Source organism: Emydura macquarii, unplaced genomic scaffold (assembly GCF_026122565.2).
Source record: "Emydura macquarii macquarii isolate MOO-44397 ecotype Brisbane River unplaced genomic scaffold, CSIRO-AGI_Emac_v2 contig_1644, whole genome shotgun sequence".
NCBI lineage: Eukaryota > Metazoa > Chordata > Testudines > Chelidae > Emydura > Emydura macquarii.
The window spans coordinates 20,509,163-20,653,341 of record NW_027131781.1 but is presented as its reverse complement, the minus strand read 5'-3'; the positions used below and the strand labels follow the sequence as shown (position 1 = coordinate 20,653,341).

Genomic DNA, 144,179 nt, shown 5'->3' with positions numbered 1-144,179 from the left:
TACCTGCCAACTGCAACGCACAGTCTGAGAGAATGCAGGATGTGCTCTGGACACAAAAGGAGCAACACGTGTATCAGAAAAAATTGAACAGTCATTTCCTGCAGACGGAGAAGAGGAACAGCTGAGAAGCAGCAGCACCCCTCCTGGATAGGCATGCAGTGCTGGGCTGTGCACAGGTACAGAGTAGCCGCACAGGCAATCTTCCTAGAGCAGAAGCAAGTCTAGCTGGCACCACCTGCTGCTGCTGCTACAGAAGGGAGTCAGCAGGGGACAAGTCGTCTCGCAGGGGACGTCATCACAGCAGCAGCACAGTGAAGGGAGCATGACAGGAATCCTGAGTACCAGCAGCAAGGGCACATCTGCTAAAAGGGAGGGGGGAGAAAGGGCAAAGGAAGGGGGCCCGGAGACAACTGTGGGAGAGAAACAGGGGTAGGGGACTGGAAAGAGTGAGACAAGAGGGAAGGAAAACAAGACAGAGACGGGCCGATGGGTGTGAGGTAGGATCCCCGGCGAGAGGCAAAGTCACGTAACATAATTCATGCAGTAAGAGAAGTAACTGGGGCTCTCCCTGTCCCTTTCTAGCATGACTGGCCCAGCCTGGGGAGGTTGTACCACACAGATATGTGTCAGACAGCAGCTGTGTGGAGTTGACGGGAGATTTGCCAGTAGAAAAGAGTGAAACAGGAAAGGGAAAAAAGCCTCTGGCTTGAGTTTGAAAATTCTGGGGAAAATAAAAAATAATAACGCAAATGCTTTTCTTTTCTTTTCTTTACTCAGTAATGCACTCGGGGTTGGGTATTTCCTGTTAGTTAATGACTGTTAGTTAATGAACCAAGCTAGCCATTAGCTGATAGGAAATGCCCAACCTAGTGGTTGTTATTGCTACACTAAATCATTAAAAGAAAACATTACCTTTGAAAAGTTGCCAACCATCCAGTGTTCTCTTTACTGTAGTGGGTCTTTTCCTAACTGTGGAAGGCTACGACAGTGACTAATAGGAGGGCAGGACTCCATGTTCCACTGGATTTATATTTACTATTAAAATTGATTAATTTAATTAACCATTTTAATATCAAATATTTCTACCCTCGATTCCCCCTTCTTCTCTCAAGATACCTATTCTTGCAACTGCATCACAGTCCTACAGAAAATTCTTATGTCTTTTGATGATAATTATGCAAATATACTTTCAAATACTATATAAATCCATGCTAAAAACTTATAATAATCTTAAATCACTACAATGCGCCTTGGTAAGAGACTGATAAATACTGCTCTTACTTTCATGGCCACAGATTTCTTAAATGATGAGCACATTAGACACAGTATATAGGATTACATAAGACTGTTCTGCCTTCAAATAATTTATACTTAGAATAACTATTCATAGTGAGCACATAAGAAAACATTTTACATAAGATCCGATTTAAATCCTTTGGTTTTAAATTTGTTTTTAAAAAAATAGTACATTTGAATGATGTTCTATAAGCAAATCCTTAATATATTTTCAATGTCTGGTTGCTGTAAGCCTTTTGACTCCATCCAAAAATACAAGGACAAGAAAAGTATGCTTAGTTACAGGGCAATTCTAAACTGACTGGACGCTACTTTCATGTGCTGAGCTTTTCATTTTTAATACTTCGGATGCTTTGCCAACATACCAGAGATTGCAAGGCAGTATTAATGTATGAACTACTTAAAATATGTAATATTACAATAGTTGGAAATATCACTGAGATCGCTCAGATAACATAGATATAGTGCAAAAATCTATTGTACATTTGGAAAGCTTCTGACTGAAACAGGTATTATTTACCAGTCAAAGGACAACTGAAGAAAGGAGCTGATTTATCTCTTCATGTACTTAACACATCAGTATTTTTGGCAAATAAATTCTTCCACAAGCCATTCCAGACGTCCTAAGAATAAGCAAAAAGAAGGTGAAAAGTGAAATACAATTATATAACTCCACCAAAGTGAGTTGCACAACTTTGGATTTACACCAGTGTAACAGAGGAATTCAGGCTCGGGACTGTGTCACAATTCTGTAACATTGTTAGAAAAAGATTCACTTCCGGCCACACTCAAGAACAAACTGTTTTATAACATGGCTGAGGTTCTTTGTGTTGTATTACACTGTCCCCTCAGGGTAGGGTGACCAGATGTCCCAAATTTATAGGGACAGTCCCAATATTTGGTGCTTTGTCTTATATATATGCTTATTACCCTCCCACCCCCATCCCTATTTTTCACACTTGCTAGCTGGTCACCCTACATCAGGACAAAATTTGTGGTTTGGATGGATCCATAATCTACAGTATGGTTTTATAACAGGGGTTCTCAAACTGGGGTCTGACACCCCTCAGGGGGTTGTAAGGTTATTATGGGGGGGTCATGAGCTGCCAGCCCCTGGGTATGCCAGTAAGGAGGACATGGCATGGGGGGGGTCATCACTTTTGTGGGGGGGTCGTCACAGCCTGAAATATTTTCAAAGGGGGTCCCAGCAAAAAAAAGTTTGAGAACCCCTGTTTTATAACAACATTTCCCAGAGAAAAGATTGCTGTCCACAACAGTCAGAGAAACTTTGATGGAAGCTATTAGAAACAAGGGTTCTTAAACACCATAGTTGCAAGCATCTTTTCAACCACGAGTTCAGGGTTCATTCTTTATTGTTTCTATGGTCACATTGTGCTAGGCCCTGTACAAACAGAATTTAAAAATGGCCCTTGCCACAAGGAGCTTAGAGTGAGAAAAGAAGGGTTATTTCAATATGTTCTTTCTAATGTCATCACTAAGATAGTGGAAAACAAAACTTTAATACAATCAGATTCACTGATTTTTCACCCTCTCTTATTATTAAGACTCAAATTAGACCTTGAGTTCCTTAATAGTTTTCCAGCTCGTAACTAAAAGCGAGGTTATAAATCACTTCAATTTTGTAAGCATTGACCAAAGAAAAGAAACAGAACAGCAGTTGTCCATAGCAAAGTGCTGGACAGAGGTCCAGTAATGTCACAAAGAAAATAGTGAGTAATCTTGGTTATACAGCTATGAAAGTACATATTCACTTGAGTTCTGGCACGGTCACAGAAAGGTGTCAGTTTCAAGAAGGATAGGTGTCTGCAGTCTGCTCCGTTCAAACCTCAATATCCACAGAGACTTTATGTATTACACTTTCTCTTCCACTTTCTCAGACACACAGCGAGAGTGCCAATATTTTCACGTTTTTCTCTCTTTTTTCTTTGCTGCTGCTTCAGCATGTCTCCACCCCTCCATCCAGCAGCTGAGTGCAGAAAGAGAGACACAAAGCTTGAAAGGCACATTTCCTTTCTCTGCACGGCTCACTAGGCACTTGGTTATGGCAGACACAGCAGGTTGCCTAACTCACAGAAACAATGCATTCCAAACAAAACCTCCAGTCACAGTTAGCATGCTCCAGGTCGTATTGTAAGGCCTCTGGGATAGTGAATAACGTCTTGGTCAGATACATACTTGGACTCTGACACAGTAACACCTATACACTCTAACAATTCTTGCTCCTGAACCTTGAACACAACTAGGTCAACAAGAAAGCACTGCCATATCAATCTTTAGGAAACATGCTGGTTTCCAGGGGAGAAACACTTGGGATCTAGCAATCTCCATGGGAGAGTTAGGGGGTGCAAATGTATGCAGTTAATTGGGGCTGCCCAGTACACCACACCGCTAGTGTATCAGTAGCACCACAATTTGGAGGCAAGCACTGTAGATGCTTCAGCAGCTAGACCTTGTTGGCAGGCACTAGCCCTGCTGGTCCCAGTAATCACTCAGACATACGGCTAAAGTGAAAGGGGATTTCACAAGTGCTAACAAGAAGGGAAAGGTTGCGAATATCCTAGGAACAGAGGTTTAAACAGTTACAGCTCAAAATGAGTGATAGTGGTAAATGTTGAGGACCCTGGGGCAGTCCAGCTGAGAGCCAGAGCTCTCCAGGTCTAGTCCTGGAGGGCCCTCTCCAGTCCAGTCTCTCTTCCAAGTAAATAAGCATTTGTGAATTTTCAAGACAGGTTCCGTTCTTGTCTCTCATTGGGGCCCCTCAGCACTAGCTCCCTGCCCAGCCACTGCTGCCCCCCAAGTCCCACACAGAGCTGCATCCAGCTGTAATGCCCGGCACTCGCAGCCTGTTCCATGTCTCGCTCTCCACAGTTCCTGGGGCTTCTCTCCAGCTGCCTGTTTGCCATGGGGCTCCTGCTTCACCTTCTCTGAAGCTCCTGGTTTGCCATGTAGCCACCACACCCCAACAAAACCTGGCAACTTCCTGGGTCAGGACCTTCCCTCTTACCTGGCAAGGGGAAAGGGAAGTACAGTGGGGGGGGGGGGGGCGCAGGGGGGCAGCTGATGGGTGTTGTAGTCCCCTGCTAAGCAGATCCATCACAAGTAGATCAGTGACCTGTTCTTGCAGCAGGAAGGTGGGTGCATTAGAACTCTTGCCTCTTTGCTTCCCTGCAGCTGGAAATCTTCACTGACATCCAGCCAGCTTTCCCCATCCTACCTGCTTCCTTGTTGCCAGTCAGCTACCTGGAATTGAGTGGGGGTTATAGGTGAACTGCCTTAGAAAACACGTCTGTGGTTATCAAGAAGTAATCCACCTACGAGGCAAAGTGAGGATGTGTCCTGGTGGCAGAGGAAGGAAATCAGCCTATTCTCACCTTTTTGCTCTAGTGAGGTGTTGCTGGGTTTTATGAGTTTTAACATAAACCAGAATCCTGATCTTACAGAAAATTGGCTAGTGCTTGAATTGTAAGAATTATGTATAATGCAAAAGTATGTGGAACAAAGTTTGTGCTGCATCGTTTCAAGCTGGTATAAAATTCACATTTTAAAAACCAGAGCTAAAATTCGAAGGCAGACAGAGGTGAGGGGGAGATGGCACAGCTACAGATAAGAAGCAGGACGAAGAGGGGGGAAGCAGGATTTCAGTAGAACTATGGGCGTAGGCTGGGGCAAGTAGTATTGGCAGAGCATAACCAAGGCCAAAAAACACTGGCAGGGTGGAGTGGAGCAGGCAGATAGCCAGTGTTCGCAGCAAATGTTCACACAGATGTTAGGTATAAAAAAAAAGAAGAGGGAGAGTACTGGTGGAAGTCATACAGTATCTGCGTTTAGGACAATGCAACCGACTTGGAGTTTCACTTAGCACAGGAATCATTGCGTATAGGAGTCACCATCTGCCCCCAAAATACTTTACATACACAGGCTTGCAAAGCTCTTGAATCTCAGCTTCTCATCTGGATTTGCCCTCCACTGTCTGATAGCTTCTCTTGGCAGATCACTAACAGTGGAGTGACCATGCAGAGATCTTGAGCCAATTGCTCATAATACTAACCTCACCTCTTTGCTGTTACACCGTTAGTATCCTTGCTGCCTGTGACATCCTATCCTACCATCAGCAAGCCCAACGAGCTGTCGTTAGCACATGCCCATCAGTGCCATAACTTGCATTTTCACCATAAATTCTACAAATTAAATCAGATTACCTGATCTCCTTATTTTTAATCCTTGTCCCCAATCCACACTATGATATTACTTTTACTTTGTGAACCCACCTGTATAATTATTGTTATTTATATTTTGTATTAATGTAGCACCTCAGAGCCCGTGTCATGGGCCAGGCGTTCATTGTGCTAGGTGTTATACAAACACAGAACAAAAAATGGTCTCTGCCCCAAAGTAGACAAGAACAAGAAACAACACATATATACTGACAGGTAGATGGGATAGTACAAGGAAATTAGAAGACAATAGTGGGCAGTGTGATAGGCAGTGGTATCAGACAACCAGCGGCCTAACCCTTCTACAAGTTTCTTGCAGGTATCACACTAAGGAGTATTTTACAGAGGGCTTTGAAGGAGGATAACGAGCTGGTTTTGTGAATGTTTATGGGGAGCTCCTCCCAACCATGACAGGCAGCATGGGAAAAAGCACAAAGATGCTTGTTTGAAAATTTAACAAGTGTGCAATGGAGGCTGGGATCAGAGGCTGATCAGAAGCTGGAGTCAACATTTCAACAGTGAATAAGAGATGCTAGGTAGGATGGGGGTAAATGATGAAAATCCTTGAAAGTGTAGAAGCCTAAATTCTTTCACAGTCTTGGGTAACCAAATAGATCAATCCACTTAATAGGCCATTCCAGGAAAATTCACAGGGTCAGCAGACACATCACTAGAGTCCACATTTATTTTCCAAAAGTAAATTTAAATTCCAAGAGTAGCCTTGGATTTTGGGTGCCCCACTTGAGATATCTTGGTTTCAATTTCAGAAGTGCTGAGCTAGAACTGCAGCTAGAGTCAAAGGGAGCGGCCGATGCTCAAAACCTCTGAAAATCAGGCCCCAAGTCACTTAAGCTGAACTTGAAGTACCCAGAATCAAAAGCCTCTTTTGAAAATTTAAGCTTTCATCTCTCTCTGCTTCAGTTTACCCAGTTGTAAAATGGGGATAACACCACCATTCTCACTGGGTGTGGTGAGAATCAATTAACTTTTGAAAAGTGCCATAAGTACTTCTGAGAAAGAAGTTTTCACTTGAATGAGAAGTTTCAGCATCACCAATTACAAATGACTTTCAAGAACTATGTTAAGAGTCAAGTGCTGCTAGCATGCGAATGAAGATGAGTTTGTTAGGCTTTGGTGTGGTTAGAAGACTGTGTAGAAATCTTCATTTAGGAGGAGGCAAACACTGAAAGCATAGATTAGTTCCAGTTATGAGCATTTCTGGCATCTGCTTTTCTGTGGACTTGTTTTTACAAATGGGGAATTGTGTGAATGTTTTAATTGTCATCCAGTTCTCATTCTTCCTTCTTGTTCCTGTTTTTAGACAAGTCACCACTGCCATTGTGACGTTAGAGCTATGCGTGCTATTGTGTGATATTTTGCAAGGTACTAATGCCAGGTATGGCATAGCCAACAAGTGTGCACTTTCAGAGCTAATCCATTCCCAACCATTAGCCAGCTGAGCCGACCTTGGGCTCATAGTTTTGTGGCCTCAGTCAGGAGGGTTTCCTGGCTCAGTGCCACTCTTCTGTCATGCGCTAATGCACAAGTCCCCATCACTTCACATCCTGATTCAAATAACTTCAGAGCATTCTTGTCATACTTTACTGAGCCAGACCATTGTAAACTGGATTAAAATGGTGCTGGAAGATATTTCTGGAGCCAAATATTTTTAACTAACTTCACTTTTAACTACTTTATCACTTTTACTAGGAATGCCCGTTCCCCTCCCAGCATGTTTAGCAGGCTCATAGAGCTTTGGTTTCACAAGTGCCTGAAGCCAGTTCTGACTAGGCCTCTTTGACTCTCTGGTGCAGCGTGGCAAAGCCCTCCAGGTTAGCCTGTTGCTAGCTGCATCTTCCCAGCTTGCAGTATTGATACTGAAAGTTTTCAGTTTCCTCTTGCAAATTTTCTTGAACCTGAGCCTAGGTTGGCTCAGTGGTGCTGGAGCACATTCTCTGTACAGGAGATCCTTTATAATGTGTCCGGCGTCCGTCTTAGGGGCACCCTCACCAATATTTCACATGCTACACACCATCAATCTGTGACTCCATCTTTTGAAATGTTGAAGAGTTTTCCATCTGATCTTGTTTGGAGATGGATACGCGTGGTACTGGATGAAAAAAGCATGGTGAAGCAGCAGAGAGAAGAATATGCCAAAGAGTGTTAGACTGTCGGAGCCAAAACACACGTCTGTGTTGCCACCACTGTGGATTTCAAAGATGGCGGATTGATCACCAGACTGGACGGTAGCTTTCATGCCATCATGGAAGGATTGAATTAGGACTGAGGAAGCAATCATTTAGCAGTTGGAAAAGAGCATCTGTGTTGACCAGGTCAAAATCCTTTGTAAGGCCATGTAGAGGGGTTTTCTTTGACTTTGACACTTTTCTTGTAGTTGCCTTAGTGAAAAGACTCTGTAAATGTTTGATCTATCAGCAAGGAAGCTGCACTGACTTTCTGGACATACACGTTCAACAAGACCTTGCAGTCTCCGGAGAATGACCCATGTGAATGCCTTGCCAGCAACACAAGGAGGGAGGTTCCTCTGTGGTTGTTACAATTCCTCCAATCTCCTTTGTTTTTATACATTATGATATTGACATCCTTCATGTCTTGCGGTATCCTGCTTCCCTTCCAGCAGGCAAGCAATGTGCATATGTTTTAGGGGCATCCTATCCTCCTTGTTTCAGTTCTTCAGCTGGAATTCTACCTTTTCCTGTAGCCTTTCCTGGTGCTAGGGTGGTGATTGCCTTTTCAGGATCACTTATAAGAACAGCCATACTGGGTCAGACCAATGGTCCACCCAGCCCAGTAGTCTGTCTTTTGACAGTGGCCAATGCCAGGTGCTTCAGAGGGAATGAATAGAACAAGTAATCACAAAGTGATCCATCCTGTTGGCCATTCCCAGCCTCTGGCAAACAGTAATCCCTGCCTATGATGGCTAATAGTCATTGATGGACCTATCCTCCATTAACTTATCTAGTTCTTTTTTGAACCCTGTTACAATCTTGGCCTTCTCAACCTCCTATGGCAAGATGTTCCACAGGTTGACTGCTCATTGTGTGAAGAAATACTTCCTTTTGTTCATTTTAAACCTGCTGCCTATTAATTTCATTTGCTTCATTAACTACAGGATAGTGCAATTCATCCATGGTAATCTTGTCCTCCCTAAATTACAGATTAAAAAGGAATATTAGTGTCCATATACAGAATATTCCCTGATTATATCATAAAAATGGGAAAGAAAAATGTTCAATATTCTCTCTCTCCTCCCCAATGCTATCAGACACTATTTAATTATTTGAGAAGCAGCTCTTTATATTGCTTTTCCTAGGTAAAAGTTACTCTTCTAAATAGCTTTCTGACTGTGGTTGTTTTGATTCTCGAAGGGTAGCTATAATTAATATTTCATCCAGGTGCCATGCTAACATAGTATGACAGCGCTGCGCCCAAAGTTGATAAAACAGTCAAAGTATTTCACAGATGTTGACTATATCACTCGATTTTTATGACAAGTGAGGAATGAAATATACTATTAAATATGCTACAATGTTGCTCTGTCTAAAGATAAAATGGTTAGCTCATGTCAGCAACTTTACCTCTCAGTGAGCTCTGGTAGTTTAAGATTTTCACCTGCAGCGCCCATTGACTTTATGTGCTGAGCACCACAGAAAATCAGGCTGAGAAGGAACTTCAGTCAACAGGGAAGGTGAGGTCGTTGTGGGGCTGTCAGTGGGTCCTGGGACCAGTTTTAATAGATGAACATCCATTCAAATCAGTGGAAGGCAAAGACAGAGCATCTCACACCTAGTATGTCAGAGAAATGTGCTCTTCTAGCGTGACTGTGTTACGAGTGTGACCTTGCCTTCTACTGATTTGCAAGGGCATTCTGATGAAACTTGCACATGCCCACATCAGAGAAGGGGTTAAATAAAGATGGAACAACTAGATCAAACGCCCCTGTGCACTGCTGACATTCTGAAGCAGGCCCAGTTACTTTGCAAATACCAGAGCTTTAGGGTTGACTCCATAAAGCCCAAACACTACACACATTGTTATAACTGGTTGAGAGAGTGGAAAGCAAGAAGCATAAAGAGGAAAGCACTGCAGGTCTGAAGTTCGCAGGCTTCAGCATTTGGCCTTGTGCCTTATGTCCACACTATCGGTGGTAAGGACTGTTGCTCAAGAATCAGACTTTGTAGCTACTTGCAATGCTGCAGCAGGATTTACAGTAACTGAATTGCTTTAGTGCTTATTGTTATGCTGTCTACAATGGCTCCCGGCCAGGTGTGCCAACCACTGGTCAACCTGTCAAAAGGCAGGGCAGAAACCCCAAACATGTTGTATGTTCTATAATTAGGTTTCATCCACCCAGTAACAAATGTGCACTCCTAAAGTACTATGACAGTCTTGTCATGGAGTCAGAGACAGTCCCCTGGGACACGCCAGTCTATCTTGCCACACAGGCAAGTTGGACTATGTGATAAATGGTCATTTACACCAAAAAACTGCAACAACATTCAGGTTACTCCCAGTCCCAAAGGACCAGTCAGTTACTCCAGGCCAATTGTATTCAGATCTCAAACCAAATACAACATCTGTAGCCTATCCTGTGATAAACTAACTAAAGATTTATTAACCAAGAAACTAAGAGTTATTTACAAGATCAAAACAGGACACACACATTTGCAAATGAGTTTTAATCTTAGATTTAAAAAGTTAATATAAACGTCTATAATAAGCAGCTGTATATGTCCTTTAGGGCAGACCTATGCCAAGTAGCATGGGGATCTCTTGTTTATGTTTAGGAATCTTTGCCCTTCAGAGTCCAGGCAGCATTAAAGATCCAGATTCTCCTTATCAGATATTTTTATCCCCCCCTCCCTTCCCCCTCCCCCACACAATCCAAGCTGATGGGACAAGCACTCTGCACATAACCTCTTAATGGGGGAGGGGAGCAATTGACAAAGTCTTTGTTCCACAATGGCCTATTTGGATTCAATAATCCTTCCTGATGGGCAGGAGATAACCTCTTGGGGTAAACTAATATTTCACATTTGGGAATGCTTCTCCCCTGACTGTGGGGAATTTACAGCCTTAAACATTTTTTAGTTTCAGAGCAAACATTTAAACCTTCCCTTATAACCCTTATAACACAGGGATACAGATATTGTCAGTAGGATTAATACATGCAGCATTCTACAAGTGCTCCATAAAGCCTAAACACTCAACACATTGTTATAACTGTAATGTCTATTTTGCTACTGCTAATTCACAGGTGAGCAAGACTGGTTTCCAGCTATGCATTTGTAAGTGTTCAGCGAGGCCTAGGGTCATTTAGCATGAGCTGGCACCTGGGTCTGCCAGCATCACACTTAAACTCTTGTCGTTTGAGATAGACAGTTGTCATTCCTATAGTTAATGAGTGGAATAAAAAGGAATGACATAGTCCCCACTCATGGAATATTTTTCTTCTCTCTTTTTCTGCATTTTATTATGCAACTGTCTGGTGACAAATAATGTTGATTGCAAGTGAAATTTGACTGTGCTACTTACACAAGTAAAGCTAGTGGTTACAGTTTGGACTGCTGGAAAGCTAGCTGTTATTTCACAAGAATAAAATAATATCCATTTAGTTTTGGACATCAGCGATTTCAAAATTACGGGAACATGAGTCTGATTCTTAGCCTAAGTAAAGTTTATTTTCCTTTTCCACACAATGGAGCATATCATTATGCTGCTTTCAAATCTCGCATTTTGATTAGAATAAAAAGCTTTATTATTTATGGATTTGGTTTGTCTCTAGTATGTTGAGATAGCTACAGTAGTTGGAATGCAGGGTTCAAAATAAAAAATGTTTTAAAAGTCTGAGAATGATGATTCACTTGTCAATGATGATTCAACTAATGGGACATCCCAGAGAATGGCAGCACACCCAGGGTTAGGAGATATATACTGAATTCATCTCTGCTTGAGGTCTTTCCAATCTGGCTTCCCTGTGTGAAAATAAAGATTTTGCTAAGTGTGTATCGTTAAACTCTTACCTTATCCTTACTAATCTGCCATACATTCCCCCAAACCAGAAACCAGCGTACAGCAGCACCTGAACTGACTCACTTCTCATGAAGAGGCCTAGATACCACCATCATTGGTGGATGAGGGATTAGATTGGTAATCATGTGATCAGAAATGCTGCCAACATCTGAGAGCAAGAACTCTGACAGTTCTCAAATAGGTCTTTCACAATTAAAAAGGAGCTTTTCCATTGGCTGAAGGGACTCACCTCCTCTGAAGTAAATCCAAGATGGTTAATGAATACCATGTGCTGGCACCAGACATTAAAAGAGATTCAATTAGCAGGGGGAAAATGTTGATTGCATTTTATTTTGTTTTACACTTGAAATCAGCTATAGATCACAGCTCTGGCAGCAAGTTTAGATCACCTCCCCAGTGACATCAGAGCTGTGAAACAGATCTTAGTTTTGCTAGTTGGCAGTGGTTTTTAGGTCATATAAGTTAAAGAAACATAACGCCTGACTGAGAAGTTGTAAGAAATGGTTTACAACCTTCAAAAGGGAAGAGAACTGGCAGGTGCTAATATAGGGAGAGAGAGCACAGTTGTGTAAATAGACGTAATAAAACTTTGAAAAAGCCAATACCTCAGAATGAATTTATGGGGAATGCAGTAGTGCTGGCTAAGGGCTTTTTGGTGGCCCATAAACATTCAAGAATGCTTGGAGGTTCCCCCCTTCTTACCCTCACAAAGGTGAATATTTCCAGGCACTCCTGTTCCCAAGGCATTTATTTTCAGACAGTATTCAATTGCCTCTTTATAATGAGGTTTCCAAAATCCTGTTTTCAGGGTTGTTCTAATCTCTCTGTTTCTTATCTTTTGTTCTTATTATTAATCTAACACATGCAATGCACTGTCTGACTTTTGGCTGGTAGAGTGGATATAGCATCTGCTGGCTGCACCAACAAATTTCTGAATAACTAAGTAGAATCCCTCTAATGGTAATCCACTGATTCCACTTTACCACAAGTCCACATGCATACCATTAACCTGATCGCTATGCACATCCCCCCATTCCAGCAAAGCATCTAACCATATGCTCAACAGTAAGGATATGAGCAGTACCAGTGAAATCATTCAGACTTCATTCGGTCAATGGGATTATTTGTATGCTTAAATTTTTTGCTAGATCAGGGCTCAAGGATCCGTAAAAATCCACTCTGTTGCTTACCTTGTTATGATTTTATCAAGTCAAGGCACGTTGGCATGTTGGCACATTGGCATGTTGGCAGCAGATTTACTATCAACATTAAAACCATATAGCAAATACGGACACATTATGCAGTGGCCATGTTTTCGGTATTTAAGCTGAAGAGTATGATCTTAGTAGGTTATAAGTAAGTTTACAGCACCTACATGTAGTCGTCTGGTTTGTTTTTAATATTGTTAGTTTCTTTCAATACAGGATGACACATTCTTCCCTCCTCCAGGGCCTTAAGCCATGTGTTCTGAGGTTTTGTATCTTGTCTTTGTAGAAATATATTTTATACTTTAGGTTATCCAGTTAACAAGGTCATTAGAAATAAATGAATAACTCTGCCAATAATACTCAAAGATCATTCTCTCCTACCCCACCCCAGCCAAGAGCTGTGGAAGATGCTGCAACATCAAAAATTGGTACTTTGTACCTTTAAAGAAGGCCTTGTACTTTGTAACTGGGCTTGCAGGCATATGAAAAATGCAAACAAAGACACAGCAGGAGGAGCGTCTCTGAACCATGGATCCATGACTAAAGCAATAGTATATGGTTAGAGATGTACTCTTGCATATTTGCATGCAACGATTAAATCTTGCTGTACTATAAGTTTAAAGATTTCCGAGTACTGTAAGTTTCAGTGACCACAAGTAGGGGCCTCCTGTTGGGCCAAACTGGCACAATAGTGTGAAGCAAGGAGAGGGAGGAACATATGTTTGAGGCACATGGACAAGACTCACAAACTCAAGTCTGGTGACTACACTGTCCTGAGGCTGCTGCTGCCGCCGCCTCCTGCTACTTTCTGCTAGGCACACTGTTGCCTCAGGCAACTGTCTCTTTGTTTGCTTGTATAATTGGACTCTTAGTTTACACTCTCTTTTGGCACAAGACGATCTGATAGGTCTGCTTTGTGTGCAGCCTCCTTCTAATCTCTCATGATAGAGTCACAGCAGCGAGACAGCTGACTGCAGTTGCTACACTATGGGATAGCTGATGTGTAAGTGGCTACTCATGTTAAAATATCTACTGGGGTCCTGATTGATGGCTACGTTAGGCCACACGTTGAATGGTGTGTGTACAAATGGGGTCCAGACCCTTGACTTTGGCAGTGCCTGAAACATTTAAAAAATCCAAAGAAGTGCTGAAGTAATGCTCCATTAAGGCGTGAAGGGGTAGGTCAAAACTCGGTTGGAGCGATGTTGTTTCAGTCTGTCTAGCTACAAAGCACACAGAACAGCAGTGCACTGACTTAATGTAGGAAAGCTATTTTTACAACCAGAAGGGATAGGTGCATTTGTTAAAAGACAGAAAAACTGGAAAATCTGTGGAAAGAAGCTAGACTCCAGCATTTGCCTGCACCTATGAATCTCTGTCACCTCAGGCAATGACACACTTCTATCACTGTTGTCTCATACAGCAACTTGGACATATTCCAGGATGGAAGAATAGTTCTTGTTTTCCTTGGACTCACTCCACCAAAACACAGATGGTCGGCTACGACTGTGTTAGCTAATTCACAGCAGAACGTCCCCTGGAGATTGTGGGCAGGGAGAGCATTCAGAGCAACAATGATGAGGACTTCTTTAAGGGCTTCTCTTCCCTTTCATTCATTTCAGATGTCTCTGTTGGATTCGTCCCTGGTCCTCCTGTAATCTTCTACTTCCTGGGTGACCTCATCTAGCTACACGATTCAGCTACACCTATGCCAACATCAAGATTTACCTCTTTACTCCTCGCTTCCCCCCTACCTTCAGAAGTGCATTTCAGACTGTCTTTCCAACACCTCTTTGTGGATGGCTGCTGCCTACAAACTAAACCATGGCTAAAACTACGCTCCCTATCTTGCCTCCTAAAACCTTCGCTTGCCCCTTAGATCACCATTGGTAATGCTATCGTATACCTCATTCCTCAGGCTCAAATCCAGCGTACTCTTTTTGGCTCTCCGACCCTAGCACTGCCACTGTCGCTAAATAGTGCCTATGATGGGGTTTACAATCCCTGGTCTGAGCACAGGCAGAAGGGAGAGGGGAGTGTTCCCTGCTTCCAGGCAATCAGGCTGACCACACCCTCACACAGCTTCCAGAACTGCTGATATGCACCCACAACTGTGACCAATAAAAACAACAAGCCCAGCTGTAAAGGGGGGGAGAACAGCAAGGAAAAGGGAGGCAGAAAGCCCTGGGTTAGAAGACGGGTCATAGTCCCAGGCCACGAGATCTCTGAAAACCTGTCAGGGAGACAAAAGGAGACTTCAAGCCCTGGAGTTTAAGGGCTGATAGACTCAGTTGAAGTTAGGAGGTTGTGGACTGGTTCCATTGTAGATATATTGAAGGGGACCAGTTAGGAGAAAGCTGGGACCCATAGAGAGACTGCCCCAAGAGCAGCTGACAGTGCTGTTTCACTTCTATACTACTGTAAGCTGCCTATCTTCTTTAGCTCCACTGCCAAACCTTTGAGCAAACCCTGATCCTCTCATGCCTCAACTACGGCAACTTCCTCCTCTTTGGACCTTCAACCCAACCAAAATGCTGTAAATATTATCTACCTAGCCCACTACTTTCTCTCTGATAGCTAGCTTCCCACTACCAACTGGATAAAATGTAAGCTCCTTCTCCTTTCCTTATTTTCCTACGTAACCTAAATGCTTCCAGTCTCTAGGCTCAGTCATCTTTTTCCACTTCATGCCTCACCCCCTTTACTCCACCCAAGTTGTGTGACTTTAGCCTCTCTGTATTGTCCCACTGTGCTGCCTGCCTCAGAACTGGAACCGCCTCTGGAGAGCAAACTGACTGACTTTCCTCCACCCTCTCTTCCTGACAACTCTCTTCTTCAAAGGAACCTATAAACACTAGCCTGTCCCCAGCATATACACAACCTGTAAATTGTAGAACTGGGCATACGCACACAGCCTAATTCCTTTAGTCACATTGCTTTCATTGCTCCCTTTCTCCAATTCCCTTGTTCTGTGTGTTGTCCTCAGAGATTTCATTATAAATAAACTCCTCAGAGCAGGGATTGTAATTTTATAGCTGATGTAAACAATCCAGTACACTGCTGGTGTTATGCAAATAAATTGTAGCAGAAACTTGGTGAAAGTGAAACAGAGCAACCAAACTTTGGGAAACACGCTAGCAATTTGCCAAGAGTCACACCTAAGTTGTATGTAAATTTTATCAAAAACGAAATGAATGCAACCTTACAAGTTGCTTGTACCCGTGTTTTCCTCCGCAGGTGAGTAGGAACTACTGGTTGACTTAGTTCAGTAACAATAAAAGCCTGCAGTTAATAAGCTTTCTTCCCACACAAGAGTTACTGGGAGTGGGTAGCTGTGGGCAGCACATGTCCCTGAGGTCATGTGATGGACAACTCTGCACTGAAGTCAGTAGGAGATAAGGATGCACAGCACCTCACAGAATTGAGCCCTTCAAGTGTTAGTGAGCTGAGTCAAAAGCCGATTCTGCAAAATGCAGAGCGCCCTCAAACCCCACTGAATGGTGCGAGCATTCTGCACTTCATAAGGAGGTACCTAGCACCCTGCAGGTCTTGACCCTCGAAGGCTACTAGAGTTTTCTACCTCAAGTTGACAGATTGCTGAGGGTATGAACTTCTGTAGCCTGGCTCAAACATGTGGGAGACGTCCACACTGGCCTCTATAAACATTTTAAACCTCAAGTTAATTGGCAGTCAATTAATTCAAGATATAAATATCAAGTGTAGATAAGTTCAGAGGACAGGGGGAGCTAACACTGACATCAACATAAACTTTGAAGAAAGATATCTTTGCTGGTTTCCTGAAAAGAAATTGTGGATGAAGTTGGTTGATACCAACAGAAGACACCAATATTTATATGTGGATCTTTTAATACAAAATTGTACCATTTGGGGTGGGAGGAATCAGTTCATATCTATAAGTATATCCATAAGTGTCAAACATGATCTTTTAGCATATACAACTACCATGATCTTTCAGTATGCATAGATACAACTGAATTTGTGAAGACACACTTGTAATACAAAAAAAAATTGCACCCAAATAGGGTGAGAGACAGACAACATTTAGAATAAAAATCAAACCCATGTGCTGTCTTAATCATAGTTTTTGGAAATGTGCCTGTGTCAGTTATCCAGTCATTTCAAGTAATGTACTATCTACATCTTTGTCCAAACAGAAACATGAGTCACATTACATCTGTCATTCAGTTGTTCAGTCTTTTCTTATGGCTTTGAACACATTAAAGCAATTCTTGATAAAATACGACAAAGGAAAGCAGTGGAAGCATTTTCTCTAGTGCGCTATCAATACCTACTAAACATTCTGCCCCAAATTCAGCACTGAATTAAATCCCCAATAGCTTTAATGTGAAAGTGGAATTTTTACTGCAGTAGCAAAGTGAATGCTACAAATACAGTAGGTTCATTTTACCCTGAGCTGAACAGGTTGACATCATGAACAGGCTTACAGTCATTCATTGCATAACACTGCAGCATGACTTCAAGTGAATAAGTGATATTGAAGCTTTAGAAGGAGCCTTTATTCATGAGGAAAGTGATTGTAATCCCAACAGTTTCGAACATTTTAACTGTGCTCGGGTTAATATATCTGTTGAAGCTAAAATTATTTTATCATCAGCAACAGGAAAGTTTTTTTCAATCAATATATTATTCTGTTCAATGTATCAGTTTGCACAATGTTTAAATTTGATTATTTATTTATATCAGTTTCTTAAACAAGATACATTACATGGAACAAACAATTGTTTCAATCTAAACAACTAAAATGTAGGATAAAATATGACCCACTTCAACTACACAAAGTAGTGTCTACGTAAAAAGACCATGGACTACATTGTGCTCCCAGTTATACATATTCACTCGCACTGAAGTCAGTGGGTTGAGAATTTAGCCTATTACGCATACTTCACTTAGCCTCTGTCTACAGTATAAACTGTGCCCCCAAGATCTAACTAACACCACAACTTGGATAAAAACTCTCTCTGCACTGTACACTGGAAGTATATTTGTCGCTGGATTAGGGAACAGCCATGTAGTAAGCAGGTTCCCTGTATTTATAGTGTGGAGAAACCCTCATTGGAAAGGTAAACAATAATAGTTGCTGTGACAGTCTGCCAGTAGAATTTTGAAACCAATTTTACATTTTTGTTTCTATAGCACCTGTCAGAGGGATTGGGGTAGAGAAAAATCTTCTACCACCCCATAGCTTTGGGATTCAGCTGGCTGGCTATACCAAAATTCAAATGCAAAAAACGACTTGTAATTTGGTTAAATGTATTATCTGTTTTATTATCTGTTCTGCCGTAGTCCAATTATATTAAACAAATCAAGCAGGAAACCATCTACACATTCTGGGCTGTACCCAATCATAACCAAATACTGGAAAAAACGTACTAAACAAAACAGAAGTTTTAATTACATTTGAAACAACCAAGAGTGTATTTGAAGGCACTAATCTAAGCAGACTAGGTAGAGAGGGACTGAATGGATTGTCATCAGCCTTCTGTTGTCCAAAAAAGCACTGGAAAGTAGACCAAGAATCCTAGAATGAATCACAACAACAACAAAAACAGCATCAAGGGTGGAAGCCATTTCTGGATCACAGAAAATCAACAGATTCAACAAACATCACAACATTCATTCATCCTTCAGCTTCCCTGTCTCCATCTTTCTACACCAACCAGCCCATCCCTCTCAGCCTTTCCTTCACTCTAATTTGACATAGGAATGAAAAAAATCTTTTTAATTAAAGAACTTCATTCATACATATTTGCTGAATGCTTCTCCTTGTAGTTTAAGATTGGGAAGGAAATGGAAACACAAATATTTGATGTTTAAATCACCTTGCTTTATACCAAAAAAAAAAAAAAAAAAATCTATTCTATTTAGATGCCCCTAACACACTCTCAGAACACATGAGATTGGACAACAAAGCTAAATATGTTACTTTGAGAATAGGAACAATGCTGCAATATTCAAGTGAGTGAAGAAAATATGTTGCATAGTTTTATAAGAAGTTATTTTGTTAGATCAGGCATACTAGGAAACTGTTAGGAGCCACATTCTGGACAGAATTATAATCCTATTGCAATGTTTTACACTGATCATCACTTATTACTGTTGGCACAGCAGTGATATAAAGAGCTGACATACATCTTGAATGGTTAAATTCTATATGATATCAGTGGGGAACTTTCAGTCTGATGTCAATGAAATTCCCATTAATCAATAAAAAGACTCCCATTGACTTCAAGGATGAGGTTCTAAGTGTCCAACCGTACCCAACGGATATCAAGAGCAACATTCCCATTAAGGATTAGGAATGAATTTGCTCCTGATACGTGCTTATTATATGGGGAAAATAGGATGAAAACACACCAACACTGTATGAAAATCATCATGCATAGTGCTTGCATGTTCTTCACCAAAGCACTTAGAAACATCAACTATGGAATCCTCATAATATCAACATCACAGGGATGTTATCTCCATTCTATTAAAAGGGAAACAAACTGCAGGTTTTGCCCAAGGTTACAGTAGAAGGCTGCATCAGAATCAGCAATAGAATCCGAGAAGTTTCTGGCTTCCATTTCTGCATCCAGACCACGAAAGCACACCTCTCTTATACCAAAACCTACACTTTCAACATGGGTGACAGAGAGAGATTAACAGTAATTCTGGCTGCACTCAAATAACATTTTAGTTATAATAGGAATTTTAGTGTCTGAGTTCACGATGAAAGGTCTACCTTGACTGCAGCCAGCATGTGACAGACAATGATAGAGAACATTTATACAATGTAGCAACCTTAGGCAGTCATTAAACTATTTATAGAACATTACAGTACCTAATTATCAACCTGTTTTGATAGAGCTATCATAGCAGGACTTTCACCACATACTGATTCTTGTATGTAAATTACACTGTCATTAGCACTGATTCTTAGGGAAAAAAAAATTGAGGTCATTGAATTTTCAGGGAGTTAATATTTTGAGCAGCTGTTAAACATCGCTCAGAATAAATAGGCTACCATTTTAAATATAGTGCCACTTCTTTGAAAGAGGAAGCCTTTCAGGTATGAATGGTTTTGCTGATTACATGGTTTGTTACTACACATGGCGAAACATTATTCCACAAATGGTTAGACATAAGCCTTATGTAAACAGATGTAGAATAATAAGCGAGAAACTGCAGGATTAAATAAGTGCAGAAATAATCCAAGGATTAAAATGCAAAGGGAGTTAGGACTCCTGAGACTGTCCCCTGACAGAGATGAACATTGAACATACTTGTGGTGATTCTGCCCTTTGTTTTATTGCTAACTGGTGGATTTAAGCCAATCTCTCTGCAGAGGAAGAGCAACTCGGGGGAAAATAGCCTCAGGAGAGCAAATACAGTTATGGCCTGTTTTTTGCCCAGTTCTTGCTTCCAGGAACGATCAATACAGCAGCTCTGTCACTTGACACTTCAGGGAGTCAACTAATTCCTCATGAGTTTCATGACCCCAGCTGCACAGCACTGTATCCACGCTCGCTCTTTGCCCCTCCTCATTCTTGACCTCTCTCTCAAGGCCTTCTTCTGTCCGTAAAAAGTCCGCCTAGTACGTAAACTAGGGGAAAAAACCCTCTTGCTGACCACAATGAAGTTCAGAAGGGAAAGAGAAAAGATAGTTACTTACCAGTAACTGCTGTTCTTCGAGATGTGTTGCTCATGTCTATTCCATTATAGGTCTGTGCATACCTCTATGCATGGTTATTGGAACTTTTTTCACCGTAGCACATCCCATAGGGCCGGCTCCAGCACCCCCTGGAGCCCCACATACATGCAATGGTATATGAGGTGCTGCTGGCCCTATGCCCCCTCAGTCCCTTCTTTCCGCCAATTCTGGCAGTGGGGATGGGGGGTAGGTCATGAAATGGACATGGACACTAACAACCCAAAGTATCTAACTACCATGATCATGGACCAGCAGTTGATAGAATGCTCAACACATTTTGCCTTGGTCTATGGTTTAAGCTGTGGTCAGCATTATCTCATTTAGCTCAGTTATCATGAATCATATTCAATTTTTTTTAAACAAAGAATCCCAGTAAGCCACTCAGAAGTTGTCAAAACAAATTTAAAAAATGATTAGCATTTCTACTTATTGATCCGCTTTTCTCTTAAATGTAACAGAACTTATTTTAGTTGGCAAGAACCTTGGCATTTACCAGACAAGCCTTCCTCTGGCTTATTTTTAAGCCTACTCTATCGTTTATTAAAAATATCCAGTTGCCAGGTCACAGCTGAAGAGCTACTAATTTAGTGGTCATATTTTTGTTTTTGCTTTGGGGATGAGCCTTAGTGAAATCCAGGGCAAAAGCAATCTTTCACTCCATATGAACTCTTCTCAAACCTATATAAGTATCTTATGCTCTCCCAAAGCAGGATTTTTGCAGGCTTGTGAGAAAGGACTGAAGATCTGACCAACCTGTTGTCAGTTATTGGCAATAAACATAACTTTGCATCTTCCTTCTGATGCATTTCCACTTCCTTTAATTATCTGCTCTAAGATGATTGCTCTGCTGAACTACCCACTGCAGTGGCCCCTCAGCAAGAGTGTTGAGTAGCTGGACACTCCAGGTAATCACACAGGCCTCTTTCAGAGTACTACTTTCCACCGAAATAAACCAGGGATGTCTTTACAGCACTCTTTTCTACACAGTGCTCCTGAAGGGCAACTCAGACTATGTCTACACTTGCCACCAAACGTGACGGCAGTCAACAGGAGATATGCAAGCTGTGTAGAGTAGCTTGCGTATCTCCCGTCAACATAACTCCTACTTACTGCGGTGTCTCCCATTCGTTGCGGAAGTAGAGTAATGGGCTTCTGGGCGGAATTTGGCTTTCAATTTCTAATCATTTCATACTCATCCTTCTCATCCCATAGTTCATTTCAAAACACGTGTCTTTCCTAGGAGGAAGGAGACATGTTTCCACCTCCTCACTCTCCACCCCAAGCAAAAAGGTCACGCAGAGGGATGCAGCACAGTAAGATGAAAGTTTGAACTCAAGACACAGTTTTGTCTTTGCTAAAACACTTTGGCCATTTTGGGTTAGCTGGTGTATTTTCTTACCCCGTTCAGCTTGCTGCTCCATCATTTGAGTAGCTCTGTAGACAGGGGACTGGACAACCCCCTACAGGAGTGAGATGGAGAGATTTAGGAGAAAGGCTGAGACTACAGCATCAGTCCCATGTTAGTTCTCCCCACATACACATTCTGAACCGTTGTTTATTTGATATGCAGTTACAGAAGGGCTAGATTCCTTGTTCCCCAACGATTTGTAAAACAATGGCCTCGTGCCATGTGAGGCTACATCATGCCAGAGCAGCAAGTAGGACTAGCTTTCAGGTAGCACATGCTATCCAATCAATCAATCGAGCCAATTTTGCTGTTCCATGCACTTGGGGCAGACATGGCTTCATTTCTTCCTCGTGGCATATATTGTGCCTAAGGGAGCACACGAAATGCATGTGGTCCTATGCAATGATAGGGCAGGACACGAGGAGCCCCTTCCCCACAACATGTGGCCTAGTTATGCATGGGGAACAGCAGGACAAAATCTGACTCTCTATAAGCAGGTCTCCATGCAGAGGCCAAACCAGAAAGGGTCCTTGAAAATGTACTGCAACTCTTGGAATGTTACACTCATTGCCATGCTGTTTTGTCTCTGTGCTGCCAACAAAAGCAGTAATGCTCACTTATAAATTAAAGATCTTCACTCACAATTGAATTTTCATTGATTGGATGTACAGAAGCTACTACACATTTGCCTCCAAACAGGATAGTCTCAATACAGCACACTTGAGACCTTCATAAAAGTAGTATTACAGGATACTGCTACAGTAGGAGTTGTAGTAATAGACCACATAGGGCTTGCTTCCACCAGGAAGTTAACTCGAGTGTTACCCACACACAAAACCTTGAGTGTGATGGTGCTTTTTAACGCAGTACAGCTGATTATTTGGGGTCATAGGCTAAACCTTGAGCAAGTACAGCTTGTCAGCTGCTAACACAACCACTCTGGTGTGGATGTAGGCTAGCTCCACTTGAGTGCTGCTAGTCCTCTAATTATACAGTTCCTCCCATACACCCAGAAAGAAGAGACATTTTCTCCCTTGGTTCACTAGGAAAGAATTTGCAGAATCACTCAGCTTACTGCAGTGCAAAGAAGCAACAGAAACACCCCCAGAAGTCTCAGTGCCACACATGAATGAATGCACCACCAGTGTGGACAGAGCAGCTTGAGCAGTGTGGCTGCTCTCCCTCAAGGGGAGTAACTTGAGCTAATTACAATAAAGACATGCCCAGCAACGAAGAGATACTGAAGCCTCTTCTGAAGTACTACCAGAGATGGTGCTGATGCTTACCATAATACCCCCACAAGCACTTCAGTTTGGTGGGTAGATGGGTTCACTTATATCACTTCCAGATCTCTAGAACTATGGTAGAAACAAGGAAGCCAGGGCAATAGCCAAACACAACTGGTCAGTTAAAGGGCAGAGTGAAGAGCATGAACTCCATTTACAGGGTTAACTGAGCCCCTCTAACATTTGTTCACATTTAGCTTCTTCTAAAATAACTAGTTATTGGAGGAAAAAAGGTGACTGACCTTTACATTTCCTTCAGTAAAAGCAGATTACTTAATTTGGAGCATTACTCAATGGAACTCTCTGTTGCATAATACATACATTAGTCTTTTTGCATGAAAAGTAAACAGTCTTTAAACAGTCTTTAAAATTAGCACTAGTATTTTGCAGATAGACAGAAAATACTGAATAGTAAAATCTTGCAGTTGAGTTTTAAATAAAAGCTATTTGAGTTAACTGCAAAAACTGCAAATTGCATATCACTTAAAGCCAAAGTGATCTAAAAGTCACTTTGAGGCTGAGAGGGCAAAACAAAACTATCATAGGCTGTGTGCATGCAAATTTCTAAATGGGCTATTTCCTTTTTCCAATAAAAATCAGCAATTGCAACAGAAACCATTTAAAACTGGGGCAGCCACCCAGGCCATGATACAAATGGTGACATCCACTTAAGTTAAAATGCAGTAGATAATTATCGTACAAGTAGTGAAACAAGAATCAAGTTTTGCTGGCCATGTTTTATTTGTTTTTCTTTAAACAGGGGAGCCAATGATACATACAGTATCCCAAAAAACCCAAAAGGTAAAACAAATTTCCAGAAGACCAAGATGCTACATGCTACATTTAACCTAATTTTATTCATGCTTGCTTTGGGGGTGGGAATTATTCAGTAAAAACATACAGTAAAAGCAAAATGTCTCACCATATAGAACTTTTAACCTACAATAATGTTGTACCTTAATTATTTCCATGCACACAACTAACGTTACAAAATTTTAAAAAATGAACACAATTAAGACTTCTAGGAGCATTTTATAATAAAGCAATTCCTAATTTTTTTTTGTAGAGATCAAGCACCTCCAAATTACAAATTCCTATACACAGTGAGTGCTTCATTTGAAATGAAAACTAAAAAAAAAAGATGTATTGGACAGCCTCAGAATAAGCCAATGTTATTACATATTCAGTTATGTAGGCAATAAACCATAGTGCTAAACAAAAATCTTATCTGCAAAGTAACTTCAAAAATTAAGTTGACTTTCTGTAATTACAGAAAATATACTCATTTGCTAAAATAAATAAAAGTGCCGCATATTAACACTTCACTATAAAGAATGCATACCAGAACATTTATAAATATTGAATGATTTTCAAGAAGAATAGCTACTATAATAATGCTGGCTAAAGAGAAGTGCATAATGAGAAGCACTATGGGTGGTTAATGTTTTGCCACATACTGCTGTTACCTTGAGGTAGATAACACATGCGTACCAAATTCTGCATTCATTTTCAGTTGCTGCTGGTATCATGTGTCTAAGAAATGTATACAGTATGAAAAACTAATACATGAATGAAAAAATGTTTCAGGGCAAAAATAGATAGTTATGTAATTCATGCAATTATGTACAGTCTCACTGTGTAAATTTCAAGGCAAGATTCTTTTTTCTGCAAAACATGGACAACTGTTTTACTGACAGAATGTTTTTACTTGGTTTAGTGCATTTTTTTCTGTTTCCTCCTGCATTTTGCATTATTCTGCTCTATTCTTTAATTTTGTGTGCAAACGACATGCCAGTTTAAAAACAAAAAAACTAACTCATGTATAGAAAGTAATTCAGGATTGTAAAAATGATGGTAAACAGAAAGCTAATGAAATCCATACCAAAATTACACCATCTGATTCAAGTAAAAAAAATTACTTACACTAGTAATAAAAAAAAGACAAAAACATCTCATGAAGAATACAAAAAAAAAGTCTGCTGAGTGTTTTAGTTTAGATGTTTCAGAATGCTGCTGTATGTTTTATGGGGAATTTGGGGAGATGATTTCATAGCAGAAGGTGTTAATGTGGCCTGAATTGATTTAAGTGGTGAACCAACAGGACTGTGAAACTGAGGGATACCAATAGCCTCTAACTGCTTGTTAAAGAGGAACTCCCCACTATTACTAAGAAAGCTCTCTTCTCTTTCCTTCTCCCCAAGCTTCCCATCTTCAATTGGCTCAGTTTCTAGTATTTCCGTATCTTCCTTCTTACTAAAGAATTTGTCCAAATAACTGGTGTAAGTATTTTCTTTCTCAATTTGTTCATCTTTCCTGACTTCACAACAAAACTGGTCTATGAGGAAGCACTCCTCCCCACCACTTACAAGCTGGCTATCCCAAGAAGTTTGGTACAGAGCTTCCAACTGTGCCAAGTTGGCCATTCCTTTTTCCTGTTTCTCTCTGCTTACTGACTTTGATATTAAGCCTTTCAATTCCAGTTGGGACACGGAGCTATTCAAGTCATTTAATTTATCAACATCAGTAGATTCATGTTGTAAACTAAGTTGAATGGTTCCTGCTATAAATGAATCAAAGTCAAACCCTTGATTCTTCTCCCTTTCTTTTTCAACTAACTGCTGTGATGCTTCCTCAAGAGCTATCTGAGCTTTCACCAATCCATTCCTTTCACATTTTGACTTGCCTTTCTTATCAGACTTCTCTTTGCTCTGCTCCTTCCAGTTAGAAAGATCTATAATAAGCTTGGGCTCATAGTAATGATTAACTTCACTATCTCGCCAAACTAAGTTATCTAAGTATGATGAAGACCTCATTTTGTAATTACAAGTGTGGCTACATTCCAGATCACAATACTTGTTTTCATGGTGATCTGGATATTGCCAGCAAGGCTCAGTAGAGTAGTGCATGTCAAAAGCAGGATCCTCCAGATACTTTTCACGATCTCCATCCAAATATTTGCGAGGATCTACTTGCACTTCTTCCTCATCAGTGACATCAGAAAGAGCCCTTGGATCACGCTGAACTTCATCAGCTTCAAAGTTATTATGAATAGGCCAGTCATGATCTGAAAACTGACTTTCATGGTATCTGTAATAATTAATTTCCTAGAGTTAGTGAATGAAAATAAACTTCCTTGATGACAAATTATCCCAGACAAAATGAGCAGAGGTTAGGAATACTGCTAGACAGTTTACAATTCAACATATGCAAGTTATTGTCTTAACGGAACTGGACTGTAACTATATTTTAAGTTTTTAAATGCATTGTGAATATGGTAATTTATGCATACGTCTAATAATTTTAAATCCCAAAATATAAATATTTAAAATATGATTTAACCCAATTTAAGAAATTCCTCCATCCAAAATGTTCTTCTATCAGAAGTGCTATTTTAAGTAAAGATGTCATTTTTAAATATGACTATTGCAATTCTATGCCTTTACTAGTATATTTACTGACTGTAGATTAATTTTTTTTTACTTTCTCCAGTAAGACACATCTGTCAGGAATGAAAATTATTTTCTTTAATCTTAAGTCTTACAGACTGGAAAATGAATGTTATTTTAATGCATGTAAAAATCAGACTTATTTATGGATTCATAGAATCATAATATAGTCATACATCACCATATCCAAGTCAGTCTTTGTTGTGCTTTATATTGCAGCAGACAATTATAAAGTGCACCGATACTAATTACAGACTCAAGCTATGGGAAAATTCTTATCCTCAAGTTAATTTAGAAAAATCAATTAAAATGGAATTGGTACACTTGGGGGAAAGGGGAGAGAGGACAGGAAAAACTCCTCCATGGGAATACTTCTGCCTCCTTTCTGCAGAGTTCTATTGCTCTTAAAGAGATGTGTTCACAGCATCTCAAATATAGCCTCTTTCTTTAGATTTAAGGAAGATGCCATGATTCAGAGATACAAGACAATTCACTAATATCTAAACAACAAAATTTGGAATACATTTACCTTTCCCAATTATAAATATGGCTGTGACTTTCATCCATGAGCAGAATATCATCAACTTCATCTTCAATGTGAAAAGGATGACTTGAAATGGGCTCATCCGTTGGAAAGGAGTAAATGCTCATATAAGGATGGGACAAAGCTTCTTCTGCTGTCAATCGATCCATGGGACTAAATGTCAAAATTTGCTCCAGGAAGTCCAGTGCTGCAGAGAGTAAAACCAGATCAGTGATCAGTAACTAGAAGCTGAAAATCTTTATTCCTGAAACAATTTCAATTGGGCATTATAAACACAGTGCTTTATTTTACCCATCTACATGTATGTCAAAGACTGCTGAAAACACTATGACTTTAAAGAATACAAAAATCACCAGGGCTATAAGGATTTTAAGACAAAACTATCAACTGACAAAACCAATCTGCACAAAAATTTATTCTGTAAATCTAGAAAGGTAGAAAACAGAGAGGATACAGCAATAAGTAATGATTTTATAAGAGAGAATTTCTTATAGTTTTAAGTTGTGGAGTTAGAATGCTCTAAGTCAAGTTAGCAAGTGCCGCTGACTTCTACACTACACTGCCAGGAATAGTAAGAAAAAACATTCAAAATGCTTTTTGTTCAAGCAGGAATACTTGAACCAAAACTCTTCTATTTTGACAAGATAGTGCTTCAAATGTTTCTGAGAACAATTACTGTACACTCTTGAACCAATTACATCACTCATGTCTTTAGAGGACTAAAGTCCCAACCTCCCACTCCCTCCCTGAGCATTATTTGAATTGTCACAAAGATGTCCAATATCTCCTCTTTCTACCCTCACCCTCAACACATAGCGGTTCAACTGGTCTTCAGATAAGGGAATGGCACACAGCTCCTTGCAAAGCCACGTAACACTCCTCCACGACTGTCGAAGTAGCTATAATGTGATACAAGATGCTCCATTTCTCACAAGGGCTAGAGACAACTGCCTCCAAAGAGTTCCCATCCTGGAGAATGACCAAGAGTCAAACATGTGACATCATTATATAGTATGGATCCTGCCATCCATGGAAACATGCTTAATATATAACCAAGTTGGTGCCAAAAATTTTCACTGTAAAGTTGTCTGCTACGATTTTTAAGGTTTTTAATTTACAGGGACTAAAATCAGGTTCTCTTCAGAACCACTTACCTTCAGGACTGATGCCTGGAAGCAGCTGTGTTAAAGGTTTGTGTGGCTCAGTCATATCATTTTTAATGTAAACTGGGATTACACTGAGAAGCTCCTGACGGTCTTCCTCATGCACAACTGGAATTGACTCTAAAATCAGCTGCATCTGTTCAAGTTCATGTGCACCTAAAGGTTAAGTAGAGAAGACACAGGATGTTAGTTATGTTGCAAACAACTTTCCTTAATTTCTGACACATTCATGCCTGAAAAACAGAGCTCAAAAGTAATTTAGTACACTTAAAAGGAATTAGTGTAGTCTGGATAGATATTAGCATATTATGCCTTACAGTGCCTCAAATTTCTGTACATCAAACACCAAAAGTAGGTCTCACCACTTGTTTTTACCAATATCCGCCCCTTCCAGCTTTTCCATTTTGCTTACTCAATAGTTCGTTCAATATCTGGAGCACTTTAAGTTCTTTGCTCTTCTAGCATCAGAACACTGATGATTTAGCTCGGCATTTACTTACTTTAATGTAATTAACAGACCCACCAACTGATCCATTTGGTGTACAATTCTGATCAGAAATCTTGTAGTAATATCAGGAATACTATTACAGTACATAAATATCAGTTGATTAAAAAGAAAAGTGTGCCACATAAAATTTGTACTAATATACTTTATTTTTGAAGTGTAGTATTAGAATTTAAAAAGTCTATTCACAAACTATAAATACAGCACTGCAGACATGAAGAGAAGCATTAAACACAAAACGTTTACTAAATTAGAAGGGAGCTTTTCCATTGATCAGCTGGCCAGGACTGTGAGGGTGACAACAATGAGCACCTAGCAGGAGCCATTCAGCAGTGGGGTGCCCCACCTCCAGCCAGGACTAAGGACTCCTCCCCTCCTCTTCCTGGCAGTCCTGGCCAGGGTCTCTGCTCTGCTCCGCCAGAACTGCAGACTCCCCCTTGCACCTTGCTCCTTCAAGGTTTGAGTCGGGTGTCAGCAGTACCCTGGCTGTGCAGGAGCCCTCTACAGCCCTTCTGTCATGGGAGTGAGCAAGCGGGTCCTGGCAGGGCAGAATAGAGACTACCAGCCAGGATGACCCCTATCACAGGGTAGGCCCTATGTAGGGATGGCTCCTATGTAGTATGCACCCCCGCCCCCAGCTGATGAGTGAGCAAGCAGATCTGCAAAGGACACACCTTGCACTGATACAGTGCCACTAACACCTGACCCCTGCAAGGGGGAGGCAGAGCATTGACTGCTGGCCAGGTTTGTAAGGAGGAGAACTCCAGCAGGAGCCGTTCAGCAGTGGGGTGGCCTCTCCTGCAGCAAGTCCTCCTCATAGTCCTGGCCGGGGAATCCCTCCTCTCCCATGACAGGACTGCAGCTTTCCCTGCACCTTGCACCTGCAGGAATTGGGCATCACTGGCTCTGCAGCAGTACAGAGTGCTCTCTGCAGCTACACTGTCTAGCCCTGCTCCCTCACTCCTCAACCAGGTGAGGGGCACTGAGGAGCTGTCCCATGGCAGGAACTGTTCAGCAGTGGGGTGGCCTGCCCTGTGTCTGGGGGCTTGTTGTCTTCGTTGCAGTCTTGGCCCGGGGTCTCTCCTCCACTGGGCCAGGATGACTACAGGAGCAACCCTCCACCTTGTGCCAGGGTGCCTTGGGCCCTTTGGCCATGCAGAGGGAGCTCCCTGCAGTCCCACTGTCAGAGCTGGCCTTAACTGCTGCAACCCTGCTGCAGCCTCACCAAGCTGTGGTTACCACAGCAACGCCTTCCCAAAATGACTCCTGAGCTTGTAAGTTTCCATGGTAACAAGGCAACTTCCTGAGGCACTATTACCCAGACCATACTTTGAGCCCCACCTGCAGCATTACATTTCCTGGCACTGCATTCCATTATGGAGCTGGAGGGAGGGAGGGAGAGAGTAATGTGACAGATTTATTTAAATCAAAATACAAGCACTTCTTGTGGAGTTACCTTAGCTTATTTAAATATACACATGCTTAACTGTCCTTAACAAAATTTGTATATAAACCAAAATGCAGCTTTTAGGAATTAGCTGCGGAGTTCTTTGGTGAAGCTGTACCCTCACTTGCCTGGGCTGAGGAGCAGCAGCTGCATTTGTTTCCCTCTGAATCCATTTAAGAATATGCTTAAGAAAGTGAAATATCTATTCTTTCCCCCCCACGTAAGATGAAATACTCATTCTTTAAATATTTGCTTGGAAATGTGAATGTACAACTGCTATTAAAAATATATTACATGACTTCTGTATTTTACACTTCTCTTAAAAAGCCTTCTGAAAATTTCTGACTCATAACTATAAAACTTGGGGTTGGGGAAGAAAGTATTCTCGGGTGTCTACTATTCCCTCTTTCATTAAAGTTGCTTTCCAGTAAGCAAGATTCTGAGGGATAACTTGGAAGCCTAGACAGGCAATGAACATTAAAAACTTTAAAGAACAGTGCTCCAATCAGAAGATAAATTAATATGTCTTGATACTAACACGTTAGATACAACTGTTAGATAACACTTTGGATTTTCCCCTACTCTCACCTATCTTAAGACATTAAATGTTTACTTCTCTTTTATTCAGGAAGCTAAGATGATACTAAATTAGCTTTCTGAGCTAGGACTTAGGTGAATCTTTTCTAACTGCTTCTTTATCTGATGTCAAGCACAGGTTTTTATAAACAGACATGCTGAATTTGGAATTTTCCCCACAAAGACTGAATCAAAACTTAAAAGTCTGGATGATGGATGTGTGTTTCCAAATATACAGGCTTACCCAGCTTCTTGTGATTTACTTTTAATTTTTTTTAAATGAAGCCACACGTGAAGAAAGGATGTACAAATATCCCAGTTGGTGGGAAAAGAGAAAATCAAATATGCATTTGTATAGCCTGCAGCCACAGGATGTATTAGATAAAAGAATCCCATACCTGCTGACAAAACTGATAGAATTAGAGAGAAAAGTTTTTAATCAAGAAATTAGGGCTGGATTTTCAAGCGAGCTCAGCTACTTTCCCATTTAGACACCTAAATGAAATGGCCAGATTGTCAAAAGTGCTCAGCTGCCAACAATTTTCCATTCAGAACAATTAGCGCTCAGAAATTTGGCTCCAATTGTGGGCACTAAGCACTTTTGGAAATTTGACTTGTAGTGGTTTTAGTTTGGATGTTATTGTATTAGATAGTGAAACTGCATAAGCCTTTTGCAGTTACCCTCACAACACAAGCAGTTTCACAAGATGTACTTTACAATACCGTATAACACACACAAGCACAAACTGTACTCCTCTTTTCAGCTACAGTGATGTTTTGCCATTAGAAGTCATTGACTTTTCTAGGAAACCACCTCTTAGCAGACTGCAGAGACAACTGTATTAAGCTCTCAATAACGCACCAAACTCTGTGCATCACCAACGTAAGTGCATCCTAGATTTTTTGTTATACCTGGAAAGAGGTCTGCAAGTATTTCTAACAAACACCTATTGAATATGAGTTTCAAAGCACCCCATCAAGCAATTCTCATACAACTATTCACATACATCCTTGTCAACAGCCCAGACTAACTCCCTTTCTCTCTAAGATGATGGTAGCTACAACGTCATTCTATACCCAAAGTTAATTTGTACTGTAGCATTTTAAGACATACACAGCAGCCAAGCTTTAATCCAAATAATTTTTAGCCCACTCTTCATGCAATAAAATAAATATCTGGACTAATACTCAATCCTGATATTTAAAATCAAATCAGTCCAACATAAAAAACAAGTCTGTAAATCTATGGGCATAGCAGACAGTGTAATGGTGACACTGTCTGCAATGGGAGAGCATGGTGACTCCAACCCATGTCTAGAGGACAAAATGGAAGTTAGAGGCTGGAAAAAGCCCTTTGGGGAGGATAGAGTACTTTGAGCTTGCCAGCCCATAGTGAGATAGCAGAGGAAGAAAGCAGGACACAAAAGGCAAAATGCAAGACACTGTCATATAGCCATGAGGAGTGGAGAAGTGATAGGGTGTCCTGAAGCAAAGTAGAGTCTTTGGCCCATATGTCGTGGGTCTGGTTCATTGGTCAGTAAGTAGAATGTGGATAGAGGCAAGACGTGGTTTGCGGCATAGAAGGAAGATGTAAATAAGGTAGGATGGACAGAAAGTAAAGTGGGGAGGTGTCTATGATGGTGAGTGGTGTGAAGGACAGGTTAAGGCTGAAATTGAAACTACAAATATAGAATCTGTCCTTTGATTTTTCAAGAAAAAATAGAACAATGAAAAGAACAAGATATTTAGATTAAGCTACCATTATGACAGGCATCAAGACAAAAGAATGGAAGCATATGAGTGCATGGCTTTAAGCTTTTATTTATTTCATAATTTTGACATAGGAAAGGGTCAGAGCATAATTCTAGGATCACTGTATATTTAAATACTAGTGATATAACATTGTTACTAAAATATTTTTAGACTACATTTTTAATTTACAGAGATTCTATATTTATTTATGCTGTATTAGAATTGCCTCAAGGCACCCACATCACCAAGTTTCAGGACTTTTTGTCACTGACTACAATTTTTTCCATGAAAGCTGTCTAACATTTCTTTCAACCAGTCTTAATAAGCTAGAGACACGCTATATTTCTTAATTTTGAGTATTAAACATTTTGCTGCTAAGAGACACTTCAGTATCCACTTCTCAGTGCTCACTGGAAGATTTAATTCATCTACTAATCCCATGACAAACTTCTGGAGAGAGGCAGATCTCTATGTAATTAAGTTCCTAGCAATTTTCAAAGACATGACATCCAATTAATGGTGATTTAAAGGGAAAAATGCTCTCAATTTAACTTTTATATTGATGCCTGAAGCTAAGAATTTCCTTATGGTATTTTTTTTTTTAAATGTGGAAAATTGTTGTCACACAACTCAAAACAGCTGAATGGATTCTGCTTGTAACTTTTGCGAGACCTGTATTTTATCTATTGTATTCATGTTAGTTATACTGGTGAAAGTTATACTTGAGTTAGTGTAGTTCTCAGGGAGATCAGAAGCTTGCATCCCACATGACTGGAAACATTCATGGAGATTACAAGTTTTGCTGGCACAACCACTGAAACTCGTAAGTGCTGTGAACACCTTTACATTCAAAGGGACATATCCTACCCTAAAGTAAACAATGATCTCTCTGCACCAATGGAGCACCAGAAATGGGTTGTAAAGCTGCCAGAACATACAGCTAGAGAATTCCCCTGTGCAGAAGAGTCACCTTTGGGTGAAGAGCCAATTCAGCATGCTCCTTCAGCCCAACCCCATGTTGAGGCTGTGTGGTTGAAATAACGCACAGCAGTTCTGGGAAGGAGCCAAACGATTTCCCCCCACCGTCCAAAAATCATATGCGCCAATTTGGTCTTTCAGAGCTCCTGATATCCAAGCAAGCAATAAGCCATACCAGCACATGGACTATCTTGAAAGATGCTTTGACCATAAAATTTTCCAGCACAATTTAGAGAGCTCATTGTACATGGTTCAAATTCAACCCCCCAACTGGAATCACTAGACAAGTCTTCCTATTCATAAAAGGGGCTAACCATACACGTGTGGAGAAATATTTAATCGAGAAGAGATTTGTGAGTCAATTAAAAATTCCCTGGGTTTCATTTGAACTATATTTTCCAGTAAAAACTAAGTCTTTACATTCTAACTTGCTAAAGATAGTCCTATAAGCTCATTCTCAGAGGATACTATTTGTATGAAAGTTCTTTTTTTTTTTTTTTTTTTTTAAACAAAAAGTGAACTATTTGCTCTGTTTATCCATTCAATTCACTTTTCAGAAATTGAAAAGATATCACTATTTAAGTCTTAAATCCAAAGCACGTGTTCATTTAACTCCATACCATCAAAATTCTCCTCTGGGCACTCACTATCAGCCAAAGATTGGATATGGAAAATATTTTTTTCCATAAGGGAATGTATAAAATTAATTTAAGCCCTGTTTTGACAACCTTAATTTCAGACTCACTACCGTAACAAAATATATGACCATCTGCAAAATGGAGAAAGTACTGCTCACCTACCTCAGAGATATAAATACTGTACAAACATTAAGTCTGAGTTCTCAAATCCAACAGACTTAAGTTGAAATAGTAAATTACATTAAGCATAATACTCAAAATAAATGTAATTTGTTCCAGTAATGTTAACTTTACACATCTTTAATTACTAGACAGAAAGTTAAGTGTAGACCTAAACATATAAACTACATGCAATACAGACATATCAATGTTACCGTGAGACACTTCTGTCATCTCCAGTTGTGTTTTGTTTCAATGAGGTAATTATGGCAGTCTTAGATAGGAAAAATATGATGCTTGCAGTAACATATGTTTTACCCTTGACATTTTGTAGATGGGCTAATGCAGCACACATAGGTGAATGACGATCAGTATTCTACCAACCTGCAAAGAGGGTTTTCCCAGTCAGCATTTCAGCAAAGATGCAACCTGCAGCCCACATGTCAATGGCTTTAGTGTAGTTGTTAGGAGAAAGTAAGAGACGGGGTGATCTGTACCATTTAGTAACCAATCCCTCAGAAAGATGGCCCTAAGGAAGAAAATGTTTGTAATGAGTTCCGAGTTTGATCTTGAAAGGGCTATTGTGTACAGCAACTTTTATACAGAGTTAACAGTACAATGGGGATTGTGTTTAATCAATCACCTGCAACTTAGTATCATACTCTTACGTTAATCATTTTATTAATCAAATGATGTATAGTTCCTAAAAGTTCCTTATTTCCAAATGTCAAATTAATGGAGATAATAAACAAATCCCTTCTGAGACATTAAACAAGATAATTACACGATCACTAATAAATCCCAGCGAGTAGTCACATTGGTGCACTGGGGATGCATAGATATTTTAAACTAATCTAAAGTTCTTGTACTTCTGCATCGCTCTTAAAACCTAAATTGTGCATTTGTTCATCTAAATACTGCTTTTATAAAATACTCTTCCTGGTTATGTGCATGCAATTCCCCCTATGGAAGTAAACTGTATAAGGACAGAACCTGTCCTCAAAATATTAAATTATGAGGATTTAACAAAGCAGCACTCTCATCTACTCTTTGCCAAAATTTTAAGCACTGGGACTCTAAATTTATTTACCTGTAACCTTGCTATTGAAAATAGTTAACTAGAATAGCATGCTCAGAACTTTCAAAAGGCCAGATGAGATGCAAAGCACAAGAGGTGAAAATCTCAGTGTTTTGGGAATGAAAGCAACACATTCATGATATACTAGCAGCCATTAATGTCCACCTATGGAGATGACATTTTAACTTACTCTGCCAGTGTTCTTAGCCAAGAGGCAAATGCTACAACTTGTAAAATACTGTAAGGGAAAGTTAGTTACCAATCCAGATTGAACAGGCTTAAGAAACTTTCCACTTACACCAACCCTGCCATCAAGCATTCCTATTATAGTGATGAATACCATTAACATACCTAGACAAAGAGAGAGACCATTCTAAAACTGATAGGTTATCAGGATATCACTTTTTAAAAAGTGGATCCATCTCTCCACAAACCTTATGGGAATAATGAGGATCCATGATCCGTGCAAGACCAAAGTCACCAATCTTCAGCACCAAATCTTCAGTATTAATGAAAAGATTAGCTGGTTTGAGATCTCTGTGCAGAACGTTTGCAGAGTGAATATACTTGAGCCCACGTAGCAGCTGGTACATGAAAAGCCTGGCATGTTCTTCCAGTAAAGGGCCCTGCTCTAACAGGTTAGCCAGATCCGTCTCCATGTACTCTTGAACAATGTAAACACAGTTCAGTTCTGTAAGGGAGCCCACATCATCCGTTAACTGGCTTCCATTGGGACCAAGGATTTCAAATACTTTCACAATGTTATCATGGTCAAGTCGTCTAATAATTTTAATCTCACGTAGAGCATGTTTAACACTCTGAGGATCTGTGAGGACAATTTTCTTGACAGCCACTCTTTTATCACAGTCATTATCGACAGCAGAAAAAACTAAGCCATTTCCACCACAGCCCAGTGGTTTCAAGTCCATATACCGAGAGCCCAGATCAAAACCATGAATGTTCATGAGACTTTCAAACTTTTCTGCCATTTTGAAATTCTTCGTTTCTTTTTCCTCTTAAATTACCAAGCTTCTGTAAATATGTAGACACTTTTCCACTGGTATCTGAAGGAAAGGTCTTACAGAAAGGGAGAAGAAAAACTCGGCTTTGACTGCAAGATGTTTTTTTGACACTCTCATTGCATTATTAGCCAACCAGGCCTGTTGTGTCCCCTTAAATTTAGAGCAGACAAGCTCTATAACTCAAACTGAGCATAAGATAGAAAGATTGCAGCATTCATAGTTCAAAAAAGGTGCAGCATCTCTGCAGACATTAAAGAAAATACTCACAAGAAACTCAAACGAAATGAAATGACATACTATGCACTCAGCTCTACCATGCAACTGGTTAACATTTAACAAAAATGTGAATAAATATGCACATAATAGGCTTCTTTTAACATCCTCCTCCTCACAGTGCAGATACATTCAGTGTTGGACTGGTCCTGAGCAGCGTCATTCTATGGTGCTGGTAAGCACTATGTTTCTTTTTCCTTTTTTTCCTCCTTTGTTTACAGTCGAGTTAAACAGGAAACTGGCAGCTCTTGATTTACAAAAGATGCCTTCTGTTAATGATCAGGTGGCTCCAGCTCACCACAATCACAATCAAAGCTACCATCCATTTTATTTCGTGACAACCTGGGGGGAGAAAAAAAAAAGAAAATAGATCAGTGTTTCTATACAGAAATTTTTTTAGACTGCTTCAGAGGAGTTGTAGGTCATTATTTGAGCATATCATGTATAACCTCAAAAAAGAAAATCACCATAATTGTAGAACTAGAAATGTGTGTCCTTTTTGTGCTCTTGGAAGATGAAGTGACATTAACCACTATCCTGCTGCCTCTGAATAACTTTCATTTATTGCCACTAGTAGAATATATTGAATATGCTGTCCAAGAGAGCTATTGGATTTGAATAAAGCGTGATAAAAATCTTGACATTTCTCCAAGAAAAGACAATCTTTTTGTTGCAGAAAGGTCAGTAGCAAGAATTTTCATTATAATGTTCTGCTGCTGTCCATTCAAAATTGTGAAAGAAAATTCAACTTTGCATACAAGTTTTGTATATATGGTATGGTCTAATGTGATTTTTGTAGGAAAGGTTAAGGAAAACCAGTTCAATCATTCTTGAGTTGAGTGAGAGCTTTCCTGCTTTTTATAAATAGTCACTTATTTGAATCTTCAAACTTTGCACGTAAGTAGTCATCAATGAAGAATACTTTACAAAGTTTGCACAAAACACATCTGACTATAACGTAGTGTTACTCAGACTGAGGCTCCCGAGCCACAAGTGACTCTAACGCATCTCCTGCGGCTCTTTGCAGCATGATATTAAAACACTGATTTAATTATTAATTAATCAGGATGCTTTTACAATGTTATTCATCAATTGTGGTTGATAAAATAGTCATTTTACTGTGAGAATTTTATATATAAATTTCACAATATATATAGAATTCACACTATTGTGGCACTTCTGGGTAATGTTGATCACTAATTTGACTCTTGAACCACTGAGGTCTGAGTATTACTGCTATAAAGCAAAAGTTAGGAACATTTAAAAATATAGATTGATCATGTGCAGTAGAAATGAGCTGCTGTATAACCTGAGATAACATTTTGTTCATGTTTGTTCAAGCTATTTAGGTGGCAATACAGTCATGGATACTCTTGCCTCTTAACCTTGACCTTCTTGCACCAGAGCCAGCATTCTTTTTTCCCTTACTCCTATGTATATTTGCCTTTTTGGAATATGTGATCATTCTGAGAGCTCAAGAAACGTAAGCGTGTTCTCCAATCTATTGGATCTTTTACAGCCTTTAACATTTCTATCTAATATGGTATTCATATATAGAAACAAGGCAACCAAATATCATTCTTTGCAAACCACTGTGTAAGTCATTAAACTTTTTGTTGACATTGTACCAGTAATTTACATTTCTGAGAGGTCAATCGTAGCAAGTTAATTCCTTCTGATTCTGTATCAATATAAATTTTGTGACTTTTTTACTCAAAACCCTTGTTGCAAGGAACTCTGGGGAACAGCTAGTAGAGCTATGAGAAAGTATGTAATACTACTTCATGGATTAGTTACATGTAACAGACTGCAGTGAGAAGCTAGCATTCAGTACAGATAACATCCTAACCCATGTTATTGACTATCCTTTCACTAACACTTCTGGGGCTCTTAGGCCTTTCATTTTCAAATCAGTATTATGCCCTAATATTAACACAGTTACTGTTTAATAGGGAAAAAAGGTTCTCTTGGTGCACCTCCCCACCATTTGCATTAAAATAGAATGAGGTTATTAAGATGAAAAGTTATGCTCTCTTTCACAAGAGCACCCCTACTCACCCCACCCCCTGAAAAAGGTAAGAGCCCTCTATCAGATCACTCTGATCTTTTTTTTTTCTAATTCCACCAGAAGCTTAGATAACTTAAAAGTAGCCATTGCCCAAAACACATTGTAAAATTTTAAATGGAAGAGATATCACTTTAGCCTTCTCTTGCCAACCCTTACATTTACTTAAAGAAATCAGTTTCCTCACACATTCCTCATTGATTTAGATAATTAAGGCTTTTCAAGTGTGTTTCTTTACAGCTGTGTGAATGTTAAAGTGAGGAAGTCATCAGTCAAATCAACATCAGTGTCCAAACATTAGCCCACTATCATCATGTCATTCAGCCTCACCAAGTTATTAATACCTTCTCCATCACACTCTTAACACTGGCCTGTTTGTTAAAACAATATGAACACAACATGAATGTATCCATGAATATGTATGTATCAACAACATTTATACAGGGTTTTCTTTAGTATAGCTGACTTTTTAAAATATGATAAGGTCAGAAATTTTGAAAGTATAATCAACTTTGTACTCTGATTTATGATTTGAGAACATGCTAAGATTAATAATTTGAAAACTGTTATGTTAATTATAAATATGGGTCAGAACTAACAGCACATATAGCAGTGTTATTTTCAGTTATTCAATGTGAACATTAAAGCACTAGAACTGCTGAACTGAATGTTAGAAGGTATTTGTATATTGATGCGGTTGAGTTTTGTGAGAGTGGTGGGGTAGTTTTTGATCACTTATTGTGTGTTCTGTGAGTGTAGCCTTAAAATTATTTTAGTGAGTTCTGAGAAAGCTCACTTGATCAACCTTAACCGTAAGCAGATGAAGTGTTTTGTAGCAGCTCATTATAAATTGAATGGAATACTGAGAAAATCATTCAAGCAATAGGTAGGATTTTAACCCTCTAAAATTGACCTGCTATATGCAAAATTACTGAACACTTGTTCTTGTGCCCCAAAGTCCATTTTCAGTTTATAATAGAAGTTATTACCCCAACATATGAGGACCTTTCCTATGGAGATGACACTTTTACACATAGGAAATAAGTTACATTCTAATATTAATTGGTCTAAGGTATAGTCAATGACCATCAAGCTCTTCCTAAAACCTGATTGTTAATTCAATTTGCTTTCACCTTAGAGGAATTATTTTATTACTGATGTACATCCACAGTCACTTGCAAAGACAGCTTCACTTTGTCAACAGACAATAAATCTACACAATCTAACAGGAAATCTCATTCAGATTAGTTCCTGCAAACCAAGTCAACCCAGTGAGGGTTACCTTTCCTTTAAATATTTCTAAAATTGTTATGGGAGGATCATTTTTGAAACTTTAATACATTCAAATGTTTCATTAACTCAAGATCCACTTCTTGAGTCATCTACTTCTAAAATTTTAAAATTATTTCTATTCTTTAGGCTCTTTTTTCCCCCATAAGCAACACCATTGTCATTTCACTGCTCTGATTTTTTCTATGTGCAGGCAATAGACTCTCTCTCAAGTCCTGTTTGATACTGTTTCCAGAGTCCACATTCTAGTAGGTTTCACTGAACAGGACAGGAATAGGAAAGAATATACTTGGTCAGTCCATTAGCTAGGAAATAGAGGTAGCAAGCAAAATCTGCTTATCTCCCCATCATCATAAGTTTGTACCAAATGACAATACTAAAAGTCAAAAAGCAGGAGACAGATGAATTAATTTTATGTGAAAAGGAAGCTGCAGTTCCCATTCCTTCTCTCCCCAAGTCTCATTACTGATCCCATTAAAAGTGCCTTTTATTTATTTAATAATAAATATAAGGTCATGTAATATCATGGTATAGAATACAAGGTCATGCAATATCATTCCTCTGGATGATAATTTCCATAAGAACTCTGTCAAAATGAAAACAAAGGAACTATAAGTCAGTCTAACTGGAACGGAAGTATGGAAAAAACACTGGAAAGTTAAACACTAATGCACAGACTTCCTCTGTGACCACAGGCAAGTCACTAGACTCTCTATGCCTCAGTTCCCCATCCATAAAATGGGAATAGAAGTATTTCCCTATATCATAGAGCGTTGGGAGGATAACTATATTAAAGATTGCAAGGCACACAGATACAACAGCAATGGGGCCATGGAAGCACTTAAGATAAGCAGATATACAAGCATTCAACCATTTGAAAGGGGTCTTGCAACAGTGTGCCTGAACAGGATTCTTTGTAGGAACTAACTCACTGAACTATCACGTTATAACACTTTTTGTCCTACAACTGCAATAGTGTTAACTGCCCATGTCACTTTGAATAGTCTCTTACAACATGTTAACTCTTTATGCTAAACAATCTGTTGAACCTTATATTTAGCTATGACACCATCGATACCTTTTCCTAGAAGTGAAGAGATCTGTGTAAGCTCAAAAGCTTGTCTCTTTCACCAACAGCAGCTGGTCCAATAAAAGATATTACCTCACACTCTTTGTCTCTCTAATATGCTGGGACCAACATGGCTACAACAACAGTGTAAAATACCATGCTATAAGTTAGTTTATTCACCCTTGTCCACAATGTAAAAATATATGGTGGAGATACTAAAGGTCTCTCGCACCACCTAGACATATCTCACACCAATTAGTAAGAGGAAGATGACCCACAATTCTGACTATAAGGTTTTCAGCAAACATAAATCCAAAAATTTTTCCCTTAATTGTTAATTCCCCATTATCTTTTCACTGTACCTACACATCTTCCACTTAGAAAGGTAAATACATTAAGGACTAGCCTGATAGTTTGATGAACAGAACAGCACTGTACCAAATTCTGTAATGTCCTCTCTGCTATCACCTCTTTGAATTGGCAATGGGTGTAAACTGGTAGTCACCAGCTATTCTCTTCCAGGAATGCAGTTTTTATCATACTTTTGCCTCCTCTAGTGGCTGATTAAGCAGCAACAACTGCAGTCTCAATTTTAACAACTGCTTTCCCAGACAAGTCAAGTACAGTGTTTATGATTGCTACTGAGACCACAATAGTTCTATGGACCATAAGAAGCGAAGAGGAGGAAAAACAATTAAATGCAACTTTCCTTAAAGTCATCATTGTATGCTCGTCAGAGTGAGGGGACAATAAGTTATCTGGAACTTCTTAAGCCTTTTCCATTCCAACCTCAAAGTAACCTCAAATAATGAAGCAAGTTTGTTTTTCCCCAAAACTATAACAAGTTTACAGTTTCAACCTTGCCTTTTATGTTTTTACACATGAAATTGAAGATTTCCAAGCTTGCCAAGACTGACATTGATTAAACACAAGTCAGTAAGATTTAATATTTTGACTATCTGTAGCACACTACTGTGAAGTATTACACTAGATTTTTTTTTCCAGGACTCCCAGTTACTAAAAAAACAGTCAATTTTAATTATGTAATCATTTAGTCACAGCTACAGTCACAAAGAAAATACAAGACAGAGTAAGAAAGAGTTACTAAAGAAAGCTATTACACAAATGCCCTGTCCCTTCTACTAGAAAAGATTCAGTGCACATATATATATTTTTTTAGATCAGCCACGTTGCAGTCAGTAGGCAGAGTGAGTCATCATGGAACTCATGAAATTGCTGCTTTTCTAAATCCTCCTACTTACTCTCTACAGTTTAGGGAACTGTATGCTGAGAGTCAGCAGATGTTACTAGTAGTTTACTCTCAAAACTAATGGACAGATTAAAAAAAACATTTTTCTTTTTCATGCAAACACCAACATTTAGAGGCTCTATTACTGTAATTTCATGAATTAGTCAGTATTTCTCTAAGAAGCTACCTTGCAAACTTGCTATTAATTTGTTGCTTCACCAGGATATGATTTTCTACCAGAGTTTCGAGAAAAAAAATAAAAAGACTGATCACAAGAGCATATATTCAGTCAGGCTTCTGGCTGCTAATCTAAATTCCAACTGTAGTTTCCACTATCCTTTTTTAATAAATATCCAATAATTTACTTTAGTTTGGAGCAGAAATATTTATATTTCTATTATCAACCACCACGTTGTGGAATTTATAGCTAGATTAAAAAATCTGTTTCATGCAATACAAATGTATATATTATTTGCTGGTGGTGGCACCTACCATAATGTTTGTACTGGCTCAGTCAAAACCACCTTCTTTTTTCACAACAGTTAATTTAACCATTACAAAGTTAATCAAAAACAATGCTGCATGTAACAAAAAGTAATTTAATCATTTCACCATTGTTTTAAACGTTACTGCATTTTGCCAGTTTGATCAACTGTGCCCATTTCTATTAACAATTCACAATCATGTAAATTGATTGTATGCATAATTTTGTTCCGTAATTTAAACTACTTTATAAATAAATCAAGTCACTTCTCTCCACTCCCAGGGTCCTCTCAGGTCCCCTGGGAAGATAATGAATGCTTCTCACCTCAAGACTGTACCTGCTATCATCGTTCTGAATACTGACAACTAGGGAGAACTCCTTTTAACTGAGTTATAGTCAAAGGTACCAGAGGGATTTCCTCAGCTAATAAGAGACAGTGCCTTAACAGTCCCAAGGCTCTGCTAACTTTGGAAGCAAAATCCCCTAGGCAAAATCCCAGCCCCACTGCTGAAATCAATGGCAGAGCAAACTTCCATTGGCTTCAACGGAGCCAGAATTTCACCTCCAGAACCTAATGTCCCAGCTGGTAGTACAAAGCACTATGACACTAGTTTGGCCCCTCAACTGCAGGCCAAAGCCTTTGTAACATATTTTAAAGAAAAGATAAGCTACCAAGAAACTATATATTTTAGTCCCCCCCCCCCCTTTTTTTTTTTTAAAGTGTACTCAACTGATCCTTTCAAAGAACATTAAAAAGGAAAACTGTCATTTCCCTAATGGATTACATTTTTTTTACCTGTTGTAACAACTCACCCCATTTCCATGAGTGAAAGGTAAGATCTTTGTTTAAAACAAGACACTATACATAGACACACAGCATTCTAATTTGGTGGGTCGCAAAAAGGAGACAAACTCCAGCTACCAGTAGCATTACTTCTGCCCCATTCAATTCACTCTCTACCATGACAAAGATTTTAAAATAGGAGACGAAAGTAATGTCCAAAAGACAATTCAGTATTGACTTTGTACCTGCCACCTATTACACCTGACCTGATATTTGACAAGCCAGTGAGCCACTACAGTACAAAAGAGGTCTACCTTCAAAATGTCCTTTGATTCGTTTGCAGGTAGAGACAAAGCCTTACAATTATATCGCTCCTTCCATCTTCAGGGCGCCCAAAGCGCCCTATAAACTCAGATGCAGCACAGAGCTCACTCTCTAAGGCAGCTACCTCTGGGCTGGAGCCCAGCCGCTGTCTTAACACAGCAGCCAGGCGGCGGGTGCGGAGCGCCCTGGGGGCTAGGGGCAGGGGAAGTTCTGCGGGGACAGCCCCGCTCGCTGCTCGTAACGGAGAAGTTGTGTCATCCGCTGCCCGCAGGAAGGGAAGAACGAGGCGCAGCCTGGAGGGAGAGCCCAGGACAGGCTGCAGGCACCCCGAGGCCCGGGCCGCTCCCCGCGGGAAAGCACGGCCCGCGGACGGCAGCGAAGCCAGGCTTCTCTGCCCACCGGGACCGGTCCCGGTCCCTTCCCCTAGCGCTCAGCCGCAAGGGAGAAGCCCCCTGCCGGGAGCGGCCAGCGAAGCTGCCTCAGCCCAGGGGAGAGCGTCCCCCCAACACGGGGGGAGCCCGCCAGCAGTGGGGGGCGGGGGGGAAGCCCGGCGGCCTCGACCCCTCCGCACGCGGGGCAGCCAGGGCGGCTCCAGCCCCGTTCGGCGGGGCACGTCGTGTCCGCCGCACTGCGGAGGCTCCTGGCCCGGCCCCGCGGGCCCCGCGGCGGGAGGGAGGGAGGAGAGGCCGGGCGGCAGGGAGGAAACAAAGCGCCTTTGTGTGGCCGGGCCCGGCGCGCGCTGCGGCCTGGCACCCGACCCCGCCCGCCCGCCGGCCGGCCGCACTCACGGGGCTTCCCAGGCTCATTGAGGGGCTGTGCTGCACAGGTTCCTGGACCGCCCGGCCCTGCCGCAGGGCTCCGCTCCGGCTCCCGGGTGCCTCGCTGCCGCTCCAGCCGCCGCCGCCATGTAACCCACCCGGCTCCAGAGGGCTCGAGACAGGGCGAGACGGGAGCGACGAGAGCGCCGGCTCGGCTGGCTCCGCCTACGTGGAGTGAGGGGCGGGGCTGGCGCAGCAACCCCGCCTTGCGGGGGGCGGGGCTGGCGCGGATTCGGATGGGAGGGGCGGTGGTGACGTGAGCACGGTGGGGGGCGGGGCGCGGCGCTGCGGAAGCCAGGAGCTAGTGAGAGCGAGGCTGGCGGAGGGCAGTGGGGGAGGGTATAGGCACAGGGACCATAGCTAGAGCCCTTGAGCCCGGTTACCCTGGCGGGGGGGCAGCCTAGGGGCAGATTTCGCTCTGTGGGCGGCTCCGCTGATTGTAGGATGGGCCCATGTGAGCAGGGGGAAGCACCTCAGGCAAGGAGTGGGTCAAGGGGCAGGCACAGCTGCACAGGGGGTTGAGACAGGCAGCAATGACTGAACCTGCCCCTAGGTTAGTGGGTATAGAGGGGCCATGTGCAGGGGTGAGGGACAGTCAAGACATAGCAGCTGGAGGGGGAGGCAGAGACATAAATTATAGGTGCAGAGGGGGTGGGGTTATTGTGGGGGTGGGAGAGCACAGATAAGAACGATATGCGGGGTGGGGGGGGGCGCAGAGAGGGTGGGTATAGATTATGGTAGGAATGGGTGAGTGGGGGTCTGGGTAGGGGCATTATGGATTGTAATAGGAAGAGCCAGACTATCATGTAATGGCTGGGACACAACTGATTGGGAAGTGGGGGTGGGGCTGGGCACGGATTATGGTAGCAATAAGGGGGCAGAAACAGATAGTGGGAAACAGGTTGTGTGGATTATCATGGATTGGGTGCACATAATTGAGGGCACAGGCAACCATCTATAGAGATTATAATAGCAGCAAAACAATCTTGCTACAGCTGATCGGGGAGCAGGAGTGGACCCCCAACTACCGCAATGAGGTATGAGAAGGGTAGTGCTAGAATAAACTGAATAGCAACAAATCCCCTCACCCAGCCGGAATAAATCCAAAGATTCTGTAGGAATTTAAGAACAAACTAAATCAAGTGATTAAAAAATACACAATCTTTTCATGAAATTTGGTTGTTCTAGCTGCTGTACAAAGCCCAATCTTCCCTTTCCCTCCTCCACCTTCTATTATAATCCTTATCTGCATCCTGGACCCATTTATGTTCTTAATGCTCTGTCCTACTTTTCTCCAATTGCCCATCAATGTTTGTGTTTGAACCTCCTCCCCGTATGTACTGTACAAGATTGTCTGACAACTCCCAACTCATTATTTATACCTACACCCTCTGCTACTCCAGCCCTCAAACTATTTCATGTTTATTACTTGAAAAGAATAAGCGTGTTCTTATCACACATTGTGGTGAAGACCAGTACAAAGAGATAGGTTTCAACCACATCCTTGGGCCTTGTTTACAGTAGAAAAATGCACTCCTAGTGTAGAAGTAGTTTATAAGGGCCAAAGCCCTTTGACAGATATCAGGCTTTTTTATACCCCTAATACTGCATCCAGATGTGGAGTTGTATCTATATCAGTTAAAGTCATAATCCTACCCCTGATAGTTATATAAAAACTATGCCACTAGACCAGGCCTTAAATTATCCCTCGTAGTTTTGTTCTTGCATAGCACCTGTCATAGTTTATGCTCCTTTCCAGGGCTCAGACTGAATTTGGAAGCAATGGGCCAGCATATCAGCACCTCCGTGAAGGTGCACTTTTGCTTGCTAGAAACTGTTTCTGTGTTTTCCTTTTTTTGAATGAACATTGAACTTAAGTCAGTTCTACACTAGAAACTTTTTTTTGATATAGTAATGGCAATGGGGGGGAGGGTTGCAGAATTTCAGTAGTGGCAAACACTTTTAGAGTAGCTGAAGCTCTACCTGCATAAAAGCTGTGGGTACAGTTTTTTTTCCTTAGGGCAATTATTAGCCACTATGCATGTTATACATATTGCACACTATTTTAATATGTATTATACACTATATTATATATAAAAATTAGACCAAAGTTTTATATTTGAATGGTATCATGCTTACTCTTGTTAAGTATCCCATAACACTTGGCAAAGCTGAAGTCAGCTTTGTTACTAGCAAATACAAAAATCTCAAACCCAAAATACATTTGTTCTGTATCCTAGTATAGTTACCTTCACGGACAGTTGGTTTGGAATGTAGTATCCAAACCCGAGACGAGAAAAGTACAGAACAGAGCAACAAGTTAAGGAACTGTTGTGGACTGGTTGGTTGAATTTTAATGATGTGTAAGGAGTTTTGTAACTTGTAAACATATTATAAAAACTACTAGCTAAAATGCATATCTTTGAAGCACACCTTCTGTAAAAGGTGAACATACTGCGAGATAAGAATTGCTTCCCAGAAGGAGGGTATACATGTCTCCTTTTCATATTGTACTGCTTTGTCTTTAAACAATACATTTGGCTAAGTGCTTGTCTACACTTGAAATGCTACAGCAGCAAGCTGTCGCCATAGTGCTTCAGTATAGACTCTGCCTATGATGACGGGAGGGGTTCTTTTATCGGCACAAGTAATCCACCTCCTGGAAAGGTGATCGCTAGGTCTCCAGAAGAATTCTTCCATTGACCTAGCACTGTCTACATGGGGATTTAGGTTGGCTTAATAACTTCACCGACGGGTGTGGATTCCTGAGCAGCATAGATGGGTTGATCTCCTCTTCTAGTGTAGACCAGCCCCAAATTCCATTATCTGGTGTTTTGGACACTTTTAAGAACAAACTGAGTGTGGTCAAACAATTGTCTACAACTTTTAGACAATACAGTGATATAAACTACACCTGCAAAAGCATCCTGTTACCAGTAGAAACTGCATCTACACTGGGTAGAAATTGCAAAACAAACTTTCTAGTTTAGACCTGATCTTATGGGTAAGAGAGCCTCAAAAATATGCACTCACGGAGAGAAGGCTGCAGAGAACCTGGAACAATAGGTTTGAGAGATGTGAACTTTCTCATTCATCTCGGCTTGGCTTCATTTTGAATGCTGATGAACTTGAGGTAGCTTTGTTGTAGAGTAATGTGAAAACTCCCCACACTTTTGTACTAGGCTACAAAACATTTGTGCAAAGTGCCCTGAAGGTCTCATTTTGGTGTCCCCATGGGGGTGGGGTTTGAGACACCACATATTCAGTACCCCTCCTCCAATTAAGAAGAAGGACCCAACAAGCCCATAGTCATATTCATGCTCAAGAGAGGGGGAGGTAGGCTCAAGGAGCCTATGACACTCCGAGCACACAATCATTCTGAACATCCACAGATTTTGTGAATGTCTCTTTTTGATTATTCATATGAGTAGAATTATTTGTGATTAGAGCTTGGAATAGTAAATCCCCCCCCCATTTCAACCCTATGTTCATTTCCTTTTTCTGAAGAAAATTCATTTGGCTCATTTTACTTCTGAACTTTGTCATAGTAGTTTACCTCTTAAGTTTCAGCTTTCTTGTCTTAAGGGGCATGCCTAGTTTCTGAGACAGGGAGGATGAAAGCAGGAAAATTGGTCGGCAAGTCTGCGGGTCTGAACTGCAGACTCCAAAAAGAGGAGCTGAGGAAAAAAGGAGTCAGCAGGTGGAAAGCCAGCAACAGTTTCCTGCAGTCTTTGTTCATGGGCTTATACCATAGGAATCACTCCCCTTACTTTCCTCAGCAAACAGAATCACCCAACCCCTAGAGCACCAAAGACAGTAATGACATCAGTGGGTACAATGAAGTAAATGAAAAAAACCCTCTTATAACAAACTATCGAGAGGAAAACCTAGAGTGGTTTTTGTGTAATACAAAATCTCAGTAACATGTAAAACACTGCAAGAAAAGTGCTTACACAGACTTCATGGGTGATGTTTCTAGCAATATCAAAAATTAAACCTTTAAGTGTTAGGAAAAAAGTGACACGTACTATAGTATAAACTGTATGAAAGTGTGTTGATGATCGTGAGATTATTGTGGGAATTAATGTACATCACCACCACAATCTTCAAGATTAGCCTCTATATTCCTTTTTATTAATGAAAAATAATCTCAGTAACAATTGAGGTTCTGCATCTAATGTTGCAAACAAACAATGTCAACCAAGCCAGCCACAATAATAGCCCACCAGTGGGGAGAGCTGGGACTAGCCCAAAGAGTCTAGCTTCCTTGTGGTTCAGCTCAGCAACATGTAGGGACATCAATGGTCAGTCTTCTGCAATCATTTCTGCCCCATTTTTTTCATGACTGTCAAACAGTCAACTTCCAAAGCTGGAGAACAAAGCCACTTGACTTGCCAAGGAGGCATCTGTGATGCTGGTTAGATTGGGGGGGGAAAGAGGCATTTGTCGTATTGATTAATATCAATATGTCAAAATCACAGTAATTCATGGGAGGTATGCCATGTCAGGTACTGTTAGAATGGCTATAAAGGGCTAAGTAAGATGATGTTTATATTCATGTGTTACGTGTGTAGTGGAAGTTTAGGGACATATTTGATGTACCTGTATTCAAATTGTGCTGGCTGGGATACACCCCAGACAGAGAGGTGGCAGGACAATAGCCCGCTTAATGGCCCATCAAATCCTTTACAGAAGCACAGGGCCCAGGAAGAAACTAAAGACATGCCTGAAGAGTTACCAGGATTGGCCCATGTGACTCTGGATTCCATTTTAGCTCCTGTAAGTTTCCACAGGCCGCATGGCCAGAGACAGGGTATATAAGATCAAACCACAGAAGCCATTTTGCCTTTGTTCCTGTTCAGTTACTGACATATACCTGCCTCTGGATCCATTCACTTGCAACTGAACCGAAGGACTAAGACCCATCCAGGTACTGGATGTGCACCAGAGGAACTGTACAAGCTTGCAACTCCACAATTCTCCTAGAAACCTGATGTATATGGACTTTGAATCACTTGTATGTATCTGATTTGCTTTGACCCTTTAACATTTCTCTCATTGTTTGTTTCTTTCCTTTTACAATAAACCTTTAGTTTCAGTTACTAAAGGATTGGCTGGCAGCATGGTATTTTAGGTAAGATCCAAACTCGTATTGAACGGGTACTGTGGCTGACCCCTGGGGTCAGAGGGAACTTTTTTAGTAAAGAGCATAGAGTTTAAATAACTGGTCTCTTTATTGGACCCAGTGGCTGATTTGGGAGCCAGGAACTGGAATGCAGTAAAGGGGGCTGTGTGCATTTGTGTACTGAATCCCCACAGAAGCCAGAAGTGCAGTTTGTGGCTGATTGGGAAGCCTAGCTTCAGTGCCACCCACCAATGCTGGGAGAATCTGCTCTCCTTTTACAGCTTGCCCTGATCTTGGCATTTTCAGTTGGCTACCCTGGGCATGGACAGGTCACAGCATCCATAATGGAAAGTGGCCAGAGAGTTCTGGGATTCTTAGGCAAATTGCACAGTCTTGAATAGCAGTGAGGGGACATCTTGGAGGGAAAAAAAAAATCCAAAATCCTCTGTATTAGTGGAGGCTACACTATGGTAGCTTCTGATTTTCCCAGTATGTACCAATGCATAGAATTGTTAGGCAGCATCCTAGATTTAGATGTGAATGATGGTTAGCACAGTTTTGGCAGAGAAGCTGCTATGTAGACCAAGTTCAATAATGCTTGATGTAACTGGTTCAAATTGCTGTCATTAAGTGGTTAAAAAAAAAAAGCCATGGTTGGAAACAAGTGTGGACAGGCCTGGAGGCAGGCCTCATTTGGAAAAAAAAATTTCCCCCCAAACAGCTGTATTGACTTAGATTTCACATCTGTATAATGGTCTGCAGTTTTGCTACCACTATTGACCCAGAGTCCATCTACCACCACCTCCACCCCTGCAGAAATGGGCTTTCATTTTTCTCACCATGACATGGTCCCTCTCCTCACTGAAGGAGCTGAGGAACAAAGATTCCTCCAAAACGAGAATAGAGCAACAACTTCTAATGTTTCCAAAGATTTCCTCATGAGGCTTTAGTGGCTCAGAACAATTTATACACAATAAATCATGAGAGAGAGAGAGAGAACACTGTGATTTTCACTTGTTCCAGACAGTCACAGACATCTAGAAATACTGAGTCTACCTGTAACAGGAAGAAGTCTGTTTGCTGCCAGTTTCACTATAACTCTTCAGACCAGCATGGAGTTCCCCCTGTATTCTTCCTTGTGTGACTTTTTAGCATAACATGAATGAAAAGGTGGGGACGGTGGGATTCCCCCCCATTTATAAAAAAAATCAAATCTCAGATACTTCCACCAGTTAGCAAATTGGTTTCTGTTCCAGTAACTAATACAAGTACATTTTACACTAGTACTAGCTAAGGTCTTTCTGCATACGTCTGCTGTCATGTGGAGAATGGAGTCAAAATTTAGTTGATCTGGATCATGGCAGCTCTAATATCACAGCAATTTGGAAAGAAAACTAAAACTTTTGACAGATAACTCAGAACTGCCAGTCATATTCCAGCCTCCAATGAATGATCATTTCTTCCCTACCAACCTCTGGAAACTCATTTGAGCAGAATCAAAATCTCCATTTATGAAGCCAACCATTAGTACTCTAACTTAGCCAGATGTGTTACGAACTCTCCTCCACTCGGTGCCAGCATTTCAAGTGTGTAGAACAAAGGGCCATATACTCTCATGGCTTACGTGCTAAACAGTGTAGCAACGGAGTACAAAGCCTGCTTCCAAATTCTACTACTACAAAAAGCTAAAACCTACTACTTGGTATGCTGTCACTTTGTACTGACTTGCAGCTCACAAATGAAAAGAAAAAAAAAAGCATTTGAGAGTGGAGAGGAGAGAAGGTGTGGCAGGGACCAGAGTATTTCCCTGAAACATTGAAGTAAGTTGCAGCAAGGAGAGAGAGGAAAACAAAAATCCATTCCTCAGCACTGGAAATTATAAATGTTTCTGTGGCTAAGAGCACAACAGGCACCATCTGCACATGGAGAGGGATTGTGAACTTTGTATATCAGTCTGCCAGAGGCTTGGAAATTTGCTACATGTATCCATATGTGACTGTTGCCTCTTATTACAGATTTTTTTTTATGCCATCTGCATCTCCGCAATCACAGCATCAACCGGTATTTTCTCTCTTCAGTAGCTGATGGAGAGCATGGCTAGGAAGAGCTACTAAAAAACTTTTCTCCTCCTACCCTCTCCTGACTAGATGGCAGGACATGTCTTGACACACACAGGTCAGTTTTGTGGGAAGTGTGTCAGGGTAGACCAGTGCATCTTTTCTGTATGTGTGCGGAAGGGAACCTCTGCAGTCCCTCTCTCCTCTTCCACAACTCTGTCCCTTTCTTGCCCCAGCACCCCTGCAACATCCCTCCATGGGTGCTCGGTGCAAAAAGGGCTCAGCTGATGTATTAATTTTGAGGGGGGGAATGGCTGAGGGAGGCGGGGCAACAAAAAGTTGTTCTAGACGTGCTGTACAGCACCATCACCTGCACACCAGGTGGGTTTTTGTGTAGAAAGCCAATTGGGAGTTATGTTCCAGGTTCTGTTAACTCCCTCCAAGTCACTTGAATGTGCCAATTGCTCAGCATCTCCAGTGACCCAACCAACAACAAGAGTCATGCTAGCAATGCAGGAGGGGGGCTGTTATCCCTGCAGAAGCCTCTTGCCTGTACTATGCCGGGGTACTCTTTCTTGTGATTCACCAGGATCCATGGGTTGGGGGACCTGCCGCTGTCCCTGCTCTACCACCCCATACACCTTTCCCCTGGAGTGGACACTGTACAGGAAACACAGGAGTCTTTTTGAATGCTTTCTCCCGCACTGCACCCTCCCGTGAGCCTCCTGTGGATGGAAGAATAGGTGATCTTAGGCTCCAAGTTATAGTAAAAAGGTCTAGGAATTTCTATGATCCAAAATGTATACGGAATCCATCAGTTATCTGGTCACACTTTATATTAAAGGTTCCATTAACAAATGATAATCGATGTTATAAGCATGTTCCAGACATGAGCAGCATGGGTTATAGTTATGAGCCCAACAGTAGACAGTGTTATAAACCAATCTATTGACCTGTGGCACAAACAATGGATTAAAACATTTAACTCTTTATAAAATTGAATCTTAACATAAACTATGAACTCCTTCACTCCAAGTTATTAGGAGGAGGAAGGGGGAAAACCCCGTCCATTCACATGCATAAAAAGATTATTCTTGTCCCCCGAATGGTGCATGCACTTGGAAGGGCAGAGGAGATAAGGAGCAAAGTAACTGCAGTTCTTACACCCAACTGAGCACAAAGACTGCAGGGATTATGCCACTAGCCACCCCACAGGGGAAGAGGTCTATATTTAAACACAACCCAAAAATGCAGAATCGAGATGTTTTAAAGACAGCAATCACAGCAAAACATAAAGGGGGAGGGGAGTTACTTGCATTAGAGAGATTTTTGGGCCCAAAAGGTAGGAGGAGCAACGTTATTTCTCAAAGCCAGAGTGACTTTCATTATATTATAAGAATCCTCCCATCTACACAGTCATTGTGTTATTGCAGCCGTGGACTAAAAGGAATTGAGGGCAAGAGCAAAATGCTCCCAATAGAGAGCAACAGAGAGGAGAGCAGGATTTCACAGCCTTCTGACAGTACCCATCCAGCCTCACTGCACTGAGTATAGCATGTCTCCACCTACGTTTGCCATTTGAAGCAGAGGGACAGGTCACTCTGTAGCAGTACCAGACTGGGTTATAATGCGGTTTGGTGAACATAAAGGAATGGTCGTAGGGATTATTTACTCTGTGCAGCATGCTCCCAGTCAAGTGACAGCACAATGTGCCATGTAAATTAGTGCTACTTGTTGCACTATCAGTTCCCCCTCTGTTCCTTTACCTGACCTCAGATGGGGAGGCAGCATATGCATGTCAGTAGGGGACCAATGGCAGCATTGCCACCTAAGCCAAACACATTTCTAGTTTTATTGGGGGCATGGGGGGGTCACAGAGGCAGGGTCTCCACAAGGCTGAAGGAAGGAATTCCCCATAGACCCCAGAGATAAGTAAAAGATAAATGCATACACAGACAGGGCTGTGCATGGCTAGATGGCAACATCCTATTTATTCTGTGCAAATGCCAAATTTTCCCTTTATCTTCCAAGAGCATAATGCATCAGGTTTTCCTCATGTCCTCTTAACACACAAGGTTTATGGTACAGATGCATCTCTTCCACACAGAGTTCTCGGTGGGACAGGATGATAGGAGCTGGGAAGGGGAGGGAATATTATGCAGAGGACCTGATGCAGAATTATTCTCCTCATGTCTTTCTTCAACACCCGTAATTCTAATTTAGCAATTCACATGCATGTGGACAACTTGATAAGATGGACATGTTCAGAATTTAATCATAAACTTGACACTGATTTATACACATCTAATCCAGCAAATCACTAGCCCACATTATAGACATTTTCTGCTTCCAGATTTTTGGAGTGCCTGTGGATGGCTATAAGTTACTGTACCATAGTGGTCTGTCCCAGTGCACAGTACTGTAGCTCACATTTGATGTGCTGTAGTGTACCATCCTATTCTAATACATCTGGAAATACCACCATCGTAGATAAACATGAACAATAAAAAGCCGATAAACCCAGCAATTAAGAACTGCTGCAAACGTCAATGATGCAGATAGTCGTAATCTGTGATTGCGCAGTTCAATCCCATGGTTTGATCTAACTACAGACACTGATGCAATATTCAAATATCATGAACTGTGGCATAAAGGGCATGAAATATCTGTAAATAGCCCCACCCATTCAGATCCACAACTGGATAGAGAAGGTATCTAGATTATAAAGGTCACCCAAGGTAACTAGGAAACTCCAATGTTTTGTTTCAATTCTATAACTGAAGTGAGCTTTTCCAAAAACCATCGCTTTTAGAATTTGTACATATTTCCCCAGAGATCCCAGAAATTTGGGATAGAAATTGAATATTTTTCACTCAAAAATTTATCCAAACAATTTAATAGTTTGTTCTCAGCAATAGCAGCCTGCTAGTGTCACTTAAAAGTGACTAATGATTTTACATACCCTATTTGAGACACCTTACAATCAGGCCCCTTCAGAGGGTGGGTGCTCAGCACTTTCTGAAAGTGAGGATCCTTCAAAATGGGCACTCAAAAATCATTAGTCACCTTTGTAAATGCTAGCCTATATCTCCACTCAAGAGGTCAGTGTGCTGCAGTTACAGGCTAGAACAAAATGGCTGTTGTGCACATTACACAAGGAGTATCAGACATTTAAAAGGTGCAGTACACAGAAGATATGGAGCTTCCTACAATGGAAGTGACAGTCTCTCAGGTTAGTGTGTTAAAGAGAATCTCCATGCATGCTGTCCCCACTTCAACATGGAAAGGGAGCTTGGCTGTCAGTGCAGCCACATCCCCTATTCCCTCAGGCCACGCAGGGTGTGCTCAGAAGGAGGGGACAGGGACTGGATAGAGACACACTTCATCCAACCTCCAACCCTGCAGAGATTCTGAAGTAAAACACACAGTCCCAGCTTTGTTATCCATCCCACAGAACCTCATCTGCAGTGAGGCTCCCTCTTCGGGGCAAGGTGGTCTGGAAGCATGTGCCACCAGGGGTGCACGTGTTTGTGGAGGGGAGGCAGGTGTGGGCATAGAGTTGCTGTGGAGGAATAGGCCCACCTCATCAATGGACTTGGCCTCCTATAGATCTCCTACGATCCCTTAAGATGCTGGAGGATGGGCAGAATTTCTGGGCATTCCCTGTGACTCATTCCACACTGGGAACAAGGGCTGGGGAGACAAATCCCACCCTGTTAAAGTAGTAGGGAGAAACTCTTGAAGGAGAGAGAGTCATCCTGTCCTCAGCCTCTACCCCTTCCTCCTGATCTGTCCCATGGGAGAGGGCGATTTGGGCCCCTGCAGTATGGATCAGATTTACTAGCCTAGCTCCAGAGAGCTGTCTGACAGTTTGGTTGGGTATTGTCTAACTGTTCTCTTCTCCTTTTGGTCCAGTTATACACACATTCCTAATACGGCACCTTTAAAAGCCAAATTGCTGTTTCAACTTGTAGCTTCTCAGGGCCAACACTCAACATCCAGGGCAGATAAAGTTGGGTAGGGGTTTAACGGACAGCCCTGCAGCTTGGCTGATCTCACCATCAAGGCAGGGATGCTGGAACTAGGGCACTGCCGAGGAGGGGTGGGGGTGGCAGCACCCTCTGGCTTGAAGTGGTTTCCATCATGTATAGGGTTTACAGTTTTATTCAGTGGCTTTCAGCACGCGCACACACACACACACACACACACACACACACACACACACACACACACCTCCCACTATAAAAATTGTTCCACCATCCCTGCTGCAAGATACCATTTTGCAATGTATTTCTGCTGGAAAACACGTCATTCTAAAGACATGCAATAGGTGTACAATAAGTTTTTGAACCCAAATGTGCACTTTCCTAATGACAGCTCTCTGGATTTTTCACACTTAATAGTCCCCCCGCCCCCAAAAATCTTAAAAGAACATTTTACATCAGCGTTCGTAGTAGTGAGAGAAAATCTCCATTTATTAAAGCAAGTGAGTTTTATTCAGTTTTTAAAAATCACATACTAGGGACAATTCCTGAAGTGCTTATTCAGTCAGAACACTTTTTAGTTTTCTATATAATCTGAGGGCTGTCTTTTCCGCACGGGGCTTCTACCGAAACAAGTGGGGAAGGTGTAAAACTTGATAGCCAAACAATTAAGAAGCATTGTATTATCACCTCATTTGATGGAATTAAGCATACGGAAGGAGACTAGTACTTTTTCCATCTTCAGTACCCATCTGCATTCTGATCAGGAAAAAAGGATTTGGGAGATTATGGAAACCATCATCCCTATACAAAATAGTAGTAAGAATGGGAGAGCTCAAATTGTATTAGCAAAGTGACGGAATGCAACAAAAAGCACACAAAAGTAATGAATAAATGCAATTGAAAGTGAAATAGTAAAAACTAGGTAATATCTAAAATCCTCCCCACCTCTTGGGGAGGTGGATTACCTACACCAAGAGGAGCTGCACCACTATAGTATTTTAAGGAATTGCAAACTAAAGGCTTGTCTACGCTAGAAATACTGCATAGGACACTACTTATGCCAAGAGGAGAGGTTCTCCCATGGGTGTAGGTAATCCACCTTCCTGAGAGGTGGTAGATAGACCAAAAGAAGAATTCTTCCGTTGTCCTAGCTCTGTTCACACTGAGATTTTAGGATGCTTCAGTGGAGGCGTCTACATTAGAAATTAACTGAAGCATAATTTTTCAGACAAGGAGAAGATTAAGAGTCTTGTGAAAAAGCAAGGTGGGATTGAGTGAAAACAAACCAAAACAAAAACAAAAAAAAAAACCAAACAAAAAAATGGATGGGACATTTGGCCTGATTGTTTTAGATACAGGAAAACCATTTTATGTTCTCTCCCACTGAACCTGCCCTAATACATGTTTTGGATTGTCATGTCATGATGCTCTTTCCACTTTCAAAAGCTTTAAAGTGATGTAGTTAAGAGAACACGATCCTTTGCTTGTTGAAGTGATACTGGAGCAGTTTAAGAGCTATTTCTCTATAGCTGTGACAGCATTTACACTACAGTTGCAAAGTCAGTATATTACAGTGCAGGCATTATTTATGTTGGCACTCCCTAGATAAATATTTGAATGCAGAGAGGTGCTCAGATAGCAAAGTGCTGTTAGTGATAAATGTAGTTGATTGTAGCTAATTACTGAAACCTTTCAGTTTGAGAATAATTGTAGCATCTGATTTTAAAGGTTTATATGCTTACAGTATAAATACCTCTACTATTCTAGAGGCATGAACAACATTCCTGCTATGTAGCAGATGCAGCATGGCTCAGCACAGCTGCATTTTCATTGCCCTTTTATTGCACTACACAGATGAAACCTCTGCTGCCCATCTGTAAATAAAGTTCATATTGCAGTGGTTGTGGTATACAGAGGAAAAAAAAAACAAAAAACCCTCATTTTTGGCCAAAGGACATTTTCATCAACATTAGAACCCCCTGGAAATAAGTTTATAAGGGTAAATGTAAATACACAAGTAACTGCAAATATGCTTCTTCTGCAGTCTGAGCTGCAGAATTGTTACATAATTTTAACTGCTCTTTGTTATCTAAAGGGTTAAAAATTGGAGATGGAGTACAGGGGGAAGGGATGGGCATTACACTGTCAAAAAGCCAATGCAGTAACTGTTTGCATAAAGCAGCATATACCCTGGAATGAATCTAGCATTTTGCTTCAGATTGAATTGAGATCTGCTGCTGCCAGAACAAGTTAGGAGAGTGGAAAATCCATGCTAATTGGCTAAGTGTTAATGGCCTGAAACATAGTATTGCTTAGGAAATTCATAACAGATTGCAGAAGCCTTCTTGACTAGGACTCTGGCTCAGGTCCAGCCCTGGCCAGTTCTGACTGAAAGTCATTACTATCTATGTAAAGGCTGTTTGAGGACCGGTGTGGTGTTGGTAGTTCTGCAATATATCACAGAAACCACAGTAATCATCATCATCATAAGCGCTTTGAGGCAGGAACCATCTGTTTGTACAGCACTAGCACAATAGGGCCCTGGACCATGACTGGGGCCCTCAGGCCCTACCACATTACTATTTATTATTCGTATCCTGGTTGGCCAGGTCATCTTCCCCTTTGGTTCACTTTGTCATTATTTACAGGATACAAGGAAGGCAGAAACAACTCCCTGGAGTCTCCTCATTGGTTTTAGCCAGGCACTGTTCAACTCTTTGTACTGCATGGCTTTTAAAATCCTCAGAACCTAGAAGTAGAAGTTTCAAAACAGCTCTAGGTTTAGCAACTGAGTAACAATGAAACAATCTCTTCTCCTTACCATATTTCTTAGTATATGCTGTGCAACCTATTTCTCAAGACTTTCACTTCAGATAGGAAAGCATCTTCCTTCCTCCCCCCCATTACATCTCACCAATATTCATTAATATTTTCTAATTTATTTCATTATTTCAACAGTATCAAGTGCATTTCCCAACTACTTCTTCCCCTTCCCCCACATTGACCCTTGCAATTAGTTTATAGGCCACAATCAGTTATGGGGTGGCCATTTGGTGGCCTATGAGAAATTAGTCGGAGGTCTCAATCCATTTCATAGCGGGCACTTGTCTATTTTGAAAAAGGAATAGTGACCTGCGCCATGTGGTATTGCATGGATTTCCCTTCAGCCTTAAACATAGCATGCAGTTTTGCTCCATGCTATATAGGTCAGGGTCCCCCCCCCCCCCCCCAGTTACACGTCAGTCAAGAGTCAAATTTACTGGCAACTAAGCTGCCACTAAAAGAAAGGGGAATAAATTCATATTTTCCCCCCCCTTATATATATATATATATATATATATATATATATATATATATATATAGAAAGCAAAATTGAGTGGGACAGGTTAGACAAATGTTTGTTCCTCCAAGAGTGGTCAGTAGCCTGCTTACTGCCTACAAATGACAATGGGTTATTCGGGCTGTGGAGATTCCCATAGTGCTGATGAAGATTAGGAACTGTGATCCTCTTCTCACTTTCACTAGAGTAACCTCTTGATATCAGAATCAGACAATGGCTTTTTAAGAATTCACCTATGTCTGTTCCTTTTCTTCTGCAGTTTTAATACAGGATTGAGAATCTCTTGGCCTAAGCTCATGTTTTTATTAATAGAAGTCTGATGATTTGTCGCTTAGTAATGATAATATCTGGATTTTAGGCAAACTCCTGGCTCCATTGAAACCCATAGCAAGACTTCCATGGACTTAGTAGGGGCCAGTATTTCACCATGTGTGCTGAAGAAGCATCCTCAGAATAACTCCATCCTTATTGTAAGTAGTTTCTCTTCACAGTAGCAACAAGCACCTCTGACCCCTGCCTATTCCGAAACTTCTATTGAGCACCATAGGGGGTTATATATTACTGACCCAGAGTGGGATCCACAAAGGGATTTCAGTGTTGCAATGCTGAGTGTTTAGTGCCATTTAGGTACCTAGAAAATCCGGACACCACAGAGCCAAATTAGGTACCTAGGCTCCTACACAAGGAATGGGGATAGACAGGCACTTCAGAATGCAATACAGAGGGCATGCTAAGCGGGAAGCCACCTAAGCTAGCCCGTGGGAAATGCTGATAATAGGGGTGTCTGAAATCCTACCCCTTTCTCACAGATAGGCATCTAAATCCAGGCTGCAGGGAGTGCTTGAATGGACACCTGATGACTGGAGTCAGATGCCTTAGGTACTTCTTGCAGGAATGAGATAGGAGCCTGCCTCGCCCTATGCAAAATGATAGAGGAGGAATCACTCGCTGCCTATGGTACCCACCTTACAACTATTAGCCTAGTGGTTAGCATCCTCAACTGGGATGCAGGAGACCCAGATTCAGTTCCCCTCTCTCTACCAAGGAGGATAAATAATTTGAACAGGGTCTCCGCACCTCTCAGGAGAATTCTCTACCCACTGAGCTGTGGGATATTCTGATGGGGGGCTCCCTCAGTCTCTCCTGTTGAAATGGTTTGACTCTGGATAAAAATAATGACTGGATCAAGAGGACCAGATCAGGGGGTCTGCCACTTCCCAAATGGGAGCCCTAACCAGTGACTCTGCAGCCCATTCCCTCACTCTAGCCCAATGTTGAAGAGCACCTACCAGATCAGGCCACGCAGACAACTCAGGTGGCTGAATGTCTCTCTTCCCCCACTCCGTGGATGGCTCTGGGGCTTAGGCAGGAAATAAGCATCCAGACACCTAGAGGGAGGCAGCAGTACGCATACCCCGAGAGGCAGAAACAAGTTCTTCAGGGTAAAAATTTCCCTAGGCACCTAAGTGAGTTTAGATGCCTACAAGGTCTGGTAGGAGTTTTGTGGATTGCAGTGGAGCCAAAAGAGGTACTCAGGCATCTAAGTACTTTCATTCAGCCCACCCCATGACTTCCTGAAGAAGGGTCTTTAAGGCATTAGTAATATATATTCAATATTCTTCCACATGCAACACACAAGTTTCTAGCTGCTGATGTATAGTTTATTTCCTGTTTGCAACACATATTGTGTGAAGCCTCCAGTCCACAGAGCAACAAAAAACTCTTAAGTTCTTAGTGCTCGTGGGTTCTAATGAACAGTTGTACAGAAGTTAAGTTCTGAGGCTGGCTTGTTATATCATAGGATAGGTGAAGGAGGAAGAATGAGTCCCCTTTTCCATCCAGAGCAAAAGCAGTGTGCGTACACATTATAGATAAATATACGGGGCTTTGCAGACAGACATCACAACAACCCAGCTATCACACTCTGCCTCCTGCTGGATGTAGGCCAGAGTCAGATATTTTATTTTAACAAAGGATTCAGTATTCCCACTACTGTCCTTTGGAGTCATTTCACTTCTTTCAGAAGTTTACGAATTCCTTCCAATCACTTATAAACGATCGATTCTTATGACAGCAAGAACAGCTCAGAAGCAGCATTTCCTGCCTGTGGAGAGAGAGAATGTAATCCAAGGCTCCCTCTTTAGAGTCTTTGGACAGAATAAATTTGTGGGTTTAAAGATGGCCTAATTTAAGACAATTCAATGGTATTCTACCAAATCATTTTTTAAAATTAGAAACAGAAGATTGTTTGAACTTGTTATTTTGTAAGTATCGGATTTACTATACCCTGTACCAGGTCTAGCAGAATGGCCACTGTTGGAAGCTGGGTAATTCCCAAAGCTTCTCAGAAAAGGCAATACCTAGAACTAAGGAACATAATACACTTCCCATTGATTTCACTGAGACAGGATTAGACTCACAGTTTCAGTGCCATCTTGTGTAGTGCGTGTGTGCAGGGAGGGGGGTGAGGGCAGGAGAAAGGTAGGGACTTCTTGCTTAACCCTTGCGGAGTTTAGTATAAGCCCTTAATTTGCATACATATAAAAAAGTGATTAATGGCCATGTACTTTTAAAAGCCAGACAAGTTTTTCCCAAACACAGGAAGTAAATACAAATAATATCCTTTTGCCACTTAAAACTAAGTGAAGCCCATCTTAAGTGCCTACTCAAGGCATCTACAAATAAATTGCTTAATGGACATTGCCTTCTAATAACGGTACAGCAGAATTGTTTTGCTTGGGCTAAATTCCTCTGCTTTAACTCCATCATGTCACCCAAAATATTCTCTACCATACTGGGGTTCTCAGGACAGAAAGTTGTCTAATAAGGGTAGTTATCAATAGAAAGTTCCACTGCTTGCTCATAGCTGGAGGTTCAGATCTATGCGTCCATACTTCATTTGGTAGGAGGCAGGGATTTTAAAAGTTCAATGTTCTTGTTAAAAGTTTTCAGCTACGTGTGAGAGATTCATGTTTTTGTACAAGTCTGTATTAGGATTTCCACTACACTGAAAGGTTTGCTAGTTTTAAACCCCAACAAATCCCTAAAAGTTTGCAACTACAGCTGGTTTTCTAGGTTTTGATGAGAAAGTTTAATATATGGGTTTTTTGTTTTTGCAAACCAAGTTTTTCAAAGCAGGCTCATTGCTGACAATTTTGGGTTTTTTGTGAAAAACTTTAGTGCCTTTTTTTAATTTAAAAAAAAATAAATAAATAAATTTCCCCCCATGATAAAGTTATTGAAAATCCAGGTTTTAGTAAACAAAAAATTTTAACCATTTTGATAGAAATATTAAAAAAAAGCATAATATTGCACATGAAAAACAGGTCCATTAGGAACACTCCCAAAGTCACGGAGATTATTCATGAAGGTAACTTGAATTTTTGGAACAAGTCTACTTAGAATCTTTAATTCTAAGTCATTTGCTAGGAGGCTCCAGGGTCACTGTGGGTTTAATATACTGCCCTCCACCCACTTGTAGATTAGTCAATGAGGTCAATGAGAGCTGCACTGTTTACTGAGCACAATTATACACAGCCCTGTAACTGATTGCCTAGTTTGATGTGTACAGTTACCTTGACCACATGCACAAATCAGCTGATTGTGTATGCAAGTGAACATAATTAGCCATATGCCTGCATAATCATGGAAGTTAGGTGTGCAATTCCATTTATCATAGAAACCAAAAACCAGGCACTAAGTGGTCCTGTTAAACCAATAGCAAGAGAAAATTTAATTTGCTGAGAATACCACTGTGGCAGGAAAGTGTGTTTTCCCACTGATACAAAATTCTCTCATCATGGAAAAGTTAATTATTAGTAAAAAGGGAGAACAAGGGGCTCACGAGTTAAGCAGTGGGAATAGGAGCCTTCCACCTGTAGGACCTCATCCAGTTATCAGTACATACTTGTTCACTATTTCAAATGCACCAGTACAACTGGTTCTAACTAACTCTCTCAGAGACTGAGGATGGAATGGGCAGAGAGACTGAGTGAAGTCTCACCCTCTATGCCAGAGCTATTCCACAATGCCAAGGAGCCTCATATTACCACTGCCTGATCTCTACCTGCTCAAAAGATAAATAAGGACTGAGTATAATTATCCTATGTGCTGGACTGACAGCATTGGCAATTACACACCTGGCATTCAAGAGAAAAGACGAGAATAGTCCAAAAGAAGATGCAACTATCCATTAAATCATTTTTCCCCCAGCCCTGCCAAGATTTTGTGAGATGATAGCCATTTTTTCTCCTGAGAAATTAAGCTGGCACTTCCACAGCTGCAATGACTGTTTAAATTCTTTCTAGCAATACAGAGACAGTTGAGATTATTATGGTTGGAGACAACATATCTGTTTAAATAATTAAGGCAATTCATTTGCTTGTGGTAAAACAATTCAAGGACCGAGAGTGTACAATTTCAGATCTAAGTACTACACTGTTTATAATCCTAGGCCAATGGTATTTGTTGGTAAACATTACAATAAAAATGTAATCATTACAAGCAAATTGTAAATCAGTGGCAGGGTTTAAATTTTGCTACATGAAAAGGGATGTTCACATTAGGAACCTAGCGTAACTGCTGTAATTAAATAAGACAGCAAGAGGGACATGGAATTGTAAGTCTTCTTACAGACACAAGCAAGAGAATACCACCTTGTTGACTGCTCTAGTGTTTCTCATAGCAGGAGAGCACAGGAACAAACGAGTATATTTGTCTCTCTTTTCTATAGAGCGATTACAAGACGGATTTTGCAATAATCAGCACATCTCCCAACACATGTGAAGCAAAATGGATTAAAATCTATAATTAAGGAATATACACCTCTCTCCCCCCCCCTTTAAAGAGCCTTAAGGTTGCTAAGTCAAGCTCTCCGAAGTTAGGAAATGCCAGAATTAGTTTGCATGTGCAACTTAATTGGGCCCCTTTGTGAATATGCATTCTGATACAGTCATGAATTACATTGTTCCCCACCATCCCCCACAGGACCTTTATCTCCGTGCACCAAATGGACAGTGTTCATTTAATGAGCAGCTATTCAATATTTTGTTTTCTCCTCATTGTTCCATGTGTGGCCCTGTTCCTTGTCTACTGCTCACTATTTCAACCCATTTATTAATGTCCTCATGGGCTTTCCGGTGGCACTCATCACCAACTGATAGCAGTAAGTTGTTGACCAGCACTAAAGACAGACACACTTAGCAAATATCTGTGAAACCTAGTGGCAGACAGCAGACACTCAGGATTCCATTCCAGGCTCTAGAGTTTGCTCTACTGTGCAGACTCTTCTGCCCATTCTCTCTCAAGCATGACTCCTTTCTGCCCTGTCCCTGTCCTGTCTCTTTCCTATCCATGGCACCTCATTCTACTCCAATTCTCCTAACTTCTTATCACAGCCCCCCCGGGGCTCTTTGTCCTGTAAGTCCACTCCTCTGGAGTCTCCAACCCTGTCTTCTTGCCCAGCCAATCCTGTTCCCCGTCACATGCTCATCAGCCAAATCTGCCTCTTCCCTATTCTGGTCTCCAATCAACCCAGCCCACATGTCTCATCTCCCCAGGGAAGTGGGAGATGAGGGTAGGGGGCACACAGTGTCCCCTCTCTGATCCAGCAGAAGTTAATACAGGTCTTGGTCTGTATTACCTTTTGTAGGTAGTTCACTTCCTGCCTCCCAGTGTTCTTAGAAGCCATCGAAACTCAAAGATTCAGACAGTCTTCTACTTTTTTATACAGTGCCATAAGAGATGATGCTTTTAGACAGGAAGACACTTTTCACTTTAACACTGCAACAATTTAAGAATCCCTGCAGGCTGTTGCTGTGCCTTAGTGGTCATTCCATATCTCATGCAGCACATGAGTGAGATGCAATAACATTCCTAGTTTCTTTGTTATCCTCAGATGCTGATCCAAGTAAAGATTCAAGGATGGCGCTCTCCCTCTGCAACTGCACATTTGTCTAAATAGATGTTTAGATATTGCAAGATGAGTGAAAAAATTGATCATGCACTTTGTCACAGTGAGCTGGCATCCGTAAACACCTCTTAAAAGGATCAGTGAGAGAGGGCTGACTTGTGAGCCCACCTAATGCTCTAAAGCAGCCTGTGACAAGGTGCCCAGGTGCTCTCCGCCCTTTGTGTAGTGGGACCTAACTCCAGCTTCCCCTTCCCTCTGTACAGGTGTTGAACAGATAGGAGGAGTACACCCGGAAGAAGGCAGGCCCAATCCCCAGGCTGCAGTTCTTTGTTAGTTACGTCTGTTCTCTCTTTTTGATTTGCATGTATATAGACCCTTTCCTGCTGTACAGAGCTGACTGACTACTGCTGTGGTTTGGTTTCTGATCAGACATCACACCTGCTTGCACTGCCCTTTAATAGGAGGTTTTTTGGGGGTTTTTTAAGCACACAGAAGATTCCGATTACATCACCTCAGCTGTTGATTGATGTGAGGTGAATGAGAGAGACACCAGCTCCACATTGCAATGATTAGAGCTAGTGTAATTTCTCTTACTTGCTTCCATTTCCATACTAGCCTGTGTGGAAAGCTGCCTGGACTGCAAACCTCAGAGCACTAGGTCCAGGACAGAATATCCTTCTCCCCTCCATACCCCCTCTAGTACCCCAGAAGCATCCTTTTATTCATAATGCCGGTTCCCAGAGATTAGATTTGAAGTTTTATGCATTTATTTGGCTGATTTAAGATGATCACTTTAAATAAGTCACAGATCAACAGAAGGGGGTGGCTCAATGGTCTGATCATCTTTCTTGGATTATGCAGGCTTCCTGGAACCAAAAGTTCCAACCCTAGTCAGAGGCTGCTCTAGCTATAGGCAAACTAGATTGCTGCCTAGGACAGCAGACTGCTGGGCAACTACCTCAGCCTTTCCCTGATGAAGGGGTGGCTAGGCCAAACTTGAGCAGCATTGCAGCCCCATCCACCAGGTTGCAACACCATTCACGTTTGGCCCCGCTGTCCCTCCATCATAGAATCATTGGGCTGGAAGGGACCTCGAGCGGTCCAGTCTCCTGCACCCATGGCAGGGCTAAGTAGTATCTAGACCATCCCTGACAGGTGTTTGTCTAACCTGCTCTTAAAAAGCTCCAGTGATGGCGATTCCACAACCTTCTTAGGCAATTTGTTCCAGTGATTAACCTCCCTGACAGCTAGGAAGCTTTTCCTAAAGTCCAACTTAAACCTCCCTTGCTGCAGTTTAAACCCATTGCTTCTTGTCCTGTCCACAGAGGTTAAGGAGAACAATTTTTCTCCCTCCTCCTCCTAACCACCTCTTATGTACTTGAAAGCTGTTGTGTCCCCTTTCAGTCTTCTCTTCTCCAGGCTAAGCAAACCCAGTTCTTTCTGTCTTGCCTCATAGGTCATGTTTTTTAGACCTTTAATCCTTTTTATTACTCTTCTCTGGACTCTCTCCAATTTGTCCACGTCTTTCCTGAAATGTGGTGCCCAGAACTGGACACAATATTCCAGTTGAGGCCTCATGACAGAAGAGCGGTGGAGCCAAATCTGCTGTCCTAAGCCTATGAGGAGGGATGCAGGCCACTCAAGTTTTGTCTAGGGTAGCAGATTGTTTTGAGTGGCCTCTGGTCCTATTAGGGTTGATTCAGCCCTTTGTCTTTCTAAGCTGGATAGATTGCATGCCACAGAATTCACCATGTGAAGGACCTTTGGAAGAAATCTCTACTCACACTATTACCTTACTGCATAAGTAGGCCCATTCTTTCCATTAGGACGGCTCAACAGGAGTGATCACAATCCAAAATGAGGTCCTGTATATGCTACATGGATATAGAGGATCTCATGACAAAGTATCCTCAGCTTGAAGTCATGGCTCCCTTCTCCTTCCTGCATACACCGTTGTACAGTGAGCAGCGTACTGGTCGGCTGCATTTTAGTGATGCTGTTTGCATAGAGTATGTGAGGTGCTTTGGGATCCTTCAAAGGAAAAAAGAATCACTCCAACAAAACACAAACTACTGTTACTAATAGCTTGCAGAACTGGCAGAGCCCAGAGGTACTTCATCATCATATGCAATGTGTTGTTTTTAAAATTGATCATTTGGTTTACTTTGCCAGTGGTGGCAAAAAGCAGCCTTGATTCCCAGTTTGTTACTACTTCTTCCCATGTGTAGAGATGAAACTTTGACACCTCGGTCTCCCCTCTGCAGAACAAACACAGCATTTGCAGGGATCAAGCACTGCTTATGTAAGATTCTGAGGAATGCCAAGTTGAAAATCTGGCAGAGAAAAACTTCTTTTAAAAGCCAATTTTTGTCTTTCCTAGAGATCTAATCTATCTTTTGAGAGTTCCTGACCTTCAGAAAGTATTTTCATCTTACATGTTAAGTACAGTATAACGATCCTCTTAGCACTGGAACATTTTGTTAGAGCTTTAAATTGGGTTATGTAAATTATTTGTAGTTCTGACAATGGGTTTCTCTTTGGCCTACAAGGACAGTTGTTGCAAGATTGTTAAAAGGTTCATTTGCAATCAGTGCAGATAATCACCTGAAGGAATAGTTTGAAATGCCATTTTACCTCAGGGATATTCTACAAGTTTAACAAGATATTAAGGCATTTTGAAAAAACACCATTGCTTTCAATTGCTCTGGGATACCAAAACTTTCATTTTGCTTTTATAAGAATAAAAGAACCCTAGGAGACAAACAGTGAATTTAAAAAGACCAGAGCTCTTTTCTTTGACCCAATTCAACTCCCTTGTACTTCAGCAAGACTGTGACTGAGGGGAACCATCTTTTGCTATCTCAGAGTTAGATCATGAGAGCTGTTGAGCATTTGTAACTCTCATGGCCTGCAAGGGAAGCAGCAGGTTCTCAATATTTCATTCTGAGTATCCAGTTATGTTTGTTACAGGAAAAGCACTAAGGGGAAGAGATACACAAGACAGTGTCATGAAAACCCCAGTGCTGCCTTTAATACTATAATAAAGAGCTCAGTAACTCCCCATCTAAAAACATCCCTTTGGACACAAGAAAAAAAGAACATTTTCATATCTGATCATAAACATGGACCGAACTCATTTTTCAGAAACCAAAACTAATTTTTTTAAATCATAATGGTCAGTTTCAGAGGGGAAATCGGCTTTAAAAAAAAAAAAACCCTGTAGTTCAATACAATCCTTAGAATTTAAGAGGTAGGTGTGCACACAACAAGTCTGCCTCCAAAATATTACTGCTGATATTAAGTTCTGTATCAAAACTGCATGGAAGCCCAACTTGTTCTGTAGTATGCAATACATAAGACATTTTAAAGAGGCATGCAAATAAGTTACTTTTCAAAAATCTTGTAGTTACAGATTCACACTGCATAGAACCCTGAGCCTTTTCTGTGTTTCATATTTTTAAAGTCTTTATGAGACTTGACAAATCTTTCAAAAAGATTTGTCATTCTCACCATATTTGGGCAATTCATTGTATTGAAATAATACTTCTGCTTCTTGGATTTTTCAATAACAGAAAAGCTAACTAATCATTTTCAGCAAATCCTTAGATCTTTGTCCATGCACTGTTACAGAAAAGACACTGAATACAATATATTTAAAGAAATTACAGTGCATTTATTCTTCTTGGTGCAATGTAAAGTATACCACTCAGTTAACAGAAAAACAAAAACCCACCATCCAAATCAAAACAAAAAACCCAACACATAGCTTATATAAAAGCATTAAAGTTTTCTGTATAACCAGGACTCTAGTCATCATATTCCTGTTTCACTTTTAAGTTAAAGAAAAAAAAAAAAAACACAACACTTTGTTTCTGTGTTTTTGTAATGGTAGTCAAAGCCCAAATTCTAGTTCTTCATGCTTTTCCTTTTAAATCAATCAATGGACATCTCACTGGAGAGAGTGCACATCGAAACATTTAACTTACCATTTTTTAAGCTGTCTTGTGATTTCTTCAGGATCATTTGTATTTATTCTCACTGTTTAAAACAATTTCCCCTAAGGATATACCAACCAACAAAATTAAAAAAATATCATCCACAGCAAGTGAAAAGGTCGACCAGAAGATTTCTAGTCAGAAATAGAAATGATCTGATGAGAAGGGGAGGGTTATGTTGCTCAGATATGAATACTGTGTACAGCTGTTACTCTAGTAATAATTCATCTTATTAATATGTAAATGAGGGAGGAGAAGGGTATGAAATTGTGTGATTTAAGCAGCAGTACTTCTCTGCCCTTAGGCAGAAAGATAAACCACCCATACAGAAAGTGTCTTAGAAAATACAGCTTAAAAGTTCATTTTTATAACTTGCAAGAAGTCATTTAAATATTTCTTCAACACAGAGGGCAAATTCATCTCTGGGGTAACTCCATTGACCTAAGTGGAATTACACCAGGGATGAATAAGATCTATGTTTCTGTTGATGTTAAAAGGTTAGAATAAAAAGACACCCAGACACAGCTGATCAGTTTGACTAGGGTACTAGTGTTGAAACATGTATCGACTTTGCACTGCGAAGTACATTCCCACAAGACATACAGAAAGGTGGTTTAGTGAACTTTGGCTGCCCCTGATAAATCCTGGCATTGCCACTGTAACTTGTCAAGAATACTAAATAAATGTCTAATGAAACATCAATTCTTGAAATAAATGTATACTTGCTTCCATACCTGGCCCATCATCCTCAGTTTGTTGAAGGTCAGAGGCAGAGCTGGTTGGTGCAGCCTCAGAAGGCCCACAAAATTAGGAGAGGCAGAAGGGAGAGAGTCTGGAAGGGGGAGTATTGAAAGAGCAGTGCAGAGGGCCCCCCTGAAGGGAGCTCTTGCAGAATCTTGGAAGTTGCATAGATCAGTACAGCAACACCCAGGATAGAAGGATCAGCATGAGATAGGGAGCTGGGGAAATGGCTAATGTTGAAGTACAGCAGACAAATTTGAGTGGCATCCCGGATGAAGCAAGGCAACCTGGCAGTGTTTGGCTGCTTTCACGATTGCATAATTATATACAGAATCACTGGACACATGCCACCTATCACATGTTCGTTTTTGACATAACTCCTCTATTTGTTAGGAGAGAGAGTTACCAAGACAGCCCCGGCTGAACCATTTGTGCTTGGTTTTATAAACAGCTGTTTATTACTTTTCACATTGAAATGTAAGAGTGAAGACAAACCTCAGAAGTAGCCACAAAATGCAGATTGGTTATGACAGGAAACAATTCCATTGAAAAATATTCAGATCCACATTCAGCATGAAAAGCCAGTAGTGTGTACTAAATCCTAAAAGCTAGTCAATATGCTGCTGTTGTTACTTCAACTCCCACCGTGTAAAGACAAATTCCATGTCAAAGCGTATTCTCTGTGAAATACATAGGCAACTCCACCCTTTCCTCTTTCCCCTATTTGATTGGTCTCATTCTTCAAGTCTTGTTCCTGAAAATTCCCAATTGATTTTATTTGTGGTGTCTCACATAGTGTGCATAAATTATAGCCTCTGTATCAGTTATTGGTCCAGATCTCCATGAGACAGGATGAAGGAAGTCTCCATGAGGATCCAACACCACCACTAACACAGTCATTATTATAAGGAGTGTGGGGTTTGTCCCTCATAACAGAAAAGGCCACAGGGTCCATCTCCAAATATAGAAGAAATTGTGGTGGATTAATGCATGGGCTCACAGGGCCGAGGCCCCTCAGTGAATGTGGGGGCCCCAGAACCTGTGTAGAAGTAGGGGGCATCAATACCAGAATTGTGGCCCACCTCCTGCCCCTTCTCTTTCTCTGGAGCTCCACCATTTGCTCCTTTTCTCCACCTGAGGTCCTGCTCCCTGGCCAGGCTGGAAGCTGGAGCCAGGCTGAGGTAAGAGCCACCCAGGGAGCCTGGACCACTGTGGGGAGCCTTGGACCCCCTCCTCCATCTGCCCTGGGCAGGGGACCAGGGTGCCCAAGAGCAGCCCCTGCCCCCTGGCCCATGCCACCCAGGGCAGGTAGATGGTCCAGAGCTCCCCACAGCAGTCCTGAGATGTTGGGGGCCCAAAATGTTCTGTGCCCAGGTCCCCAATACATCTTAATCCACCTCTGAGTCCTCCGTATCCAGCTTCCTAGCCACAGCTGCAGGGGGTGGGTGCAATACAGAAGTGCTAGATATAGCCCCAGACTATCATCTTTTCTGTCAGATTTCTGTGAGGCTGGAGAGAGTTTGCATTCCCAAACCCTACGCCAGCCCAACCTCATACTACCAGCCCAGCTTCTGTAGCACCCAACCCTTCACCAGGATGAAGGGTGGTCTGTGTGGACAGGTCTCTGTGGGGTCCAGAAGCAAACCCGAAGGGGGAATCAAAGGGAAAGAAGTCACTGAAGCAGCTGACTAAGCTGAGCCCCTTACCACATACACAACTAGGGGGGCAGTGGATGGTCCAGTGAGATTAAACAGCAGTGTAAGGGATTTGCTGCTTATGATACTGTTAGAACCAAAGATGATTTAAAGTAAAGTCGAGCTTACTCCTAATTCTTATTGATTATATTTTATTATATAATGTGCATATGCACACTCTGTTTCAGGGCCAAACCCTGTATGCCTTATTGCAGCAAATAACAGTACAGACTTCAAAGTATTAGTTTACACATTACCCCAGTAATCTGCAGAACATTTTCAAGTCACCTCACTGATCTCTTCTTGTACCCCCCAAAGTTAGGAAGCAGAAGTGTTGGCTTCAGTTCTCTTCTGCCCATTCTGCCTCCCCTTTGATTTAAAAAAGCATTCAGATATCAACAAGCATTGGCAAAGAGGACAGAAGCCTAACAAAATTCCATATATAAAAACGGTGTGTAAAAGTTACATAGCATCTGTAGCCATTAAATAGGTAGTTAAAGAACATTTTCAGGTACAGATTGGGTCAGGTGACAGTTGTTATAACCTCAGTAAAGTGCCAACATTGCAAAAGCTTTTATATCATTTGCAATGCAAGGAGAAACATTGTTTCAAACTAGGCTAGGTAGCATAGTGGATTAATGTACTAGCTCTGATCATTTCCAGAGGCCTGGGCTCAGATTTTATTTAGGCTACAAATGCAAAAGGTGCTAATTTAGTGCAAATCTGAAATCTCTGCAAAGAGAGCTAGGACCAGAATAATTGTCCTATATAAAGTCAAAGTGAATTGGCTAGTGCTTTATAATGCCTCCCTGCATGATTCCCTGCTCTTGCCAATGCTGTTAGTCCCTCACTGCACTGAAAAGCAAATTCACCCAACGAAGTGATGCTGTAGTACAAGTACTTTAGAGATGGGACAGAATTCAAGGGAATGATCTCTAGTGGTGAGAGCCAGAAACTGAACACTCAGGAATTATGGTCCTGTTCTTGGCTGCACTGATTTCCTGTGTGGGCACTTAACCTGGCTGCACCTTGAGTTCCTCCTCTGTAAAACTGGGCTAGTGCCTACTTCTGTGAAGTGCTGAGGCTCTGCACGATGATGCGTGCCAATATAAAAGAGGGAGAAGTATTATGCACCTAATTCCAGTGTTTCCCCGTTTGCCAATGCTAGTAGCTGCTGAATGGCTACACTGCGCAGCATCAGTCCAGAAGAAGGAAGAGTGGAGGAGTCCATGTCACCCATTCATTTCCAACACCCCAAAGCAATGCTTTTTTGGAATAAGTACTGGGCAACTTGGTACCCCAGCCACTCCAAAAGCACAATGGCGCGCTGGAAGGAGAAGCACTGCTTGTGCTGCTACAGCTGCCCTAACACTGCAGGAGGATTAGGATTAGTTTAACTCTTTGTGAAGTGCCCCCACTTACAGCTGGCCCACAAAAGCCCTTGTCAAGTTTGAATCCTAATTTAACCAGTGGCACTAGGATTTAAACTCATGACAGTCAGATGCAGATTGCTGGGCACCTTGCCCAGCTCCAGACGGAGCCAGATGAGATCTGTACGCAGACGGACTTTTCCCACACAAGCAGGTCCTGTTTGCTTGGCCATTTTAAATGAAACAGATAAAAACCAAGCAGTCACTTCAGCTGAAGGTCACGCAAGCTGAATTTACTCCACTTTGGGCACAGTTAACCTTTGAATGTTATGGGCCACGGGGCGGTTTGCTTAGTTAACGAATGCTCAGGATCACAGGGCCTTCTTACTTGGGTATCAGTGTTGCCCAACTGAGTTTTGAGTTACACAACACCGCAAGCCTTATTACTGCTTATCAGTCAGAAACAGCTAGTAGTTATTTATAGCACCAACTATATAAAGCGATAGAGCCTATGAATCGTCTCACATATTTACCTACAGGTATGAAAAGGGGCAGTCATTAAAATAGAACAGCTGATTTTATTCTCCTCTTTCTATTCAAAACTCAATTTAGCATCCTCAGAGCCATCACACTGTTCGGATGATCAAAAGGCTGCTTGAGATACCGGGGAGAGGGCACGGCAGCAAGGGGAGGGAATACAACCACAACCACTCACTAACAGAAAAGCCAAGTTTTGGGAACTCCCAAATGTTTCTTTAGCCTCATGAGGATCCTAGCATTCCGTCTGTTTGTGCTTTGTATTTCTCGGGATTTGGGGCATGACAACAAAGGGCCTTCTCTCGTTGATTTAAGTGGCAGACTTCAATTGACTGTTAAGTAGTTGGTCCTGCCCCCAGTTTTTTTGGGCAGGATTCACTCACATTCACCCCATCAGTTATAAAAATGCTGTACTTGGAAGAGCTGTGATACCGTTCTTAATTTAAGGCTTGCTCTTGTCCTCTTTACTCAAAAGAAAATCCCACCAGCTTCCTTAAGAATTTTCCCTGTAGCAAAGATCAAGATTATCCACTTAAATCAGGGACTAGTTTGTATTAACTACATCGACAGCATGTGCTAGACAGAGTGCCCTATGGCAGATAGTTATATGCTGAAACATTACCCTTTTTCCCCCCATAAGTGGCAGATGCAATGTTTTGCTGCTTGTCCATAAAAAGGTCACTCGTGGGTCACTTGTTCATTTTCATTACATGCTCTTGCAGTTTGGTATTAAGTTTCTGTGACAGAGAGACCCCTTGGCAAAGGGTCCCCTGTTCTTTGCAAACAATTAATCTAAGACTTGACAAACTCACTACACACACACACACACACACACACACACACACACACACACACACAACTTGCAGGGTATTTATCCATAAGGGATAACAGGTGAGGTATTTACAGACAGCTCATAACTTAAGACTCAGTTGTTTCAAAATGTATGTATGGGTAATATTTAAAGAATAACGTAACTATATTTAAAGTCAGTTTTATGGTCTCCGAGTAAAAGTTAATTGTTGATACTGGTCACTTGTGATTAGTGTGAATACTAGTGAGACATGGTATGTGCGATTTGCAGATTAATAAGGTTTAATGTGCAAGGTTTTTTATAGGTATATTAGTTGAATATAAAGCTTAAAATTAACTATAATATATTTATTAAGTTTGGAGAGTTAAGCAGTTACTTAGAAGGCTGTATACAGGAACTTTTTTTATTAATTATTATTTAAAGGGCCCCCCAGGGAGTTAGTGGATTTTTTTTGGTTTGACTGGCAGTATTTTTTCCAAAGTTAGACAAAAAAAGCCCACTTCATCAACACCTCAGTAGTGATTTGTAAATATTTTTTATAAATATTTTTTATTTATATTGGGTTTTTATTTTTAATGATATTTTATTTTTATTATAATAATTGGGGTTGTTAAAACAATATTTGGTGATAGGAGGGGCAGTGTTTTTATTACCATTATCTATGTGCAGCTGCAAGCATACCTGTTGTGTATTTCATCTTGTTATGTGACAGGGTTTGCAGAAACAGACAGCTACAAGGTTGCTCAGTAGTCCTATTTATTTTTGCCAACAGGAAGATGTCATGCTACAGGGGTCAGAATAGCCAAGCAAGCAACTGAAGCTATGCTAGGCCTGTAATCAGGCAACTCAAATTGTACTGGGCCTCCAACATCTATCACCAGGGGATATTAGGTCTCTATGATGGCTCATTCAAGCAGGAGGGAGTTTTCACCCTTCACTGGTTAGCCAGTAACGTAGTGTCAAGTTCAACTGTCTAGCCTTGCTCTAGCCTCAGACTATCAATGGAAGATCATCAGAGACTACTGCAAACAAACAAGTCTATCTGGAGGTAAAACAGGATTATGATAACAGATAGGGGATCACCTTGTCTATGAATAAAGACCAAAGACTGTTTCAGTATTACAGAGGAGGGGGAAAACCCCTTTGAAACTGTTCGCTGAGGAGACATCTTGGGGAGCAGGGATGTTCATGAGTGAAAAACAAAAAACCAACAGCTCCTGGGGTTCCGGTGAAGCCAGCCAGAGCCAGCTCTGCAACAGATTGAACTTCGGGGTAGGGAGGAAAGCCTCTTTCATGTGATAGGAAAAGTAACATAGTAAGTGTAGGCCCTAGTTCAGATGTCAGGTTTCCCCTCACACTCTGTTTCTGGTTGAATCTCACTTCTTTCCTAAATAATCCTTCTCTTGTTTTATGGCCAGTGCTGTGTGTTATATAGTAGCAGGGGCTTTGGGTAAAATTAGTGAACTGGAGCATCCTGCTCCTTTGGGGGGACAGAGGAGCTGGGATTTCTGTGAGTAGTCGGTGTCAGGAGCTGGTTCTCACAGATGAGCAGTTCAAGGAGACTCTTGTTAACCTGCAAGGCAAAAGACAGGGCTGGCATAGGCCAGAGAAGAGTTCAAGTGGCTAACACTCACACACCATGGGCAAAGCTACCTCTCGCTGGAGGCCGGGGGTTACAACGTAAATAACTACTCTGGGTACCCCAGAAACAGTCACCCAGCAGCTATATAGAATAGATGGGAAAGTGACTTCTATCTCTTCCTTGACTATAGCACCGTGAGTGTACTAACGGAAAAGGGGTTCCAAGAGAGGAGGGGCACCAGTGGTATCATCTCTCCTTCCTTCCATGATGCTTTCTACCCTGGTCCTTCCTCCCTTTCCCCACCTCATTATCTCAATTTTGGCCATGGTAGTCACTTATGCTCCTTGCATGTAGTGTGACAGGCAGGTTCAGCAAGAGCAGGAGGAGAAACTGAGAAGTGAGAGGCCCCGTACAGTAGGCACATCGGGGTTTTTGTGAATGACAAAACAATACAATGGTGGAAGTAACATTTGCCACGATCATAGTTCAGGGTGCTTGTGTATTCAAGCCTTTCCTCCTCTCCCAACTATCTGGTCTGTAAGCTCTTCAGGGCGGGGCCATGGCTACTCTGTGTTTGTACAGCACCTAATACAATGGGGCCTCATTCTTGGTTGGCCCTTAGACACTACCCTAACAACCATGATTGGTACCAAAACAGTATCAATGGGGATTGGGTTTGCAGGGTCAAGGACTAGGCACTTCGGCTCCACCCCAATGGACTGTCCAGTCCCAAACTTGTGTTAGTCTGACGTGTAACAAACCAGGGTACCCAGTTTGCACAGGGCAGGCTTCCACTGTGATTGGAGCGCTCTTCCTGCCTGCATGGCTGTGGTTAAAGGCTGAACTGCACTTTAGACCCCTTTTAGTCCCTCAAGTGCACCTTTTGAGTGCCAGGCCTGGTTTCCGGAACCTCACTCTGGATGGAACCATTTGGTCCTACATCTCTTGGACCAGCTGGGTGTGGCACCTGTGAACTCTTCTCCTCTGGGAGCCTGTGACAACAGCTGATTAAAGTAACTCAAAAACCAGCTTATTTCAAAACCAAGTATAATTTGTTCATTCATCCCAACTGTATACAACACTCCGAGACAAGGGTTAAAACCATAAAACCCTACAGGTATAACAGAGGCCTATATGCATATTTCCCATTAGTTAAACCTTAACCTTTCCTTGCAATCTTTGGTAAGTGCCAGTCAGCCCAGAAACCTTTCATTTTTGGATGAGGCAAAGCAAATGGACAATGCTGCATTCTCTGCATCGGTCAGAGATGCGGACGACAACCCACCTTTCAGACCCTTCCTTTCTAGGTCCAGGATCCTTTCATAATTTAATATTCCTTTTTATACTAGGCTCATGCCTGGCAAGAATAAGCCTCATGAGGCTGGCTGGAGCCAGGCAGAGACATTTCCCAAATTAATAACTCCCCCACTGTTTTTTTAAGGAGTCTTACGTCTATCATTGTTTCATTTCCTCAGTGTTCATTCTGCCACCAGCCATCTTTGAGCTCTCTCAGTCATGCACAATTTCATCAAAAACCAATAAACTGAGGTGCATTGATATTTATAAAAACAAGACATGAAAAGAACTGTGCCTGAGGAAGTTAAGGCACAAAACTTGTATTTCACACTTATTTTGTGTAAACATTATTTAAACGCATACATCAGCAAGCAGAGCCTGGTGTTGACTGCAGCTCCCCCATAGCCACACCTTCCTTCCAAGATGGAGGATGATCTTTGGTCTCTGCCATCATACCCACATTCTAATGCAACAGTGACAGCTACTCCACACACTAGTGGTCTAGCACAGCAGTGTCAAGTTTATTTTACCACAGAGGTGCAGCCTGAAGTTCTGCAGCACTGCTACTGGTCCCAGACCAATTCAGTGCCACCAGTCATTGGTTAGGTTATGGACCCAGCAGCAAAGCCTCACCCATCATGACCACAGCATGCAGCCATCCATGCTGGCTGCTCAATTTGATCTTAACAGATGGTACCAAAACTCTCTCCACCATCTTGCCGCACTCACTTTGCCATTACTTTTAAAAGCTCCAGTGGGAAGTTCTCTGACTAAGCAGGAAACCAGTGCAGAACATTCACCCTGGCTAGGATATAAAAGCTAGGAAAGGTGCCACTCCAGGGGTCTTCAGGGTGTTTCTCCAGGCACTTGTTGGGGGGGGGGGGGGGGGGGAAAGAGGTCCAACTCCCAAAATTCCCTTGGGGCATCCCAGCAGCCACTCCCTCAGGGAGCTGTACTGGAACTGTAGGATAGGCACCCAAAAGACATTACAACTGCAATGGTTTACATCAGACCAGGGTGGAAATGGGACAGAACTGCAATAGTCCTGAACCCCAAATGTCATGAGTATGGGCACACTGCACTGCTGGCGCTATCCTAACAGTTCAGTTCTTTAGGAAATGCAACGCTTAAGGGGTTACACATTAAAACCCATTATAATGTTTTCCTTCTCATCTCTGGAAAAGGGAATATTTACATGGTAACAATCCCAGAGAGCTCCAGTGGCAGCTGATTGTAGCAATACATTCCTTACACACCTGTATCATGATGGCTGATCACTTGACAGTGCACAACATGTAAGGCAGCAAACAATACACATACTGCACAGAAAGGCATTTCCTTCTCTACTTTTTAATGTTTCCTTCAATGTAAAGTCTCTTGTTTTTCTTGTAATAAGGAAGAATGTAATTAGGAGGGCTCAGTTTGCTTTTTTGGCATAAAAGCATTCAAAATAATGAATTATCTAACTCATCGTAAATCAAGTCATCCTTGTTCATAGAACTTCACTTTCTCTAGTCATTTTTGCTCTCTTTCTTGTCTAAAGTCTTTTAAAACAAAAAGAATTTGGAGTATCTAATATGGAATGCAACATTGAAGACAAAGAAATACTAGAGATGAGTCTGGGCTACAGAGTTCTGTTCTGGACCTCAAATGTGCCAGCATTTGGGCTTGTTTAGGTCAGAGGTTTTGATTCAATCCTATGTCTAGGACATGTTATAAAAACGGAAGATAATATTGCCCGCATATGTTCTCCAGTCTTTTTAATACAACCTGACATTTCCTTTTGACTTGTCACTTTGCATTGAGAAGTCATCTTAATTGATGGTCCACAGTGATCCCAATAGCTTCTCCCTTCCCTAATCTTCCCTTTTCAGCTAGTTCAGAATGTGTCACTGTGCATAAGTAGTATATTCTGCTTTCCAGTGTGCATCACAGCACTTTGTATTTTTCTATAATGAACATGGTCTACCATTCTGTTACTCAGTTCGCTAACTTTGTTGGGTTCTTCTGGAGTTCCTCACAAGCCTAAACAATTAATACAAAGGGGAAAAAACAAAAAACCCAAGAATCTACAAACCTCTACACATGCTGCATTGTATTCCACAATCAGGCAGGTTAAATGCCATAGAACACATCATAGAAAATAAATGGAAAGCCAGTTTTTGCAGAAGTATATGAAAATAACTGGCAGCTTTTGAAGCAACCATGTCTTACTATTTTCAGTGAGTTGCTGAATACAGTTACAAAGCGCCGTAATGATCAGTTTTTCATACTGTGCCTGCTGGGCTGACGTTGGTGTGGATGTATGGGTACAGCACACTACTTTCCTTAGATCATCTTGTCAAGTTCAAATGGAAGCTGTCTAAAGTCTATTCATACATCAAAGTGTGATGGGATATAATTCAATAAATACTTGTCATGCTGAGATAGGGGAGGGAATTTAATAAAGCCATTGGTTGTGGATCAAAACAAGCGTGTTTCATTCACTATCCTCCTTGTGCATGGAAAATAATAGAGTTTAGTTATTATCCCTCTACCAGGTTTTCCCCAGACCATCTAGTTAGTTAGTTATGGCCTTGCTCTCATTATGCTGAGTATAAAACCTCTTGCTCCCAGTCAGTTTCTATTGTCTCCCTTCCCCATTCATTCAGTTTTATGCTGAAGTCCTGCTTTGCTGATGCAGAGCAAACTCCCATTGACTGCAAAGATGAAAGAGGCTTGTCTCTAGGTTACGTCTCTTGGGACAAAAGCATACTTAATAAAGCCACAAGTTACATGTGGATCAGATGCTCTCCCAGAGCCTTACAGTTCTACCTGTTCTGGAGTCAATTCCTGTTGTCTGGGGGAATTCCACAGAATACCTGTTAAAAACCCCAACCTGTAAACATCCCATTCCTGCAGGATGGGTGCAACAGTAAGTAACCAGAACCACACCTTATTGGGCCCCTACTTGTTAAGCAGGTCTCAGGGGCATATTGAGAACATAGAGCTAGTGTTTCAAGCCCCAGATGGTGATGCTTACTTGGCTGATAATTTACTGGTCAAGTGTCATCCGTGTGTGCAGCTATACAGAAGACTCGGTCCCTGCCCCAATGAATTAACAACAGAGTCTGAACTAGACAATTCAGATAAGACATCAGCAAGTCCTGGCTCCTGCACACAGACAGTCTATTGAAGCAGGATATGCCACATCACACATATGGAGCACTGTTTCTCCTCTACAGGTGGACTCCTTCAAGCGCTCACTTTCCAGACCCTGCATTCATGTGTCATGTATCTTAGGAAGGGAAGAAAACAACCTACCTGCAGTGTCACACATTTGGATTTTAATACAAAGAGCCCCAAGTTCAGGAGTGTTCAGATTCCATGTTTGGTTCAGCCTCTTATAAACACAAAGGCAAGAGGAGACAAAAATTTAGATGCAGATTCTGAAGCCACCTTTCCTCCTTCCCCCACCCAAAGAAGAGGAGAAAAGTTCTGCAGTTTGACTTTAGTTTTTCTTTATACACAGAGGTTAGCCTAGACATTCCAAAGAGCCCAGGACTGGTTCTCTGGGGGCTCAGGCTCACCATAATGCTTCAACACACAGAGAGAAGATAATCCAATGAGCAGCCAGCATGTCAGCCATCTCTTATGAGAAATATTAACAAAAAGGGAGGGGAAAAATTATACACACGTTATTGGTAGGCTGGCCTTTACCTAAAGATCTAGATCAAATTAGAACATGATGGTAGCCCAGAGCTGCAGCTGCCACTGAGGAGCACACAACATAGATCCCCCTCCTCATTCATCCTGGGCCTACTGTGTGCACCTAGCACATCTTAGACCAGTCACAACAGCAGCCAGCTTCCCTCAGGGTCACTACAGAGCTGCAGGATGTTGGGCAGCCTTCATATAGCACCTTTGTTCCAGCCCCTCTGGGAGGCAAGTGCTGGAATAAAAGCTGCTGCACCACCTTTATACTACCAGCAAATCGCACTACATTGTGGTAATTCACTCATGGCGGGTAACGGTTATGTTCATTTTAGGCCCAGAATTTGGCAGTGGTACAACACACCCACCCACACAAAGCCACACATCACACTAGAATTTGGCCTGTACATTCAGCATATGTTACTATGAAGGACTAATATGTTTATACATTAAGAAAATGCCTTCAGCATCAAGCCCACATCATGCCAGGTTGCCCTTTCCCCATACGTACCCCTCGCAAAGATGAGCCTAAAGATGCAGATGAGAATTCAAGCCTAAGGTGTTTTTAGATCCAAGGTTTGGGGCTCAAGTGTGAAGTTCAGGTCATGACTCCTCAAAGGTCAGGGGAGGTTTTGATAGGGCTTCAGCATGGGTTCATTGCCCCCTTTTTAAGGCAGGAGATAGTTCACATGGTGGGTAAAGTAGAGGTAGAGGCCCACCATCACCTCATCCCCAGATAGGCTCCCTGTCACAATTACTCCCAGAGCTCTCCTTCCTTTGCCTCCAAAACCCCTTCCTCCTTTTCCATAACACCCCATCTAACCAGATCTCCTGGCCTCCAACAGATGAGCCAGATCCCCTCACCCCGGAGCACCCCCCTGCAAGCATTAGCACGATGGCTTCTCCAGTTGCTCCTCCCTGCCCACAACCCCTCTACCCAGTACCCAAATAGACACAACCCCTCTACCTTTGATGATCTTTGCAGGGCCCAGTAAGTCAGGTAGACGATCTCTCAGCCTCCTAAACCACTATCACAGCCAGAATAGTGGAATTAGTGCACTCTGACACTTTTCTAATCAACCCCACCCCACACTGCACTGCAGGTTTTTATTTTCACAGCAATTAGGTTAATTGAAAGCAAGCTTCCTACATTCCTTTACTGTGAGTGCATAACCTTTGGTAAAACAAACAAACCCAAATTTCTCTTAGAAATGCTGCCCAGCTATAATAGCCTTGTTGAAGGAAGATTTTAAAGAAGAAACTATATGGAGAGCAGGGAAATTTGCTGCCTAAGAAGCAGCCCAGTCATATTTCTATTACTACTACTAAATACAGTACTATTAATACAGTTATGTCTAAATCCTGGGTATGAAAAGGAGAATGTGCTAAAGCTGAATAAAATGGCAGTTTCAGCTTCCAGGGGCTTGTGTGAACTTTTCTTGCTGTTTTGTTTCTCATGGTTTGTGCCCTCTGTGCTTTATTTTGAATTCAAATTAATGCCAAAACTCTGAAACCACTGAATTTTGTGTGGTCTCCACCCAAAAGAAATATGTCAATCCAGGTTTGCAGAGGTGGCATCAATTTTGGCCTGGTAAAGGAGCCAGGAACTGGTTGCAAAAACTTCACCCAATTCTAGAACTCACCAAGTTCTGAGGCTCCTGGAATGACTGATATATAGAAGTACAGGCAAACTGGGCGCAGTCAGACCACTTGTGCCTGATTTTCAGAGGAGCTGAGCACCCACAGCTCTTATTGATATTGGTGTTGTGGCATGTGATGCTTGACATACCTGAACATCCGGCCCAAAGGGCTCAGTTCTGTTCTCAGCTGACAAACAGCCTGCTAGCATTAATGGTAGTTAGATGCATAAATGCATGTACATCAAGATGAGATTATTCCTCTTAACTACAGCATCCTAAGGTCGTGAGAGAGAGTGTTTTTATGCTTGCCACACAACAGGAATGGGGGAGGGCTTGTATCCTTTCTGAATGCCTGCATCTTGTTTTTTGCAGTGTGTGCCTGGTATTGTGCATCTTTCCTAGCATCATGGCTCTCTGTATTAAATTGCCATATTGCCTCCTTTTCCCAGAGCTGTAGCCTAATTTTTCCCTTTCAGAAATTTTGTAATCTGAGTGAGAAATCTATTTAACTGATTCTCTTTAGTAGCCTGTCCTCCATATCTGTTACAAGGTACAATGATGTTAGAAATCTATGACACAAAAAGCAATTTGTTTCTCTGGGTTATGACTTTTGAGCTTTCCTCAATAGCTCTCCTACATCACAAATTGCTACTTTGGATCACTTCACTTTCAAAAGGGAGCTCTCTCTTGCTTCCATTCTGACACGCCCGCTCTTTCCCTTTCCCTCTGCCATTCTTTCAGGTATAGTGAAAATGCACAAAACTTAACGTGAACAAGAAGTTCACCTCAAAGCTTTATTCAGCCAGTGATGTCATTTCAATCCAAATCCAGAGAGGGTTTCCCCCTCCATTTTGGATCCCACTGATTTTCACTTGAGTGAGAAACCTTTTGTCATCTTTGTTTCTTTCAACCACTTTGGTGACATGAATTTTGGTGCTGTTTCTTTTTTCTACAAACTTTCCCACTGACAAAAAAATAATCCAGAATACTAAAGATTCTCATATTAAATGGCATTCCGTGCCAGTGGGGTTCATTAGTGGGAATTTGTTGCATCTTGCCTGGCCAGTTCATTGGAGATTATGCACCTTTCATTTTTTGAATTTAGAACAGTTTACAGGGCTATGCGTGGACAAGGCAGATGATCAACCCCCATCGAGTGGATCAGACACATGCTCCTTAACATGCATCAAAGGAAAAGTAAAATAATATACTCTGCATTTATAGAGCATCTTCTATGCAAGGATTTCCAATCTGGGTAATAATCCCAAAAGCACTGAGAGGTGAAGTTACTTGCCCATCTTGACAAGACAAGTCAGTTGCAGTGTTGGGAATAAGATAGAAGTATCTGAACACCCAATGCTCTGCTATAGCCACTAATGCTTCTAACTGCTACTTCAAGAGCTGCTGCTGCACAAAAAGGGGTTCTAGTTTCTATTGTATTTGGGAGGTGTTCTAAACCTTCCCCGTTTTTTAAATTTTCACTTCTCTGCTGTTCCTGGCCCCCCTCGGTTTCTGTGGCTCCTGTCCCTTCACTCCACTGACGAGGTCTCTTTTCACTCTGCCTCTCACTGACACTTTTGTTCCTGAGCTTCACCGAGAGAAGCGGAGTTGAGCAGCTCATGACCAGGATTTTTTCACCGATCCTACCATTCCTATGTTATAAAAAGATATATGTTAACTCTGGTATTTTCTATTTATCTCAGGCTATGTTAGTGGCAGAAACCTTGTATTGTGTCATTAAAATAAAATCAGTACAACTAATTAGGGGGGGGAACATAATGACAGTTTCTGGGGGACCATGGAGGAGTCTGATGTGCTGTAGTTACAATTAGCACAGCTGGCAATGCTTAAATGTCTGGAAATTGAACCTATGGGCCTTCTTGGCAAACCCAATATAAATAAACTAATTTTAAAATCTTGTCCATGCAAGCACATGTGTGCGCGCACACACACACACACACACGCAAACATTCTCTCTGAAAGAGCTCCAGCTCAATAAAATCAAATTGAAACTCTATCTAAGGCTGCTCTAAGAACTGCATGACAAATGATGTAACTCAAGAGTTAAAAGTCCTTGCTCACTGATACTATTTCGCTTTAGCTGGGCCTGACAATCAGCACATCTCTGCAGCATAGGTAGATGTTCAATACCTATAGTCTTGTGTTGTTCTGCTGGCAGACTGCAACGCACGAATTGTGTGTCTCTCATTCCAGTGGATGGCAGGGACTCACAGGGCTACAGAGGCAGCACGTGCAGAAGCAGCATGTTCAGTGTCCGCGTGGGAGGTAGTGCCTCATATTTCTCAACAGCAATGCCTCTGGCTGAATAAGGAGTAGCAGGAACTAACTCCCAGAAGAGTCCCATCCAGTTCTCCTCCTTCAGGAAGATAGTGGGTGGAACACAGGGCATAGAGAATGTGGGTTGAAGAGCTGGTAAAGGGGATTCTTCAGGTTTCCCACAAAAAATATGGAAAACTCACCAAAAATATCCTCCTATGTGCCATCACTGAGATAATTCATGACGTAGACTTTTTCCCTGGCAGACGCAGTCACAGTTCTGTGGGTACCAATGATTTATAATCATAGCTGAGAATCTGAGAAAGCTTCATCTCCAGTGCAAGACTCAACCTGCAAGTATGAACCCTGCTGCATCTGAATCAAAGCTGACATGTGTAATAGCTTCCCTGGATGAAAAATCTGGGTTTCTCTTGGCAAAATGTATTGCAGGAAAATGGAACCAAATGAAATCACTACCAGACCCAAGGACTCTTGAACTTCAGGGGAGTCTGGTTCTAGAGGAGATTTTTGTGGGTTGGGCCCCCTCTCTGATTAGCTGATGAAAGCCAAAGGAATCCATCTCATCCTTCATGTCTGTATTTGTCACGGTCACAGAAATGTGTGGAGTTCGTTCTGGGTCTTCGCTGTTCATGAAAGAGGAAAAAAAAAGAGCTGGGACTCCTAAAGCAGAGGTGGCTTTTAGGGGGGTAAAGCTTATGGAACCCAGTGAGGAAACTAAGCACCTGATAAACGTCTTTGAGAGCAAACATTATTAAAGCACAGAAATGAGTTAGTGAAAGACAGACGATAGGCCAGGAGGAGATCAGTGGCATGATGTTAAGCAGGGCTAACATGCCAATGAGCAATACAACTGCGTGAGACACAAACTCAAAGGTCCAGATCTTGACTCTCCCCACAGCCCCTTTGTACCGTTCCAGTGGCACAAACGGGCCGTAAAGCTTGCTCCGCCATGCCAGTTAAACCGGCTTCAGGAGACCAGGAATGAGGCGCTTGCCCAGCAGTTTAGGTTCCCCTCAGTGCAGTTGTGCTGCAGTGACACACTCTGCTCTCAGCCTCAAACAAACACAGTGCGATGCCCAGTGAACAACACAGGTACATCAGCTTATGCCATCGCCTACGTCATCCTCCCTTCATCTGTGCACCTGCATTGAGAAAGATCAAAGACACCACAAAGCCGCTCTGCGCTTCAGGGAGCATTAAAATGCACCAGTAATCTACAGGCTGGATGTGTAAGATAACTGAAACAATCTACCCATTTTGAATGTGTAGCTCTGTGGCATTCCTGAGGTATCTGCGAAGCAGGAAACTACTATTCCCATCAGACACTCCCCTATTGACCTCCTAAAACCCTCTGGCTCCCAGGTGGAAGTGCAGACCCAATCCCCTCTATTAGCCAATAAGAGGAGGCAGCCAGAGGGCTGAGTACAGAGGGGCCTAAAGGGACCACTCAGGGATGCAAAGCCAGCATCCAGCCCTTGGTCTTAAAGGGCTGGAAAACTATTGCAGCCAAATGCCCTCATCCCAGGGGACTAGTCTGGGGGTTGGGCCATGTGCTCTGACTGGGTGTGAGACCTAAAAGAAGGGGTTGCTGTGTTTGCAAAGGATTATATACAACCAGAGGCTGTGGCCTGTAACCTCAAGGCCACCACAGCTGGGGTAAGAGCTATGAGGAAGGTGCTGCCACAACAGCAGGACAATGCAGAGAAGCCCCCAAGGAGACACCCTGAAGCCAGGAAACCTACGGGTCACCTAATGCCCTCTAACGGAGGAGTGGACTGGAAAGGGCATCCTGGCTATCAGGTCTGAGGAGCTCTAACGCTCTATTTGATGCCTGCAGAGGCCAAGTGGGGAATTGCTATGTTTTACCTTGACATAGTGCTGCTTCAGACGCTATACCGTGGGTATTTGCAACCCTCCCCTTTTCTGCCAGCCATAAGAAAATCACCCTTCGATTTAGCCGTGTGTCTAAGTGCTTACTGGGATCCACCAGGGCTAGCTCCTACAGTGGCTAGCAGTAGCCGCAATGCCTTTAGTGCTGGCCACTGAGCTGCAGTACACCTGGTGAGACTGAATACCTTCGGAGGTTTGCTGTACCACAGCACTGAGCAGCCATGTTAACCACACACCCAGCCGGCACCACAGTTAGGAATCCGGGGACGTTCCCAACGTTACAGTATACAGACGGTATCCAAGCTTGGTCTTGAGCACGAGCAAGACAGGCAACCGCTCGGATTTGACAACCTCCAGTCCGTACTTTAAGCAATGGGAGCGGCATCGGAAAGAGACTGAGCCCCAGTACTCCAGGGCAGGAGCTGAGCCCCACTGCTTCTCCCGGGGGTGCAGTGAGAACAGAGGGAGGGCCAGCTCTGGAGTACAGGCCCTGCTTCTGTCATCCTTTGGAAGCCCCTCTGGGTGTGCAGGGGAGGGGTGGGCCTGGGCTCTGCTGGTCAGGAGGGGGCAGGCCTAGGGCAGAGGCAGGGTCTGGAGAGCTGCACTACATGGCATTGTCCCTCCCTTCAGCTCCATGGAGATTGTTCATTGTCACAGAAAATGGTGACCCAACCAACAGTATTTTGTGGTGGATGCCCCTCCCCCAACTCCCACCCCAGCCTCCTGTACTGTGGAACCCTCTTAAGGGGAAAAGTGGCGGGGCTGGGAGGAGGCAGCTGCTGCTGGCTCGGGAGGGAGATGCTCTGCATGGGAAATGGATAGCTTGTCCTTGGCAGCTGTGTGGAGGCACTGGGTCCCAGATCCCCAAAGGTATGAGGGCCCTAACTTCCACTGAAATCAGTGGGAGCTGAATCCCTAAATACCTTTGAGGATCTGGGCCTGGACCATCGTGCAGCTAGCCTTGTTCTCCGCAGGTGGCCTGTGATCTGTCTGGTTCTTGGTACATGAACATCCCTTGGTTGAGAGGGCTGCCTTTCTCCCTCTGAGCTGGAGAGTGGGAACCCTTCCCGGCCTTGAATGGACTAAGTCGGAGGCAACACCTTGTGCTGAAACCTGTGGAATTTTCTGCCACTGGAAACAAGCGAGCCCATTATAATTTGTTACTACTATCTACATCCAGTCTCCTGGCAATGGCTGGGGGGCGGGAAGGAGACTGACCTAGATCCATTCCCCTTACATCCTCAGACTGAAACCGCACGGTCCTCTCTTGATGCTGCTCTAATTAGGCTGTGACATTCCTTGTGGTATAATAATATAACAAGGAGTCCATTTTTAATGGTGAGAGTAATTACCCACTGGAACAGTTTACCCAGGGTCTTGGTGGATTCTTCATCATGGGGAATTTTTAAATCAAGCGTGGATGTTTTATACAAGATCTGCTCTAGGAATTATTTTAGGGAAGGTCTGTGGCCAGGGCGTTGTACAGGAGGTCAGACTAGATGGTCACAATGGTCCCGCCTAGTCCTGGAATCTATGAATCTACTCTCAAAAAACATGCCTCCCATTCTTCCTGGAATTAATTCAATCCCTCTCACAGAGCGAATGGAAACAAACAGAAAGCAGGCTTTCCAAACTGAGCTGACGGTGTTTGGAGATGAAACAGAAAAGGCACTAGATCAAATCTTGCTGTTCCATTGTTGGATGAGCTGTACTACAAAAAACTTGGCAACCATTGGGTTGTTGGTGTGCCAAGATCACTGCCTGTTGTGCTCAGCAGTATCGTCTCATTATTGCCTTCTATGCTCCCTTATCGGTCTCTCTGTACCCATTTGTTGTCTCTTGCCTTATGCATAGCTTGTAAACCTTGTAAAGGCAGGGTCTGTCTTTTTGTCCTGCATTTGTACAGCACCTAGCATTGTGACTGGGGCTCCTAGGAGCTACAGTGATACACATAATTAAAATATGTCACGCAGTTTGTTTATAATTCACTCTGTATTGTATTTCGATTCATAGCCAAAGACACACAAGTGGCCTTGTCCATATTGGGAGTCTGTCATCGGCAGACAGGGTTGCTACACCAGTGCAACCTCCTATATGTAGACAAAGAAAGCCAGGATTTGTATCGGTTGAGCTTACTTGGATTTTGACAGGTGCAACACCAATTTCTGACCAAGAACGGCAGAATCAGCGTTAATTCCAACTGTAGGCAAGGCCTATGTAACATGAGAGAGAAATCTGAGCACTGAGAAGACTTGGCTGCGTAGGAGTCATTCTGGAACCTTCTTAAAGTCACTCACCATTGCCACACTTTGAAAGAGGCATGTCTACATTTTCCAGCCTTTAAAAAAAAAAAAACAAAAAAAAAACACCAAAAACTTGCCATGTTATGTAGCTGAGTGACTTTATCACATCCTTCTGATAAGCCATTCCTGACATGGAAAAGGGCTGCATTTCAGCCACCTCTCTTATTTAATTTATTTATTTATTTATTGCCATGCTTGTTCTTGCTTTTACGTGCACTGACTAGATCTCAAGGGTAAGCTGCGGGAGGGATTTGTGTAAGTATGATGTATTACCTCACCTCCATCCTCCTGGTGGACACCCAATTTGTCTGGCACAAGCTATGAGTCACTCATAATTCCTGCTCCCACCCTCAGGGACAGTTTCTGTAACTGATTCAGTTTGCAATTTGAAATAATTTCCTTCTTCCTGATTTCTAAATGCCATGCTTACCACCTTCCCTCTGAAGCCAGCTGGCCCACAGATTCAATTCCCTTGGTGTGGCAATAGTCCTGTAGTACCATTGAAAGGAAGTGGTGAGTAAGTGAGGTTTAAATTTTAAGACAGCCACAATGAGCGTCTGCTGTCTTGTGTCACAGTGTCCCTCATGTGTGGAAAGGCTGGTAGAGACCACACCAACACATGTGATGTAAGAGGAGAAAAGGAGAGCATGGCTGGTTCTTCACATGGAACACTTCCTGGGGGTTCCCTTCATTAATGTTTGTGCAGTGAGTTCTGTTGCTGTAGGCATTATATTTCTTTGCATGGGCCTCTAGTGTAGGGGGAGGAAGAAAGTGGGCTGTGGGGAGTGGGAGGAAAGAGAGAGAGCACCATGGAAATTCCCAGATCCTGATTAGCTTGCTGAGTGAAAAAGAGCATGCATAAAAACCCACTGCAAAGGAAGCACATATCTACACCCTAGTGTCCTCAGATGCATAGACACCATAGTGATCAATGCCTTAGAAACACTGTATAACAACCAAGAGCAAGAACTGGACAAACAGGCCAGGCCCCGGGAAGGAATTGGAGAGGTCAAGCTCTGCCCAGTTTGCCCATATAAGGAAGGGTAGTGTGTTAGTGACGGACCAGTCATCAAGGTTCTTGCAGACTCAGGTCAACCTAGAAACCTATGCTGGATAATTAAGGGGAAGCAGTTCCAAAGGGGTAGCCGTGTTAGTCTGTATACAGCAAAAAACAACGAGAGTCCTGGAGCACCTTAAAGACTAACAAATTTCTGTGGGCGTGAGCTTTCGTGGGCTGCTTATGCCCACAGAAATTTGTTAGTCTTTAAGGTGCTCCAGGACTCTCGTTTTTATTAAGGGGAAGCAGTTACCACGGCATAGAATGGATGCATCACAGCGCCCACTGGTGAACAGCAGAGGAAATATGAGAAGGAAACAAGGCTCTGAGTCTCCTCCCACTCACATGGGTAGAAATCAAAAAGTTTGTGGAGTCACATCAGTGTAAAAAGCACAAGTAAGAGGAGAATCAGCCCCAAAGAAGATCCAGCAGCACAACACAGCAGGAGAACAAAGAGTTACCACCCCATCAGCGGTTAGTCCCATCTTCCCTGCACTGTTCCACTATAACACATGCCAGAGGGAGCAACCTAGGCCCAACCGATGAGTCCTTCTCTTACGTCAACAAGTTAAGGCTGTTCGGGGCAGTTTATGGTCTTCCAGCCCCCTCGATGGGAGGATGGGAGCAAAGAGTAAAGTATTGCAAGCAGTCAGCTACTGTGGTGATGGGGGCCATATACAGGACCTAGAAAGAGAGACAAGCTTGGTCGCTTTCCCTGTGGTCGTGTCTATCTTCTTGCAAGCCACACCCAACAGACTTCTTTGTCCTTTACATGGAGGGTGTGCACTGCCACGGGGCACTGCTCTCCTGTGTGTGGTCACAGCAGCCTCGTTGGTGTGTAACTTGCACACGTTTCCTGACTGCAGCATACAAGCTGCACCTTGCCACTTCCGCAGCAAGCGACCCATGCGGCGAATCAAGGCCCTTACGTTTAGTAAATGGAAATGCCAAATTCAGTCCCTCTCGTCTGCTGTAGAAAATGCCCAGAATTACAGCCTGGAGACAGATAGAATCAGTGGCGTATGGAGGGTCTCCGGCGCCCAGGAGCGAAGCCTACATTTGCACCCCCCAGGCCTCACACGCCCCCCCCCCCCCACCCCGGACAGGAAGGGTCCCAGTGCGGCCCCCCCCCTACCCCAGGGATGGGGGGTCTGTACCTGCGAGGGGGGTTGTGAGGTTTGGGGCGGTGCATATGCAGGGTTGGCTCTGCCTCCCCACACTTACCAGACGCACAGTGCCCATCTCTCCCGCTCCAGCCCTGCAGCTCAGTGCCAGCTCAGATGGGGGCAGCCTCAACCCCCGGCCTTGGGAGGGGGCTGGGTCAGCCCTTCACAGGGCCCCTCAGAGCCTCCTGCGTGTGGTGAAGGACTGGCCTGGTACCCCCCACAGGCCGGCACCCAGGGGTCTGGACCCCCCAGCATCTCTCTCAGAATGCCACTGGGTAGCATCTTGATTGCAGAGGAACCAGCCCTTTGTCTCTCATTTTTTAGCTAAAAAGCAGTTTATATTTATGCCAGATATGGATTTTAGCTGTGACTCAAACTAACGTCAGCCTCATAGAGGTGTGATCCTGGCATGTAGGCAGTGAAATGCCAGTCAGGCAGATGTGAGCGAACCCCACATCACTATATGCACAGTTACTCACATTGGATTTATTTTTAGTGTCTTATTATTAAGATTTATGATGTGTCTTGGTATCCAATAACTTCTAGAACATAAAAGAAGACATTTTATAAGAATTCTCCCAAAGCAAGAACAATTATTCGTCTAGAGATCTTCAGCTGATGTCTTTAATGGAGCTACATTGGTTTACACTATATGAGAATCTGATGAGGTGAATAGAGCTATAAACACTAAAAGGAAATGAATAACCTGAAATGACACCTTTACTCTATTATCTATCTATGAAGAGGTTCTGCATCACCATGGTGTTGTCATAAGGAACAAAAGGTCAGTGGAACACAAACAGCAAAGTTTCTGACAGATAGTGCAGGTAATTTATTGATAAAGGAAATCTGAAGAGTGAAAGAATATCTAAGTCCCCATTGAGATCCATGCCAGAAACAGCAGATGAGATAAGGGATCCTTTTACAGCTCTTTAAACATTCAAAGCAAATCAGGGAAAGTGTGCATTGATTGGAGAAAGGAAAGCAATTCTGTTCCCAGAAGTTAGAAAAAGGTCACCTTGGTATCATGAGTGGGAAAATTCTGGACACACTAATTGGTACATGATGGAGAAATACCCAGAAAAGAGTAAATGTGTAGAGCTGCCAAAGGTGCATGGTCTTTCTCCTCCTGTCCAGCTGCTCAGCACCTTGTTGTATTCATAGAGCCTGAGGAGAAAGGCAGGAGAAAGGCACCATATTTCCTGGGAAGGAGAAAATACACTTATTTTTATTATTTGCAATTTAAATGCCTTCTTGCATCATTATTAGCAATAAAGATCTTATAGCTAAATTTTTTGAATTCCCAATTAGAGCAAAAAGCCAAATTATTCACCCTTTGAATTTAGCCCTTTTTCCTGTTGCAAATCATCTTTGGAGAGAGTGCAAATTTTCCAAAATTTGTTCACTATCCAAAATTGATCAATGAAAGTTTTATATGAACAAATTTCAACGTATGGATTGCTCAGAAACTCTGTTGAGTATTTGACCTGTTTGACTGGTCACTTAAATCATATGGTAAGATGGCATGAGCACTCTTTTTATTGAAATCCATGCACAAAGCCAGCTTTCTGTGCACGTTCTTGCAAAGAAAAAGAAGCTGCTTGCAAGAATGATCATGAAGACAAACATTTTGTGAATGTCAGCAAAGCAATATTCACCCGGCTACAAGACCAGTGAGCTGTAATCCTCAAGAGAGGGATTTTAGAAGTACCTGTTCTTATTCCCATAAGAAGTGAAGATCCCAAGGGGAAATCTTGGCCCCACTGAAGTCAATGAAAGTTTTGTCATGGATTTCAATGGGACCAGGATTTCACCCTGAGAGTACAGATGAACAGAGAGAGAAACTATCTGCAGCAGCACACTGGGCTAGGAAATTATAGAGAGGATTGTTGGCTGAATCCAGGAGAAGCCTAGTCAAGTGCAATTTACTCACAAATGCAGATGTACTGTTCTCTTAGTTACAACTTGCAGGCACCCCACTTGTTGTAGATCATTGTTTATTGGGCAGTATGGAAGCACCAATGATCCTGCATAGCTATGGTTTAAGAAAGGAAGTATGATCTTCCATTATCACAGATTATCAGGCTGTCTCCAGAGAAGGTAGTGGACAGGAGTGTTACTATGATGGGTTTTGCATTTCAAAGAGCAGTCAGCACAGAGAGCTTTAAACTCAATTGTTTATTGGATCTGGGCAGAAGCAGCTCTTTGTTGAAACATCCTTCCAAGATGCCCTATGGGAGTAAAAGAAGAAAAATCTGACTCCCCCCAGGACAAGGTCATGGCAGTCAAGCATAGAAAGTCCAGAGGGCCATAACTGTAAGTGACATGGCACCGCAGGGAGGGTAATCAGAGATGGATGGTTTAGAAAAACTTGCTTAAAAGTACTGTTTCTTGACAGATATATAGGTTTACAACTGTACAAAATGGAGGTGTTGACTTAGTGCTTTAAACATCAGAAGTGAAATACACACATGCCCTCAGAGCCCAGACATCAGATATTGTCCTAAGGACTCAATCAAACCCACTCAGAAAGATTCCCATAGACTTCATTGGGAGTGGGATCCAACCCTAAATGCCTAAATAAAGACAAAGAGAGAGATTAAATGGAGAGCAAGTGTAACAACATTGCCTATCATGGGAAATGAACTGAGTTCCATGCAGGATGCACTAGTGAACTCTCACTGAATGTGCTGCTGTCATTAAAGGGACACAGTCAAACTTGAATATCCCCTTCTGTCAGAAAAGTGTTTCAATTTTATCTTGTTTTGAGTCACCCCTGAGATTACTCGCAATGAGGGATCTGAGGGAAATATTTTCCGACTTGTTTATTCTGTGAATTTGGCAGTGCTTTGCGTAGAGACAGTTTCACACTCTCCCCAGTATAGTCAGTTTACAAACCCCGTACTGAGCTGAGGTAGAAGATGAAGGGGAACGTCTCTCTTGCCTACAGGCAAACAGCGTGACCACACCCCCACGCAGCTGCTACAACTGCCAATCATGGAGGCAGGCATCCACAGAGGCAACCAATAGGGAAACAAGGCCTGCTATAAAAAGAGAGAGATCAGAGAAGAAAAGGGAGGCGGAAAGCTCCAGTATAGTGAAGGGGCAGCACCCCTGCACCAGGCTGCTTCCAGAAGTACAGCACAGCCCAGTCAAGAGACTGAAGAAGACCACTAGGGCTAATTAGAGACCAGGAGCCAAGAACTGCCCTGACAAGGGGCTAACCAAAGAAAGCCAGCAAGGGGACATTAGAGACCCCTTAAAAGACCACATCAAGGACCTGTGACAGGCCCAGTTCCTCTAAGTTATTTAGGAACCTAACTAGCCTTGAAATCAACTGATCTCAAGGGGAGTTAGGCTTCTAAATACCATTGAGTATCTAGGCCTAAGACCCTGATCCTGGATCAGGATCCACTGATGGGAACCTGCAGCTGTGCTGAGTCCCACGGCATTTGATGGATGCAGCTGTCAGATCCCAGTGCGCAAGAGAGGCCTTACTCAGATCCCCCAGATCTTCCCTTAGCAACAGATGAAAGAAAAAGATTTGGAAAAATAGGGAAACTTGATTGTAAAATGGCCAAAACTGACACAGGGATAAGGGTGGGCGTGGTGCCTGAAACTATTTTCAAATCATTTTGGGGAAGGTCTAGGTTTCTAGTTGAGACTGCCCCGTCATCTCTTTGGTTTTTTCATGCAGCACTTCTGAATGCAGCTTCCCTCCTCCCCAACTAGAGCGAGCGACCTCCTCCCAATTAATTTCGTGCTCAGGTCAGAATGAGCAGTTGGGCAGCAACGAATCACTGGCAACAGGAGGTTTTGATTCTTTTGCAAGGGGAGAGACCCTAACGCATTCTGTTGTACATCTACACTAGAAGTGTTACAGTTGTGCAGGCTCTTCCGTCGCTGTAGTAAATCCATCTCTCTGAGAGGCGATAGCTAGGTTGATGGAAGAATTCTTTGTCAATATAGCACTGTTTACACCAGTGGCTTAGGTCAGCTTAACTAGGTCTCTCAGAGGTGTGAATTTTTCACACTTCTGAGTAACATAGCTCAATCAATCTAAGTTTTAGGTGTAGACTAGCCCTTACTCTCATTTCCCTTTGTCTCATCAGCTTGTTTACAGGAAATCCTCCCGTTAGAGACAGCAATTGCCTTGATGTCAGTCACTCCTACTGTAGAGAGGGGATCAGAATGAGCAATCGGAAATAAAGGTACACCCTCAAACTGTGATTTTCTAGTGTGGTATTGCCAACCCCAAACATGCAAAAAATCTAGGTCTGACACCCCAAATCATGAGATTTTAAAAAAATAATAAATGTCAGGTTCTTTGCCTTGTAGCTTCGGAGCCTTCACATTGGACATGCTTCACATTTTCAAGCTTTTCTCTGAAACCACATGGGTTAGAAATTTTCAGAAATAAAGTAACCTGAGATTCTCATGCAGTATCATGATTCCATTAGCTGGGTCTTTAAGAAAAACCATACAACTCATGAGAATTTGCAACACTGCCTATGTCTGTAGTTTGTAAGGCTTTTCATAATGAGTGGCAATACTATTTGTGTGAGCTGGGCAAATCACTTCACCTCTCTGGACTTCAGTGCCCCTATCTGTGAAAATAATAAAAAGGGACAGTGCCAATTGTGCAGATCCTTATTCTTCCATGTAACTCATGGCAGGGGCAAGATGACAGCAGCATTGATTTCTGCTTGTTTAGAAAGCTGATTATCTGACTTTCTTTAAAATATTCAAGGAAAAACAATACCAGCCTCCATGTTGACACAGGTGCATGGTGAAACAACAGCTGCTGTTTATCATTCACCCTTCCAGATATGGTCACCAGGCTTGCGTGGATGAACATGCATGGAGCAGCTGCTCCGCACACAGTGAACACAACACACACACATACACACTTGTATATCTTCACGTGCTCACCCACTTGGTGGCCATGGTCTCAAGCACAGTGAAGACATAAACACAAGCTGCTGTTGAAGTGGTTGGCTGGGCTTTTCTCCCCCACATCCCAAATTCAAGTGCTTTAGAAATAGGCTGACTGTGGTGATCAAAACAGGCAGAAATCAGCTCTTCTCCAGAGCATCTCCTGCAGTTCTAGTACTTGGCTTTTGCAATGTTTTCCACTAGATGATCTCAATGCACTATACAGACGTTCGTAATTAAGCCTCATACTACACACCTGGGAGTCACATATCATCATCCCCATTTCACAGGTGAGGAAAACATATTTAGTGGCAGGGAGTGTGAAGTGACTTAGAATCGTACAATATTAGGGTTGGAAGGGACCTCAGGTGGTCAAGTCCAACTCCCTCCTCAAAGCAGGGCCAACCCCAACTAAATCATCCCAGCCAGCGTCTCTACCAGTCCTCCCAGCTTAGTGTCATCTGCAAACTTGCTGAGGATGCAATCCACCCCATCCTCCAGATCATTAATGAAGATGTTGAACAAAACTGGCCCCAGAACCGACCCCTGTGGCACTCTGCTTGTTACAGGCTGCCAACTAGACATCAAACCGTTGATCACTACCTGTTGAGCCCCATGATCTAGCCAGCTTTCTATCTACTTTATAGTCCATTCATCCAACCCATACTACTTTAACTTGCTGACAAGAATACTGTGGGAAACCATATCAAAAGCTTTGCTAAAGTCAAGATATATCATGTCCACTGCTTTCCCCACAGCCACAGAGTCAGTCATCTCATCATAGAAGGCCATCAGGTTGTTCAGACACCACTTACCTTTGGGCAATCCATGTTGACTGTTCCTGATCACCTTCCTCTCTTCTAAGTGCCCTAAAATGGACACCTTGAGGAACTGCTCCATGATTTTTCCAGGGACTGAAGTGAGGCTGACTGGTCTGTAATTCCCCGGATCCTTCTTCTTCCCTTTTTTGAAGATGGGCACTATATTTGCCTTTTTCCAATTGTCCAGGACCTCCCCCAATCGCTACAGGTTTTCAAAGATAATGGCCAATGATGGCTCTGCAATCACATCAGCCAACTCCCTCAGCACCCTTGGATGCATTGCATCCGGCCCCATGAACTTGTGTATGTCCAGCTTTTCTAAATAGTTCTGAACCTGTTCTTTCACCACTAAGGACTGCTCACCTTCTCCCCAGACTATGCTGCCCATTTCAGTGGTCTGGGAGCTGACCTTGTCTGTGAAGGCAGAGGCAAGGAAAGCATTGAGTACTTCAGATTTTTTCATATCACCTGTCACCAGGTTGTCTCCCCCATTTAGTAAGGGGCACACACTTTCCCTGACCTTCTTCTTGTTGCTAACATACCTGTAGAAACCCTTCTTGTTACCCTTCACGTCCCTTGCTAGCTGCCACTCCAGTTGTGCGTTGGCCTTCCTGATTTCACTCCTGCATGCTCGAGCAGTATCTTTATACTCCTCCCTAGTCATCTGACCAAACTTCCACTTCTTGTAAGCTTGTCTGAGATCACAGCACAAGCCGATACCAGAGCCGGGAATCCTGATTCTCAGTGCTCTGCTTTAACCACTAAGCAGGACTTATTCCTCGGTAAGCAGGTGATTTTAAAATATATATGATTAGCTTTTAACCTCGTGGCTCTGGTCATGGATATGACGTCTTTCACCTCTCCAGTGCTCCTCTTCCATTCACTCCTGTCAGAGTAGTGGTCCCAAGACTTCTCCCTGGAGTCTTTCAACTGAACTCAGTAGTTATACAAAACACACCAAAAACAACTTCTGACAGCTTGAAGTTTTAATTCACCCAGGGTCCTCCCCAGCTCTCTATTCTTCCGGAGAACACTGACTCGCAAGCGTTACCTTCCTGGAGTCATGCCTCTAGTCTGGATCCGCCACTCCTGTCTGCCCCCCAGTCATCTGCCAGTCACTTGGCCCTCACTCAGCCCCATTCCAGGAGTCTGCTTCCTCCCTGCTGCACTCTACCATCAGGGCCTATCCCAGAGGGCGCACACGCTCCTGAACGTCCTCTTCAAGTTGAACATCTGCTTGGGTTTCTTCCCTGGAGGTCCAAGTCCTGCTGCAGCGTTCTTCTCTCCCTGCAGCCCACTTCTACTCTGGGCTCCTTTTCTTTATAGAAACCACACAGCTCCTGCCCAGCTGGGCTTCATCTTTACTTAGGCCTAGCCACCCCCTCCAGGTACAGCTAGGTAGCATAACAGAGCTTGCCAGTTCCCGTTAACCCTTTCATCACCTGTGTGGGTTACACACCCCATCACAGGCTCCTAAACTATTTTGCTTCACCTGCATTGCAATGGAGTAGAAGATGGGTCTGGCCATCCTATATCCCACCCTGTGTTGCCTTGCGCTATAGGCAGATGCACGGTTGCCTCCATTTTTCTCTCTCTCTCTCCTTTCCCAAATTTGCCCTCTCCTTTCCTTCTCATCTTTAGCTTTTCCTGTTCTCTCCAGAAGCCAGCATGCAGTATAGGATTTGCAGGGAGCTGTCCTGTGTGTGATATCTCAGAAGGGCTGGGCTTGGCTCAGTTGAGTCCCATGGAAGCTAAGTATAGAAGCCTGAGCTGGCAGACTACGAGGAAGGCGGACAGACCTGCACGAGGGGCTACCGCATGATCAGGGGCCTGCTTTCACTTGTTATCACTGAGTATCATTAGTAGCTGTTAAACGCCATTTTTATGGAGCTGGCATTCACAGATGCCTGCATAGCTGATTCTTTCGAACATAAAACATAGTTTAGGAGACAAATGCTGGTTGATTCAGCTTGTGAGCCTAGATCCTATTAGCAGGGGCATTTTTTCCAGTTTTTCAACGTGTGAACTACATGGCAAACTGCAACTTCACGCCAGCCATGTCTGAATTCCCTCATTATCAGATTGCAGTAAATGAGGTTAGACAAGGGAGCCCTGAAGGGCTTTCATTGGTGGTTGCAGGAAGAAAAACCTCCATTCAGAGACCACTGCAGCACGCACAGCTGAAGAAGGGAAGTCTGCAGGAGCGGAAACATCTGTGAACGGCTGGAAATAAGCCTCTGGGGCAAAGGTATGTTTAGAGATCTTCATTTGATGAAGCAACCAAATATTAGCAGGAAGACTGGTAAAGAAAAAAGCGGAAATACCCAACTATGGGTCTAGTGTGTTACTGGCAAACACAGCACCGGCAGTGTCAGCATGTGACTTTTCCTGACCCATGCAGATGCTGAACAAGATACAATTTCAGAGCGGAGAAAACCTAGAGTAAAATCTGGAGGAGAAGCAGCATAGGGCACTTGTAAACATCCCTAAACTGTCTTTCCCCACCCACCTCCCTGAAGGCCCCAGCATCAGTGAGATGCCGAGGAGGGAGATGATGGTTTGGGGATGGGAGGCGTGTGCCCTTGGTACTCAGCCCTGTGGTAACCCGGGGCTGCAGCACAGCCCATCCACAGCTGTGGGTAGCTATCATAACCCTGGGAGTTGCTCTAACTTATGTGCAGGCCATTCTGGCGTCAGCAGCACCAGCCCAGAATCCAGGCAACGCAAAGGTAACTTAAAGCCACCTGTGCCCCCTATACCTTCTGGGTTGCATCTCAGGAGGCATGGCACCGAATCTGGACCAATTAGTCAATTGAGCTGAAGGCACTCGCGGACACTCAAACCATTGCAAAATCAGCAGCGACTGTAGGAGCCGTACAGTTGGGTTTTCTTCTTGACTAGCATTGTCCATTCAGCTCGTCTGAGGTGAGGCGTTGTAGAGTGGTGCAACCCATGGGATGTATGGGTTTTGTGTCCCCCTCTCTGCTCGACCCACAAAAGAGGTCAGTGTGCGGAAGGTGCCAGGTAAGAGACTTATCTTTGACACTTATTTGCATCTTTAAAATACCTTTGAGGATCTGGGCCTAAAGATGCCGATAGGTGTCAAGTGGGATTGCCTTAGCAGGTTAGGTGTCTAACCCCATTGGAACCTATCTACATCTGTAGGGGTCTAAATACCATTGAAAATCTGGCCCTTAGTCCTTTAGCTCAAGCTGTAGCTGATCTTACTGTACTGTGGAGATCCCATATTCTATCTCCAGTGACAACCAAGCTGACTGTCATTACAGTGACACAGGTACCATTCTCCAGCACAAGCTACAGTAGATTCTATTTTCAACTAACTGAAGAACAACAAAATAAATTGGTTAATCATTGTGTGACTACACCAGACATGACGTAGAACATGGGCGTTTGTTTAATGGTACAATCCTCTCTCTCAGAAAACCCAGCAGGAATTAAGATCCTCAGAGGATGTGGGGGATTTTAGGCACCTAAATACCTTTGAGGGTCTGAGCCTTGGTTTCAATGATGCGGGTTGTACTTTCCAAGAAAGTGACACAGAACCTGAAACTGCTAATCAAATTGCATTTGAATTGCATGAGGAACAAGATGCTAAATATAACAACCCCGCTTCCCACTCCCCCCCAACTGGCCTGTGTTGTGATTAATATGGAAGACTGATGGATGGTTTTGGTTTATTGGTGAAGTAGCTAGTTTCTGGCAATGTTATGAACTGCATCATTAATCAAACCAAATCTGACAGGGCTTAAAGAACTGGTACAGAGACTGAACCAGAGATGCGCTGTGTATGTCCAGATGAGGTAGCAAAGTTCTTTAGGTGTTTGTTTGGTTCTGTTATGGTATGAAATGCAGACCAGAGAGCCTCTAAGACTTCTTTTAGAATATGTTGGGTTTCCTAACCAGGAACAACACAGAAATCACGATGGGGTGTGGAGGAAAGGAATCAAGCAGACTGGGCAGTTGGTAAATGTTGTACAGTCACAAGTAAATGAAGCTTACTCACAAGAACGTGAATGGAAGTATATCTCTATTGTGAAAACAATAATTGTATGCAGTTATCAGGTTATGGCACTGTAAATATTTGAGCGTTATCAGGGGCTGTAGTGCTCCTAGAAGAAAATAATTCCTAACTTTCATGGGAACATGCAGCTTTCTTGTCACAAGACAGGACTAGAGACTGTAAACCAGACTCTTTTCACTGTTCGGTCCCCTATGTACCAACCCAGTGACACACAGAGGCTCTCTGCAGATGACTACTGTCCCAGTGTGACACAGAGGTAGTTTAGATAGTTCCTATGTCAGCCCAGTTAGCTCATGGCAAAAAGGAGCACAGAGGGACAAGGGGTCTGGCCAGAGCTCTGCTGAGCTCCAGCGATGTCTGGCTGACAGACTGACCTCCTTCGGGGCATAACCAGCTGTTGTACTTTAGAGCAGCCCCTAAACACTTCTTTTAACTTCAATAGGCTTTGGATCAGGCCCTTAATTCACAGGTCTCTTCTTTTTTGCATTTAGGATTTTATCAAAAGAAAAATATTTGCATTAGGCCACCAAGAAGCAAATGTAAAATTGAACTCTCATGCATGATACACATGACAAGCATTTTTGCACTGTTTATAGCAATCCTCAATCAGCTGGAACTTCTCTACAATAGTTAATAACTAAAGGACAAATTCTGCTCTCAGAGACGCATGATCATTTCTCATTGTCTTCAATGGAGGTCATGTGCATGAGCAAAAACTGGCCTTAGATCTTTATTAAGATCCTGTGTGACTGTACATTGTTTTTGCCAAATTACAGTGTTTTAAATTTAGCTGAATGAGCATCACATTTCAGGATATTGTCTGAACTAGATAAACTGAAGCCAGGCCAGACCTGAACTCATTGACTCAGAGTCCATGTAAACAGTCTTAGTCACGTCTCTTGGATTAGGAAATGTGAAATTATCTCACTTCAGTCCACATCTGAGGTTTGCATAGAGAAGACAGACATACCAAAGAGACACCATCAGACTTTGTACGTTCACATGATCGCACCACAAAACCAATGCAGCACAAAAAGTAACCAGATGTTCCATTCACTGAAGTGGATGTTGCCTTGCAATTTAGTAAATACAATAAGTAAATAAAATTATTCAGCACCGCCCTTTGCTGTTAAATTTGTGTTAGCACTTCCATTGTAAACTGGTATTTTATAGGGGATTATAGTTTGTCTGTAAAAAATGAAAGTGGAATAAAACTTGGCAAACAGTGTTTAAGTCAATTTTGTGGTATGGGATATGACATTTACATTTGAGTTACTTTAAAACTCAGTTAAATTTAGAAACTGACCCAGAGATCTAATCACTTTGGTATTATTATCTTTAAGGCTAGTTATATAGTTTGGAGGTGTTCGTTTCTTTGTCCAGTAAATAGCACACTTGACAAAATGACCCATTTCCTCCTCAAGAGGCCAGAACATTTAAAGGAGATGGTCTGGGGCTTCCTGGAATGAATGCACATGGAATAATTTTCCACTGTGACACAGATCAGCAGTGAACTAATGGATTCAAAGTTCTGACCAGAAATAAAACTGGGGAACTGGTGCCCAACTTTGAGACCCAAAACCATGTGGCAAGGGAAGCTTGGCAAGGCAAGGACAAGTTGCCGCCCTGTGCAGCACAAGCCAGATGCGTTCTGCCTGCAGAGCGGAGGTTGAGCTGTGCGAATAATGGATTTTTCGGTTCCCTGGCAATTCCGAAAAAATTCAAAACAAATTCGTTTCAGGTCAAAAATATTTTGTTCAACCCAAAATGAAATGGTTTGTTCAATTTTGATCATTTTAAAAAAGGTTTTTAAAGTTTTACAAATAAAATGAAAGGAAACTGGTAAACAAAAACACATTGTAATTGAAAAACAGGACATTTTCTAAAATGTGTCAACAAAATGTTTCATTTTTTTCAGGGTTTGTTTTTTTTAAGCTTTTTTCCCCCCACGGCCAATTCGACACGAATTCACCAAATGTTCTTGTCACTACCTGCTTTTCTCCCCCTCAGAAATGTTTGACTGAAAATTTTTGCACAGCTTTAAGTGGAGGCAGGAAGAATGACTCTGCAGGCGCTGAGGGAAGCAAGTGTGCTACACCCTAAGGCCCAACTGTGCAAAGACCTCCCCATGTGCTTATCTTTAAGCATGTGAATATTTCAGTTGAAATCTGTGGGATTGCTTGTGTGCTTAAAATTAACTGTGTGCATAAATCTTTGCAGGATAGGGGGCTAAAAATGCAATATGCCTCCTGCAGCCATGGCCCCTAACGCACCTAGTCCCACCCCTTTAAGGGGCTGAGCACCACTAGTCCCACTCCCTCTTGCTCTCAGGAATCAAAAATAGAAATTCCCCCAGGCCTCCGCACAGCTGCACTGGGGGGATTGAGGAGGGTAAGGAGAGAAGTTGCTCCCAGTCCCCTCTCTGCCCCAGTGCACCCATGAGAGTCAGGCAGAATCTACCCTCTGAATCTATCACTCAGTTATAGCTATTACTCCGTTGTGGCAAAAATTAACAGAGAATTGCAATTTGTACTGTTCAAATCCCCAAACTCGTAAAATTTTCACAGAGGAAAAAGGTAGATTGTCATTGTTTTGAACAAAATTTGAGACCATTACCACCTTAAAAGGATATTGTCAGGTCAAATGTGACACCCAATATTGTTTATTATTTATAAACTTGTACAGAATGTCAGGTCAATAAGAAGGCTTCATTGAAATATAGCGAACTGAGTCTCATGATGTTTTTCCTTAAACCCCCACCTCCTGGAGTTCTGGGATTAAAAGAGAATCTCAGTTTTCATTTAAAAAAAAAAAAAAAAAAAGGTAAGTTTCCAGCCATCCTGGGTACGGAGAAATGCTAGACAATGAACAACCTTAAAAACTCAAAAACCAGAAGGCAAATAAAAAGAACCTCAAATTTATTAGATTTTAAAATCTCATGGTTTTAGAATGCTTGGAGTTGGCAATATTGTGCAGTTGAACTCATCTATTTCCTCTTTCCAAGCTCAGAAAATTGCAGTACGTAAACAAGCACCACAGAGATTTGTAAGTGTTCAGCTTTAACCGTCTTTGGTGCGAATATGTCCCCATTCACGTGAGTTAGCTTTTGCAGGATTGGGCCTTCCATTCAGAAAGAGACCAATCATTCAGCTATTATTCATGTGAGCCATTCTTTATACATGATTAGAGGCTACCTTTGTGAGTGAGGATTTCCTGGATATAACCTGACAGCGTCCCTTCCATGCCTGGGCTGCAGATTTCCTAGTTCCCGTAGTGAGTGACAGACACAAGCAAAACTGTACCACACATGAAAGTACAGTATGAAAGGCTACCAGAGAATCCGTTCTAAGGTTCTGCGTTGATCCCCTTTGTACCTGAGACTTGTGATGATACTTGCTTGTTTTGGCAGGAAAAGCAGGGAGTCTGCAGTTCAGTTTTCTTGGCTCTTGGGGTGTACCTGGGTTAAAATGCAGTAGCTAGCTATCCATTTTTAAATCACAGCCCAGTTCTACTGGCTCCTTTGGGAATACTCACAAACAGGTTTTTTAACTTTTCTCAAGAGGAAAAAAAAAAAAGACCATTGCCGTTCACCTTGAGGACACAGAGCCGGGTCCACAGCCCAACTGATGTCACTTTGTGCCTCTTGAATAGCATAAAGTGACTTTAAAGCTGCCCTCATGGGGCAGCTAAGGATCCCTCCAGCATGGAGAACCTGGTGTAAAGCAAGGGCTGTGTCAAGGCGGGCAGCAGAATGGAGTGGAGCCAGAGTCAAGGCCTCAGTGGCAGAACTGTCCCATCCAGTAACGTGCTCCGGGGCACTGGTTTGTCCTCTGCCAGCCAAGCAGTCAGGAAGGTGTAAAGATGGGTTACAGCGCCCTTTGCTCTCTCTCCCCAGCTCCCTTGAGCATAAATTCAGTAGGACTGTGTCCAGAGTCTCTGCCATCTAAACATTTGAGCAGCAGAGACTCACTGCTCTACAGACCACACCCAAGGAGAATTTTCACCCTGAAAATGAAGATTATTGTGAAGATTCAAAGGTGACAAATTCAGATGCTCCTCTTAGGAAAGCGATGCCTTCAGTGACCTACAGTCATTGATGAAGAGCAGCCTTAGAAATAAAGGGCAAATCCTGGGGTCTTTAGTCCTCAGTTAAGGCAAAACTCCTATTTCCTCCAATGGGAATTTTACTTAAATACAGATTGAGTTAGGATCCCAAGACCATGGTCCAAAAAAGCACATTTCATTCCCCTCCTAATCTACACTTCTGTCCTCTGTTTAATCCAAATAGCTGTATAGAAGAGTCAGGCAGACAGCCTCCATCTGGAGGTAGCAGGGAATCAATTGCAATGCAGGACCTGTTTTAAGTAAAGCATAGAAATAATAGGGAACAAACTGTGCTCTCAGAGTCCCTGAGCAGTTCTTTACTGCATGTAATAAGATACACTGTTGGCCATTGGAGTGTTTAGAACATCAGCTGTTTATTTTACAGTTGCGTTAGTTATACAGCCAAAACTGAGATAAACTATGTTACATGCTAACTGAACCCACCGATTTAATCTGCAAGGTTCCTGGAAGGGAAGGAATTTTCCTAGTACTGTTTAGCATATAAGAAGAAAGCAGTATGGTCTAGCGTGTAGATCACAAAACTAGGAGTCAGGAGACCTGAGTACTAGGACTAGCTCTGCTATAGATTTGCTGTGGGCCTTTGTGTAAATCATGTCAACTCTGTGCCTCAGTTTCCCCATCTGTAAAATGGGAATAACAAGAGACTGCTTGATAAAGCATTTTGAGATCTTCAGATGAACAGCAAAATGCAATATATATTTTAGGTCTGTCTTACTTTGTCAAAGCAACATGGACCAGGATTCAGTTCAGACAGAAAAGGCAGATGTTAAGTTTACCTTCACCTATCAGAACCTTGTTGCGAGTTAACAATCCCTGCAAATTGGTTGTGATCACTCAGTGAGTCAGTGTGATGATGCAAGGGTAAGCCTGGTGCTGCCACCTAACGTACCTGAATCAGTGCCTTGAGCTAGAATAATGGCAAAATAAATGTAAATCAAAATGAGACCCTGCTGGCAGCTACTGTTAGAAAATGTAGCACTCAGACTGTCCTCAGGTGCTGTGGTGAACAAAGAGAAGAATATACATTGGTGACATTAGAATGCACATTGCTTAATACAGATCTGAAAGGCAGGACTGACTCCAGACCCCAGACATAAGTTACTGAAAGGATGTTCTCATAAGAAAGTGCTGGAGGAACATGTAACTCATCTCTGGCTTCCAGGACAAGCACATGTCAAAGTCATGCTTCTGGAAATGGGGAATGATGGACAGGTCCAGGGTCAGGATTGGTGGACTTCTAACAGCTGTGTTAAGGCCAACACCAGCCAAATAGATTAATAAACTTCTGCAATTTCTGAGAGTTATAGAGCATGAAGATAGTGTGTGCCCATCTCCATCGTGACGTGCAAACTACAGGAAACCTGCTTCTATATCATTGAAATAATATTTCCACAGCCAACACTTCATTGCTTTGGAACTGCTCAGTTCTATTGGTCCAGTGGAAACAATGTTTCACTGTTTGGGAAATGAGCTGCTGACGCTGGCTGTTCTTGTCCTCAGCTGAGCCCCATTTGGCATATATTCACTCAGAGCAAATGCGGTTTTGCCTGATGGGTAGCATTGCTGCAGCATGCTTAGCAGAGTCAGCACCTCCATGTTTATGCACCATCTGCTGCTTTACAATTTGTACCTCAGAGGATGGGTGAGTTTCACCACTAGAGCTGTCAGAAAATTTTTTGACCTAACAGGTTTTTTTATCAAAATGCATTTCATTGATCAATGGTAGTGTTGATTTTTGACAAAACGTTTGATGGGAAAAAGATAAAAAAATCTTTTCAACTTCCTTGTTTCAATAAGGTAAAGTGTTTAGTGTTTATTATCATTTTGATTAATTTCATTTTGACTTGTACATGATAACACTAAAATATTGTCTAATATCTACTATCCTATTTTATATCACATTATAGCATTTCAACATTATCTAAATGAAATGTTTCAATCATTCCAAATCAAAATTTTTCTGAGTTCTCATTTAGTGGGAAAAATTGACATTTTGGCTTTTTATTCTGAACACATTTTGAAATGTTGGAATTTTTCAGAGAACAGAAATTCCAGTTTTCAACCAGCTCTACCCATTACATGAACAGCAGTTGCTAGCACGAATGTAGTTATCTGACTAACTTGTGTTCGTTTATAGGACTATCACTTCCATATAACCAGGACAGGCAAGTGTCAGGGGCAACCAGATACTAGGGACAGCAAACTGCTTACAGTCTACTACAGCTTATTTCCTGAAGAAACAATACATACTACCCACCACACTAAACCACAACAAAAATAAAGCCACGCTTTTTTCAAAATTGGCCTTTACCTTATTTTTATGGCTTTGAGCTCTGTTTATGCAGAGGCAAGTGTGCAGCTGAGCACAAAAGCAATCATTTTTAGTGGCTCTCTGCCAAATAAGTAGTGAAAATATCAGTTTCCAAAACCAGCAACCTCTCATACCTCCAAGATGGAAAAATAATTAGAATTACAAAAAAGTGTACTTTATTTTTGTTTCCCCTTTTAATTATTTCTAAGGGGACAAACTGGTTAACGAGCTCTATAGTTGACTGGAAAATGGAATCTCCATGTCACAGGACATTCTTTCTGATTTTCTCAACATTTGTTTTCATCCTCAATTAATACATAAAAACAAAAACAAAACCCCCAAAAAAATACATTTCACAGAACATAAATGTTCTATAAACCTTTGATATGAAAATACCACAAGGTTTCATTTTGTGTTGGGTCGGCATTAATCTCTGCACCTGTCTCAGATGACGCAGTACCTCAGTGGAGTGGTAGTTCTGAGTCCCTCACAGCCCCACTGTTCCCAGGCCAGACTAACGCCCATGATGGTCTGTCCCTGTGGTGCAGCTGCCTTGGTGCATAGGAAGCAGAGCCCATAGTGTAGCTGTTCCCAAACATTTTTCCTGCATGGCCCCATTTTCAGATGTGTTGTTTCCCACTACCCCACACAGCGTGGAAGTTACCATTTAAAAATGGTGTCCTCCCTGCACTGTGACCTCACACGCACTGTACATGCAAGGTCACGCCACATGGAGGATGCCATTTTGCTTTACAAAACGGCATCCTCTGGACTGCATGACCTCACACACATATGGTGCGTTTGATGTCATGCTGCCTGGGGGGCCACCATTTTGTAGAGCAAAATAGCTTCCCCCATGTGACGTGACCTCATGCATACGGTGCATGTGAGCTCACACTGTGCAGAAGAGGCCATTTTCTAAAATGGCCTCCTCTGCATTCTTGGGAGGCTGAGACCCCATCTGCTGATGAAGTGACCCCATTTGGGGTCATGACCCACCCACAGTTTGGGAACTGCTGCCAGAGTGGCTCTTATATCATGCTCTTTCCCATCTCCCCAGCCCAGAGGGCCATATCTGGAGAAAGGGGGTCCGACCACAGCAACCCTATTCCTGGTAATCCCTTGACTGCTAAAAGGCTCTCTTGGGGCAGAAGGCTGCTCTAATTTACACCAGGCATTGGCCCGGGGGCAGGATTCAGAAAGCATTTCCCTTCCCGTGTTCAGTTTTGCATTGAGACCAGTGGGTATATAGTTAAAGATACCTTGCTTATGTTCAAAGACTATTGCTATAACCGCATAACAACAGCAAGATTGACACAGGTGTTCAGAGAAGACCAGGACAACTTCAATATATGATTGCTAAGGATCAAATAAGGCACAAAGCCTAAGTGTGGAAGTTTTTACTTTTAAAGGACCCCGGTTGAACTTATTTACAAAGGTTATATGTTCAAGGGTTTTGTTGTTGATTTTAGGCAGTCGAAGCTTCTGTGGAGATCTTGCACATTGACAACTTTCATTTACTGGCATCACAGCCATGAGAGTTAATTAGTATTTCTACAGCACTTTGAAGATGAGTGCTAAGTACTGTTAAAATCTGACTTTAAGTGGTTCCTTATCAGTCCCTCTGAAGAGGAATAATATGAATAATCAAGATACAGAACCATATAGTAAAACTAGTAGACAGCAACCTTGAAACTATTTGTCTTAAGTTTAAGTATCAAAGGTATTTTGCAACTTTGTCTCATGTCTACACAGATAAATCACAGTGTATGGCTATGTAGGTGTTTAGTCTTTCTGATTATTCCAGAATGTCAGAGGACACTGTATTTTCATTTAAATTTATGGTCTTGAATACTCACCAGATGTTGTTTACTTATGGTAGAAAAATTCACACAGTGAGAGAAATCATAAGCTAGAAGTACTAGGAGAAGGAATGTAAAACCAAAACAGTGGAAGAGAACTGCATTTCCACAGATTAGGAATTTATATATTATCTTGAAGTTATTTGCTGAGGACTCATAAGAAAATGCACACAGCCAAATGCATTCGATAATTTAGAAATCTGAATCTTATTCTTTGATCAGTTATAATAAGAACAATAATGGTTCCAAAGTAGCTTTCTGTTATAAATCCACTCTACCCACTTTGGAAGCAGGCCCACCAACTCAGATTTTAAGCAATTCATCCTGCGTTTTTATCAGTCTCTGTTTCGCTTGTGACAAAAGGCTTGTGCCCACCTGTGTCAACCACAGGCCCTGCCAAAAAATCAGTTCTGGCTACGCCTCCGTTACATCCAGTCCTTTCATCACCTTTTTTTTTTTTTTAAACCTTTCTCTCGGATAAAATACTTTCCATGTGAAATAGATTGTGTATGGCATCTTGCTAGGAGACATTTTTTTAAAAATGAAATTGAAAGTAATCAGTCAAAGCATTTGGAAGGTATGGACTTTTGGAAAGAGTCTTCTAACTTTTTTGGAACATCTCTCAGGAGTTGCTTAGCTTATGGACTCCATATTTGTTTTATTTATCTGTCCTCTATGAGGAATAGTGCTAGGAAATTTGCCTAGTTAATTTTACAGTTTCTCGCTACAAACTTTTGAACCTGTCAGACTCCTGCAAGATCGCTGCAGAATTTATGAAGTCTACAATGCTTAGCTTGAAAGACTTTAAGATATCGGCAAAAAAGTAGGGTGAGACTTGTTAATATTCAGAGCTGATCTGGCTGGGTTGAAGGACACTATCTTTGCAGACATAGCTTTGAAGAAATGTTTGTACAATTCTAGCAAGAGGGAGACCAAAATAAATTAATTGCCACAGCTTGTGTCTATGTACGCAAGTTGGGGTGTTAATCTACAGTGCTCCAGCTTGCTGTCCACTAACTGTCCGTGTGGATTTTGCTGATGTTCTCTAAAAGTTCCCCAGCATGCATTGACATACTGCAGTGTCAATCAGTTGCGCACATGGTGAATCAGTGGTGGCCCACATGGACACTTAGGGCACAGCATGCTGAAGGGCCGTAGACTTATACCCCAGCTTGCCATGCAGTAAATGCTCAGGCAGACCTGCCTTCAGTTAACGTTTTGCAAAATTAACTTTTAATTTTGAGCCTCCAGGTTTTAGACTCATTCATATCTTTACCACCATCTTGTGGGCCTCATCCTGCACCCACTTAAGTCACCATCAGAAGTCCCCTGGCTTCATAGATTCAGAGATTCCAAGGCCAGAAGGGACCATTGTGATCACCTAGCCCCACCTCCTGCATAACACAGGCCATCAGACTTCCCTGAATTAATTCCTATTTGGACTAGAGAAGTCCAGTGAACCCCCACCTATTTAGTCATCTTTATGTGCATCCCGAACAATATTGACATTTAAACGGTCATCAGGCTTCAGAGGCATTGTTAAAGTCTGTCTGCAGACTCAGTCAGACAGCATATCTGGAAGCTTTACTCACAACCAGAAGAATTAGAATTTTCTTTTAAGTGAATTAAAATTTAAGTTCTGTGGAAAATGTTGGGGACACCAAAAACATCACCTGGGAGACCCTGAATCCATCAGCTTTGTGGAAGGTTGTCACGCATCGATTTCCAGAGGCCCAGCAATGACATTGCTTATGTCAAAGGGATGACCAGTTAGAACTCCCAAAATGCTAGGGCCCTCCACCTTTCTAGGATGACGGGATCTCTCTCTGTTACAAGTCATCTGTCTTCCTTGCCTTACCCAGGCTCTCCTCCCCTTACAGCATAATTTTCTGACTGAGAAGGGGTATGTCAGATCCTAGCAATCAGTCAGCTCTACAATGCATGGTGCCCTCCACAGCTGCAAACTGCTGATAAATGTGTTCCACAATCTGATTCTCAAGTATCTAAGGACAGTACAGTTGGGGGCATCCCAGTGAATAGTGTCCTAAATAAGGTCACAAATCATCATGAGGGGAAACATCTTTTTCCCATAGGAGCTCCAGAATCGTGGATACAGGGAGAGCCCTCCTCCATCCATTGTTCTCCTTTAGTCTGGTATTATTCATTTGTATTGGTAGTGCCAAGGGGTTCCAGTCAGGGATTCTGGTCCCTCGTGCTAGGCATGGTGAAAACACTTATTAAAAGAACAGTCCCTTTCCCAATCTGCTTGCACTGCAGGATCATGACTAGAGCGGCAACAGCTCATACAGTGGGCAATGGGCCTTTAAGACATTAACGGTCCTTTGGAAAATAATTGGGGGGAGGGAGAACCATGTAGGAGACATTTGATGGGGCCAACCCTCTTCCATGCTATTTCCCAGTGAACAAGGAGAGCTATACAGGCCACCTGGGGTCTGGCCCCTCACCCTACAACAGAAAATGCAGCAGTCTGGAGGAGGCACCACTCAAGTGCTTTCACCCCAGTGACTGTATTTTGCAAGGCGCAGCTTCTTATTTAACAGACGATGGCTGAGATTCTGGGCTACTTCTCCAGGAGACACAGCATGGGGTGGGAGAGAGGCAGATGATGGTGGCTTTAAGCTATGTTTGTGCTCTTCCAATTTTGGGCTGTCCAGGGGCTGAAATAGCTCATGGCACAACTGAGGCAGCCCAGGGGGGCAGTTCAAACCAGAAGTGCCATAGCAGCATGTGTTACGGCTCCACTCTCTCCAACAACCCTCTCCCCTGACACAAGCCCTATGCCAGGTAAGGCCTCCTACAGCTGTCCAGAGCTGTGCTTGCCAAAAGGGAGTTCACCCCTTGCAAGCCGTTCATGGCCCCTCTATGCCAGCACAGCAGTATATAGAGGCCAGATTGACGAGAGGATCGAGTCCCTCTCAGTAAGTCTTGATTCAGCACTGACTAGCCACTGTAAATATTCTGCAGTCAAAATGTAGGTGACAGTTTTGTTGATGATACAGCACGTGGAAGAGCAGAATACAGAGTAGCTCTCTGCAGGTCTAGTTACTCTGTAGGGTAAGAAACAACAACAGCCTGATTTGACCAGCAAACTAATCAGATGGGATTTGGAGACGAGACCGTGGCACAGACAATCCGTCATAAGAAAACCCCGGTTTCCCAGTCAATTGTCTGACCCAACATTGCTTTTAAATGTCCTATGCTTTCTAAATGTCAAAGGTAGGGAAAAGATACAGGGTATTTTCAAATATCATGTGCATCCCTGTAAGACAACCTGTTACAGCATGAGGCATCCTGTTTATATTCTATTTCCCTTGCTTTGTTTTCAGGTTACACAAGTTACCATCCTTAGTAGATTATTCCAAACATTAATTAATTATCATTATTGTAGTGCCATTGAGAAAAGGGCAGCGTGTGCCCCTCTCCAGCTGTAAGCAGTCATTACAGAACCAAGCTATCATTATTAAAACTTTCATTATAAGCCATGCATGACAGGAACTCAATTCAGGGACCTTCAATGTGTTGTAAAAGATGACACACTTGGTTAATTATTTATTAATTTGCAGTAGCATAGGCTAGGGTCTGAGGAGTCCACCATTTGCTGCCTGTTGTTGCAGAATATTGCTAGAAACTCTTCTGTGTTTGAGTATAGACAAGCATTAACAACTCAAAGGGGCATTCTAAATATAAGCCAGTTTTACCCCATTTAGCAGAAAATTGCTCTATTTTATGGGTTTTATCTTTTATAAAAATACTCTGCAATGAAGTTTCCATACTTTTCCTCCGGTGCATTCGGGTCTCTAGAAAGCACACCAGGTCATACTGCATGCATTTTGCAAAGAGATTAATACAGTCTGGTCCAAAGGCAAGGAGAAGACAAAGATATAAGAGACATGCTGAGCTCTAGCTACAGTTAATTCAAACAGCAATGAAGGTTGTGTCAAGATCTGTGCATAGTCCTAATGGCTTTCTGCACAAGGCCTGCTTGCCCTCATGAAGCAAGGGAAAGTCACGTTGTATTAATAACCATGTGCACTATATTGCTTCTAGTTATATCAGATTGCTTGCTGCCTGTCACGTGAGAGGGAGGCAGAAGGCAACGTGCTGATTGGGGTCACATTGTGTTACAGTTCAAAGAAACGTAGCAATTACCTGGGAACAATGGGCATTTACAGTAACTGCAGTCTAGGGGTGGGAGCACTGACATGCATTCCGCAATGGGTGTGAAGGCTGACTGAGTGGAATAATGCTCGGCTAGCTAGGACAAGAATAGTTCAAAGCCTTATTTGGTAGTCTCATGTCTGGAAGTGTCAGAATAACGTGCGTTTTCTCAGCTGAGTTACCTGGCTCCTTAAACCAACTGGAGGCAACAGGATTGGGAATCATCCCTGACTATCAAAACAGGAGATGTAGCCAGTGGTGAGAAATGGTGAACAAATCACGAGGCTGGAGATACTTTATTTTATGTGCACTCAGTGGAATATCACAAGCACAGAGTTAACCAGGAGCTAGTGGAGCGAGTTTGACTGCCGGAGTTTAAATTTACCAAAATGTTAGCCCCTTCGCTCCCTCTGCTTGCTTTGATATGGGCTGAGTGACTGGCATAACAAGGCCGGAACCCTTACCAACATATGGGGCCAAGTTCTTCTCTGTAACACAGGTGTAAATCTGCATTTATGTAGCACTTGTCAACTTCAAAGTGCTTTGCAAGCAATAAACTTTAATCCCACAGGCCACTGTGAGGGAGGCATCATTATTTCCATTTTACAGATGGGAAACTGAAGCACAAAGGGGTGAAGTGTCTTGTCCAAGGTCCCAACTGAAGTTAGTGGCAGAACTGTAATGGCTGGGGAACAGTATGAAGTTCTAAACTTATACCATGTCCCATGGAGCACAATTAAAAATGAAATTCAGCCCCCTGCACAGAATGAGTTTCACAACCCTGAGCAAAAGCCTTGAAAAAAATGAGTCGGGATCATTATGGAAGTGATAACGGACTGTAAATGCTATTTGCAGCAAGCAGGAAAATAACTCTTATTTGGATTTAGGTCAATACTTGTATTTCTCTCTGCTGGGTGCCCCGGTGGAATGGAACCTTATTGCACAAACAGGATTTACATCACAATGGCCTACTTTGAAGCACTGATCAAATAAAAGAGGTGATTATGTCTAATGCACTAAGCTGGAAACTTCACTCACAGTGACCGGAAACAAGATATTAAAGCACAGATTTCAAAAAGTGCTGCCTCTGAACCGGATTCCAAGGTGCTGCCCATCCAGCTGCAATAATATTAAGGGACCGTCAAAGAATTTGTACAAAGGAGAGCTAGTCTTTGTGAGTCAACCCCACAAGCGGAATAGGACATCACTTCACTACACATGCTTTAACCTTTAAGGCCTTACCTGCTCTCAGGAGCTGCACTGGGTTTAACTAAAATTGGTTTTAAAACAGAGCTAGTTAAACCAGTGCAGAGCACTGCATAGACACACTTGTACGAGTTTAAAACTGGTTACGCTGGTAAAGCTTTTGCCTGTAAGTTTAGGCCTGCTCTACACACAAAAGGGGATTTAAAGCTATCTTTAACAAGCAGCTTGCTGCGGGAATCCTTGGCTGGTATAAAGTCAGCACAGCCAGCTTTACACCACCCACTCCCCCCCCCAGCATAGGCATCACATCAGGGGTGGGAGGAGGCTTCCACAGAACTCTGCCAGATTACACCAGCTAAAGTCTGGTCCCAAATGCAAAAGAAGCACAGCACTCAAGGCTAGCTAACTAACCATGGCTGGGCCTGAACTGTGGATGATGTCAAAGCACAAAGACAATGCAGTAACAAAGCTTGTGTCCCCCTCTTTGTTTTTAGCTGACATCCAATTAGCAAACCAGGTGAAGAGTAGCAGTGAGGGAGAGGAAAGAATTCCTAAGACAACTGGCTGGAGCTATGTACCTACACTTTTTACAGCCACAAACTTCATGAAAATGAAGCTGGGGAATAGATTGTAACTGCAGGAACAGTTTAAGTACTTGGGGTTCTCACATGTGGGAAATCCTTTCGCAATCAATGCTAATTATAGATTGGGAGTGGCTGGTTTCAGGCAAGGTTCCTCTCCTATTAGCCTAACTGTGGAAAGTCCATAGTTCTGATTCAGTTCTCTAAAACAGGGGTTCTCAACCAGGGGTATGTGTACCCCTGAGGGTTCTCAGAGGTCTTCCAAAGGGTACATCATCTAGATATTTGCCTGCTTTTCCAACAGGCTACGTTAAAAAGCACTATCGAAATCACTACAAACTAAAATTTGTTTATAGTGCTCTATATACTATACACTGCAATGTAAGTACAATATTTATATTCAAATTTATTTATTTTATAATTATATGGTAACAATGAGAAAGTAAACAATTTGTCAGTAATAGTGTGCTGTGACACTTTTGTGTTTGTCTGATTTTTGTAAGCAAATAGTTTTTAAGTGAAGTGAAACTTGGGGTACACAAGACAAATCCAACCCTTGAAAGGGGTACAAGAGTTTGGAAAGGCGGAGAACCGCTGCTCGAAAAGCAAGGGGAGCTAGTGGGCTGATTAACCACCTCTGGCAGAATTATAACTGGGAGTGGCTGCTCTGAAATCAGAGTCCCCATCCATATAGGCATGCTCTGGCACACAGCTTGCTTCATAAGCCTTTTGGCTCTTCCTACAGCAATTCACTGAAGAGAAATGAATTCATTTGAACCCTATTTGTGAAGGTTCCCCTCTCAGGCTCTCTCTCTTTTAATCTCAGACCTCTGAGTTGCTTACAGTGCACAACTCCTGCATGCAAGCAGCACAAACCTTTCCTCCCGTTCCAAGGGCCTTCACAGCCGCACCAATTACATTAATTATCATAGAAATAAATATCCCCTGGGGCTGGAGTAAAGCTATGGAAATGTTTCCGTGTTGAAAGTGGGATTTAAGATTATTCCACGGGGGATGGGTGAATTGGCACAGGAGGAGGAGGAGGTACAACTTCTGGGTAAAAGTAATAACAGAGCACTGACTGCACTGGTCTATAACCTGGAGTCTTTCAACACCCATGGCCAGATTTTCAAGTGTGCTCAGCTCCCATTAGGCAGCAAAATTAGTGGCTAGACTTTCAAAAGGACACAACATCCTGGGTACTGAGCTCTTTGGAGACTCTGACTACGTGTGTCACCAGGGGAGCTGCTGGGTGCTGACAGCTTGAAAATCTGGCTCTTTGGCCCATCTGGATCAAGGAGCAAAAGTCATTTGCAGCCCAGGTTGGCAGTGATTGATCACTACTGCCACCTGAGAGCTGTTGAGTGCACTCAGTCCAGACCCCAGTGCCTATGTCATTACTAGTCCTCTTCTTGGTAGTCTCAGTGGAATTGCCAAGGCTCCAATAGGCCTGGGAGATTACATTACGAGGGCACACCTTGGGAGGGGATCTCTTTAAAGGTGTCTCTCTAAATACAGGGTCGTTTGCAGATGTGACTGCTGCCACTCTTGATCTGCTCTGTGGACAGAGAGATAAGTACAGCCTCTATCAGGTGAAAGATCTATGGAAGAGGGCTGTGGGGGGAGTTCTCTGTGACTGTGGGCCTTTTTCCGGTCCCTTGTCCATGCATCCATCTGGGCTGAGTTTCTCTGGGTCATAATCACTGACTCGCTGGACTCCCTCTTAGTGCAATGGCCATTGACTAGAGTTCTCTGCTCAGTGTCCACTTCTGGTTCCTTTTTTTGACCCAATTACCTGCACCCCCATCTGTGTTTGTTCATTTTTTGTCCGCATACATAGTTAATTTCAGGGTACTGTGGCCCTGCTCTCATTTGAGCAGGCAGCTTTTCATTATCCAGGTGGGCTCCACCCACCATTCCCAGGATTTAAATAGGCCAACACCTTTGAGCATTAAAAAAAAAAACACCCCAAAGTTGTCATGTGATGATTTATTTATGCAAAAGTCTCCTTAACAAGCACAACTTCTGATCAGTTATTGATTCTAATTACTTTTTCTAAATTCAGTAATAAAAATCTATCTTTTTTCTGCAGCTTCTTATTGCAGTTTTACCAACCTCACACCTTAAAGCCATTCTACATCTCTATACAGCAAAGCAGGAAGTGCTCCAGTTGTCAGCATACCTGTTTCACAGGGCTGCCAAGTTTCACAAGATAGCCGTAGTGCCAAGATATGACTGGTGGTTTGGATGTCAGTAACAGTACCTGGCTAGGCATCATTTCGCTTTGATGCTTGCTGCAACACATCCAGATATACATCACGTTGTTCCAGGAGCATGAGAAACGTACACTACTGCACGTATACATGGCTTTAAATGATACACATTATTTGATATTCAGTCTTTACAGGGCCCTGGAGAGGCTGCAGCAGTTTAGTGGGTGATTGAAATACAGCTGGTCAGAAAATAAAATGTTGATAGAAAACAGAAACAAAATATTCACAAAATCTCCTTCCCCTTCATGTTTCAGCCAGCTATTGTCTGAATACCCTTTCCCTTTCATCTTTCTGATTGTCATGTGTATGGCATCTAAAGTGCATATTCCAGGGTTCCAAGATTAAAGAATATTCCAAACTTGTCAGGGGAAAGCACTGTACCTGACCCGTGGTTAATGAAGGGAGGGGAGCCAGGAGATTTGGGTTTTATTTCAGACCTGCCCTGTTACCATGGACAAGTCATCATTTCTTTTTGCCTTAGTTTGCTCATTAGAAAAATGAATACAATGAAATTACTTACCTCCCTCACAAAGTTGCTGAGACTTAGGGCTTGTCTACACAAGGATATCTAGGAAAATTAATCCAATTTAACTAAAGATGTGACTTTGAAGTGGATTAGTTAAAATGCATTAAATTGCTTTGTGAACACCCTTGTTCAGAATTAAAGAAGCCTTAATCTGGTTTGTTTAATTAATTTCCAAAGTGAATTAAACTAAACTGAATTAAGGTGATTTTAATTTTGAATGAGGTTGTTCACACAGCACTTTAACAAAGCCACTTTAGATTCACACCTTTAGCTAATTCAGATTAATTTTCCTGGATGTCCCTGCATAGACAAGCATTATTCATTAACGCACTTGTAGATTCTCAGATGGAAGGATCTATAGAAATGTTGAGTATTAGCATTATACTGGTCCATTGCAATAACTGTCAACAGAGAGCAGGATCAGCTCCACAGCTATTTAAGCTTATGTCTATCCTGCAATCACAGGATAGAAATGCAACTTGATCAGATATATCCAAGGTAACTTTAATCTAACAAGCTCGGGTCCTAGAGCAGTGAAGCTGCAACAGCATGTGCTTCAACACAGACTGCACAAGCCTGCCAAAACCCTTGGATAATTTTGGCAGGCTTGTACACTCTGTGCTGAAGTGCACACTGCTGAGGCTTCACTGCACCAATATCTGAGCTGGCTAGATTAAGTATAGCTCAGGTATGTCTACTGAAGTTGCATTTCCATCCTGTGCTTGCAGTACCCCAGACATCATGTTTACCCCAATTGTGACTGATCTGTGGGTGACAAAATTATCTCAATTATCCACACCTGCGAGTCTAGCTCAGCGGACTCGTGTGCGCCAGTTTGGGCCACTTAAACAATTGCAGTGAGTTGCTCAATAGCACACAGAGCGTTCAGGTTTGCGCACTGCCCTCTGAAAGAAAACTGGAGTCAAAATGGATTTGTTTAAACAAGCTAACTGAAATGTCAGAGGTTATTTCACCTCCTGCACATGACGACATACTTTTTCCTCCTCTATCAGCAGGCTGCTGCAAACAATTACACACCAGGAGACAGAGTTTACCAATGCTGAGTCACAATGGGAATATTTGTGCAAAGAAACATGTGACTGAAGAGAGATGACTGACGTACATGCTTTTTCTCTCTCCTCCTCCCCTCCCACCCTGGTCTCTCCCCACTGGTAAGAGGTAAAGCAGAGTAAGCCTTGCACAATTCTGGCTTGACAAGCTTTCAGGAAGGCATGGGGACATCCCCAATAACAGTTTTATCCTTTCTGTTTGTTCCCAGAACTCAGACGTGACTACTGATAGGAAATCAGACGTCTGGATAAACCCTACTCTAGTTCAAGGGCTTCTTGTCATGTCAGTGCTGGATATGAGAATCCAAAACCAATGTGGGATGGTTAATGTGCCCTTCTAAGGGTGGGCTTATGGTTAAGGGACAGGACTAGCGATCAGATCTACTCCAAGCTCTGCTATGGACTTCCTGCGAGAGTGTGGGAAAGTCACTTGGGCATTTCCTCTACTGTAAAATGTGGGTAATACCAGTACTTACTTCCAAGGGAGTTAGGAGGCAAATTCATTCATGTTTACAGAGCACTTTGAGATCCTCAAACAGAAGGTACCATGGAAGTACAAGGTGTAGAACAGCCCTAGCATAATGATCCCCTACTCATTGCAGCATTATTATTTTTTATTTTAACCGTCAAATTAAAGGGCATCTATTCCCAGTCCTAGGTGCCCTTGGCAAATCTTTCAAATGGTCAACAAATGAGAAAATGAACAGCACAGAAAAAACAATCAGACAGAAAGACAAAGCTTAATAAAATAGGATCCCATGGTCGTCCCTAAATAACAGGCCTCTTTCCATTTCCTGCTCCTTAGAAGCATGAGCAAAGAAACAGCTTTTGCAGCATGTCCTGCAGGTCAAGAGATTCAGGATATTTCTTATTAAAGAGAGCAGCAAGTTCCAAAGTTGAGAGCCCCACACAGAAAATCCCTGCCAGTAGCGCCATCATACATAAACAGAAGTGGATCCAGTCCAGGCATCTTCAATTGATCATTGCCTATGGCAGAATCACATGGGAGAGATGTAGGCTGAAGTTCTGGCCCCACTGAAGGCTGGTCCCAGGCATTTTAAGGTTTTTTTTGTGGGGGGAGGTTGGGGGGAAGGGGGAGTTTGGTTTGGGTTTGTTTTTTTTGGTAAAAACCAGCACCTTTAAATTCCACCCAGAATTCAACAGCGAGCCAAGGGAAATACCAGACTACTAGTGTCATGTGCACTGCAGGGTGGCAGCTGCACTCTTCCAGTGAATGCAAGGGGTGGCCCTATGTCATATGCCTGGCAGTAGTTTAATCTCAGCATCACGAAGGCCTGGAAGATGTTCCCATGATCTGCATCCAGAAGAACAGGTCACGCTATCCTAGCGAGGCACAAAAATGCAGGTTTTTCACGACACGGGCTTTGAATTTGTGTTTGTTCAACACCTTGGGCCTCTGGACATTGATGTAATAGAAATACAAAACAATGATCATAAGATTAAATAAATGGTCCTGGCTGCCAATGCCTGATCATTTAACGGCAGCTGGGCCCCTGAACGGCAAACCTGAGTGACAATTTGTGGGTTGGAGAGGCTATAATCCACATCATATCTTCCAGCTGCTTTCCCTGATTTAGCAGCATCATCTCCATCTTCTTTAAAGTGCACTTCACCAAGCTTGGTCTCAGCTATCTGAAGTACTTACATGGCTCCCCATCATTGTAGTATCTGAGTGCCTCACAGTCTTTACTGTATTTATCCTCCGAACACTCCTGGGACACAGGGATTTACCCCCCTTTTACAGAGAGGGAACTGAGGCACAAAGCAGGAAGCCTGATGTAGAGGGAGGTTTAGATTTTTCCAGAAGTCTGGGTAAGAATCTGAAATTTCAGATGTTTATCCACACCCAACACTACACACCTTATGGTTTGGCAACACAACTTTATCTCCGGCAATAATAATGGATACCATGGCAGGTGATCCAATAAAACTTGCAGTAAGCTTGTGCCTATGCTGCAAAGTCATTTAAAGCATAATGATCTTTCAATGTGACTGGAAAGAGTTTGGAAATAATTGATTCGAGTGTATGAAACAAATAGAAAATGATTTAACTTTGTAGTTGATACTTTGTCAAAATTAAGCAAGCATAAATTATACAATTGACGATGCACTTTCATTTTCTATTAGTTTGACAAATGAGTTTCCTCCCACTGCTATTGAAAAAACATGCTGTATTTCAGCATGCAGTTGTTTTATGGAAAGAAGTAAATTAAATCAACATAATTCCATGTAAAACCAAATCTAGACTGAAGCAGAAGATAAAATCTAACCAACTGATTAAAATTAACTATCAATATGTTTTGGCAGAGAGTTTCAGGAGGAAAACAATAGTAAACTGCTCTTTAAAGAGAGCTTATTTTGCAACGGGGAAGAGGCTGATTTATTTATTAATTAACAGAGAAAGCTAGACATTCAAGGTGTCTCAGATACTGGATCTGGGCTGAGTACAGATCCCTTGCTGGCTGCTACATGGTAGTTGCTCAGATAGGAGAGAGAACTCTTTTGGACCTGTACAAGGCTGTCACACACAAGGTTTTATATGCAGCATGGGGCATCTCACCAGCACAGGTCTGAATCCTGACTTTCCTTGAGGCGCATAAGGAATCGTAAAATGGAGCTTGAACAAGTACAAGCATCCCTGTAATAACAGGCTGTGGAAGTCATGGTACAGGAGAATGTGTCTGTATTATGAAATGGTTTAAAATTCAGGACGCAGTTGGAGCTTACTGACTGGTCGTGGGTCATGTCATATCAGTCTGGAATGTTCGGTAACTGCCTCAGGCCTGACTCTTACTTATTTTTACATATAAATTCCATTTCAGCTTCTAACCCAGTGATAATATGCCAGTTGAATTAAGATATTACCTACCCTTCACTCCAGTTCCTAAACTGCCCTGTCTAATCTTGCCTCCTTCACAGGGGAGAGGGACAGATGAATTAGCTGATGTTTGTAAGGAGCTTTGAAGCTAGAAAGCACTAAGTGCTCAGCATTAACTATTATAATAAATAAAACACCACAGGCTCTAGCAACGTACGTCAGGGTGAGCGATTATTATGGTTAAAGTCACTTTATCCTTGTGCCTTAGAACTCCCACCACCTGAGGCATATTCCAATTATCCAGAAATGCATAGTCCGTCTTGTCTTATTGCTTAATTATAAAATAACGTCTGGTCAATCTCACACTGAGAAGTGGGGCAGTAAACTGACATGATAGACCAAACAGCATATTCTGTCTAAGGTCAGAGTGGACATCACAATGGCTCTGAGGGCAACTATTCTTTAAGTGAGGAGACCCCCAAATAGCCAAAGTCAGGAAGCAGTAGAAATAGAAGTGCGGTATAGGGGTACAAGAGTCAAAGGAAGTGAAAGGGAGGGAAGAGAGACAAAGAAAGAGGCAGCAGCAGATTAGCAACAGACACAATGCAGGAGCAGCGAGAAGTGAGGGACCCAGAAGGGAAGAGAGGTCCTTGTGAATTGGAATGTCGGAGTTACCCACAGAAGAGAAATTCCAAGTTCTGACCAGCTCTAGTAACCCCTGCTACAGCCAGCATGTATCATGTGGCTAGCAGACCTAGTAATAATTCAAGAGAAAATTCAAGAGATACCAGGCAGTGGCATTATATATGGAGAGGAAAGTAGCATAAAAAATAAACACCAAACTGATCCAAAGTCTCTTGGTGCAGAGTGGGCGTGCACATGGTTATCGATGACTGACTTGCGTACCTACATGCAGCCATGCTCACTGAAATGGTCAAAGCCCCTTGACTTTTGCTGGGAATACAGAACAGATTTCAGCGTCCCTTTGTCCAGTCCCCTTCTGCAAAGGAAAGGCATCTAACCATTTCAGAGCACGGGTAGAGCAACAAGAGAGGTGTGAGCAATGGGACACGCTGAGGATTAGAATCTGACACTGTCTACTATAAATATTTACCGGAGTGCTTAATTTTAGCGTTAGTTGGGTCTTGGAGGGACGCACATTGGGCCTCAGATCCTGAGGTTGGAACTCCATTTCACAAAGACTGGGAAACCAGAGAAGCAATTCAACACGACCTTCTCATTTTCAAGTCAGTTCCCTTTCACTATTGCTGGATTAGGTTACCTGTCACTAACCTATTTGGTATGGCATCTCAGTAATCACTCTGTCATGCTGTCAGTACTGTTTAAAGATCAGGGTGGGGTTTTGTCCTATTTTCATGTCATAAAAATGCTTTATCTATAGAGAAAGGCAGTGAAATGCCTGATTTTGCTTTTAATGATGCCTCACCAGGGAGACAAACATATCTAGCACAGACACAGCTGGGTCATTTATCCACATTAGAGAATAAACCAGCTGCTAAAAAAGAGGGGAAAAACTGTCCTGAAGCCTTTACCAGGACCACCTTAGAAGTTAATTGTAAGTCATAATCACAATACACCCCTGAGATCATGGGCGATGGCTATTTCTTTCAGAGACTATGCAGCAGAAATCACATCTGAAGCAAACAGTTCTGCTTTAGGGATTATTATTATTATTTTTAATATGAGCACATACCCATGCCATTGTCTAAGTGCCCCTTAGGTAAACACCCAGGAGCACTAAAAAGAATCCAGGACGCTATGTATCTGTGAGCAATCTGTGACTACAGCACCATGGAAGGCCAGGTGCCGCTGCCATGGAAAACCCACTCCAAATCACCTGGGTGACAGTGTTTCAGGTGAATGGCAGATAAGGGATAATCAAGTATACAGGATTTTACACAAGGTCCCTACAATTCAATATGCTTTGATTAAGGCCAAGAATTCAGTGACAAAACTTACCTGAGCCAGCAACACACAAGGTTCAGGGGTCTCCTACACAGGAAAGGCTGACATGGGTACAGGAAACATCACAGGTTCTCTTTGTAAAATTTTCTTTGGGTCATTTGCTGGAGGGGGCAAGGCCTTATGACCAACCTGCAGATACCCATAAAGCTGCACAGGATCTGACTCAGGGCTGCTTTTACTTAGCCAGCCACCCAGTATTTATGCAGCAGATAATGGATACAGGTCTTACCATTGTTACATTAGGACTACAGAGCAGCTCCAGTATTGACTCTGTGGCAACATGGTACTTTCAGGTAGTGAAAGGTATATGCCAACTATCCGGGTTATAACGTATTTATGAATGATATTTTGGTGCTATGACATAATACTGGGACTTCTCTATATAAAATCAACTCCTTTTCCAAAAGTAATGGTGGTCTATTTGGTTACATATTGCAAGCAGGCCAACGTCCTAGAGAGAACATAAAAGGCAGGAAAAAATTGTTTGTGTAGATTTCCTTTGCCCAAGGCAGGCATCGAGAATGGTCAGAGATAGTAGGGTCCAGATTCTCCCCTGCCTCACACCTTGTATTTGAGTGACAAGGTGGGCAAGGTAATATCTTTTATTGGACCAACTTCTGTTGGTGAGAGAGACAAACTTTCGAGCTTACACAGAGCTCTTCTTCAGGACTGGGAAACGTAGTCAGAGTGTCACAGCTAAATGCAAGTTGGAACAGATTGTTTACTATAAGTAGTTAACCTTGAAGGGTTCCTTGAAATATGCGTTAAGATGCATAGGTCCTACACATGCCTACCACAATATGCGGTGTACCTCATCCAGTGCACTAACCTCTCCAATAACAACTATGTGGTGAAACCAGACAATCACTACGCTCTCGAATGAACTCACACAGCCAAATGGTAAAAACCAAAAACACCCTATCACCTGTGGGTGAACACTTTTCACAAAGTGATCACTTTATATCTGACCTATCAGTCCTCATTCTCAAAGAAAACCAACACAACCAGAGCCAGTGCTAGGCATAAGCAACCTAAGCAATTGCTTAGGGCCCTGAGCAACTGAAGGATGTCGCTATTCACTTTTTATTATCATTTTCATAAGAACTTATTAGGGCTAGTCTACACTTAAAATGTATAGTAGCACAGCTGTATCGGTACAGCTGTGCCACTGTAAGAATGCTTATGTAGCCGCATCATGTCGACAGGAGAGCAGTCTCCTGCCGGCATAAAAAAAATACCTAAATGAGCGGCAATAGCTATCTCGGCGGGAGGGCATCTCCCGCTGACGTAGTGCTGTTCACACAAGCACTGATGCCGGCAAAACTTATGTCGTTCAGGGGTGTGTTTTTTTCCACAACCCTGAGCAACAAAAGTTTTGCCAGCAAAAGTGCTAGTGTAGATGAGGCCAGAGTATGTGTTGTGTGGTGGGCCCCCAAAATACTTCTGCTTAGGGCCCCCAATGGGTTAGCACTGCCACTGTACACAATACTTTCAAAAAACAAGCTTGGGAACTTAAATTCATAACTTTGCTAGACATTAAAAATCATGGACTGAATAGACACTGAATTTATGGTGTATTACAACAATCTGTAACCCATCAATCCTGCTCCCTTAGCTGCCTTTTCCCTCCCATCCCTTCCTTTACCCCCCCTGACTGGAGGTGTGTGAATGGGCCACTTCATCTTGAATGGTCCCTGGAAATATGTAACTACGTATGCTAAACAAACAAAGAAGAGCTCTGTATAGCTTGAAAGTTTGTCTCTCTTACCAACAGAAGTTGGTTCAATAAAAGTTATTACTTCACTCACCTTATCTCTCTAATATCCTAGGACTGACATGGGTACAACACCACTGCTCACACCTTGTATCGACATTTACTTCTAAATGACGTGAGTGTAAAATGGAATTAGCTCAGAATGGTACATTCTACGTTCACTTTGCACAGACGTAAATGACTACACAAGGGGCAAGGCAGAGGAGAATTCAGGCCCCACATTTCTGTGTGCCTAGCCCTGCTCCCTATGAAATCAGGTAGAGGCTTTGCATAGGGAAAAAGAACACAGCTGCTTGGCTCTCAATTAAGTTTATTGTAAGGTGACCAGATAGCAAGTGTGAAAAATCAGAACCGGGGCGGGGAAGGGGGGAGGGAGAGAGGTAATAGGCACCTATATAAGACGAAGCCCCAAATATCGGGACATCTGGTCACCCTAGTTTATTTCCACGGTGATAGGAATGTGTCATTTGACACAATTGCTTCACTTGGATAGGCAACCACATGACTCTTCTGTGCGACTGCTTGGCCAGCAACAACAAAACACTATTTCATCACAGAAGCTTTCCTTCCCATGACTTTGAAGCAAGGGTGAGCTATTTATCACTAATGGAATATGAGACAAAGGTGCACCCAGCCCTCTCGACCTTTGTCTACAACCCTATCGTTAAACTACTGGTTGGCAGGGCTGGATTAACTCTCCTGTGGGCCCGGGGCTATTAGATTTTGTGGGGCCCCTGTATACAAGTCTTTTTCCTAATTTAAAACAAAATGATCACAATTATGGCATACGCTATGCTAAACTTGCCTTTTAATTAACATAAAGCCGTTCTGTGGTTACCTTTCAGTCTTAAAACATGTAGAACAAGGGTCGGCAACCTGTGGCACGCGAGATGACTGAGCAGCACTCACACTCATGCTGGGTCCATGTCACATGGGAGGGGGCGGGGGGGACGAGGTGGGGCTGGGAGGGGGAAGCAGCTGCTGTGCAGCACTGCTCGGGGCTGGGAGTGGCTCCTGGCCAAAGCGCTGGGCCCACGTTACGTGGGAGAGGGGCGGCAGGGAGGGAGATGGGAAGACGTGGCACACCACGTCTGAAAGGTTGCTGATCCCTATTTTTGCAGGGCCCCCCGTAAGCCCGAGGCCCTGAGCTGCAGCCCCTAAAGCCCCTGCGTTAATCCGGCCCTGCTGGAAGCTCTTCCTCCGTACAAGCTCCCCTCAATTGTGATAGCCAGGGCAACGTTGTTATTAGTGTTCCAAACATCTGACCAGCCCCAGTTCACTGCTCCATCCTGTACACCTGAGAGAGATGTACCTGGAGATTTAACTCTATTGGCCAGTGTTCAGGCAAGGCCTCTGCACCCTGCCACAGCTGTTCGCTAGGAGAAGGAAAGTCCCGTCTTTAGCAAGCTTCTAAATAACAGCGCACCAGCCAGCAAAGCTGGTCTAATACGTTATGTGATGAGTAACAGCAAGAGTCACTGAATAATTTATTTGACGGATTATTTTGAGTATTTGATCAGCTCTGATGACCACCATTATTTTCGTTGAGTCAACAGGCCCCTTGAGGGCATATTCTCTGGTGAGAACAAGCAACATTGTGATGAGTTAGAAAGGACATTTACTAAATTAAATTCATGCCCCACTTGGTCCTCTAAGCCCTTGTACAGTACGTACATGGAAATCTAAGCAGCTAGATGCATACTCTTCCAGAACGCAGTTGTCTGTGCATACACAATCCGTCCCTTCCAGGTTTTTTCCATTAACATGCCCTCATATATAGTTATAAATCAAAATGAAAGGGAACAGGCCAGACCAGCAGAAGAGCAAGGAAAGGAAATAGATCATAGTCCATGTCGCAAAAGGCTGCTGCTCTAAATAGCAGCAGTTAATGGCAGTCATGAACAGCAAGACTGGGGATCACATTAACTCTTGACCCCCGAAGGCCAGGATGGGTGTGACCCAGGGGAAGGAAGAAAGGTTAGAAAGAAACAAGATTTTGGCCTAGTAATGGAAATAGGGCAGTGGTCCCCAAACTTTTGGGGTTGCACCCCCTCTTACCTGGTCCATGCCCCCCCAGGAGATGCAATTGGCAGCAGCCAGGGCTAGGAGCAGGGCCAAAGCCATGGTTGGGTGTCGGGAGGCAGAGCTGGAGCCACAGCCACAAATGGGGCCAGGAGTCAGGGCCCGGGCACAGGACATGGCCAGACACAGGGCAAGGGGCCTGGGGCCACAGCCGGGAACCTAGGCTGGGGCTGCAGCCAGGGGACAGGGCTAGAGCGGAGATGGAGGCAGAGTGGGGCTGGGTAGTGTTTCCTCTCTGCACCCAGGGGGGGCTGGGCCCAAGCCCCACCTTGCTCCTTCCAGGGTTCTTCCGCACTCCCATAGGAGGGTGCACCCCACAGTCTGGGAACCTGTGAAATAAGGGAAAGCAGGGTAGGAGTAGGAAAGGAAGTGATTGGCTTAGTGTGCAACAAGAGAGACTCGGGTTAGATACTGGGGAAAGCTTTTGAACTAGAAGGATAGTTAAACTCTAGAACAGGCTTCCAAAGGAGGTTGTGGAATCCCCATCATTGGAGGTTTTTCAGAACAGGACAGACAAACACCTGTCAGGGATGGTCTAGGTTTACTTAGTCCTATCTCTGAGGGGGGATGGACTAGATGACCACGAAGTCCCTTCCAGCCCTCCATTCCTATGATTTCATGATTCAGAAATGAACTGAAGTGGTTAAACCCTTCGCTGAATACATACTTAGACCGAAAGCTGATACTTAGTGCGAAAAAGCAGACAGTAGCTTTGATTCCTCTATAAGTTCTGTGGAATCAAATGTCAAAGAAATGGGACTACATAAAAGAAGGGGGTTGGAGGAGAAAACGTTGGGCAATAGCAGGTTTATTCACAAAAATATTCCCAAATCAGCATTTATTTTCCCCTATGATTCATGATACGATTCATTATTTGTGACTATCCAGACAACTGCCTGTTTGTGAAAGTGTGTCTGAATGCCAGAAGTTTCATGAATTGGTATACAAATGATTAATTCATCCACAAATACATACAGGATGAGTGTTATTCCTTATTCATTATTCTCCAGCTTAAAAATGTTTCCATGACCTAATGAGGAAGCAGAAACAATGCCATGTGACTCCGGCTACCAACCACACACCCTGAACATCAAACAGTCAAAGCAAGAACTTGTATAACTGCAGCTGTAAGTTATTCATCCAAACTCTTCAATAAGCTCTTATGAATAACAAATATATTTTGGGAAAACAAGCTTGGTTCAGGAATGACTTGATAACTAAAAAAGGAGCTAAATTTATAAGTAACAAACATTTATTAGCAAATAGTTTGACCAGCTCTAGCATGGAAGGAGGATTTACGTGACATATCCTGCTATGGAAAGTAGTTCACCACAGACAGCTGGGAAAAAAGCCCTCAGTCCCTCCCTCCCCCTCCAAAAAACAAAACAAAACACAAAACAAAACAAAAAACTACCACATATTCCCAGGAGAGAATAACCCTGAGCCCCCAAGAATCTTAAATCTCCTCCCCCTCATTCCACTGGCCATCTTCAAATTATAAACAGTGGGTCATTCTCAATCCTGCAGATACTCAATGTATTTTTTGGAGCAAAAGTGCAAATATTTCCAGCAAAAGTGCAGCTGAATAAAAGCTTGTTTGCTCAGTGGTGGGACCACCCCTGTTGGTTTTTACTGAAATGGAAAAACAAATGAATAGATTCCCTACTTCTTCCTCTCCCCACTCCACAGTACCGGCACCCCTGCACTTTGACATCACTTACCGGGAATACATCTTGTGCGATTCCCCTTGTTAAAACGCTGACTGAAACCCACCGTCTAACCAGCTTGTTCACTGTTTCAGTACAGACTCTAATATGTTGTTTCCAGGCCCGTGAGATCACAGCATGAATTTCCTTCACATGTAGCATGAACATCTGACTCCCATCTCAGAGTTGCATGAAGGTGGTGATTTCTCTGTACCCCACACTCAGATCAATCTATCAGTAGTGTCCCCAGTAAACCCCGTGTATTATTTTGGCCTTGGGAATCAGTTCACTGGGCAGCCAGAGATTGCTACAGCACACATGACAAAGCAGGAAGGCTGCCAGCTGCTGTTCAGCTGCAAGAGCAGCTACCCTATGTCTGAACAAGCTGGCACCACGCCAGCTTGATATCTGACAACAGCAGATTTCACACTGCTCAGCGCTGCTGCTATTGCAGAACCTATTTTTACATACAACAACAAAGTCACACGTAACAGGTTTAACCAAAGCTGCCTAGCTTCCTGCTATGGAGACTGGTCACAAGAACCAAAAATCTGCATGAAGACAAGAACTTTCTGTGTAAAAAGCTTCTCCTAATCTGCTCTGTTCCCTTCTGAAGCCCTAAAAAACTGATGAACAATGACATGGACTAGTTGCAACCGGCCCAGGCACTGATCTAAGCTTTTTCACATCAAAACCTTGCCAACACCATTAACCTGGGTCAGGTCAGCAGCGTGAAGATATTGTGTGTCCCATCCAATCTCCAAATGATCTCATTTTTTGTGCAGCCACCAATCACCTCCCCACGCTAATACTTCTAAACATTGACTATAAAATTCACCCTTGTGCAGGGGGCCAGTACAAGACCTACGCACCATTAAAGTCCCACTTAAGCCTCAAGATATGATTTTCAGTAGTGCTGACAATCCACAACTCCAGGTGAAGTCAACGGAACCCAAAAGAATTCAGCACTTCTGAAATTCAGACCTTCAGTATCTCAAAGTTGGGCACCCAAATTGAAGCAGCCAATCCCACTACCTTGTTCTTTTTACTTGGTCTTCATTTGTTAAGTCATGTTTTCATCTTGTGATCTGATCCACCTAGGTGGACCTATAGCTACTCTGGATCCCAGGGAGCTCAATGGGACTCTGTGCAATCACAGAGGCATTCACGCCTGGATCCAATTGCAGTCTTGACTAACTTGTTTGGGGGCAGGAGTTGTCTTTTGTCTGTAAAGCACATACCAAACTTTAGGCATTATATAAATATTAATAATCCCCAGCATTTCATATGCAGAAAAAGTACAGTTCAGCAACAATGTGACATCTGAAAAAGGGCTGGCCGAGGAGTTTGAAAATCAATATTAATCAAATCAACAATAAGCCTTGGAGCACTGGGGAAGTTCTAGATGAATGGAAGAGAACTAACGTTGAGCCACTTTTTAAAAAGGGTAAACAGGATAACCCAGGTATTTAAAGGCCTGTCAGCCTGACATCAACCCTGGGAAAGATAATGGAGCAGCTGATGTGGGATTCAATTAATAAATTACAAAAGGAGGGTAATGTAATTAATATAAATCTATATGATTAATAACCCTCAAAATATAATTGTAAACCAGGAATTGTCATAAAGCGGACATATTTCAAGTGGGATACCACAGGGATCGGTTCTTGGCCATATGCTACTTAACATTTTTATCAATGACCTGGAAGAAAACAAAATCATCACTGATAAAGTTTGCAGATGCCACAAACATTGGGGGAGTGGTAAATAATGAAGACAGGTTTTTTCAGAGCAATCCGGCCTGCTTGGTAAACTGGTTACAAGCAAACCATATGCATTTTTATATGGATAAAAATAAATGTATACATCTAGGAACAAAGAACGGTAGGATTTATGGGATGGAGGACTATCTGGGAAGCCGTGACTCTGAAAAAGATTTGGGGGTCGTGGTGGATAATCAGCAGAACATGAGCTCCCAATGTGACGCTGTGGACAAAAGAGCTAATGTGATCCTGGGATGCATAAACGGGAATCTGGAGTAGGAGCAGGATGGTGATAAATTGGAGAACATTCCAAGAAGAGCCATGAGAATGATTAAGATGACACAACATGCTTTACAGTGATAAACTCAAAGAGCTCAATCTATTTAGTTTACCGAAAAGAATGTTAAGGGGTGACTTGATTACAGCTTATAAGTATCTACATGGGGAAGAAATATTTAATAATGGACTCTTCAATCTAGCAGAGAAAAGTATAACAATCCAATGGCTGGAAGTTGAAGCCAGAAAAAGTGAGACTGGAAATAAGGCACACATTTTTGACAGTGAAAGTACTTAACCACTGGAACAATTAACTAAGGGTCATGACAGATTCTCTATCCACTGGCCATTTTTAAAAAATGTCTAGTTAATGGGTATGGTCTAGATATTTGTGTACGATTCCCTATCTCACCTCACCACACCCAGTTAATTCCCTTCCCACCAAGAGTAATAATTTTTCAACAGTGAAAAGCACTGGCCAATGTCTTTCAACCTTGGGTGGTATAAGATCCAGTTCTATATGCCCTTGTATGAGTCCTGTAGTCAAAGTGCAGTATATGCTCTAACAATTGGGTATCACCACCTCACTCCCCTACAGAGACACCCCTCACCCAACCAGTCCCCAGTAAAGGGGGCAGAGATTCCCAACACCATCACCTCACTCAGCCACTCCCCTAAGAAGATAAGATATTGAATACAGAGCTTTAGCCAAACGGAGACTGGAGGTTTATTAATCTTAAGCAAAATTTACTGGTTTCAAATGCTTTACAGGATTTGGAAAGAATTTAAAGACTGCTGTAGCCAGAACTAAAGTGCCAGGAGAAAGAGATCCATTTCTGTAGCAAGGGTAAAAGCTGGCTACACGGACTGATGGCACAACTATAGTCAGTGAGTAGGAACAGAAAGCCCCTTTAAGAAATATTGGCAAGAAAATCTAAAAGAAAATACATACGCTTTTACTACCCTAGCAGCCATAACACTCTTAGTATATTGTAATTAAACCATGAGGTTGTGCATGCCAAGAAAGTCATAAATCACACAGCAAAACCACAGCACAGAAGTCCACCAGTTCTCAGATGCCGAGCCAATGACAGAATAGCAATAAGTTAATACTATGTAGTACTGTACAGCCATGGGCATACCTTCAAACAAGGTGCCTGTGGCCATTCAGCCATTCATTCATAGAGTGAATCCATGTGCTGGTGAGACCAGACATATTAAAAGGAGTTCCATGACTAGAAAATATATGGAGAAAAAAGGGTCACGAGTTAGTGTGCGTGCACACCAAGCCCAACTAACATGTAGATCTAAATTTTCAAATGTCTAGTGATTTTGGGTGCTTTCGCTTTTGAATGCCCAAACTGAGATAGCTCAAGAGGCCCAATTTTCAGAAAGCGGTGAGAAGCCACCATCTGAAAATTAGGGTCTTTGAAAGATGTCTCAAGCTGGGCACCCAAAAGCAGAAGATACCTCAAATCTCTAGTCATATTTGAAAATCTTGTCCTGTTTTTAAATCCAGCTTTGCAAACATGGAGAAAATCTTGGTTCCTCGGGTACTTTTGGAAGCCCAGATACCAGCACTAGTCAAGTTTTTTTTTACATCTGAATTTGTCTGGAATAGTTTATATCAGCTTTTTTACTTTCCCATGGCAAATTCATGCCTCAGGACTGGATTGCTGCAACATGCCTGACGTAGGGCTACCACTGAAAACCACTCTGCAGAATGTGGAAACTTGCTTACTTAGTTACTGCAGGGGGATACACTACATCTGTGCTTCATAGTTTGTAGTAGTTTCCAAGTGCAATTCAATGTGCTGGTTTGATTTATGACGTTGCTGTTTGGGTTCTCTCTCACTGAAAAAAAAAAAATCAGTCAAAATCTTGAGTCAACAGCTACCACATTTAAAAACAGGAGAGAGCTGGAAGTAGAGCTTCTTTAATGAAAGATACTTGGGCCATCTCTACACTGGGAAAGTTCACAAAAACAAAAAAACAAACCAAAAAACCTCTACAGTTTCAGTTTCGCTGTCATTGAAAGGAATGAGCACCAGTGTAGAGAAAGCTCTGGTATCAGAACCAGATTTTAATCAGAGTTTTAGTGAAAATATCTGTACAGAGGCTAGCGCAATAAGGTGATGACCTGGTTGGCTTGCAGGTAGGATTGCAATATAAATCTTAAATCATAAAAACTGAACAAGTGAGATCAGTTTCCCTAACATGGACAAGGACTTTACCTCTGGAAGTTGCTCTCCTCCAATAGACATTTTAGCTTTGATGTACTGTGAGAATTTATTTCCTGGACATTGGTGCTATACAATCATGTATTTAAAGATTGTCTGTATACAAAGGGAATGCAATATTTTTAAAAATTCTCTATATAAAATAAGATTTCCCCTCCAAAAGAGAACCCAGTACATGAACAAACATGAAGTGTCAATGATCAGTCTAGCTGTAGAGTGATCTGACTGAATGCTCAAAGTTGCTTTATAATTGATATTATGTTTTGCTGCTGATAGTTAAATCAACATTAAAAGCAGGACAGAAGGGGACAGTCCTACTTCTCTTTCCACCTAAAATTCATTCAGAAGAAAGGAAATAAAGTACAATCAACATTAACCAAGAGGTCTTTAAAACCAATTTCTTGCTTATGCTGTGGTAATTTAATTTTGTATTAATTACTGTTACGTACATCAACAGTAAAGTTTCATTGAAAACAAATGCAGCCTTAGAAAATCTGACAAAGTTGAGTAAGATATTTTGTGAAAGCAAGGCAAAAAATGGATAAAGGCTGGCTCAGAGAGAGCTTACCAAGCAAGCATCAAAATAACATGTTCCTAAATAATGTGTTCCCTCCCACCCTGTCTGGGGATTATGGTTTCTGGTGTTCAACAGAACCAGAACAAATCAACCAAGCCCTCCACTTGCAGGGTCACAGGCCACATGCTCCTTCCACCGTGCACCAGCTGTAGAAATCAAGAACATAGTCCAAAGCAAGTCGCAACTATTCCTGACCCTTTAGTAAGAGTATTTTGTGCAGGGTTTTGGCTTGGTTCTATGAACCTTCCATCCAGCTTCCCTATTCCTTTACCCCAATGGGCCTGAGGACATCCCTACAATAGGTACACAGGTAATGGAATTTATTTCCACAATGACAAAGTTAGTGGGGGTATGAAAAAATGGGTGTTTCCAACCCAGATGAACTTTCCCTTTTAACTCTGAAAGGCCTTTACACCCCCATCAGAGATTAGATTTTATATCTATTGTAGAACATTTAACAGGTCATACCACATACTGTGTTTTAAGTTGCAAAAATGGGCTTTCATGTTCTATTAAATATATCTAGATTGTCAAACGTTGTTTGTATGCACGTTACACCATTGTATAATATGGTATCCTATGGAAAATATTAGTTATCTGAGCTGAACATCTGGGCTGTTACAAAGTCCTTGCTATGTATATCTGTAAGCACTTCTAATGCATGTACTGCTTTAGGATGAAGATGGACTATATTCATTTACATAGTCAACATGGAATGAATGCAGAAAGAACATTAAGCAAACTTGATAAATAGATGTTTGCTCTCAGATTAAATCATTTTTAGAGCAGCTTATGCTGTCCTACCTATCTGAACACTACTATAGCTGACGTCAGGGAGAAGAACAGCGGACTAGAGTTAAAGCAAGTTGTACTACACAAGAGCCAAGGGAGCGAAAGGCCTCTGTCACAAATGGCTAGCCACGTGTGCATTACGAAGTGCTTAATCACCAAACAGCTCAAGTCTCACATCAGGTATTTCAGCATACACTGAAGGGGCATGCATAAACAGGAGGCCATTGGTTATATACTACTGACTTCTTTGAATGCAGATATTACAATGTTTCGGAAAGTAGTAGGCCAGAGGTAGCAGCTAATATAATCCTCTTTCATTCTGATAGTTCCAACAGGACAGAGTCGTGAGATGTTCTCAACTCCAGCCCAGGCAGTTGGGGATTATGTTCACAATACATATCTATCATTAGACATATAGAAATCTCTCTGGGTCAAGCGGGCTTAGTACGCATTTGATGTTCTAAGGACCTAAGATTTACCTGGAACATTTGGTGTGAGATTGGAAATATGAACAATACACCATTCCCACTTCCGCCTACTCCTCTACCCACAATTTTAATTAGCTCATTGAGGCTGGAAAGCCAAGTTCCCCATAACAAAAGTCACTGCCAGAAGATGAATGTATCAGCACAAAAGATTAGCAGGGATGGTTTACAGGATTTCTCATTCAGCAAGGGAGATTTCTCACAACTGTTCCTTAGAACTTGAAGTTGCTGGACATACACAGTTTAAACAAAATGCTTAAAGATATTGGTCACAGGGTTGATTATTCAGCAGTCAAAGTTCACACTTGTATTACCTATGAGTATGTACTGAACCTAAAACCAGGCAACTGGCTAATTTTCATGATTTGAAACACAATGGCATGAGATTCTGGAAAATAGGCATGACATTGCATGCCTAATGTGTGCATGCAATTAACTCTACATTCATACGAATTCCTTATGTAAGCATGACTTACATGTGAGAGTTTCAGAACTTTACTCTTAGGTATTAAACTTCAAGGGAGTCTGGCAGTTGTTAAGCTGCCCCATGGGAATACTTGCACAATTTGTTTCACAAGAGGAATAACCCCTGCCCATATGATTTGTAAGTAAAAGGTTCCGAGCTAAGCCCTTTCTGCTTGGAAAGCAAACACAGTCCACTTTAGATCACTAGTAAACACTGTCCCGAGGAACGGACAGAAGATGTGCAAGTAGCCATTAACCATTGAAAACATCTTCTTAGGTACTGACTGCATCACTGTTACACTCTCATCCCTATTCCACTCCAAGAGCAGAAGCCAACTGCCAGTGGGCGTCTTGGACCTGTGCTACCTGTACAGCTACATATGGCCCTGCACACACATACCTGACAACCAGCTACAGCAGCATCACTAACTAGATGGAAAGTTATTTCTGTTATTGAAGCAAGGACTATTGTGTGTGTGAAAAGGGCTGGGTCACACCCCTCATTCCCAACATAGGGCAAGTCCTGCCCACTAATGGGAGAAAATCTTTAGCCTGCAAATGATATTTGATTTTATTCCTTGACTCTTGCCTCCAACTTTCAATATTTTGCTATTTTTGAGGATTTAAATTAACTATGCTCATTATTAAAATACCAAATGTATAAGGGGAATGGATCTCATTGGCCCCATGTGGGTTACATTTTGCTCTGTAGATTTCAGTACCTGCCAAAATAAACTTCTTTACTTACAGCAAGTTACTATCCTATAGAACAATCAAGACTATGTTAACTGACTGTAATAGTACGCAGAATTCTGTGTGTGTAGCTTATCTGTTTTCCATGGTGAATCATGACACCATACAAAGGAAGAAAACCTCTTTGTGCTTAACTTAAATTTGCATTAGACATGGGCCCAAACTAAAAGCCCAGGTCTGAATACCTTAACTTGCTGGGAAGTAGATGGATCTGAAATTTTAGTTTCTACACCTGGGCAGGAATTCTGGTAGGGCTGCCTTCAGATGCTGATCATGAGCGATGTATATTGTCACACGCACACTCAGATGACGAGTATTGAGAACTGAAGCTGAAATGAAGACCCATTTGCTTTCACAAGTTTAGAGAAAAGGCAAATGGAAAGTTGGCATTGATTTGTACCAACGCACTTTAGTTTACAAGGATTAGCTTTTCCATATTTTCCACTGAAAGGACTACTTGGCTTGGCTTTTTCTATCCTCCCTGTCAACAGAATGTCTATCCTTAGATTAGATTTAAGAGGATAAAGTCTTATTTTTCAGTGTTTTAAAAGGACTTGTTTCTCCTGCTATCTAAAACAAACCTTTCGTTTTTATAGATTGCCTAGGCACACAGTAATGTCAAGGCTAAGTTGGTGTTTCCATCATAAACCACGCTTTTCAGCTTTTTACAGCTATGCCATAAAATCTCACTAGAAGATGTAATATGCCTTACAAGCTCATGAGATAAATTGTACCCAGATTTTGTTCCAGGGTGTAGCCTACATACTAAACTGAATGCCAAAAGTTCAATGAGTTAGGGATCTCATGTGTTTATTTTGGTAGCTCACTGCTTTATCTTGGGTTGGCACGCATCCTTACTCAAAAATACTAGATACTTCTTAAAGCATCCATCACCACATCCATTAATGACAATAGAAAGTTGCTTCCACAGTTCCAATTTTCTGAGACTGACTTCAAAGTTGTGGCACTATCAGTGGAAGTTGCTATCCACTCACAAACCTAAACCACTAAAATGTGTCCTGCTGCAAGATTTTCATACAAGCTTTAATACATCTTGACTGGAAAAAGGCTAATAGTATTTTCTTAAAACTATAATCTCAAATTATAGATTTTCTTATGCCCAATGCATTTTTAAATATAGTTTGCTGCAACTGCATTAAGTCCCTTTACTCTATGTGTTGCATGACCAAAGTTTGATCTCTGTCATTAAAAAAAATTCTACATTTCCCCAGTAATGTTCACCTGTTTAGGTCCATGCATAAGAAAAAGTTTTTGTCTGTGTTTGTGCTGAAAATGGACTCTTCTGTCATTCGAAAGGTACCAGAGGATGTAAGACTTCTGAAAACAGCTGTCAGTCAAACATTTAGGCCAAGATTTCTAGTTCCATACAGTCCTATAATATCATGTGTTTATTACACTATATTAAAGTTCTGCTGCCTGTTCAAATAAATGTTTGGTTTAATTTCCAGAAGAGAGAACCAATACCAACTGTAGCCATATGGTTGTTCACAGAATTCCTGGGAAGAATTACAGATGGAAGTTGGCATATTGACTGAAACTCCTCAACTATTTTTGTCCTTGCTAATTCAGAATCTAATTTAGTCTTCCAGACTACAAGACATGTGCAGAAGCAGTATTTTAATATCATCCACAATACCCAAAACAAAGGCTGACAGCATTCTGTACAAATTCCTTCTTCCATCCAAAAAGAAAAAAAGTCCTTCCAGTGACTCTTTTGGATGCCAAAGGGAAGCTATCAGCAGAGACTTCAAGCATGGAAAATTTCAGTCCAAGATGTAAATTTCATAAATTTACAAGCATGTGAAAAGAGTATCATGGAAGGTTTTTTGGGTATTATGCTAATATATATAAATCTAAAAAAATAAGGCCTTCTCCAAGAAAACTGCATTGGATTTCTCTCTTTTAAAGAAAGGCAAATGTGGGGGCTCAAAGCAGCTTAACCAGGTCCCTTAAGCTAATAAGGATTGGCTTGTTTGTGAGAAAGCAAAGAATCTCTTTAGCATTATCAGATAAGAATAGTGGAATGTGCAAGCTACAACTGCCCAGGGTCAGTTTTAAGTTACACAACTTCAGTTTTGGCATTTGGTTTTTTTTCCAGGCAATCTTGTGAAAAAATGCATGTTGGAGCCATGCCCTTCTGGCGAGGTCCCTCATTCCCTTCTCTAGGAGGCACATCCCCCTTCACATAAAGTGTAACATGACCCAAATAGCACGTTGTTATAATCTTAAAAAAAATAGGAAAGGGAGATAGGAAGTTCACCCAATTTAAATGAGATCACCACATCATAAACCTTTTGTTTAAAGAAAAATGCAAGCTATTGGGCTGCATAAGTGATGGAAAAAAATAGGAACCTGTGTTTATGGAGTGGACTAGTAGCTACAAAAGGATTCTTGATCTCATGCAACCCCTTTAGGGCCAACAACTGGGATTTCCAAGTACTACTACAAATGTATTAAACACTTAAATGTCCAAGCTTTAGCTTTCTGGTGCCAAAAGCTTAATGCTAAATTCTTATGGCATGCCTTCCCCATCCACCAGCAATTTTCCCTAAATCTCCAAATGGCTTGAAACTGCAGATTAATAAGTGTTTCCATTACAGAAGGGTCCCTTTGGTGGAACAGTGTTTATCTCCTCTCTTTATATGGTAGCAGACAAAAAAACCAAACAAACAAAAAACCCTCTCACACACAGGAAACATTCCACTTTACCAGGATGATGTCAGTGGCTTTTTCCAGACACAATAGAATAAAAATTCTGAAATGAAATACTGACAGAGGAAAAGGAAAAGTGTGAAACAATATATAAATTATTTTTAAACTGATTCAGTTAACACTGGATACAGAGTATTTTGCTAGCTAACATAGTACTCCCCGTACTATGCCGTACATAAGATACTTTATATTTACCGTGCCAATTTACAATACATATAAAATGAAGTATTCAAGTAATCTGATGGGCCTAATAGCAATATTAATGCTATCTCATCCACAGAATTTTGACCCATATCCAACAGACATGGAAAGGAGTTACCTTTATTGGTAAACTGCCTCTGTACGTCTCCATTTCTACATTTAAACATGTAAACCTAATTCAAGAAAAACAAGCACCTGCTTTTGATGACCTTTTGTCCCCCTCCATTAGGATTGAAAGACAGGCTTCCTGCAAAATATCAGTCCCATCAGTTTTTTTTTTTAAAAATGGCAAGTGAAAACATGCAACTTTCTAGTAGAGAATCATTTCAATAATGAACTGATTTTACATTGTTTTCTTATCTACTTGGTTTACATAATTGTCCAGAATGTCCAAGAATTTTAAAGCAATTAAGACTTAGGCTAGTGACCAGTACCCGTCTGCAGCTTTTCAGTAAGCCTTTCAAGTCTGAACAAGTATAAAAAAATGGCTCAAGTCAGAGGACATCACTAGGCAACATTCGGTATTAAAGTCACATGGCCCAAGCATGCATAAAGTCACATGTTCTTACGTTTGCTAGAGAGAGAGTGCTAGGACCATTTCCTTTAAAGATGAGATCATTTTTCCTTCCCAATTATTCCCCGGTAGAATTCTAGGGATTCAATAATAGTCAGAGCCTTAAGACTTGATTTTAGGTTGTGACACAGTATTAAAATATTTGGGAGAAAGTGTAAAGTGGGAGTAAGATGGGACTCCTGGACCTGTTTTGCTGCTCTGCCATTAAGTCACGGTGACACCTTAGGAAAATCACCACCTTGTGACTCAGTGTACCCCTCAGAAGAATGGTTACAACAAAGGAAATAGGCTTGAAAAGTAATTTAGGTAACAAGGTTTTGCTGTCCAATTTGGCAGCGTGAACGGATGCAGAATAACTTTTACAACAAGCAGCTAAGAGAAGTTTTCAACCATCATTTTAAATGTTGTAGCTCATTTATGCTGCATGATGCTCACCTGAAAAGCCTAGTACCTTGAAATAGCTTAAAAAATCCCTTTCAAGAACTGATCTTAAGGTAGCCCAAACCTTAGGCCTGGTCTACACTGACGCCGGTGGTCGACTTACTTACGTTGCCGTACTGTGGCATCTTCACTGCACTGCATCGATGGAAGACGCCCTCCACTCAACACAGCCTTACTCTTTTCAGGGGTGTGGATTAACGGCGTCGACCAGAAAGCACTTCCCGGATCAACTGAGCGGGTCTCCACAGCCTGCTGTCAATCACGCTGCATTGATCCATGCAGTCACGGCAGCATAGACACACCCTTAGTCTGAATACCCTATAGGTACCAAGCAGGCTGACCGGGCAGCCCAGACTCAACATAGTTCAACCTATGTTCTCTCTCCTTCCACTTGAACATCTCAATGTTTGTATATAAGAATACTCACACACAAGAAACAGGGGTGCAGGAATGGGAAAAGCCTGCCTCCATGTAAGCTAAAGAAAGACTTACAACTAATGGACATTGTGGACAAGACGAACGTCACTAAAGTGACTTAATTACATATGGTTATTAAAACGAGATCTAAGCAGAAGAGAGAGTTGTTTTTAAAATGAAGCTTTAATAAGTGTATAAAGGAGAAATTTATGAAAAGCAGCAGAAATCAGGGTTACGAACTTTACTTTTAAAAACCCCAGGTATTTAAATTACAATAAACCAGTGGTTCTCAACCTGTGGCCTGCTTGCAACCCAATCAGCACACAGCTGCGCCCCATATGGCATCCTCAGGGCGATAACTATGGTGGGGCAGAAGGGGCACTGCCCCAGGCACAGATCCAGCGGGGAGAGAGGGAGGTGTGTGCGCAAGATCGGACCCAGCATCAGCCCCCTGGCAGGATGGGGCCCAGCAGCATTGGCAGGAGGCCTGGATGCTCCGCACCCCTCACCCCACAGGATCATGGACCCTGAAGCAGGCTCCCTAACACTAAGACTGCAGCAGCAGGCAGGCAGCCCGGCTGAGCTACATGCAACCAAGGTAAGAGACCAGCAGACGAGTAGAGGGGAGTTCAGCCGGTGTATGGGGAATAGACTCAAGGTGGTAGTGGTGGAGGGAGGACAGACGGACTAGTGGCAGGGGTGCTAGAGACTGGGGCAGTCCCTGGATGGGGAGTTTGTGTGTTGGGGGGCAGTCCTTGGGAGGGCAGTTCCTGGGTGCCAGCCCAGTGTGTGGGGGAGCCTGGAGGGACAGTCCCAGAGGGGCTGGGGGGAGACCTCTGGGAGAGGGGTCGGGGTGCACGGGGGGCAATCCCTGGCTAGAGGGGTGCCCTGCACTGGGCAGGGCTCCCCATCTTTGCAGGCAGGCTCTGCAAGCGTGCTCTCCGGGTGCTCAGCGCGAAGTGTGCGTGGCAATATACTTCACCATACCACCCTTACAGTAAATTAATTGGTTTTAACAGTTACTGTTTTGAAGTATTTTGCAAATTTAAAATGCTCTTGGTAGACACTTGCCAGTGTTGAAATGAAAGGTACTACAGCGATCTGAATCCTAATGCTGTCTTGTAACAAATACGAAACCTTTTTCTTTTTTGTAGCTGTACAGTCAGTATATCTATTGTGTGGCTGTGGCCCACATAACACAGAGAGAGCGCTGCATATATGGCCCATAATTGCAAACAGGTTGAGAACCACTGCAATAAACCATAAGAAAGAACACTTTGGAAACTGAAGCGGACCACATTACAACTAAAAGCCTCATCAGCATTTAGGCTAAGATTGTGTTTAAATAAACAGTTTATACTCAAAGGAGTAAAGATAAAAAATATCCACCACACTATTACATGAAATTGGTATTAAGGCAAAAACTACATTAGTGAAACAGCACTCTGTTGAGAAAGGGTATTGGGAAGCTTTTATGACAGAGCGGGAGTACCATATGCTACATCTATATTATGCAATTAAGCCACTGCTTCTTTACAGCTGGTTTCTATTCTGAGAAAGGAACAAGTGAAAGCTAGGTAACCTCATGGAGAGACACTCTCTCTGCTGAGGTCACACAGCTAAGAGGATTACCAGGTCAAAATTCCACCAGATGTAAAGAGGTGTTATTTTGAAAAATCCTAAGAGAACACGTGAACTCTTAAGTATCATTACAGTTACAAAGGAAAAAGTCATTAGAACAGTTTCTCGGTGTCTTAAGTGTTCAAAAGTATGTGTGTAAAGTAGCAATTTTGGTGGTTTTTACTTAGAAAGCAAAAGCACAGAACTGTCAAAGTGGGGAAGACTTTGAGAGTGCTAAATTGGTTAAAAATTAAGATGAGCAAAACTAACTATCTTTAAAAGTTTGTATCTAGAAGACATTGGACAATTTCAGGAACCACCATGTTCCTCAGACAGTACCCTCTTTCTTCTATGAAGTCAGGATTCCACTGAGCAGGAAACAGATCACTAATATGGTGGAATTTCTTACAAACCTTCGCCTGCTTTACTAGGTGGAATTATGTTACAAAAAGATTGCCACTGCTCTGAGAGGTTTATTTAATGGATTTTGGTTAAGAAAGATTTTAAGCAAGTCCTCTTTTCCCTCTTCCAACCACATTCAACCGTTACCAGACTCTGTGAAAAGTCAGTTAAGAAAGAACACCACCACATCTACTGCTATTTCCTACACTAGGAAAATCACGTACGGTACATCAAACAGCTATTCTGAATATCAAGGAGTTGCTCTGAAGTACTCAATAATAATAATGAAGCAAGAAAAGTTCTACTGTCCTTATATTTGTATCCTTTTGTGGCTCCACAATTGGTAGTGTGTAGTCGAAGAGAAAGAATAAGGTATTTAGAGGGTCATGATAAAACCTGAAGTCTGTAACTGCTCCATCCAAGGCACTCATTCCCTCCTTTGTTTCCTAGCTGAATGTAGCGCTCTCTCACTCTCTATAAAACAGGCATGAGCAATAATCACTAGTTTCCCCAAAGACTATATGAGCTTACAGAACAAAACAACTATTTTGTTCAATATAAACTCTTGTATTTTCACTCTTGTACCTTCTAATTTTTAGTTACATCTGAAGTTTAGAAAACATTTACCTCTCACTATTTACATATAAATATGTAAGCATTCTTTAAAAATGACATTTCTTCTCTGACATTTAGGCCTCCAACATGCCAAATGAATGGACTTTTTGCTCTCACAGCAAAAATCCT

The 144,179-nt window shown here is 42.3% G+C and overlaps 2 protein-coding genes across 8 annotated transcripts in view; both read right to left on the bottom strand.

Annotated features, from left to right (window-relative positions):
- Positions 1 to 23,939: 23,939 nt before the first annotated feature.
- Positions 23,940 to 129,730, bottom strand: MAPK6 (mitogen-activated protein kinase 6). 6 transcript variants are annotated; one of them, XM_067555847.1, is made up of 6 exons: positions 129,712 to 129,730; positions 35,943 to 37,145; positions 34,815 to 34,959; positions 28,367 to 28,531; positions 27,198 to 27,399; positions 23,940 to 26,309 (listed from the first exon to the last, which is right to left on the bottom strand). In XM_067555847.1, the coding sequence occupies exons 2-6, from the start codon at positions 36,495 to 36,497 to the stop codon at positions 25,211 to 25,213; spliced, it is 2,166 nt and encodes a 721-aa protein (XP_067411948.1). In that variant the 5' UTR covers positions 36,498 to 37,145; positions 129,712 to 129,730; the 3' UTR covers positions 23,940 to 25,210. The 6 variants fall into 6 exon arrangements, with proteins under 6 accessions (XP_067411948.1, XP_067411945.1, XP_067411946.1 ...); XM_067555844.1 differs by lacking the exon at positions 129,712 to 129,730 and adding an exon at positions 81,992 to 82,008; XM_067555845.1 differs by lacking the exon at positions 129,712 to 129,730 and adding an exon at positions 44,985 to 45,002.
- Positions 129,731 to 141,577: 11,847 nt separating this feature from the next.
- The window catches only part of LEO1 (LEO1 homolog, Paf1/RNA polymerase II complex component), a 23,373-nt gene continuing 20,771 nt past the window's right edge, over positions 141,578 to 144,179 (bottom strand). For both annotated transcript variants that reach the window (XM_067555840.1, XM_067555841.1), the window contains exon 12: positions 141,578 to 144,179. This exon is cut by the window's right edge. The gene's annotated coding sequence lies outside the window, so the exon portion shown is untranslated.

Excerpts from the sequence above, each read along its gene's own strand:
- MAPK6 (XM_067555847.1), bottom strand. The coding sequence starts at position 36,497 with ATGGCAGAAAAGTTTGAAAGTCTCATGAACATTCATGGTTTTGATCTG. Across the intron at positions 34,960-35,942 it reads ATCCTCATTATTCCCATAAG|GGCCATCTTTCTGAGGGATT; the intron begins GTTTGTGGAGAG and ends TTTCTTCCTTAG. Across the intron at positions 26,310-27,197 it reads CATATTTATAATTGGGAAAG|ATACCATGAAAGTCAGTTTT; the intron begins GTAAATGTATTC and ends TAATTATTACAG.